The sequence below is a fragment of the Mobula hypostoma genome, chromosome 3 (genome assembly GCF_963921235.1).
Source record: "Mobula hypostoma chromosome 3, sMobHyp1.1, whole genome shotgun sequence".
In the NCBI taxonomy this organism is placed as follows: domain Eukaryota; kingdom Metazoa; phylum Chordata; class Chondrichthyes; order Myliobatiformes; family Myliobatidae; genus Mobula; species Mobula hypostoma.
Window position 1 is genome coordinate 43,291,958 of NC_086099.1, and position 144,179 is coordinate 43,436,136.

Below are 144,179 nucleotides of genomic sequence, written 5' to 3' on the forward strand. Positions count from 1 at the left end.
CAACCACCTCAGGAGATGGCTGGGGCTGCCAAAGAGCCTGAGCAGCATCGCACTCGATGGACACCATGACAAACTGCAACTGCCATTCAAATCCTTGGAGGAAGAATTCAAGGTAACAAGAGCCAGAGAAGTGCTACAGTATAGGGACTCAAGTGACCCGAAGGTGGCTAGAGCAGGGATCCAAGTAAGTACTGGCAGGAAGTGGAGGGCAGAGGAAGCTGTTCAGGAGGCAGAGGTGAGGCTGCGTCACAGGAGGCTGGTGGGAGTGGTCACACAAGGCCGAGCTGGGCTAGGATCCTTTCCAACTCCCCAAATGGACACCAGAGGGAAGGAAAGGCATCGTCTAGTTCAGGAGGAGGTGAGAGCAGTAGTGGAGGAGATGAGAGCCTGCAAGGCAGTGGGAATGAAGCAACAGGAAGCTTGGACAAGATGGGAGAATGCGGTTGAGAGGAAAGTGACCTGGGCTGATCTTTAGAAAGCCGAACCACACCGCATCCAATTTCTCATCCAGGCAGTGTACTATGTGCTTCCAAGCCCATCAAACCTGCACACATGGGGCAAGGCAGAGTCATCTGCGTGCCCACTGTGCTCCAAGTGAGGAACCCTGGAGCACATCCTCAGCGGCTGTGCAAGGGCACTTGGTGAGGGACGGTACAGATGGAGGCATGATCAGGTCCTGAAGACCATCGCTGAAGCCGTCAGCGCAGGAGTTGAGTGGGCGAAGCGGTCCCGACCCTCCAAGCAGACCATTGCCTTTGTCAGAGCTGGGGAGCAGCCAATACCTGCCAAAAGAACATCTGCAGGCATTCTGACCTCTGCAAGGGACTGGCAGCTGTTGGTGGACCTCGAAGGGCAGCTGAAGTTCCCCAACCATATCGCAGCCACCATCCTGCGACCAGACATTGTCCTAGTGTCTGAGTCAACTAAGCAAGTGGTGCTGCTGGAGCTGACAGTCCCATGGGAAGATTGCTTGGAAGAGGCCTTTGAAAGGAAGTTCTCCAAGTACGCAGGACTGGTCAGCAATTGTCAGCAGGCTGGATGGAGAGCGAGGTGTCTCCCAGTGGAGGTTGGGTGTAGGGGATTCATAGCCCGTTCTTTCGTTAGAGCCTTCAGCATTTTGGGCATTGAGGCAGAGAGGAAGAGGAGAGCCATCTGCAGTACCACCGATGTGGCAGAGAGGGCCTCAAGATGGCTGTGGCTCAAAAGAGGAGAGCCATGGAGTCATGAGTAGCTAGCCATCTGGACATAAGCTGGGGTCTGATCAGCCCCGGCTGGGTCACCTGGAGGAGGTTGTATGATGTTGAAAGACCCGAAACACCCGATGATTCCAGGAACATCACTGAAGATGTGTCCAGAAGCATCAATAGATGTATGTACACAGTGATGCACCCTAGAAGAATGCTTTCTACGGTGCATCTATAAAAATTAGTGAGGGTTTTAGGGGACCCGCCAAATTTCTTTAGTTTTTTCAGGAAGTAAAGGTGCTGGTGGGTCTTCTTGGCAGTGGACTCTGCTTGGTTGGACCAAGTCAGGTCATTTGTGATATTGACCCCGAGGAACTTAAAGCTTTTAACCTGTTCCACTTGCGCACCACCGATGTAAATTGGGTCAGGCGGTCCGCTACTCCTTCTGAAGTCAACAACCAATTCCTTCATCTTGCTGATGTTGAGGGATAGGTTATTGTCTTCGCACCATGCCACCAGGTTCTTAATTTCCTCTCTGTACTCAAACTCATCATTACCCAAGATACGGCCTACAATTGTTGTGTCATCAGCAAACTTATATACTGAGTTTGAGGGAAACTTGGCTACACAATCATGGGTGTACAGTGAGTATAGCAGGGAGCTGAGTACACAGCCTTGTGGGGTACCGGTGCTCAGAGTGATTGTAGAGGAGAGCTTGTCCCCTATTTTTACAGCCTGGTTCCTGTCTGTGAGGAAGTTGAAGATCTGTTTCCATCTCTTGAGTAAATACAGATGTAAAAAAATAATTCAAGATCTGCTCCATCTCTTTTGACTCTATGCATGCATTACCATTCTGATTTTCTAGAAGACTAATTTGGTCCCTTCCAATCCTTTTGCTCTTAACATATTTGAAGAATCTTTTAGGATTCTCCTTCACCTTGTCTGCTAGGGCAAACAAGCCTTCTTTTAGCCCTCCTGATTTCTTCCTTAAGTGTTATCTTGCATTCCTTATACTCCATAAGTATCTCATTTCTCCCTACCTGCCTGTACCTGCCATGCACTTCCTTTTATTTTTACTTAACCAGGGCCTCAATATCTCTTGTAAACTAACGTTCCCTAAACCTGTTGTATTTACCTTTTATGCTGACAGGCACATAGAAGCTTTGTACCTTAAAAATTTTGCTTTTGAAGGTCTCCCACTTACCAAGTACACCTTTGCTGGAAAACAGCCTGTCCCAATCCATATTGCCAGATCCTTTCTGATACCATCAAAATTTGCCTTGCTCCAATTTAGAATCTCAACCTGCAGACCAGACCAATCTTTTTCCATATTTACTTTGAATCTAATAGAATTATTATCACTAGATGCAAGGTGTTCCCCTACACAAACCTGTCCTGTCTTATTCCCTAATAGAACAGGAACAAGCTTTCACCTCACGTTTGTGCAGAACATTGACAAATTAAACTAAATCTCTCTTCTGCCCCAGATGATCTTTATCCTGCCATTCTCTGTACATTCATGTGCCTATCTAAAAGACTTTTAAACTCCACTATCATAACTGCTTGCATCACTACCTCTCACAGCCTGTTCCAGTCTCCTACCATTCTGTGTATATTCCCTTCTCAACTATCAGATCACAGATATTATCATCCAAGTCATATGCATACAATAGTAGGGAAACCAGGACATTTCCCTGCTGTGTACCACTGATTTCCAGCCAGAGAAACAACCATCTAGTGCTACCTGTTGCCTCCTATCACTGAGTCAGTTTTCAATCCAGTTTGCCAAAACACCTTTGTAACTATTCAGCTTATCATAAGGAAACTTGTCAAATGCCTTGCATATTTTCTCAGCTTTTCGCTTGGGAGTGAAGGAGGACGAGAGGTGACTTGAAAGATGTTGATAAGGGGAATAGATAGTTCAATCACAAAGTAAAGGAAATCTGCAGATGATGGAAATCCAAGCAACATGCGGAATGGTGAAGGAGAGGTGGGGAGGGGGCATTATCAGAGTTTGTAAAATCAATGTTCATACTATAACCTCCTCCTCCCTTTACCATTCTCCATTTGCTCTCTCACCTTATTACCATCATTTCCCTCTGGAGCTCCTCCCTCTTCCCTTTCTTCTATGGCCTTCTGTCCTCTCCTATCAGATTCCCCCTTCTCCAGCCCTTTATCTCTTTCACCAGTCGACGTCCCAGCTCCTTACTTCACCTCTGCACCCTCCTTTCCTGGTTTCACCCATTAATTACCACCTTGTATTTCTTCCTCTCATTCCCCCCCCCCCACCTTCTTACACTAACTTCTCAACTTTTTTCTCCAGTCCTGATGAAGGGCCTCGGCCTGAAACGTCGACTGTTCACTCTTTTCCACAGATGCTGCCTGGTCTACTAAGCTCGTCCAGTATTTTGTGTGGGAGGCATAGACAGCCAGAGACTTCCCCCCAGGGCAAAAATGGCTAATACAAGGAGGCATAATTTTAAAGTGATTGGAGAAAAGTATAGGGGAATGGTGGGTGTGTGAAACACCCTGTTAGGGTGGTGGTAGAGACAGATACATTAGGGGCATTTAAAAGACTCTTAGATAGATACATGGGTGATAGAAAAATGGAGGGCCATGTTGGAGGGAAGGGATAAAGAGTTCTTAGAATAAGTTGAAAGGCCAACACAACATCTGTTATTACAGCATGGCCTGTAATTTTCTGTATTCTGTATAAGACATCACCTGTCAATCTACAGCCACATTCTTTTCCTGGCTGAGCTGCTGAATGTGATTAGATTAGATTATGAGGGCACACAGTCCTCTTTTATTGTCATTTAGTAATGCATGCATTAAGAAATGATACAATTTGTTCCTCCAGAATGATATCACAGAAACACAAGACAAACCAAGACTAAAAAAACTGACAAAAACCACATAATTATAACATATAGTTACAACAATGCAAGCAATACCGTAATTTGATAGAAGAACAGACCATGGGCATGGTAAAAAGTCTCGAAGTCTCTCAAAAGTCCCATCATCTCACACAGACAGTTGAAGGAAGAAAACTCTTCCTGCCATGAGCTTCCAGCGCTGCAACTTGCCGATGCAACACCCTGAAAGCACCCGACCACAGTCCGACTCAGAGTCCGTCCAAAAACTCCGAGCCTCCGACCAGCTCTCCGACACCGAGCACCATCTCTGCCGAGCGCTTCGACCCCGGCCCCGGCAACAGGCAATAGGCAAAGCAGATTATTTGGGGCCTTCCCCTCTGGAAATTCTCAATTGCACAGTAGCAGCGGCAGCGAAGCAGGCATTTCAGAAGTTTCTCCAGATGTTCCTCCGTGCTTCTCACGACTGTCTCCATCAAATCAGGATTGTGCACGGCATCCTAGTTCACAAATACAATATCAATTCGGAGCGGCCATACGTGCTGCATCACGCCGCCATCTTCTCCTTCCCTCCAAGGCCCTGATAAGCATGTTACAATACATTCGGACAGGTACATGGATAGGAAAGGTTTGGAGGGATAAGGACCAATGATGAAGAGTCCCCATGAGGGGTCTCAACCCAAAATGTCAATCATTTACTTCCTTCCTTAGATGCTGCCTGACCTGCGGAGTTCCTCCAGGATTTTGTGTGTATTGATCAAGATTTCCAGCATCTGCAGAATCTCCTGTGCAGACAAATGAGACTAAATCTTAGTATGGATGACTTGGGCTGAAGGGCCTGCTTCTGGGCTCTACAACTCATCATTTCTATGAGAATGTGACCTCACCTTAATCTCAGGGTCTTCTCTAATGGTTGCTTAGAGGTTTTGCAGATTAAATTCTTTGCCATCTATAGATGTCATATTATAATATACTGTGTGGATACTCTCTTTGTAACCTCTTATGAGAAAATGACCTTTGTCTTGATACTATACAAGAAAGAATACGCTTACCTGTTGTCTCATGTTTCGTTGTTCAAAAAGTGTGTATAAAATTTAGATTTCTCAACCAGCACTTGGTTTGATTGGCTGTATACAGATTGGCCATTATCATGAAAATTATGAAAATGAACACAGAGGGAAAAAAAAATCAAGCACTGAAAAAGTTATTTTATACACCAAGATTTAGAGATTGTTGGTTTTATTTTATGGGACATTATGCTCATACTTAAGTATTTTTGAAACTAGCTGACCAGAAGCTAATTGAAACACGGAAGCAAATTATTTTACTCAACTATTATTTTCCTTGTTTAAGATGGTATTTGTTTAAACTGTGTCTGGCAGATGCTAGTGGAAATTGGCCTTAAACAATTTCTTCACCAATTTCCTTTTGAGTATTGCTGCAAAAACTATACGTGAGAGGTGTGATTCACACCACATTTAATGCTATGCTCTCAGGTTGTATAAAACATGCTAATCTCTGTAATGTCCCTGCGGGGGAACAAAACATGCCTCAACTAACCAATCATTATTTTTAAGTGTAAATACGCATTTATGAGCAAGAATACATTAAAAAGTGCTGTTTTTACTTGCAGTGCATTTCATGAGTAGGTTTAGCATTGTTGATTTTTATTTCAAGTTATTGCCACGAGCTGTCTTGAGATCAATGCTGATGATTTCAAATCGTTGACCTTAACAATGAGACCAAATACAAATACAAAGAGGAACTCACTGAATAGTAGTTTGTATTGAACATATCTGGAGTTGTTTAAGCAATCAAAGAGAGACTGGAGCTGGATAAACAATGTGATAAATATTCAAATTAACCTAATCACCACAATTACTAGAATGATAATTGGAAGTACACATTGGATTCTGTTCGGCAGTTTCAAGTTCCTGGGTGTCAAGATCTTTGAGGATCTAACATATCGATGTAGTTCTAAAGAAAGCAAGACAGTGGCTATACTTCATTAGGAGTTTTGAAGAGATTTGTCATGTCAACAAATACACTCGAAAACTTCTATAGTTGTACTGTGGAGAGCATTCTGACAGGCTGCATCACTGTCTGGTATGGAGGGGCTACTGCACAGGATCGAAAGAAGCTGCAGAAGGTTGTAAATCTAGTCAGCTCCATCTTGGGCACTAGCCTACAAAATATCCAGGACATCTTCAGGAAGCGGTGTCTCAGAAAGGCAGCATCTATTATTAAGGACGTCCAGCACCCACAGCGTGCCCTTTTCTCACTGTTACCATCAGGTAGGAGATACAGAAGCCTGAAGGCACACACTCAGCGATTCAGGAACAGCTTCTTCCCCTCTGTCATCTGATTCCTAAAGGACACTACCTCACTCTTTTTAAAAAAAATATACAGTATTTCTGATTTTTGCACTTTTAAAAATCTATTCAATATACATATACTGTAATTGACTAACTCACTTATTATTTTTTTCTTCTCTTCTATATTATGTATTGCATTGAACTGCTGCTGCTAAGTTAACAAATTTCACGTCACATGCCGGTGATAATAAACCTGATTCTGATTCGTTAAAGGGTTTTAAAATCTTTGTAATTATTGGTGACTTTAGCTGAGAGTACATAAACAAGGGTCCCTTTCACTGTATTCCCATTTAGCAATTTCACAGATGCTTTCCCGCTTCATTCATGGCAGCATACATGCATGTACCAACTTTTCCTTAATTTGTAGAAAAATTTTTTTAAATCTCACTTCCTCATTCTTGTTCTGGGGCTGGCACTTTGTGCTCACTTTGCCTATTTGGCCTTGCTCTTTTGACTTTCTCATTAAAAACAAAACAAGTTTGCTCAGATTCCCTTCCTATCTACAAAGTTGGCTGATAGTTTTGGAATATGCCGTTGAAAATTCTTGGCTGGTTGTATCTGCCTTATTTGAAGATAGTAACTAGAGAACTAACAAGAGCACACGCATCACAATATCTGCTAGAACTCTGGGGTGATATGTGAACATTGGACACGCAATTTAGATTCCACTTCCTTACTGGCTCCTTTGAAGGATTTAGCAGCCAGAAGCTTTTCATGCCCTTAACTGGACTAGAATTACACAAGGGCTCTGTTCCCCAGAACTATCTGTAAACTATATTTACATGTTGGAAACATCCACTTTCTATAGCAACCAATCATATTGCTCTCTACAGCTGCTATAGTTCATTCATTTCATTGAATATTCACTCTAATTCTACCCACAATCAAAACAAAACATAGACTGCATCCAGTCATTAACAATACCACAAAACGTCACCATCTTGAAAAATGCTATATTAACACAAAGGAGAATCTGTATTAATCAGATTTCTGTAAGTCATATCATCCATTACCTAGGGAGCCCTTTTATTTCAACATACACCTGGTAGATCTGCTTCTACTCAACCTGCACTGAAACTTCTGCTAAGTACCACATCCTATACATCCCTCACCCGAATGCTTGATGGTTAAATCCTTTAATGGCTTTAGCAGTTTAATCACCTTGACCTCCCATGACGCGCATACACCTCCAGTTCTGGCTTTTAATTTTAATTGCTCCATAGTTGATAGCTGTGCCTGCAGTTGTCAGGGTGCCAAGCTCTGAGATTCTCTCCCCAAATTTCTTACTTCCAGGTGCACTTTTCAACTTGACTCTGACAAGCTTTAGTCATTGTTCCATTTTCTAGTAAGCCATACTCAGCCATTAATTTATTTATTATGCATTTATAATTTATAAAAATTAAAAGGTTCTGTCAGTTTTCTTTACCCACTTTTAGCTTTCCAAATTTCCTGTTACTTCTTAAGTAATCAGGATTGAATAGGATGGTTCCATTCTAGCTTGCATACAACAGGGAGATCATTAATGGCTACCAAGATTAGATTTATCTCCTTTAAGGTGGTCATGTTATGAGATCTATTATGTTGTAATAAACTCAGTGCCTGATTTGTTTTGGACATTTCACCAACTATTAACTTAACCATCCAGGAACTTTACATATAGCAGTCCTACCTATTCTTTTTGTTTGGGATAATATGATGGTTGCCTCTCTGACTAGACGTCTGTGACTAGTGGAGTGCTGCAGGGATTGGTACTGGGTCTGTTGTTGTTTGTTATCTATATCGATGACCTGGATGATAATGTGGTTAACTGGATCAGCAAATTTGCAGGTGACCCCAACATTTTGTATTTTTGTACATAGTGGGCTTTTTTCCACTGAAGTTGGATGGGACTAAAACTAGAGGTCATAGGTTAAGAGTGAAAGGTGAAAAGTTTAGGGGAACATGAGGGGACACTTCTTCACTCAGAAGGCCATGAGTGTGGGGAATGAGCTGCCTGCACAAGTGGTGCACACAAACTCAATTTCACATTTAAGGCAAGTTTGTATAGGTACATGGATGGCAGGGGAATGGAAGGCTATGACCTGGGTGCAGGCCAATGGGACTAGGTAGTTTAAATGGTTTGACACCAACCAGATGGACTGAAGCGCCTGTTCTGTGCTGTACTTTTCTCTGACTCTGTATGCTTACCCTGAAATGCTTGGATGTCCTTATTAGTTGACTTCTATTGAAGAGAAATCAAATGATTGAAAGCTCAGGTCCATTATAAAGCTTTATTTTTTTAAAAGAATCAGTGGAGAGAATATGCGCATGCCCCAGAATGCTTCTCCACAGAACAAAGGAAAACTTCTATTATAATACCCTCTCCAACTCGTACCTAGTTACGAAAGACTAATTATAGAGTCACAGCGCATGGAAATTGCCCCTTTGGCCTATCTGGTCCATGGTGACCAAGATTTCCATCTAAGTTAGTCCCACTTTCCTGTGTTTGTCTCATATCCCTCTAAACCTTTCTTATTTATGTACCTAGTCACACACCTTTTGAATATCAATGTACATACCTCAATCACTTCCTTGGGTAGCTTATTCCAAATTATGACTACCGTCTGGGTGAAAAAGTTGCCTTAGGTTCCAATTAGATCTCTCCTCTCTCACCTTAAGTCTATGAACTCAGGTCCTTCATTAAGTACATTAACTGAATACCCAACCAGGTGTCTGATAAATATAAGACAATAGTCTCCCACTGATACTCCTTTGACCCAACCACTTTCATTCCCTAAACAAATTGGCCATCCTCTTGTTGAACTATGTAGCAACTAAAATAAAAATAGTAATGTTTTAGGAATTTGGCGTCTTCTCTATCTTCTGTATTAACTGAATCTGTTAATATTATGGTGAAAACAAATTCTTGCTATTATTGGTCAAATGTTTGAGGAAGTTATCCTAAGAAATTGTTCCAACTCCCATGCAATGTTTGCACAATGTTGTTAAGCTCTAATGGACCAATAATAAAATCACATTACCAAACACTAAAAATGTATGAACAGAAAGTTGATAATTGAGATGTTTTATTTTTGTTTTTAAATACAAAAAAGATTACGTACACACACACTATGGATATATAAAAGATAATGAAAAATATTTGTTTACCCAGTGCTCAGTAATGGGAATTTAAAATACTGCATTACATGAAATTTTGATATATCAAACATTAGTAAATGGGATGGAATCAGCAATATTAAATGTAGTACACAAATGAAAAGATGCATGCATTTAGTAGTCTTGCCTAGTTTTGCAAATACAACTGGAAATCAACTGAAAATTGCAATCTATTTCATCTTACATTACAATGCTTTTACTGCCATGTTCCTTTATTTTATATAAGCATTGTCAAATATTGGTATACAAGTTGAAAGAACCAGATGTTAAATTTAGGAAGCAGAATATATCTGCGATATGATTAATTGTCCAATTTTTAAGATTTAATGATCGTCATTTCTCTACTTAAGTTTACTAGTAATTTCAAAGTATTTTGTTGCCCAAGTTTGAACAGTTTAGAAGATTACCCTTTTAACCATATCCAAAAAGAAAAAATCATTGAATGTTAATTATGCTCAAAATGACTTTACATTTAAGAATGCAATAATACATAGCTATAAAGGTTTTCTTGAAATCAAGTATGAAAACACACTTTCAACAAGTAGCTAAATACATTATAAATACAAACCAAGCAAATCATATACAGAATTTTATTTGACCTGATCACTGACAAATAATACCTACAGTATAAATATATGGCAGCCACATCCATACCTTAAAGCCGATATAAAAATATTCAAAGCCAAAATTAACTAATCCATTTAATTTTCCTGTTTAATCTTGTTTTAAAAGAAAAAAAATCAAGATAATGACCATCTTGGCCTTGGCAGTATGACAGCTCCTCAAATACACATTTTCACCACTATTAACAATGAGTTTTCAAAACCCAAGCTCTTGCTCCTGCACTATATGGTTAGGCATTTACAAAAATAAACATTATAAAATAAGACTTGTGTTGAATACAAGCACATTGCCAGCAGGAAAAAAAAAGCACAAAATGCCTAGAATACTTACCAGATCAGGCAGCATCTGTGCAGGGAGAAACAAGGTTAATGTTTCATTCATATCCTTTCATTGATGCTTACTTGATGAAAGGTTTTTGACCATAAATGTTAACATATTTTTCTCTCTCCGTAGATGCTGCCCAACCTGAAAAATGCCTCCAGCATTTACCATTTCAGATTTCATGTATTATTTTTCCTTTTCACATTATAGGCAGATCTATTCAAAGCACACTACTACCTCCAAACTACTTATTTCCATCCTCAAGCTCCACTTGTGTTTGTGATACACTGTATATGAATATAAATAATTACTGGATGATTTAAAATAATTTATTCTTATACAAATTTTTTTTGCCTCTGGTTCTTTTTTATTTTGAGATACAGCATGGTAAGAGGCCCTTCTGACCCAATGAACCCGCACCACCCAATTACATCCATGTCACTAATTAACCTAACTGTTGGTCTTTGGACTGTGGGAGGAAACCAGATACCTGAAGGAAATCTTTGCAGTCATGGGGAAAACCTTCAAACAGTAGCAGAATTACTATGGACAGTAGCAGAATTGAACTGTAACTGAAGTGTTACACTAACCACCATGCTGCGGTGCCACCCACTATTTCTCACAATTATTGAAAAACAATAAGCAATACATTCTTTATACATTGTTCCCCTAACAGCCTATTATCACATTTATGCACATTTTTAGTTTGGAGTATAATCTTTTCAGGAAGTTATTCAATCCACTGGAAATAAAGCTTTGATTTAAAGATACAAGAATTGGGTCCAAAATGAAAGGAAAAGGTGAGCAGAGTCTACTTACATAATAATACAATATTCCAATATATCTTTAAATGCAATAAAGAATCTGATGAATGTTTACTTGTGGTAAAATGTCCTGTTTGGGCTATTTGTTACCATATAATCAGTGACACAAATATACTTAAAATCTCAATTATATTACATCTTCTCTTTTAATACAGAGAAACAAATTTACTAGCGATTTTGGATTAGCAGTTACTGCCAGAAAGAGTGATAGAAACAAATTTCAATTACTTTTAAAGTCTAATTGAGGGAGAATGTCTACCAGGTTGTGGGGAACTAACAGTAGGATTGACGAGATTGCTTTTCCAGAGAGATTGTATAGTGCAGCAGCAGGATTTCAGGCAGAGATTCTTTAATTTTTAAAATGTTTTGAAGGCAGGAAATATGGATAACAGAGTTTGCCCATGAAAAGGAAAGGCAACACCATGAAAACTTGAACAACTGTATTTTGACTCTGGCAAAATTAGTAAGGTTCAAATCCAACTGAAACTGAAGAGACAGAACTACTGGTTGTAAAACTGCATTTGCTGCTCAATAAACTTAAATTTCATAATTCCTCAATTTCATGAGTTTTCAAATTCTCACTAACCAACTATTTGCAGTGTTCATAATTGAAAAACTTTGGTTTATAGCACATGCTTAGAGCGAGTGGTTTACAGGTACCAGTGAATAGTATAATATGACAATTGATTAGGTTGTGATGTTCAGAACTTGATTAAAATATTGTAGAACTGATTATATTAAATGGCATGCATCCTTTAAGATCAGCTGAATCTACATTCAAACTTTTCTAAACTTACTCCATGCATACACAGTGACTTCACCATCACTGTTGGTTGGTTGGCGTCTCAAAATGTTGGCCTGTTTGGGAGAATTTGGACTACTGCACTTTACTTAACACAAAGCTTGTAACTCAAATTAGTCTTTACAATTTGCATTCTTGTATTTAAACTCAGCCCAAATAAAGCATGTATTATAAAATTGCATATTTATTTTTTTTTAAAAAGGCAAATAGCGGTACAAGTGCAAATATGGCTTCTTCTCTACTCTGAACCCAGTTTATAGAAATGTTTGTAGTGCTTTTGCCACCTTTACATTAAAAGGTGTTAAAATCTTTATTAATGCTTGCCACTTACACTCAATATCTTTTTGGAAAAGATTCCAATGTTCATAAAAGCATTACGTACAGCCAATAGATAATGTTGGTACATATTTACAATAGTTATTGACATCTTTAATTACTTGTGCCTTCCAGGTCAAATACATTTAGTACCTGTTTCAAAGAATTACAGTGTAGGAACCAAATATGGCAGTAGTTTAGTAAATAAAGCCTCTAAATATAGAATTTTAAACATTAATATTCAATAGGTAACATTTAAAATCTCATCCTAACAAAAGTTGATCACAACGTGATAATACAAGATTGTAATCTTTCTCGCTAAACAATTACAACACAACTAAACTGCCCTTTAGACTGGAAAATAATTGTGGCTACATTTTTGGTACTTACTGCTAATCAAGGTCTCAGAGGCATAAACAGGGGCAAGGGTCACTGTTGCCTCTATGTTTCCATTTTCAGGGAAGAAATATGCTTACACCCCAAGGTTTTTCCGTTCAATAATATTACCCAGAGCCCTGCCATTCACTTTTGATTCTCCCCTGGTTTAACTTCCCAAAATACATTAGCCTGCAATTGTTCACGTTGAATTCCATCTGCCATTCCCTTGCCCAGTTTCCAAGTTAATTTATATCCTGTTGAAAACTTAGCTAGCCTGTATTTTCCACTGTACCACCAATTTTGGTGTCATCAGCAAACTTACCAGTTACCCTTACTACATTCTCATCCAAATCACCATTATGAGAAGCAACAGATCCAGCACTGGTTCTTGCAGCATACTACTGGTCACAGGTCTCCAATCTGAAGGCTCTAATGCAATAAAAGCTTGTTGGAGGCAAGGTGCAATACCAATGTAACAGTATTGCTTAATACTGTCTCTCTCATATTTGTTGGATAGGATCAAGCTTGCATACCATAATGAAGCACATACACCATGGAGACAAAATGGCTGAACTGCCCCATGCATTACCACAAGTTCATGCAGTCCTTGAAACTTTCAAAAATTTTCCCCCCTGCTGTTGCAACATCTCTGTTGGCACTAGTGTTCTGGAACTAGGTTGCTATCAGTCTGGAAAACATTGGTTCTTTTCATTCTGTGGGTGATTTGGGTATCCAATGGTCTCTTACTCAGGAGATATATTCCAACAAGTGGCAGCACCCAGGATTGGATCACTGTCTTATCTTCTAGCACTCATCTCTGACAAAACAGCGCTGTTTATGTCATCCATGCTTCATTTCATCAGAAGGACACAAATGAAGTTGGCCTTTCCTACTCTTTACCGATTACATGTCACCAGAGGTGCCTTTTCTCTCTCTCCCTCCCAAGGGATGTCCCACCAGGTCAGAGTAGAAATGCTGCTTGGTCTCATTTGTAACAAGGCTGTACTCAGCTATTTCTGTCTTAACCAGCCATTCTTAGGAAATTACAAGGAGCAACATCACTACACATCCCTGACAGCAAGAAATAGCAGGAATATGACCGGAAGCAGAACCAAGTGTGTAGCTTGGTGCTGGACCTGTAACACAAGCATATGCATGGCTCAGAGAAGAGCTCAGTGTGTGCACAAACAGTGGCCAGGTCATTTCTGGAAACCAGAAAATAATTCAAGCTCAAAAACTGGTGTCCATGTTTTTACATACACTATTCAAAGACATAGATACAATTTTCTATCTATAGTTAATCAAATTACAAATGATTTAGGCTTACTCAGGATAAGTGTGGACGTTAAACAGAAGTTCACATTTTTGACACTTTACCTCCAAAATAAAAGTTTTTGCACCTCAAGCATAAAGTATAGACTTATTTAGACTGAGGCATATAACTGTTGTGTTTCACAGCCTGAGGCATATAACTTTGCTGATCAGTTTCTAAACATCCATCAAATCCCAACAAGTCCAATTTGACAACAGTTTGGTTGTCACAGCTTGAAAACTCCTCCACAACAGGACAGGATTCCTCAGAGTTCTGATCTGAAATTTCCATTCGACTTAGTCTGAGGGAGCTATCTTCATCCATATCACCCAGGATTTCACCTTCATTTGAAGGTACTTCTTTCAAAATGGGCTCCTCAACATGACAATTCTGCTTAAAATACTGTCTTTTTACTTCTGTACTGCGGCTTCCAAAATTGCCATATGAATGTTCGTCAGGCTTTTCTTCATTTTCTAGAAGAGGCTGGGTTGATTCAGACCTTGCAAAAACTTGTCCTGATGGTTGTTGGCACTTGTAACCAGTATCACTCACTAGTACAGTTGAATACTGAACTGTGCTGCTTGTTGTATTCTGTGCCAACTCACTATCACTATCAGAAACACTTTGTCGAGGGGATGACATGCATGAAGAACCTCCAATGCCACTGCTATGCTCTCCTGATGTACTCTTTTCCTTTTTCAGGGATGACAATTGCTTCATATCATCCTCATTAGATGAGTACTTATTATCTGCATCAGCTTCAATTATAGTGACATCAGAAATAAAGCCATCCAGATTCACAGGATCACTTGGGCCTAGGTTATTCTGTTAAAAAATAAGGTTAAAATACCATTTGTAATCTAAACATTTAAAAGAATTGCAGAAGGTAATCAACACACCACGCATTCCAGATCCTATATAAAGGACCTATTTGCATTTTTCACGCTCTGGATATTCCAAAGCACTTGAGAACCTTTTAAACACTTTTTATTTTTCCATAATAACAGTTAATTTGCATACACATCTAGTTAATCACTAGTTGAAAGAAGCCTTTCACACTAATCTTAATTTGCACAACGATTACATCATTTGAGATACTTGCTGACTTTGTATATCATAGTTGGTCTATGCCCTCTTATGACAATACTATGATAGCTATGACTACTGTAATGTGGTAACCAATTGTAATGTTCAAGTCTTCAATGGGCCAATAGAAATGTCTTCTGACAATTTTGAACAGGTACGAGGCTGGGCTCAGAAAAAGTGTACTTGGAAAAGACAGACTACAAACTTCATCTTACATAATAAAAGTACACCAAATATTGGATTCATACATAGGAAAGAGAGGCATGTGACAGCAGAGTGCTGTGATGTGATTGATAAGTGAAGCATCAGAATGTAATTGCAAATGGTTTTAGAACAGGGAAAATAGTAAAAAGTTTGCCATTCTGGTAAATAGCTGTCTATTACACCTTGCTTTCGCTACATGTACGTACTTCTGTGTTGTGGTTTCACAAGATTAACATACTGTATACTCATCATAGATGTTGCTCTTGGGCAGCACTCTTTGATTCATATCTTTGCAAAAGGAGACAATTACCAAACTTGTTTTTGAAATGAAATGTATTCAGCAGTGTGACTGCCGTAGGGATCATGACTTGATGCATTTTCTAGGTAGCATTTCTGAAAAAACTAGAGTCAAATTTAGAAAAAAAAATCATGGATTTAATTTTAATAAGCCACAGGTATAATAAACTGATGTATTTTCAGTAAATATGTACATGTCTACAAAGTTTGTTTCTTTACTCAAAAGTCCTCAGACATTTGTGCATTTGGTCTTTAGTTAAAATTATCATTTGTTATAGTCCAGCTACTTTTGTTATATTTGTCATCATTTTGCACAATACATCACACCTGGCCTTCTACAGACCTCCATCATGATGGTGACAAATCATAACCCGAGGCCTATACTTTGTTATTCTGCCCTGAAAGCAAAACTAATCATAATTTTAAGTTGTTATGTTGACTGTGAGATCTCCACCTAACAGATGTTTGAAATTTGAGAATACAACTATTGGCATTCCACTTACCAGCAACAATAGAGAAAAGTTATCAGATCAATGTAACCTCATTTCCTGGCATTAAAACTAAATCAAAGATAGTCCACTTCTATTCTAACTCCATTACAGTAAAGACAATAACCATGATCTACAAATGTTGACTTCATCTTATAAATATTACTAATGTTATTCCAGAAGAAAAAAAAGATAGTAAATAGTAATGTTTATTGCACAGTTTGCAATATTCATATTTGTTCATTTTAATGAACTTTTAAAAAAAATACGTTCATTTGCACTCACATTGCTTAAAGCTCAGTCAAAAGCATGCGCTGCAGTTGGTCAGATAATCTAGCTTTAAAATATGCCATCTCCACTGATCAGTTTTATATATGGCTCATTACAAATATAAGAACCAGTTGATTTAAAGCAGAAACTTTCAGATATTTGAAACATTAACTATTTTTCTTTGTATGATTGCTTCCTGACCTGCTAGGTGTTTTGAGCAATTTGTCTTGTTTTAGATTTTCAGTACTAGAGGTATTAAAAAAAATTATAATAGTTTGAGAAAGATATGTGACTTTAGACATATTAGCAGCAATAGCTAAGACAGAAATATGTCAATTGCATACAGGTACTCTTAGATAAGAAGACCATTATTCACTATAAGAAATCATTATAAATATGCTTATACAAAGAGGCTACCCAAAACAATTATTTGTATACCGAAGGTGATAAAGCAATACCTTGATATGATTTCCATTGCTAGATGACCAATCAACAATCCTGCTATTTGCAGCATCCGGAACATTCGGCCAAACGCAGGTTTTAATACTGTAAAGAATAGATTTGTGATATTAAACTGGTGGATCTCCAATGATATTTTTCAGAGAGCTGAAACATGGTTGGTTCCATATTGATAAAAGCACTTTGTGTCTGATCATATAAAAACACTAAGGTAATTGCTCCTCATGCCACTTGCCACAAATTCATTCTTTACGTCTCTTAAATTTTTCATATTTCCCATGTGAACCTCTAAGCTTAGGTAGCAATGTCTTTAATTCTTTTGCTCCAACCAATTAGTACTGTTATTCTTTTTGAAGGGTCCGTTACTTGTGTACTGAATTACTAGTTCTAAAGACCAAGCCAAAAGACATGAGGACAGCAATATCTCTGGGTCAAAAGTGAATATTAAAACTGGTAGAGGAGCCATGTTGGAGAAAGAAAATGAATTACAAGGTTGAAAAGAAAATCTGGATAAGTGTACTGAAACAGGTTAGGTCCGCACTTAAGACATTATTCCTTTCAGTTACCAAACAAATTGCATGAATTGTTGAACTAAAAGCTTTTACATTTCTTGTAGATTTAAAAGAATATTCAAGACATATGACTAATCTAAATTAAATAAATTACACTCACAGATGCCTGTTTTTGAAGCACAGTAGTGTCACTCCCATGGTGATCAAGAGAAAACAGAGACAGATTGGTACTACAATTGCCTCAATTTCACCTTTTGCTATAAAGAAACACAAAGGAATAACATTACTACTGATATATTTCTTGTAAAACAATTATAAAATTAATTTGCAGTAATAGCAGCACTCACAAGGCACCAGACCCCAACGGTGTACCTAGCAGGACATTGAAAACCTGTACCAACCAGTTTGCTGGAGTGTGCAAGGAAATGCACACCTTCCCACCTTCACTGACAACTGTTGTGGGCAGAATCTCTGATGGTGACAAGCAGGCGTACAGGAGTGAGCTCCTGGGCGTCTACGTCTCTGAAGGCCTATCCTGAGCTCAACATATTGATGCAATTACAAAGAATGAATGCCAGCGGCTACATTTCATTACGAGTTTGAGGAGATTTGCTGTGTCGCCAATGACTATAGTAAATTTCTGCAGATTGAGCACATTTTGACTGGATGCATCACTATCTAGTATGAAGGTGCTAATGTCAGAGGGTTGTAAACTAAGCCAACTCCATCATGTGTACTAGCCTCCCCATCCCATTGAGACATCTTCAGAAGGTGGCATCCATTATGAAGAACTCTCACCATCTAGAACATGCCCTAATCTCGTTGCTACTGACAGGGAATAGGTAGAGGAGCCTGAAGACACACTCAACATTTTAGGAACATTTCTTGCTCTTTATAGTCATTTTTATATATGGTACAGAACTTTTGCCACAAAACAAAAACATTGTGACAAATGTCAGTGATAATAAACCAGACTCGGATATTGATGTTAAAATTATACTCAGCGCATTGTGAATATTAAGCAATAATAGCAAGTTTAGGTTGGACCATACATAAAGATCCTTTATTTGAACGAAGCAAAGAATACTACATGTAATCAGATATTGATATTTTGGCAGCATACAAAATAACTGCTGCTGATAAATGTTATAGTCAGAGCCAACCTACTTAATGAATGAAGCTCTTTTTATAATGTAGAGTTAAATATTCAGATGGTATAACACTGTAGGCATATAAAGAAATTTATACAATGATATTTGCTCTGCTAAAATTAATTCAATATTAATTAGAACATAAAACACTACAGCACAGTATAGGCTCTTCGGCCCACATAATTAGTTACCTCTTGAAAATTCCAATTAAACTAATCCCACAGCTAGGAAAAGCCAAATGGGAAAAAAAAAATCAAAAGAAACTTACAAATGTTGGAAATCCAAAGCAAACACAATAATTGCTAGAAATACCTCAGACTGATCTCCTAATAGTAGCAACTGTTACCTTGAAAGTCGTTAAGTTAATTAGTGTCTTATTTAACACTATTTTTAGAATGCACCTTGGCACTTATTATTCAGAAGTACATTTAAGTTGGAGTTAGAGAAATTTCATCCAGTTTAATATTTACCAAAATTTAAAGTAGTAAAATTGACTTCAGAGCTGTTTGTGCCTCCTTTGATTGTTGATGCCATAACACGAACCACATACAAAGTATTGCCCTTCAATGATTTCAGTACAAACTGCTGCTGCTTTGAATCAACAACAAAGCCTGGAAATTAAGTTGACAGAAATAGGAACAATTTGTAAAACTTATATCAAATCAAGATTACACCTAACGAAGTACATCAGGTGAAACTCAAACAAGTTAGGCAGAAGCAACTTACAAAAAACATTTAAAAGATTAAATGCAATAGTAGTAACAGTGAATCCACTTAGCATTGCAGAAATTTAGAACAAGCAAACAGTTCAAGCAATACCTGTACTCCTTAAATTCTAATGTGGTACAGTAAGGCATTTTATTTGTTGAGGGGACAAGCAAACTGATAGCTACTAGGATAAAGGGCGTGCGCAGCCACTTCAGTGGTGATGTCTGTTATTTGTCAAGTAGGGGACCGTGCACAATTCTGATTTGATGGAGACAGACGTGAGAGCACAGAGGAACATCTGGAGAAACTTCTGAAATGCCCGCTTCGCTGCTGCTGTTACTGTGTGGTCCAGAATCTCTGGGGGAGAAGGCCCCGAATCCTCAGGTTTGCTTGTTTCGGCAGCCGGACGAGGTCGAAGGCGCTCAGGAGGCTGTATCGGAGGGGCTGGTCAGAGGCTTGAAGTTTTCGGACGGACGGACTCAGTGTCGGCCGTGGTCGGCTGCTTCCAATGCATCGGCAGTTGTCGGTGCCTGGAGGTTTATGGCAGAGAGTTTCTCCCTTTACACCTGCTATCGGGGACTCGGGAGTCGATCGACTCAGGACTTTCAGACCTTTTTTTTTTACCGTGTCCATGGTCTGTTCTTTATAAAATTATGGTATTGTTTTGCACTGCTGTAACTATATGTCATAATTATGTGGTTCTGTCAGTGTTAGTCTTTGGTTTGTCCTGTTTTTCTGTGATATCACTCTGGAGGAACACTGTATCATTTCTTAATGCATGCATTTCTAAATGACAATAAACAAGGACTGAGAGTCCTCATAATCTAATCTAATTTACATCTGTACAAAGATGAAGGTAGAGCTGTGGATGTGGTGTATATGGATTTTAGAAAGCATTTAATAAGGACCTCCATGGTAGGCTCATTCAGAAAGTCAGGAAGCATGGGATCCACCAAAACATGGCTGTATGGATATAGAACTGGCTTGTCTATAGAAGGCAGAGAGTGGTTGAAGATGGAGCGTATTCTGCTAGGAGGTCAGTAACCAGTGGTGTTCTGTAGGCATCTGTTCTGGGACCCCTAATTCTTGTGGTGTTTATAAATGACTTGGATGAGGAAGTGGAAGGATGGGTTAGTCAATTTGCAGATGACATGAAGGTTGGTAGAATTGTGGATAGTGTGGAGGGTTGTCGTAGGTTGTAAAGGGCAATTTACAGGAAGCAGAACTGAGTTAAAAAGCAGCAGATGGGAATTCAACCCGCAAAGTGAAGCGATTCACTTAGGAGGTCAAACTTGACGAGAAAATACAATGTTAATGGCAGGAATATTAGCAGTGTGGAGGAACAAAGGGATCCTCCGGGCCACATCCACAGTCCATAGATGGGCAGCATGGTAATGTAGTGTGTAGCACAATAATTTACAGCACAGTCGGGTTCAATTCCCACTGCTGCCTGTAAGGAGTTTTGTACATTATCCCTATGACTGTGAGGGTTTCCTCCAGGTGCTCCGGTTTCCTCCCACAGTCCAAAGATGTACAGGTTGGTAGATTAATTGGTCATTGTATATTGTCCTGTGATTAGGCTAGGATTAAATCCAGGGATTGCTGGGCAGTGTGGCTTGAAGGGCCTTTTTCACGATTAATGTCAATAAATCTCTTGAAGTTTTCACGCAAGTTGATAGGATAGTTAAGAAAGCGTACAGCGTGTTGGCCTTCATCGGTCAGGGGATTGAGTTCAAGAGCTAAGAGGTAATGTTGCAGCTCTATAAATTCCTGGTAAGACCATACTTGGAATATTGTGCTCAGTTCTGGTCACTTCTTTATAGGAAGGATGTAGACACTTTACAGGGTGCAGAGATTATTTATCAGGATGCTGCCTGAACTGGAGAGCATGTCTGTTGACGACAAGTTGAGTGAACTAGGGGTTTTCCCTTGGAGCGAAAGGGGATGAGAGGTGATTTGATAAGAGGTGTACAAGATGAGAGGCATAGATTGAGTAGATAGATTTTTTCCCCCCACAGGGTGGAAATTATTAATGAGGGGGGCATTATTTTAGAGGAAAGTGTAGGGGAATGTCAGAGCTGGGTGGGTGTGTGGAACTCATTGCCAGGAATAGTGGCAGAGGCAGATACACAAGGAACATTAAAAAAAAACTTAAGATAGGTACAGAGATGATAGAGAAAGGAGAGTTATGTAGGAGGGAAGGGTTATATTGATCTGAGTGTAGGTTAAAAGGCTAGCACAACATTGTGGGCAACATACCATTGCCCTCCTTTCTAATCTTACTAAAAAAAAACATCTTATTTTCAAAATTTGTTGCCTTTTTTAAAATGGATTTCAGCACTTTCCTTTTGATATCATGTTAAATGGTCTCTAGCCCTTTCTCTCCCTCTGGTCTTGAACAGAGGAGCTGCATTTGCCACCTTTCAATCTGTGGGAACCACTGGAGAATCTAAGTTGCTTAGTTGTAATGTACTTGTTGTCATTTCCTACCTCTACAGTCAGCTTGTTCACGTCCTTGATATGAAAGTCATCAAGTTCTAGAGATCATTAACTTTCAGTTCTAAGGCTACTTTTTTTTAAAAAGCTAATTTCTTTCAGTTCCTCAATTTTTTTTCTGGATCTTTTGCTATCCATTACTTCCTAAAGCTTCATTTTTGTCATAACGATCCACATTAGATTTGTTTAATTTCTCATTTCTCTACCCATTATAGTCTGAGATAGGTGAAATTTATGTAACAAAATTTCGCTCGCCTGTTTCTTACAATAACACTGCAATTTCAATATTTCTGAAACAAATCCACTCTTTTGAAGAATTATGTAAAAGAATTAGGAGGGAGGAGAAGATGGCGGCGCGACGCAGCGCGCGCAGCCTCTCTGGTGAATGTTATCGTATTTGTAAGTAGGATGCCGTGCACAATTCTGATTTGATGGATACAGACGTGAGAAGCATGGAGGAACATCTGGAGAAACTTCTGAAACGCCCGGTTTGTTGCCGCTGCTACAGTGCGATCCAGAATCTCCCGAGGGGAAGGCGCCAAATCTTCGGCTTTGCCTGTTGCTGGCGGCCGGGGATGGGGTTGAAGCGCTCGGCAGAGATGGTGCTCGGTGTCGGAGGCTCCAAGTTTTTGGACGGACTCAGAGTCGGACTGTGGTCGGGTGCTTCCAGGATGCTGCATCGGCAAGCTTGCGGCGCTGGAAGCTCATGGCAGGAAGAGTTTTCTTCTTTCTACTGTCTGCGTGAGATGATGGGACTTTCGAGAGACTTTGAGACACTTTTTTTTTTACTGTGCCCATGGTCTGTTCTTCATCAAATTAGGGTATTGCTTGCACTGTTATAACTATATGTTATAATTATGTGGGTTTTGTCAGTTTTTCAGTCTTGGTCTGTCTTGTGTTTCTGTGATATCACACTGGAGGAACATTGTATCATTTCTTAATGCATGCATTACTAAATGACAATAAAAGAGGACTGCGTATCCTCATAATCTAATCTAATCTAATCTAATCATGCCATTGTGGTAATTTTATTTAAAGCAACAAAAATTTAAAGGAATAAGAACAGTATAAATTAGAAACACTCAGCAGGTCAGCCAGCATTGGTATGCAGCAAAACAGTCATTTTTCAGATTGAAGACCTTGCATCAGAATAAATAGAAAGTTAAGAAGTTTTTTGTTGCAGGAAAGGGCAAGGTGTGGAGAAAATACAGCACAGTCTGAAATAAATTTATTAAGGATTCTTTTTGCTTACTTGATTCATTTGAATTTACACTCCTGTAAAATATGGTGTAATTTGTGATGAAGCCACGCCGTTCATTAACAGGTACTTCACTCCACACTATTTCAACTTCATTTTTTCCCACATGTTTCAGATGAACAGAAGGACCATTTATTGGACCTACAAACCAGAACCATTGCTCTTTCATTACAGCTTGCTCATTGCAAAACATTTTGGCATAAAAGTAATTACATTTCCAGATTCTTCAATTTAACTTTCACTGCTCATAACTAACTTTTTTCCAAAAGATGTATTTCAGCTAATATTGTACTTATCATCAGAACACCAGTTTCAACGATTAGCATATTTTTGACATTAGGCTTCCGAGACACACAAAGCATAAAAAAAAAGTCAACGTTTAAAAACTATACCAGCACATTCCCAATCTTAGAAAAACAGTACATTTCATTTCATTTTTATAGAAATTTAATGCGATTGAAAATTCTGAGCTTTATGCCAACCTGCACTAGAAATACACAAACTCAATGCAAACAGTATTCATTAAAAAAATAAACCTGTCAGTTTAACAGATTTTTTTTTGAAGCATACCAACATATTATTAAGACAAATTATTACCACAAGACCATAAGACATAGGAGCAGAATTGGGCCATTCAGCCCATTGAGCCCTGCTCTGTCATTCCACAGAAACATAGAAAATAGATGCAGGAGTAGGCTACTCGGCCCTTCGAGCCTGCACCGCCATTCAGTATGATCATGGCTGATCATCCAACTCAGAACCCTGTACCAGCCTTCCCTCCATACCCCCTCATCCCTTTAGCCATAAGGGCCATATCTAACTCCCTCTTAAATATAGCCAATGAACTGGCCTCAACTGTTTCCTGTGGCAGAGAATTCCACAGATCCACCACTCTCTGTGGAGAGAAGTTTTTCCTCATCTCGGTCCTAAAAGGCTTCCCCTTTATCCTTAAACTGTGACCCCTCGTTCTGGACTTCTCCAACATCGGGAACAATCTTCCTCAATCTAGCCTGCCAATCCCTTTAGAATTTTATACGTTTCAAATAAGATCCCCCCCTCAATCTTCTAAATTCCAGCGAGTACAAGCCTAGTCGATCCAGTCTTCCTTCATATGAAAGTCCTGCCATCCCAGGAATCAATCTGGTGAACCTTCTTTGTACTCCCTCTATGGCAAGAATGTCTTTCCTCAGATTAGGGGACCAAAACTGCACACAATACTCCAGGTGTGGTCTCCCCAAGGCCTTGTACAACTGCAGTAGAACCTCCCTGCTCCTGTACTCGAATCCTCTCGCTATAAATGCCAGCATACCATTCGCCTTTTTCACCACCTGCTGTACCTGCATGCCCACTTTCAATGACTGGTGTATAATGACATCCAGGTCTCTTTGCACATCCCCTTTTCCTAATCAGCCACCATTCAGATAATAATCTGTTTTCCTGTTTTTGCCACCAAAGTGGATAACCTCACATTTATCCACATTAAATTGCATCTGCCATGAATTTGCCCACTCACCTATCCAAGTCACCCTGCATCCTCTTAGCATCCTCCTCACAGCTAACACTGCCACCCAGCTTCGTGTCATCTGCAAACTTGGAGATGCTGCATTTAATTCCTTCGTCTAAATCATTAATATATGTTGTAAACAACTGGGATCCCAGCACTGAGCCTTGCGGTACCCCACTAGTCACTGCCTACCATTCTGAAAAGGTCCCATTTACTCCCACTCTTTGCTTCCTGTCTGCCAACCAATTCACTATCCACATCAATACCATACCCCCAATACTGTGTGCTTTAAGTTTGCACACTAATCTCCTGTGTGGGACCTTGTTAAAAGCCTTTTGAAAATCCAAATATACCACATCCACTGGTTCTCCCCTATCCACTCTACTAGTTCCATCCTCAAAAAAATTCTATAAGATTTGTCAGACATGATTTTCCTTTCACAAATCCATGCTTTGTCCGATGATTTCACCGCTTTCCAAATGTGCTGTTATCACATCTTTGATAACTGACTCTAGTATTTTCCCTACCACCGATGTCAGGCTAACCGGTCTATAATTCCCCAGTTTCTCTCTCCGTCCATTAGCCACCCTCCAATCCTCAGGAACTAATCCAGAATCTAAAGAGTTTTGAAAAATTATCACTAATGCATCCACTATTTCTTGGGCTACTTCCTTAAGCACTCTGGGTTGCAGACCATCTGGCCCTGGGGATTTATCTGTCTTTAATCCCTTCAATTTACCTAATACCACTTCCCTACTAACATGTATTTCCCTCAGTTCCTCCATCTCACTAGATCCTCTGTCCCCTACTATTTCCGAAGATTATTTATGTCTTCCTTAGTGAAGACAGAACCAAAGTAGTTATTCAATTGGTCTGCCATGTCCTTGTTCCCTATGATCAATTCACCTGTTACTGACTGTAAGGGACCTACATTTGTCTTAACCAATCTTTTTCTTTTCATATATCTATAAAAGCTTTTACAATCAGTTTTTATGTTCTCTGTCAGCTTTCTTTCATAATCTTTTTTCCCTTTCCTAATTAAGCCCTTTGTCCTCCTCTGCTGGACTCTGAATTTCTCCCAGTCCTCTGGTGAGCCGCTTTTTCTGGCTAATTTGTATTTTTCTTCTGTGGAATTGATACTATCCCTAATTTCCCTTGTCAGCCACGGGCGCACAACCTTGCCTGGTTTATTCTTTTGCCAAACTGGGACGAACAACTGGTCATCCATGCGACCTTTAAATGCTTGCCATTGCATATCCACTGTCAACCCTTTAAGTATTATTTGCCAGTCTATCTTAGCTAATTCACGTCTCACACCTTCAACGTTACCCTTCTTTAAGTTCAGAACCTTTGTTTTTGAATTAACTATGTCACTCTTACCCAAGGGGCCTCGCACGACAAGATTGCTAACTAACCCTTCCTCATTGCTCAATACCCAGTCTAGATAGCCTGCTCTCTAGTTGGTTCCTCGACATGTTGGTTCAGAAAACCATCCCACATACATTCCAAGAAATCCTTCCTCAGCACCCTTACCAATTTTTGGTTCACCCAATCTATATGTAGATTGAAGTCACCCATTATAACTGCTGTTCCTTTATTGCACGCATTTCTAATTTCCTGTTTAATGCCATCCCCAACCTCACTACTACTGTTAGATGGCCTGTACACAACTCCCACCAGCATTTTCTGCCCCCTAGTGTTATGCAGCTCTACCCATATCGATTCCACATCCCCCAGGCTAATGTCTTTCCTTTCTATTGCGTTAATCTCCTCTCTAAACAGCAACGCTACCCCACCTCCTTTTCTTTCCTGTCTATCCTTCCTGAATATTGAATATCCCTGAATGTTGAGCTCCCATCCTTGGTCACCCTGGAGCCATGTCTCTGTGATCCCAACTATATCATATTCATTAATAACTATCTGTACATTCAATTCATCCACCTTGTTACGAATGCTCCTTGCATTGACACACAAAGCCTTCAGGTGCTCTTTTACAACACTCTTAGCCCTTATACAATTATGTTGAAATGTGGCCCTTTCTGATTTTTGCCCTGGATTTGCCTGCCTGCCACTTTTACTTTTCACCTTACTACTTTTTGCTTCTACCCTCATTTTACACCCCTCTGTCTCTCTGCACTTGTTCCCATCCCCTGCCACATTAGTTTAAATCTTCCTGAACAACAGTAGCAAACGCTCCCCCTAGGACATAGGTTCCAGTCCAGCCCAGGTGCAGACCGTCCTGTTTGTACCGGTCCCACCTCCCCCAGAACTGGTTCCAATGCCCCAGAAATTTGAATCCCGCCCCCTTGCACCATCTTTCAAGCCATGTATTCATCTGAAATATCCTCCTATTTCTACTCTGACTAGCACGTGGCACTGGTAGTAATCCAGATATTATTACCTTTGTGGTCCTACTTTTTAGTTTATCTCCTAACTCCCTAAATTCACCTTGTAGGACCTCATCCCGTTTTTTACCTATATCGTTAGTACCTATGTGCACCACGACCACTGGCGGTTCACCCTCCCACTCCAGAATGTCCTGCAGCCGCTCAGAGACATCCTTGACCCTTGCACCAGGGAGGCAACATACCGTCCTGGAGTCTCGTTTGCTATCTATTCTCCTTACAATCGAATCCCCTATCACTATAGCTCTCCCACTCCTTTTCCTTCCCTCCTGTGCCGCAGAGTCACCCATGGTGCCATGAACTCGGTTGCTGCTGGCTTCCCCTGATGAGACATCATGGCTGATCCCGGATCCCACTCAATCCCATACACTTCCTTTCTCAATAAGAACACAAGACGTAGGAGCAGAATTACCATGGACAGAACATAAAATAAAGGAATGATAGAAAATATTCAAAATGCTCTGTAATACTTCATCCTTGAAATTAAATAGCTTCTTAGTCTTTTGGTATTAATGTATACATACGATCCTGTTGCAAGTATGCCAATGTTGAAAGCGAAGCTCCAGGATGACCACTATACAGAGGGTAACTGGTTATTCGATAACGCTTGAGTGGCAAGACATGGTCTGCAAAAGAAAAAAGTAAAATTACAATGCATATTATTGATGAAGGGCCTTGGCCCGAAACGTCGACTGTACCTCTTCCTAGAGATGCTGCCTGGCCTGCTGCGTTCACCAGCAACTTTGATGTGTATTGCTTGAATTTCCAGCATCTGCAGAATTCCTCATGTTTACGCATATTATTTTAATTGCTGAACTATTATTTCGCTATATACCTATACCAAATTAGTCTCACTAATTTAATACTTTAATGCAGACTATATCATGTGTGAAATTGAGTTGATCAGAAAGGATAGAAGATCTAATCATGAATAAGGATCCTCTAACAGGGATCTTGTAATGTTACTTTTGTTGAGTAAGCTATGCAAAATAGACTAATTGGTTGAAAATACTGAGAACTAACCCAACACTTGTGATTAAATTTCCATAACACTCAACTGGCAAGTTCATGCAACAAGAGTACATGTATGCAAAAACCACTCCAATTCAAAATAAAAAACATAGAACTAAGTAACCACCATTTTTCACACATTCACTAAATTCTAATATAGTAAATGAAGAAAAGATTACAGGAAATGCACACCTTTTAAGAAAGTTTTGTTCACAGTTTTCTTCTCATGCTGCCAGTATGTGGGCTTATGACACAAATCTTTGCCAAAGTCTTCACACCATTCTATTATGTAACCACTAACTGAATATTTGGGTGCCTCCCATTCCACCATTAAACGGCCATCTTGACGATAAGCACTGAATTTACTTACAGGTGGGCGCACTGAAAGAGAATGAAATAATTTCTGATGAAAGCAAAGTTTATTTCTTTTAGTTGAAAGCTTCTTCTAAAATATTTTAATAATCCCTTTGCAACATCTGTTGATGCACCTCATATATTCTGTTATCCTTTGATTATCAGATGGGAACACAAGAGGTTATTTAGCCCCTTGAGACTATTTTGCATTCAGATATCAGAACATGATGACCTTCAACTTCATACATTTGTACCTTATGTCTAGGAGGGAAGTGCATTGGATTTGGACTATATGCCTGATCACTGCTGCCTGTTGTTCCCACTCTACTGTATTGCAGAAAGGTAGATGTTTCTGTACTTAGTCCTCTGCACTTGAAAGTCACGTGGGGACATCACAGCAGCAACTAGGCCTTAAGCAAACTGTTACAGGGAACGCCTTGACAGCCTTTGTCAAGGAGCCAAGCAGGGGTAAAACTTACCCTTTTGTCAAAATTTGAGAGTTTATTTTTATAGCATTTAAATCATCACTAATGATCACAGGCATTTAAAATTACTAAAATCAAAACAAAGTTAATTGAAAGCACAATGAAACATATACAAACTAGGTCTGACTGATACAGAATTAATGGTGGATTTACTCTGGGATCTGCCAAATTGACCTGCTCAGAGTCCAGTATCAAAGATCACAAGGCCAATTCTCATCAAGTCCACATAACTGGGTGTACTTCCTCTGGAACAACAGCCAGCAAATATTCTAGTCCGTGGATTTTAAACCTACGGCATAATACAGGCCCTTTGACCCACAAAGTTGTGCTGAACATGTCCCTACCTTAGAAATTACTAGACTTACCTATAGCCTATAGATCACACATGATTTTTAAAAAAACATTTATGGTGTACTTTGTTCAATCCTGCTCACTCAATATTTTCTTTACAGCATTGTATTGTTGCAATTTTTCTTCATTTCTGAATATACTTTTGTAACTTAATGCTTCTATCTATGCTTACAGTCAAGAGAGTCATTCAGCACAGAAACAGGACCTACAGCCCAAATGGTCCACGCTGAGTTAGCCTCATTCGTCCACATTTGACCCACATCCCTCCAAACGTTTTCTATCCATATACCTGTCAAAGCGTCTTTTAACTGTTGTTAGAAGTACCTGCCTCAACCAGCTACACTTTCAGCTCATTCCATATATGGACCATGCTCTGTGAAAAAGCTGCCCTTTAGGTTCTTCCTAAATTTATCCAATCACCCTAAACCCATGTCCTCATGATTCGTCAACCCCGGGAAAAAGACTGCACATTCACCTCATCTGTGCCCTTCATGATGTTATACACCTCAATATCACCCCTCATTTAAATATACACTATGCATAGAGTCTAAACCTGCACAACCACTCTTCATAACGCAGTCTCTTGAGTCCCAGTATCATTCTTGTATGAGTCCTGAAGAAGGGCTTTGGCCCGAAACATTGACTGTTTATTCTTTTCCATTGACGCTGCCTGGCCTGTTGATTCCTCCAGCATTTGGTGTTGCTTTGGATCTCCAGCATCTGTAGATTTTCTCATGTTCATCATTCTTGTAACTCTCCTCTGCACTATTTTTAGTTTAATGCCATCTTTCCTAGAGCAGGATGACCAAAACTAAACACAATATTCCAAATGCGGCCCATCATCTTGAACAATTGTAACATTTCTATACTCAATGCCTGGCACCAAACCCTGCGGAATACCACTAGTCATGGGATTCCTGCCTAAAAAATGACCTTCCACCATCACCCTTTGCTTCTTAACATCAAACCAACTGTGTATCCAATTAGCTAGCTTTCCCTGGATCCCAAACAATCCAACTTTTCATAGCAGCCTATGATGCCAGAAACTTAAAGGCCTTATTGAAGTCCATTTAAATTATGCCCACCACACTGCCCTCATCAGCTTTCTTGGTTACCTCTTCAAAATGCTCAATCAAATTCATGAGACATGATCTCCCACACAAAGCCATGCTGAATATCCCTAAATCAACCCCCATCTTTCAAACTACATATACATCTTATTCCTCAGGATCCCCTCTGGTACCTTACCTACCACAGATGTTAGGTTTACAACTCAAAAGTTCCCAAATTTGTCATAGTTACAATCCCATCATCTGTGCATCAATATCAAATATGGGAATGTGACTTCTTATTCCATTAATAAATATGGTGAATAGTTAAGGGTTCAGCACAATTCTTGGGAGATCCCAATCATATCCTGCAATTTTCAGAATCAGAATTATTATCATCGGCATGTAACGTGAAACTTATTAACTTAGCAGCAGCAGTTCAATGCAATACATAATCCAGCAGACAGAAAAAATAATAAATAAAATAAAACAATAAGTAAATCAATTATGTATATCGAATAGATTTAAAGAATGTGCAAAAATAGAAATACTGTATATTTTAAAAAAAAGTGAGATAGTGTCCAAAGCTTCAATATCTATTTAGGAATCGAATGGCAGAGGGGAAGAAGCTGTTCCTGAATTGCTGAGTGTGTGCCTTCAGGCTTCTGTACCTCCTACCTGACGGTAACAGTGAGAAAAGGGCATGCCCTGGGTGCTGGAGGTCCTTATTAATGGATGCTGCCTTTCTGAGACACTGCTCCCTGAAAATGTCCTGGGTACTTTGTAGGCTAGTACCCAAGCTGAAGCTGACTAGATTTACAACCTTCTGCAGCTTCTTTCAGTCCTGTGCAGTAGCCCCTCCATACCAGACAGTGACGCAGCCTGTCAGAATGCTCTCCACAGTACAACTATAGAAGCTCTTGAGTGTATTTGTTGACATGCTGAATCTCTTCAAACTCCTAATAAAGTATAGCCGCTGTCTTGCCTTCTTTATAACTACATTGATATGTTGGGACCAGGTTAGATCCTCAGAGATCCTGACACCCAGGAACTTAAAGCTGCTCACTCTCTCCACTTCTGATCCCTCTGTGAGGATTGGTACGTGTTCCTTCGTCTTAACCTTCCTGAAGTCCACAATCAGCTCTTTCGTCTTACTGACGTTGAGTGCCAGGTTGTTGCTGCGGCACCACTCCACTAGTTAGCATATCTCACTTCTGTACGCCCTCTCGTCACCACCCGAGGTTCTATCAACAATGGTTGTATCGTAAGCAAATTTATAGATGGTATTTGAGCTATGCCTAGCCACACAGTCATGTGTATACAGAGAGTAGAGCAGTGGGCTAAGCACACACTCCTGAGGTGCACCAGTGTTGATCGTCAGCGAGGAGGATATGTTATCACCAATCCACACAGACTGTGGTCTTCCAGTTAGGAAGTAGAGGATCCAAATGCAGAGGGAGGTACAGAGGCCCAGGTTCGGCAACTTCTCAATCAGGATTGTGGGAATGATGGTATTAAATGCTGAGCCATAATTGATAAACAGCATCCTGACATAGGTGTTTGTGTTGTCTAGGTGGTCTAAAGCCGTGTGGAGAGCCATGGAGATTGCATCTGCCATTGACCTATTGTGGCGATAGGCAAACTGCAATGGGTCCAGGATCTTGCTGAGGCAGGAGTTCAGTCTAGTCATAACCAACCTCTCAAAGCATTTCATCACTGTCGATGTGAGTGCTATTAGGCGATAGTCATTAAGGCAGCTGACATTATTCTTCTTTGGCACTGGTTTAAATTGTTGCCTTTTTGATGCAAGTGGGAACTTCTGCCTGTAGTAGTGAGAGGTTGAAAATGTCCTTGACTACTCCCGCTAGTTGGTTGGCACAGGTTTTCAGAGCCTTACCAGGTACTCCATCGGAACATTCTGCCTTGTGAGGGTTCACTCTCTTTAAAGACAGCCTAACATCGGCCTCTGAGATGGAGATCACAGGGTCATCAGGTGCAGCAGGGATCTTCACAGCTGTAGTTGTGTTCTCCCTTTCAATAAGTGCATAGAAGGCGTTGAATTCATCTGGTAGTGAAGCATCGCTACCGTTCATAATACTGGGCTTCACTTTGTACGAAGCAATCTTTTCGAGACCCTGCCAGAGTTGCAGTGCATCTGATATCACCTCCAACCTCGTTCGAAATTGTCTGTTCACCCTTGAAATAGTCCTCTGCAAATCATACCTGGTTTTCTGGTACAGGCCTGAGTTGCCAGACTTGAATACCACAGATCTAGCCTTCAGCAGACGACATACCTCCTGGTTCACCCACGGCTTTTGGTTTGAGAATGTACAGCAAGTCTTTGTAGACACACACTCATCCACAGAGGTTTTAATGAAGTCGGTAACAACTGCAGCATACTCATCCAGATTCAAAGATGAATCCCTGAATACAGTCCAGTCCACTGATTCAAAGCAGTCCTGTAGGTGCTCCTGTGCTTCCCTTGTCCATACCTTCTTGGTCCTCACTGCTGGTGCTGCAGTCTTCAGCCTCTGCCTATACTCAGGGAGTAGAAGTACAGCTAGGTGATCAGACTTCCCGAAGTGAGAGAGTGGAATAGAGTGGAATAGCATGGTAGGCATACTTGATGGTGGTGTAGCAATGGTCTAGAGTGTTGTTTCCTCTGGTATTGCAAGTGACCTGTTGATGGTAGTTGCTTAGTGATTTTTTTCCAGACTGGCCTTGTTAAAATCTCCCAAAACGATGGTGAAGGTGTTAGATTGCGCTGTTTCGTGTATGGTGATTCCATTCCACAGATCATCTAAAGCCAGCTTGACGTTGGTCTGAGGTGGAATGTAAACTGCTACCAGAATGACCCCAGAGAACTCCCGTGGTAGGAAAAAAGGACGGCACTTTACTGCTAGATATTCCAGGCCTGGTGAGCAGAATTGGGACAGCACTGATACATTTATGCACCAAGAAGAGCTGATCATGAGGCATACTCCTCCACCTCTGCTTTTGAGAGACTCTATAGATCTATTCTGATGGTATATAGTAAACCCGTCGATCTGGATCACTGCATCCGGTATGTAAGGGGTTAACCAGGATTCCATAAAACAAAGGACACACGCTGTCCTAATGTCCCTCTGATTCAGCACCCTGACTCTGAGATCATAGATTTTATTCACCAGAGACTGCATGTTCACAAGATAGTCGGTATTGGGCGTTTAAAACCCCATTTTCTTAAACACACTTGTAATCCTGATCTACGCCTGCACTCCCTCCAAGGTGTCCTCCGTGGGCACTTCTGACCATAATCAGTGTTGTTTCTGTTGGTCTAAAGCAGTAATAGTTGATTTAAACACATTAAGACATCTTTGTTGACTGTACTGACCTTGGAAGCAGTTATGCTTTTTAGCTGTAACAGGCTGAAATGGGAGTATTTAATCGTATCCATTGAAACTACTGCTACTCCAGTTGCGCCTAGGCGCCCTGGAAGTATCCCACATTGTACTTGATTCCTTTCTTTCATAAGATATATTAGAAAAAAATGTCGATCACTGTAGGAGAAACAGGTCCTACCTAATAAATGAACCTTGTTCTCATAACAGCATCGTCACAAAACATCTTACCTGGCTCCCGTGTGTCTGGCACTATTAAAATTGACATTGGAGAGGCACCAGCTGAATTGTTTGCAATTAATGAAATTTCATATCCACTTTGTGAAAGGGTAGTACTGTACTCAAGATCCTTAGTGTTAACAATTTGGACTTTCAAAGAATCCTTTTGCATAATTTTCAATTGGTATCCCAAAATAATTCCATTAGCATCCGACTTATCAAGTTCCTATAAAGTTGAAAAATGAATGAAATAGATTTAAAAATGATGCAGAAATAGTGTCAGCAGATTTGCACAAAGGGTAGATGAAAATATAAATAGTATCCTTAGCAATATTTGGCTGTGATAGCCAATAGCAAATCATGCAGTTATTCTTTGCGTTTTCTTCCATAGGTATTTTAATCCATGGCCTTTTCTGAAGATAAAAGGCAATTTCTTTAAAGATACGATAAAATTTTGTTGATTGCAGTTATACTAGGCTCATGTTAAAGTCTAATTATAAAACTAGCTTACAAGGAAGGATACCTTTGAACCCCTGTCCCCCACCCCGAACATTACTGCAAAATAATATTTTAAGATCATATCCAAGAGATGTTCAATTATAAAGGTCAAATATTTACTGCTATCTATTCATATGTTTCAAGCAGTCCTCCAGTCCACTTAACTTGAAAAGAATCCTTCCCAATACTGGACACTGGTTTTGGCACAACATTACTTATGTTCATATCTATGCTATACTTCTATTATTTGTGTGAACATTCTCAAAACAAAAAAAATGATGTGTTATTATGAAGGGGTGGTTTACATTATTTGATACTTTGGAATAAATTATGGAACACTAGCATCAAAAAGCTGAACCCCAAGACAATGAATTGAAATACAAAACAGTTGTGACTTTCGCAGCTCTAAGATTATACACATGCTTAACTTCATGTACCTCAACAGCATGGAAAATTAGATTTATTAAACTACAGCTACAGGTCTTTTTCCAAAACTCCAACAGGAATATAATGGTATCACTATGATACATTAAAACAGTGGTTTCTAATCTAGCACATCTAGAACAGTTTGTTTTGTTAATCTTAGACCCATTTTGCAATTTATTCAATTGTTCCCTTTTTAAATCAAATCAGTAATATTGTAATTAGCACCCAAATACATGCTCTACTAAGCTTGAATTCCATTTCAGATCCTTCGCACGTTATGAACATCTCACTAATGGACACCCCATACAAACAAGCACTTGGGAGATTAGCAGAATGCATTCGCCGCCAGTTGCAGGGTTGCTGCTGGATGGGAAAGGAATGAAGGTCTGTCCTCTGCAATTGAGCTACAGCAATTGGGGACTGAATCCTCACTGAGTTGAGCCCAGCAGAGTTGGGGGGTATTAAGCAGTCTCAACTCACTGACACTGTTAGTAAGGCCCGTGAGAGTTCCTAATGCAGTCACTTCTGTGATCCAAATACCACTGTTGTTTATTTCTAATTCAAATTTTGATTATGAACAGTTCTCAGGAATGGAAATGTACTGTAACTTGGGCACTGCCAGTAACTAAATTTACATTTTTAGTTCAGAACAAAAATCGTTCTCGATTAAATATTATATTGCATTAGTGATCATGAAACCAGAGTGTTATAATATGCAGGTGGTTCAGTGACACCTTGCTGTGTAGGAAATTTGGGTTATTTACCAAGTTTGGCTTATTGCAATAAAAGACCCTCTGAAATGTCTTAAATAGCTACTTATTTCAAGGGGTAATTAATGACCAACAAACCAGCTGGTCACAACAGTAATCAACACATTATATACTTTGTGATAACTATTACCATAAAATGCAGTGTACAACTATTTTTGAACAATCTTATGAGATTCTAAACTGAAAGTGAGAGAGACAACCAGGAGTGTAATTTACACTCTGATCTGCCATTTTGGTAACCTTCTCAAATTATGGTTGACAATGACATTTGGGGCTCCATTCATGTTGCTCATCCATTGTGGGACTGATCCCCTCCTTCTTTTACAGATTACAGTCTTGGCTCCACTCACCCCTCTAACTACACTAGAGTTTGCAAGTTTCCGAGATGTCTTTTTTTCTGAAATTAGAGGACCAAAAGGGGAGGTTCTGCACCAGATTTTACATTATGTTCTTGTCTTTCTTTAGATTGATAAAGGCAACAATTTGGAGATGATTATTTCCAACTTTGACAATTAGAAATAAGAGTACATGGCCCTTGTCATGTAGACTTTCGATTCTTACTTCTCAGTTGAATCACTAAATTACAGTACCAGTTACCTACTCTTCAAGAAGAAAGTAAGAGCCTAATTATGCAACACTATAAGACAATCAGTTATAATTATTATTTGCATCAACAATTAAATGTAGGTGTGAGGTGGCATAGGTGTAAAAATGTTACCTTCCAAATGATATCTATTCTTCGATTTGGAAATGTTAGGCTTTTAATTGTTCTCCAAATGGGTGGACCTCGTGATGGATCTAGTAACAAAATAGCAGAGGGAAAAGGTATTTATTTAAAAATTGCAATGGCATGAGCAAATACAGGTGTGCACCGCTTATCGTCCATTCGGACAACATCCGATCGCATATACGTCCGTAGTCCCGCTCGGAGAACGTGACGTAGCGGACATAATCAATCTCGTGTATCGCGTGCCTCTTGAGTGTAGTAGCGTTATCTCTCTGTTTAATTTTCTTTCAAAAATATTACTGTAGAGTGTAGCATGGCTTCCAAAAGCAGCAAAACCACTCCTAGTGATAGCAGCAGCAAGAGGCAAAGGAAAAGTATTGATTTGGAAGTGAAACAAAAGGTTATTAAACAATATGAAGGTGGAAAACCAGTGAATGCTATTGCTCAGGATTCAGGCATCTTGCACTCGACAGTCACGACGATCCTGAAAAACAAAGAAAAATTTCTCGAAGCTGTCAAAGGATCGGCTTCACTGAAAACTACAAGGCTCACGAAAATGTGAGAGACACCTATATTGGATATGGAGAAATTGCTAATGACATGGATTTAGTCAATACAGGTACACTACAGTACAGTCGGCCCTCCTTATCCGCGAGTTCCACATGCACGAATTCAACCAATTGCGAATCGAGGAAACCCTGAAGTGCTCTTCCAGCACCTGTTGTTCGAACATGTACAGACTTTTTTTTCTTGTCATTATTCCCTAAACTATGCAGTATAACAACTATTTTACATAGCATTTACATTGTATTAGGTATTATAAGTAATCTAGAGATGATTTAAAGTATACGGGAGGATGTGTGTAGGTAAACCTGGATCAGGATCGGAAAAAAAGCCAGAAGTTCTCTTACTAAGTCGGAACAGGTACATCAGACATTATTTAGCATCAGTCAAACGTTTGTCTTAGTATATACTATATATTTTACCTTTCTATGCATATAAAACACTTAAGAAACGTATGTTTCAGCGCCGGACTCGGGATCGGAAATTCCTGAGTTCGATCCAGTGACAGACCGCTCCTGAGCGCACTCTCCATCCCTACCGGGTTGATGTGAAAGATCAAAAACCCAAAACCCCAAAAGCCAATAATTAAACCACTGCGTTGCTTAGTAATAATTGTAGCTTTCATCGGGGCAGGGCCTTTCTCACTTTATCCTTTAAAATTGTTCCGATCGTTGACCAGCTGTAGCCTAATGCTTTTCCAATGACCGATGGCGTTTCATCTCTTTCAGATTGCTTTATTCTTTCCACTTTATTTTAAATCATGATCGTGATTATTTTCATGAACAGAAACACTGCGGATTCAGAGCTCCACTGCTGGGTCCTAATGTCCACCGCAATGAGACAGGTTAAATAAGGTCTGGGGTTCTGCTGGGTCCTAAGGTTCACCGCATTTAGACAGTTTGAATAAGGGACTTGAGCATCCGTGGTTTTTTGGTATCCGCGAGGGGTCCCGGAACCAATCCTTCACGGATAAGGAGGGACAACTGTACTCCATATAGGTTTCCTAAGTATATAATATGGTGTTCGCAGAACGTCCAAATCACATAATGTCCAATTTCACAGAATGTATCATGGACGTTAAGCGACGAATACCTGTAATTGCATTACTGTTACATGAAAGTCAAAGCATCAGTGTTTCAGAAAAATTATTAATTTGGTGGCTAGTCCATACACTTTAACAAGTCCTTAACAATCCAGTACTATGCCTCATCTTGTAAGCACTACTCCTTTCCAAGGAGAAAAACCTCTGACATTCAAGAGTTGAGAGGACAAAAAACAAAGCACAGGGCTATTGAGTAGAACGTTATGATGGGAAGAGGGAATCGGCATTTCTCCCTCAGTATCACTCATAATAGACCACGTTTTCAGCTATACCTGCTGTCTGTAAAAGAATATCAAAAATAGATGCAAGGAATGCGCCCCCCCCACCCCCCCGCCGTCATTTAACAGGATCATGGCTAATCTGCTCCACCCTATCTGATCTCCTGTGCCAGCGTCCTTTAATACCCTAATCTTACAAAAATGTATAACTTCCTCTTTAAATACCTCTAAAGATTTTACCTCCACAACCCTTTGGGATAGAAAATTCCAGAAATTCTCTGGAATTCTGGGTAATGTTGTCTCTACCCAGTCATGTTATCTAAGAAAGTCATGTTTCAATGACGTCAACATCATTCTTCTAAACTTCAAAGAATATAAAATTGTACACTATGAAATCACATCTATTTTTAAATTAAGTGCAATCGTGAACAATAGTGAGATCAGAAATGCTGATTAAGTCCACTAGTTCTCAAAGAGAACTCTGAAAGGCCAATCAGACGGTTCATTGCTGCTCAGCGATAGAACATAAAAAAAATGTGTACAATTAAGAAATATTAAAGAATAGTAGAAATACTGGAGTCATGATAATCATGATGAGGTCTGCTGGACATTTATACACATGCTGTCCTCCATAATTCAAAGAGATTGAAGGATAAAGTTGCAGGGTGACAAAATGTGGCAGGAGCACTTGGAACTAAAAAAGAATCCCTACCGGGAGAAAACAGCACCCGTTCTTTCCGCACTGTTCTCCAGCAGTTTAAGGTCTAAGTCCAGCCGGAACATAGCAAGTGCTGTTGAAAGTCAGGTATTAACCCTACCTACCAACAACCAAGCACTGCCATCCTGGTCCCTTTCATGATAGCTTATGAAGAAGCATGTGACTTTTCTCCCAGAGACGATAGGTGTTTGTGCACTTCACTCTTGAAGGCTTGGACCTCATCGTCGCAGATGTTTCCAACCATAATATCTGGAAGGCTGTTCCAAATTCAGATTCTCATAGGCTCAGAAACTCCATACAGAGAGCATTAAAGATTTGGTATGAACGTGGATCATTGGAGCTGTGAGATAGCAGTTGTATTTAGTTGCACTACTGAACCCTCACCCCTTCCTCTACCACCGAAACCAGCCTCCCCTCCATGGGCTGTCTATTCTACTTGCTGCTTCGGTAAAGCAGCCAGCAAAATCAAAGACCCTACAATACATTCTCTCTTCTTCCCCCTCCCCCTCCTGTCGGGCAAAAGCCTGAAAGCATGTACCATCAGACACCCTGACAGCTTCTACCCTGCTATTATAAGACTATTGAATACAGTAGGATAAGGTGGACTCAATTTACTTTGTTGTGACCTTGCACTTGTTTACCTGCACTTTCTCTTTAACTGTTACACCTTATTCTGCATTATTTTACATTGTACTACCTCAATGCATTGATGTAATGAATTGATCTGTATAAACTGTGGCAATAATAAACCAATTTAGTGATTATTTACCCCAACCCCAAAAGGAAATACAATTTCTTTAGCCACTGGTGACAGATACCCTCTTATTTCAAGACAGTCTAGTGCATCTCTTCTGGACAGTCCCCATTAGCAAAACATTACAGCACAGTATGCTAGGTGCTCTCAGCAGTACTTCATAAAATTATAATATTTTCCAACCTCTAAACTAATACTCTTACAATTAAACCGATGAAACGTTTACCTTTCTAACTTCTTGTTGCACCTGCCAACTTTTTACAACTTGTGCACAAGAACATCCAAACCCTTTCATATTTTGTTCCATCTGCAATCTTTCTCCATTTAGTTAAGTCTATCTTTAGATTCCCTTTATTGATGTACACTGTTACGTACCCCGTAACTGGGTTGCCAAACCAGCAGACTCAGTTGGAGTCTGGATTACTAGAACTAAGAAAGTTTTATTAAAGAAACAAGCAACACAGTACTCTAATCAAAAGGATAATAAATGCAACAGTTCAGCAATGATAAACATACATGTACACAGAATTCAGATAACAGGATCAATCAAGCTCTATCGTTGTCTAGGGGCAAATAACCAGTTTCAAAGTGACGCAAAGTTCAGTTCAGTTCGCAGTAATCGCTGCCGTGGGAGATGGACAGTGGGGGGAAGGAGAGAGAGAGCAAAACGAATGAATATTCAAGATGGCTTCCACACACAGACCTTCGCAGTCAGCTCTCGGGCGAGCCCTTTGTGATGTCATCTGAGGTCACCGACCATGACCCCTCCGTTTCCAGATACGATCGTTTCTCTGCGGTGAACCCGGCACCCAGGCAAGGGTGGACACACACCAGGTTCCTGCCGATCGTGCCTTTCCACCCTGTGCGTCTATGGCCTGGTCCCGCAACCGGCCTTCCAAAACTTCCCACCGACTTGTGAGAGACGCACCGCTTCCAGGGTCTCGTTACCTCGGGTGTCGTGTGTGTCCTGCCTTAGCGAACCTGTCCCTTTTTATCCCCCTGCTAGGGTATCGCCTGTCCATCACTTCAAACAGTTCAGGGTTCAAAGGGGGAGCCGATCTTGACAGCTCTCTCCTTCTGTTACTCTCTCTCCCGTCCCTTCATTACACATCTCCAAATGCTGCTCCATTGTTTTCCTTATCTCTCTCTCTCCTGAAGACAGGTGGCAGACCAACTGCTGATCCCACTGGTGCCAGCACAGGACAGCTAACATCTTAATCTATGTGTATTCTTGTCACAACACAAACTCATTTTTCCACATTAACTGCACTATGCACATTTTCACCCACATGGAAAAAACACTGTCTAAATGCAAATACACACATTTCTTTTAGGCTTGAAGAATGGAATTGTACAGAAGGAAGAGCACTAGTGGTCTGGCTGACAAATGCTACTGTAATCCATTTGAAGAGGGGAAGAAAGTACAGGCACTGGGAGAAAGAAAAGATTTACTTTGATTTCAGCATTGCTAAATGCAACAAAACTAAATATTTTTTCTATTCACTTACTGGTTTCAGGTGTTTTCTTAATTTTTTCTGAACTCCAGTTGCTCCAGTAGCCAGAATTACCAAAATTCTTGCAGCGAATTGAGAAGCTGTAAGCAGTAAAAGGTATCAAACCTTGAACTAAGAAAGAATTTCGTTTAAGGTTGGTATCCTCTGATGGAACCTATCAAGAAGTGAAAACATTTGTTAATAAACTGCAATACAGACCCTAAGCTAATATCACATCAAAGAATCAGAATCACCAGCATGTTAACTTAGTAGCAGCAGTACAATGCAATACATGATATTACAGAAAGTGTATATACATACACACACACACACACTTTAAATAGATTAAAATCTGGATGGATACTATGGAGGCTAGCATCCAAGATGAAGCTAATTTTACAACTTTCTAGCTTCTTATGGTCCAGTGCAGTAGCCTCCCCAGTGATGCAGCCTGTCAGAGTGTTCTCCACAGTACATCTTTAGAAGATTGAGTGTTTTAGGTGACAAACCAAATCTCTCCCAACTCCTAATGAAATACAGCTGCTGTCTTGCCTTCTTTATAGCTGCATCAATGTATTGGGACCAGGTTAGATACTTGGAGATCTTGACACACAGGAACTTGAAGTTGCTCATCTCTCTCCACTTCTGATCCCTCTGAGGATTGGTTCGTGTTCCCTTATCAGTGTTCAACTATTTGGTACATCTCACCCTTGTATACCCCCTCATCTCCATCTGAGATTTTACCAATAGCTGTATCATCAGCAAACTTATAGATGGCATTTGAGCTATACCTAACCACACACCATCACAAGTATAAAGGGAGCAGAGCAGTGGGCTAAGCACAGATCCCTGATATGCACCAGTGTTGATCATCAGCGAGCAGGAGATATTATTACCAGTCCTCACAGATTGTGGTCTTCTGGTTAGGGGGTTGAGGATCCAATTGCAGAGACAGGTACTGTGGGAATGATGTTAAACGCTGAGCTATAGTCAATAAACAGCATCCTTACATTGGCGTATTGTCCAGGTGATCTAAGGTTGTGTGAAGACCATTGAGATGGGTTAGACTCTAAAGAAATGAGTGATTTCTTTCTCTCAAAAGTTAGATTTTAAAGAAAAAGAACCTTCCTCTGTACTTCACAGTGCCAATGAGTTGGATTGCACTGACAGCCAGCTTGTGGTTCAGTAAGCTGATCTGCATTTCTGACCTCTTGTTCTTGCCCTAGGCTTAACATGAAGCCTAGTGGTGTTCAGCCTTTGATTGAGTTGAAGTGCTGAATACACTTCATACCTAGCCACTCAGCTTAATGCCAGCTGATGATAGATCTAACCTGCTCCAAGTTCAGTCGCTTGGGACTTAAAAAAAAGTGTTTTATTTTTATTTATTTAGATGAGTGAGAAACGGAGGCAGAGACACACACAGAGACAGAGAATCACAGGACAACAATGATCCCAGTAATGCACTATGAACCAGGGTGGAAAAGGCAAATCCAACTGTAGTACTAGATTGGGGAAGGACTACACAACCCACTTCAATGAAATATCAGTGTCATATACATGATTGAACAAATTTAGCAGAAAACAGTTGAGACTATTTCACTCGGCTTGCTTTGCCATTTAGGAATAAGTGGTTTTGCTAGAATTAAGTGGTGTCTGTTCTAATTGTTTGATGATTTAATTAAAAATGCTACTGAACTACATGGAGAAGTGATGTAGTACCTGGATTTATTTCATTGTACATTAGGGGTGACTCCTACTTGCATTTTCGAAGGCAAAACCCATAGAAAAGACCCAATACATTATGCCGAGTGAACCATAATTAAAATCCACATGATCTTAGAATCCTCTCATTTCTTAACATTGTTTGTGTGTTTAGCCATCAATCAATAAAGTTCAAACATTTCTACCAGGTTATCTACCTGTATCCACTCATGCGTATACATAATTCTGTATCTGAGATTGTATTTCAGTCCATAGGTAACTGGCAAAATTGGATTTTCCCAATGAACAGTCAAAACTCTGCTCATTCCTGGTACTTGTTTTATCAACTTTATCTTTGGAGGATCCGGTTTTACTGAAACACAAACAGTAACAAATTATATATGCATAGATCCCCATAAAACTAGGTTTTATGTCAAAAGAAAAATCCAAAACAGGAGTGAAAGGCAGGTAAATAATATCATGACAACACATTTTGATTCAATGCAATTATGAGCTTTTTTTTAATATATAATTTTTATTAAATTTTCAAAAAGAATACATGAAAAGATAAAATCTACCCACCCCCCCTCCCCTTAACCCTCCCCCCCCATATATAGTCCTACCTAAAAGAAAGAAAGAAAAAAAAAAGAGCCGCCTGGGTATTGGAAGGTTTCCCCATGCTCCATGGGATTCAAAATAAATTTGGTATAATTATTCGTTACTTTCCCCAAGTAACCAAATTCTTTGTCGGAGCACTTAAATATGACATCCTATCTTTTGTAAATAAGGGCGCCAAATATTCAAGAATGTTACATAATTATCTCTTAAATTATAAGTAATTTTTTCAAGTGGAATAGAACTAGCCATTTCATTATTCCAACGATCCATACTTAAATACGAATCAGATTTCCAAGTAACTGCTATAGTCTTCTTAGCTACTGCCAATGCAATTTTTATAAATTCTTTCTGATATTTATTCAATTTAAGTTTCGGTTTTATCCCTTCAATATCACCTAATAGAAATAATACAGGGTTATGTGGAAGTTGAATTCCAGTAATTTGTTCCAATAAGATTCTTAAATTTATCCAAAAGGGTTGAATTTTAAAACAAGACCAAGTAGAATGTAAAAAAGTACCAATTTCTTAATTACACAGAAAACATTTATCAGATAGATTTGAATTTAATCTATTTATTTTTTGTGGTGTAATATATAATTGGTGTAAAAAATTATATTGTACTAATCTAAGTCGAACATTTATTGTATTTGTCATACTGTCCAGACAAAGTCTTGACCAATTTATTTCATCAATATTAATATTCAGATCTGTTTCCCATTTTTGCTTTGACTTATGGGTTCCTTGTTTAATTGTCTGTTCTTGAATCAAATTATACATACAAGAAACAAATTTTTTAATTTTTCCTTTTTGAATTAAAATTTCAATTTCATTAGCTTTTGGCAAAAACATTGTTTGACCCAGCTTACCTATTAAGTAAGCCCTTAACTGAAAGTAACAAAAGAAAGTATTATTAGATATTTTATATTTATCCTTTAATTGTTCAAATGACATCAATATACCTCGCTCAAAACAATCTCCTATAAATTTAATCCCTTTTTGGTACCAATTATATAAAAGTTGATTGTCCATTGTAAAAGGAATAAGTCTGTTTTGAAACAAAGGTCTCCTTGCTAATAGAGATTTCTGTATTTCCTTATCAACATTTATCTTATTCCATAGATCAATCAAGTGTGTTAATATAGGAGATTCTTTCTTTTCCCGTATCCATTTAGATTCCCATTTATATATAAAATCTTCAGGTTTATTTTCTCCTATCTTGTCTAGTTCTATTTTAATCCATGCTGGTTTTTGATCATCGAAAAAAGATGCAATAAATCTAAGTTGATTTGCTTTATAGTAATTTTTAAAGTTTGGAAGTTGTAACCCTCCTAACCTAAATTTACATGTCAGTTTTTCCAATGATATTCTTGACATTTTACCTTTCCAAAGAAATTTTCTCACAAATTTATTTAACTCTTGAAAAAATTTCTGTGGCAATTGTACTGGTAATGTTTGAAACAAATACTGTAATCTCGGAAATATATTCATTTTTACAACATTGACTCTACCTACTAATGTTATTGGTAGTATCATCCATTTGTCAAGATTTTCTTGAATTTTTTTCAATAGTGGTAAATAATTAAATTTATATAAATTCTTTACATCACTATCAAGTCTTATACCTAAATACTTTATACCATTTACTGGCCATCTAAATTGGGTTGCTAACCGACATTGACTATAGTCTCCTTTAGTAAGAGGTAAAATTTCACTTTTATCCCAGTTTATTTTGTAACCTGATACCTTCCCATATTCATCCAATCTAGAAGATAATTTATGTAACGAATGTTGTGGGTTTGTTAAATAGATCAAAACATCATCGGCAAAAAGATTAATTTTATATTCCTCTTGGTTAACTCTAAAACCCATAATATCTGGATCCAATCTAATTAGTTCTGCTAATGGCTCTATCGCCAATACAAATAGAGCAGGTGATAATGGACAAGCTTGTCTAGTTGACCTTTTTAGCTGGAATGGTGTTGAAATTTGAGAGTTTGTCACTACTTTAGCTTTAGGGTTAGAATTTAAAGTTTTAATCCAATTTATAAAGGATGTTCCTAACCCATATTTTTCTAATACTTTAAATAAAAAAATCCCATTCTAATCTATCAAATGCTTTTTCTGCATCCAAAGCTACTACTATACTCTTCTCATCCCTTTTTTGTGCCAAATGAATTATACTGAGTAGCCGAGTTACATTATCTGCCAGTTGTCTATTTTTAATAAATCCTGTTTGAGCCATATGTATTAATTTTGGTAAATATTTAGATAATCTATTCGATAAAATTTTTGCTATTATTTTATAATCCGTATTCAATAAAGAAATAGGCCTGTATGATGTTGGTTTCATAGGATCTCTGTCCTTTTTTGGTAATACTATTACAATCGCTGTTGAAAAAGATTCTGGAAGCTTATGTATTTTTTCTGCTTGACGTATTAGTTCCATAAAAAGAGGAAATAATAAATCTTTAAATTTTTTATAAAATTCAGGTGGAAAACCATCTTCTCCTGGAGATTTATTACTTTGAAGTGATTCTAAAGCTTCTTCAACTTCTTTTAATGTAAAAGGCATATCTAATCCCCTCTGTTCTTCCAAATTCAATTTTGGAAGAGAAACTTGTGATAAAAACCTTTCTATCTCATTAACATCGTTTTGGGATTCTGATTGATATAATTCAGAATAAAAATTTTTTAAAGGTTTCATTTATTTCAAGAGGTTTATAAGATATTTTATTTGCCCTTGTTCTAATTGCATTTATTGTTTTGGAAGCTTGTTCTGTTTTCAACTGCCAGGCAAGAATTTTATGTGCTCTCTAACCTAACTCATAATACCTTTGTTTAGATCTTATAATTGCTTTTTCCGTTCTATATGTCTGAAGCGTATTATATTGTAACTTCTTATTGACAAGTTGTCTTCATTTTTCTTCTGACATATATCTTTGTGATTCTTTTTCTATTCTTGTAATCTCTTTTTCCAATTGATCTAGTTCTGCCATATATTCCTTAATTTTAGATGTATAACTTATTATCTGTCCCCTAAGATATGCTTTCATCGCATCCCATAATATAAATTTATCCTCCACTGAATGAAAATTTGTATCCAAAAAGAATTGAATCTGCTTTTTCATAAAATCACAAAAATCTTGGCGTTTTAATAATGTTGAATTAAATCTCCATCTATAAGCCACTTCTTCCTTATCAGCCATTATTATTGTCATTAATAAAGGAGAATGATCTGATAATATTCTTGCTTTATATTCCATATTTTTCACTCTGTGTTGAATATGCATTGATAATAGAAAAAAATCTATCCTTGAATAAGCTTTACGTCTATGGGAATAGAACGAATAGTCTCTTTCTTTAGAATTGATTCTTCTCCATATATCAATCAAATTTAAATCTTCCATCAATGATAAAGTTAGATTTACTACCTTCAATTTTATAACAGCCTTGGTTGATCTATCGAAGACTGGGTCTAAGCAAAAATTAAAGTCTCCTCCAATTAATATTTTTTCATGTGCATCCGCCAAATTCAAAAAAGTTTCTTGTATGAATTTTGCATCATTTTCATTTGGTGCATAAATATTCATAAAAGTCCATAGTTCAGAAAAAAGTTGACAATGTATAATCACATATCTCCCTGCAGAATCAGTTATTACATTTTGTATTCTAATTGGTAACGTTTTATTGATCAAAATTGCTACTCCCCTCGCTTTTGAATTAAATGAGGCCGCAACAACATTACCCACCCAATCTCTCTTTAGTTTCTGATGTTCTGTTTCTGTTAGGTGTTTCCTGTAAAAAAGCTAAATCTATCTTCATTTTTTTAATATATGTTAAGATTCTTTTTCTTTTCACTGGTCCATTAAGCCCATTAACATTAAAACTCAAAAAATTCAATAAATTAGTTATTATTCTTAACAAAGTTACTCCAATCTAAAACATTACTTATCTTCTCAACTCTCATAGTTCCTTGGGGAATCTCTTTAAACTTCACCATGATGCTATGTGTTACCCCCCCCCCCAACCTTCCAGGCAAAAAGAGAAAAAAAAGATAGAAAAAAAAAGAAAAAACAAAATACCCCCCCCACTAATGTTGCGAATGAAAAGATACACAACACTACCCCCCTCCATTTTACAGGTCGCGGCAAAAGCCACGCTTGCACACATGATTAACGTAGCAATCGATCAGTGCTTCTTCCAGCTCCCCCGCAACAAAAAAAAAGTTATATATATATAGACAAAATTAGTATTATTATTCCCAGCTAATTTCCTCCAGTATTAACCTTTCTTACGCCCCGTCATATAATTTATACTATATTTATACATTCATCCAGCTTCAAAAATCCAACAAATCCATTCTTAAGTCCAATCTTCATCTTCAATCTATCTCGCTCTCCTGAGTTTGTTCTTGTATCTGGTGAATATTCAGAGAATCTTGCACAAACTGCTCTGCTTTCTGGTAGTCATCAAAAAATCTTTTTTCTCCACCAGACAAAAAAATCTTCAAAGTTACAGGATAACGCAGTATAAATTGATAACCATGCTCCCATAGGGTTTTTTTCACTGGATTAAACTTCTTCCTTTTCTTCAAAAGTTCGTAACTTATATCAGGGTAGAAAAAAAACTCTTCGCTTTAATTATCAATGGCCCTTTTCTATCTTTGGCAGCTCGAACAGCTGCCTGTAGAATCCTTTCCTTGTCTTGAAATCTTAAGAATTTTATTAAAATCGATCGTGGATATTATGAGCTTTTCTGCGAACAGGTTGCTTGCGAACACTTCAGATCGAACAGAGTGAAAATAACATTTGCTGAAAAAGTACTCAATGTGCCTATGCATCCTATAGCATTTTGAAAGTGTATGTTAACCCACACTAGAGGTACATTTTAAAGAATTCCAACCAATGGGGAGGGATTAAGACTGAAGGCAAATTTTGAAATTGGAGATGAACCAGGGAAGAAAAGATTCAGTGCACAAGAGGAAGCTAAAATTACTGATGGAGTTCAATATTGAAATGTTTAAATATTGAATATTTCGAAAGCAATTCATTATGTAAAGATCAAAAGTCAGTGAAAGCTGATAAGGGTCATGCCAATCCCAAGAAAGATTTCATGCAAGATAGAACATGAAGGGTGGAGAATACTTACCAATATAATTTGTGGTACTTGAAAGAATACTGAATGGTTAGTGACTAGAGATGAAATAGGTATAGATAAAGGCTTCTGTGGAAATGCCAATGGTATTAGAATAAGAGGGAGAATGCTTTATACGTGAAATTACGAAATCATTGTAGTTAATTGGAAATGGAATTACAAATGCACCCAAAACAAAGGAGGAACAGTTATAGGGTACTGGAGGGAGATGGAATCAGCAGGGATGCACAGCTGCAGCCTAATCTCTTTCTATTTTCTTTCAAAGGTAACACAAAGTTCAAAGTAAACTTATCAAAATATGTATGCACTCAGTAGCAACTTATTAGATACAGGAGTAGAAGCCGGTGGGGCTGCTGTAGTCCACCTACTTCAAGGTTCGGCGTATTGTGTGTTCAGAGATGTTCTTCTACTCACCACTGTTTTAACGTATGGTTATTTAAGTTACTGTTGCCTTCTTGTCAGCTGAACTAGTCTGGCCATTCTGACCTTCATTAACAAAGTGTTTTCACCCACAGAACCGCAACTCACTGGATTATTTTGTTTTGTTTTTTTCAAAGCACCATACTCTGTAAACTCTTAAAGACTGTTGTGTGTGAAAATCCTCAGAAATCAATAGCATTTTGGATCCAGACTGGCTTGCCCACAGAAGGCAATGAGCGGTTGTAAAAGGGTCATATTCTGCATGGAGGTCGGTGACCAGTGGTGTGCCTCAGGGATCTGTTCTGGGACCCTTACTCTTTGTGATTTTTATAAATGACCTGGATGAGGAAGTGGAGGGATGGGTTAGTAAGTTTGGTGATGACACAAAGGTTGGGGGTGTTGTGGATAGTGTTGAGGGCTATCTGAGGTTACAGCGGGACATTGATAGGATGCAAAACTGGGCTAAGAAGTGGCAGATGGAGTTCAATCCAGATAAGTGTGAAGTGGTTCGTTTTGGTAGGTCAAATATGATGGCAGAATATAGTATTAATGGCAAGACTCTTGGCAGTGTGGAGGACCAGAGAGATCTTGGGGTCTGAGTCCATAGGACACTCAAAGCAGCTGCGCAGGTTGACTCCATGGTTAAGAAGGCGTATGGTGTATTGGCCTTCATCAATTGTGGAATTGAATTTAGGAGCCGAGAGGTAATATTACATCTATATAGGACCCTGGTCAGACTCCACTTGGAGTACTGTGCTCAGTTCTGGTCGCCTCACTACAGGAAGGATGTGGAAACCATAGAAAGGGTGCAGAGGAGATTTACAAGGGTGTTGCCTGGATTGAGGAGCATGCCTTGTGAAAACAGGTTGAGTGAACTCGGCCTTTTCTCCTTGGAGCGACAGAGGATGAGCGGTGACTTGATAGAGGTGTATAAGATGATGAGAGGCATTGATCGCGTGTATAGTCAGAGGCTTTTTCCCGGTGCTGAAATGGCTGCCACAAGAGGGCACAGGTTTAAGGTGCTTGGGAGTAGGTACAGAGGAGGCGTCAGGAGTAAGTGTTTCTTTTATATAAACGCAGACAGTGGTGAGTGCATGGAATGGGATGCCGGCAACGGTGGTGGAGGCCGATACAATGGCGTCTTTTAAGAGACTTTTGGATAGGTATATGGAGCTTAGAAAAATAGAGGGCTATGGGTAAGCCTAGTAATTTCTAAGGTAGGGACATGTTTGGCACAACTTTGTGGGCCGAAGGGCCTGTATTGTGCTGTAAGTTTTCTATGTTTCTATACTCTGAACACAGAATGATTGTTAGTGCCAGACAGTGTGGTTTAAGTCACTTAGAGATCAACAATTGAACTTGACTATGTCTGCATGCTTTTATGCATTGAGTTGCTGCCACATGACTGGCTGATTATTTTTTGCATTGTGTACAGGTATGCTAATAAAGTGGCCACAATATATGTCACCACACTCAATAAATCCACAATAGAAGAACAACTACAACAGAATCAATGAAAGACTGCAACCAACTTGGGCATTCAACCAGCATGCAAAAGACAACAAAGTGCAGAAATACAAAAAGAAATACGTGGGATATAATGCTTCTGTAACTCCTGCCTTATGGTAGTAGCAAGAACACAAGGCCTGGATGGTGAAGGTGTATAATGATGGATGCTGCTTTCATGTGGCAGTGCTCCATGTAAATGCACTGGTCTGCATCCACCACTTTCTGTAGCCTTCTCTATTCTTGGGCATTGGTGTTTACATAGGATAGCCACTCCGCTCTGGAATCCAGGATGCTTTTCATTGACTGCAGCTTAGCATTCAACACTACCATCCCCTCAAAACTCATCACTAAGCTCCAAGACCTGGATTCAATAACTCTCTGTAACTGGATCCTCAATTTCCTCACTTGCAGACTCCAGTCAGTATGGATTGGCAATACCTCCTCTACAATCACCATCAGCACAGGTGCACCACAAGGTGGTATGCTTAGATCCCCACTCAACTTGCTTTATACTTATGACGGAGGACAAGTACAGCTCCAATGTTGCATTTAAGTTTGTGATGAAGCACTTATTGGCCAAGTCAAAGGTGGTGATGAATTGGCATACAAGACTGAAAACCTGATTGAATAATACCACAAAAACTTCTCACTCAACATCAGCAAAATCAAAGAGCTGATTATCAACTAAAGCAGGAAGAGGCCAAAGGTCCATGAACCAGTCTTAAGAGGATTGGAGGTGAAGAGGGTCAGTAAATTTAAATTTCTTGATATTATCAGAGAATCTGTCCTGGGACCAGTATATGTGCCATCACAAATAAGGCACAACAGTATCTTTACTTTCTTTGAAGTTTGTCTTCATTTGGCATGACAGAAAAACTTCGACAAATGTTTATAGATGCACAGCTGAGAGTATCCCAACACTTTGCATCACGGCCTATTATGGAGATACCAATTTCCAGGAATGGAGATGGCTATAGAAAGTTGTGGATACAGTCTAGTTCGTCACAGGCAAAGCTTTCCTCACCACTGAGCATGTTTACATGGAACGCTGCCACTAGAAAGCAGCATCAAGGACCCCCACCATCTAGGCCACACTGTCTTCTTGCTAGTTCCTCGGGCAGGATGTACAGGAGCTTAGGTCCTACACCACCAGGTTCAGGAATAGTTATTACCCTACAACAATTAAGCTCTTGAACCAGCATAGATAACTTTACTAACTACAATTCTGAACGGATTCCAAAACTTAGACTCACTTTCAAGGACTCCATAACTTATGTTAATTTTTTTGCACAATTCTTCTTTTGCACACTGGTTATTTATCAGTCTTTCTAGCTTTTTGTCCACAAATTCTATTGTATTTATTTTCCTGTAAATGTCCATAAAAAAGATTCTCAAGGTAACATACAAGTACTTCAATAATAAATTCACTTTGATTTGTAGTGTGAAACATATAGTGTTCCCTAATTGGTGAGAATAATGTGACTGGAGAAAGATAGATGCCCCTTTTTAAAAAAGGCAAACTAGCTTTATCTGAAAGCTGACCACCAGGATGAGTCATCATTAAAAAAAAAATTAAAAATCGACTTCAATCAGACAAATAACATCTGTGGAGGTACAATATAACTTGGAAATGTATAGTTGTCCAACCCTGTTTGTATTCTGCACCTTATGAATAATAATGAAGGCCAAAAATACATCTTCTATGTTGTAAATACTATGCACCAACTGGCCACTAAAACTAATAGTTTTCTCCAGAATATATGGATGCATACTTACTAACATCAACTGGATCCAGATATATTGGATCGGATATTACAGTGCCCAAGGAATTTTTTGCCTCAACTGATATATTATTTAAAACAAAATAATAAATGTATGGGTATTCAATTGCATAGGAGTTGTTCACACCATCTTTCAACACATAATGCTTTGGAGGTCCAGGTTTAATTCTGCAAAACAAAAGAGAAGTATTTCAACACTGCTTTCCAAAATTTATTAGAACAGGACACACTATGCAACATTTCCATAATATATTAATAAGTTACTTGCAGACATTCTACCAACAGCATAGCTATGCAAGGTTAGAGGCAGTACCAGGACTGGGACTGCTGGTTGAATGAGAAGCAAATGCGTGTAGTTGTAGTGGCCATTTCGTGAGGGTCTGTTAGGTGGAACTACTCTTATTGGAGGACAAACATGGACTATGGTGAACATTAAACTGAATAATAATTGTAACCTTTTCCCCTTGTTCTTAAGAGAACGGACTGGGGATAAAGGATATGGAAGCTCCCTGTGCTATGTGCTAATAAAAGTAGAAACAGTAGGCCAGGACAGAATATGTGGCAACAGTGCTTGTGCAAGAAGAAAGGCTTTTGATACTTGGTCCCACCTGGCCCAGAGCAATCCTAGTGGTCTCATCATAAAGAGGTCGGGTTGCACCTAAACAGGAAGAGGACCACCATTCTTACAAGGAGATTTGCACACACTACAAAGGAAGTTTAAACTAATCTGATGGGTGGTTAGAAGGCATAGCTGAAGGACAACAAGTATGGAGATTGACTCAAGTGCACAGGATAAATCAAACATGTTCAGTGAGCAAAAAGGGAGAGGCTAGGGATCAGGGGAATGCTGGCTTATTCAGCTGCATTTGCTTTAAATACAGGGAGCTTCAAAAAATAGGACAGAAGAGCTTAGAGAATGTATCACCACTTGGAATTACTGCCATCACAAAAACATGGTTGAGATAAGGCCAGGACTGACAACAATGTTCTGGAGTATAGAAATTTGACTTGAAGGGTGGGGGGGGGGGGCAGTACCAAAAAAAATAGGTAGAATAGCATTGCAGTACTTATATCCTACGTATATCCTGGAGGGAATGTCTAATATGATCACATGGATTGAACAAGATATGAAAGGAACAATCATTTTGCCAGGGTTATTCAACAATTAGAGGAACAAATGTAAGCAAATTGTAGAAGGTGCAAACAATAGGGTTACGATAATAGGGTCGGAGGAGAAGGGTCAACTTTCCCAATATTAATAGGGGATTACTTAACGTAAGTTGATTTCATGTTAAGTGTGTCCAATAAGTTATTTTGAGAGAATATGTACAGCTCAGGAGTAAACTAGATAACTAAAGACCTGTAAGCCTAATGCAAGTGGTAAGGAAATCATTGGAAGACTTTCAAGGGAAAAGGGTTAATGAACTTTTGGAGAGGCAGGAAATAAACAAGGATAGTGAGCAAGGCTTGTGTGATCGAGGTCACTTCACTAATTTGGTTGGAGTTTATTTTGAGGTGTTAATCCATTAAATTGATAAAGGCAGGGTGGCAAACATTGTTTATATGGACTTTACAGCAAGGCATTTGAGAAGATACCACTTGGTAGACTGATCCAGGTTAAGCAACACTGGATCAAAGGTGATTGTGATAGTAGGTTACTTTCCTGATGAAAGGTCTATGACCAGTTTTGCATTGATGAATCAGTGCTGGCCTCTTCTTTGTTGAATATCATATTAATAATTTGTATGTGAATTTGTAGATACAGTAATACAAAAATTATTGTGGATTGCAAGGAAATTCAACTAAAGTTACAAGCAAGATATACGTTTGTAGATCAGATGAGAAGTTGGACATTGCACTGGCAGATAAAGTTTATACCATCTTCGAAAGTCAAGTAGGGGTAGGCCATCTATAGGAAATGGTAGGGTGCTATGCATGTTGATTAAGAGGGACACTGAGGTTCAAGTCCATAGTTCCCTTAAAGTGGCTATACCTGTAGGGTGATGGAGGTCGCTTATGGCATGTTTGCATTCATAGGTTGGGGCACTAATCTAACAATTTTAAATACTTAAGACCTCACTTGTAATATTATGTGTAGTTCTGATTGCCACGTGATAAGAACAACGTGACTGTAATGGAAATAATGCTGAGCAGATTCATCTAGAGTCCTGACAAAGGGTCTCGGCCTGAAACGTCGACTGCGCCTCTTCCTAGAGATGCTGCCTGGCCTGCTGCGTTCACCAGCAACTTTGATGTGTGTTGCTTGAATTTCCAGCATCTGCAGAATTCCTGTTGTTTGCATCATCTAGATGTTCCCTGGATTGGAGTTTAGTTATGGGGAGAGATTTGATAGGGTGGGCTTGTATTCCCTAAGCAAAGGAGACCGGGGGAGGGGGGGGGACCTGATAGGGGAGCTTAAAATTATAAAGGGGTATAGATAGAGTAACTGTTCACAATCTTCTCTCTCCCCCCACCCCCGCCAATATAATCGCGTCAAAACAAGAGGACATAGATACAAGGTGATAAGATCTTATGGGGGGATTTGAGGTGAAAGTTGTTTTTGTTCATTGATATATGGACCTCAGTCCTAGAGAAGGTAGTGGAATCAGATAAAATCGCTTAGACAGACACTTGAATAAGAAAGGCATAGAAGAAGACAGACTTAATGTGGGCAAATGGGATTAGTATGTGGGCAAAAAGACAGTGGGTCAAAAGGGTCACTTTTGTACTGTACAACTCTACCTTTGAGAGGTCATACAATTTCATTAAGATTAAATTCTCTTTTAAATGCTTTCTGTAAGGACAAGAGTGTGTGGCTTGTGGCCAAGTGGTTAAGGCATTGATCTAGTGAACTGAAGGTCGCTAGTTCAAACCTCAGCTGAGGCAGCATGTTGTGTCCTTGAGCAAGGTACTTAACCACACATTGCTCTGCGACGACACTGTGCCGAGCTGTATGGGTCCTAGTGCCCTTCCCTTGGACAACATCGGCAGCCTGGAGAGGGGAGACTTGCAGCATGGGCAACTGCCGGTCTTCCATACAACCTTGCCCAGGCCTCAGTCATCGTCGAAAATCGATGGACCACTGAAGATGATTTAAGAACAAGAACTCACGATAGCCTATATCTGTATAACGCTTAATAAAAAAAAAACATGTTTCATGGAAGCTTTCCCCAAGAGATCAGCACATGCCTAAACTCTTGGTCAAAAGAGATAGATGCTAAAGTATCTTAAAGGACCCAAGGGATAAAGAAACATCTTGAGGAACACCAGTTATAATTAAAATATATAAATAGCAAGATTCCAGGAATTAAGGCCTGGCAAATTCTTAGAGGACTCGAGGACTGGAGGTGGTTAGAAAAAGGGGGTGAATATTAAAGGATTTTAAAACAAAAGGTATCAATTTTAAAACTGAATTGTAATCAGAGTAGTTATGGAGATGGAACTCATCATACACAATGATAATCAGCAGAAGGCAGAAAGCCAGCGAGGAGAAAAGAGATAATCAAATCTGTTGTTAATAAAGCTACAAAATAACAAGACAAGATGTTATGGAGGTTTCAAACAATCTCAGTGATAGAAGAAAATGTATCCCAAAGTTTATCTTGGAACTAACTACGATTTCAAGGTTGCAATCTGTTTCAGAAAGTTGATAGAGAGGGAACATGTTTCTTTCATTGCTTAATCTGTTAACTTTTTTTAAAAAAAGGAGGGACTGCAAAGAATGACATCATCCATCCACATTCCTGAAGCCAAAAGAAACTTCCAAAACCACTTCATACTCACGACAATTTTAAATAGTAGCTGGTTTGCAGGTACGTCTCTTTTCCTGGATCCCAGGAGCAGGTCATATTGCGGTCATAATATGTTATGCATGTCAAGTTTTTTGGCTTTTCTGGAAGCACTAAAAAAAAACACAAATGATTTGCAATGCAAACCATCAACAGAAAATCATAAGTTTAACATTTTTCATGCTATTTAACTAAGTAGTTCGGAATCTGGTGGACCAAAATAATCAAAGAACTATGCCTCAAATTTTAATGAGAAGAATTTGGGGTGTTCTTAATTATACAAAGCAATATAAAGCACAAATAAAAATAGAAGGTGCTGGAAATACTCAGGTTAGCAAGCTTCCACAGATGCTGCCTAATTTATTGAGTATTTCCTGCATCTAGAACAGTGGTCCCCAACCTCCGGGCCGCGGACTGATACATTGCTGCGAAGAATGCAGCGGTGCAGTGGTAGTCCGAACGCACTCAGCGCATCTTTAAGAAAAAAGCCGAAATAAACAAGCTAATTAATTAGGTGCTGCCCAGCACGTAAATGTTGGCCCAGATCAGAGGCGATTGCCGATTGTCAATTGTCAAGAATACAAAATAAAACAAAATAAAAAATAAAACAAATAAAAATAAAACAAAACAAGTCAAGAACACAAAATAAAATCTCCAATACAAATTGGGTGGGCTGAACTGCCACACCTCAAAGAGCCTGAATATTACTCATTGGCTACTCTTCGGGGAATTTCAATTGTATTTAATCAAAATGTACTATATCAATCCCCTTCGGAATCTTATTTCAATATGTTCCTCTCATTCTCTCAAACTCTTGAGGGTTTAAAAGAGCCTACAGTATGTGATCTCTTCATAACTCTATCCTTGAAATTGAACACAATCATTTTCTATATAGCAATCAAAAATGTAATATCTATTTAAAAAGAAACAAAAACAATATAGTATATAATACTACAGCTCTAGTTTCACCAAATTCTAAATATCTACTACAAGATGTCCCTACTTTGGACCACCATCCTTGCAATACAGACTAATACCTCACTTGTCTTCCTAATTATTATTCTTGTATGCTATCCAGGTCTCTCACCAGCATTTATTAGTCTCACACAATTGAGGCTTTTCTATTCTTCTCACCAAAGTGGATCCCAATCAACCAACTTTTTGCCCATTCACTTGTCTAGTGTCATTACCAATGTCTGCATCCTGTTACTTTCTTATCTATATTTTAAAACTTATTTGGCAGGGGGATGAGAACCGCAGTGAGAAGATTGATGATGAAGCAGTTGGTTTACAAGTCAAAACATTACGTAGTGAGGTTTGAGGAAGGAAAGGCAGATGGTAGAGCAAACGCAGTGAGATTACGTGAAGTGTAACATGGGGGCAAAATCGAAAAGGGTGATGAATATAGGACTGAAGGTGTTATATCTGAATGCACACAGTACATGGAATAAGGTAGATGATCTTATTGCACAGTTAGAGACTGGCAGTATGACATTGTGGGCATTACTGAATTGTGGCAGAAAGAAGATCATAGTTTGGAGCTTAACATCCAAGGATACACATTGTATCGAATGGAATAACAGGTAGGCAGAGGGGGTGGGTGGCTCTATTGGCAAAATGTGAAATCAAATCCTTAGAAAGAGGTGACATAGGATCAGAAGGTGTAGAATCCTTGGGGGTACAGTTAAGAAACAAGGGTGAAAAGATCCCAATGGGAGTTGTATACAGGTCTCCGAACAACAGCCACTATGTAGGATATAAATTACAAAGGGAGATAGAAAAGGCATGTAATAAGGACAATATTATGATAGTCATGGAGATTTCAATATGCAAGTAGATTGGAAAAATTGGGTTGGTGCTGGATCCCAAGAGGAAAACTGTAGAATGCCTACGAGATGGCTTTTTAGAGCAGTTTGAGGTTGAACTCACTACGGGAAAGGCAATCATGGATTGGGTGGTGTGTAGTAAACCAGATTTGATTAAGGAACTTAAGATACAGAAACCCTTAAGAGGCAGTGATCACAATATGATCAAATCCACCCTACAGTTTGAGAGGGAGAAGATTAAGTTAGATTATATCAGTATTTGAGTGGAGTAAAGGGAATTAAAGGCATGAGAGAAGAGCTAGCCAAAGCTGATTTGAAAGGGACACTAGCAGGAATGATGGCAGAACAGCAATGGCTGGAGTTTCTGGGAGCAATTCAGAAGTTGCTGGATCGGTACATCCCAAAGAAGAGCAAGTATTCTAAAGGCAGGATGATGAAACCGTGGCTGACAAGGGAAATCAAAGCCAACATGAAAGCAAAATAGGAGGCATATAACATAGCAAAAATTATCGAGAAGTTAAAGGATTGGGAGGCTTTTAAAAACCAGAGGGCAACTAAAAAAGCCATAAAGAAAGAAAAGATGCAAACTATCCAATAATATAAATATGAAGGCATTGGCCTTCACTGTGGAAGACACTAGCAGTACACCAGGAATTTGAGTGTGTCATGGGGCAGAACTGAGTGCTGTTGCTATTACTGAGGAAGTGGTTGGGAAAGATCTGAAGGTAGGCAAGTCACGTGGACCAGATGAACTATATCCCAGGGTTCTAAAGAAGTTGAAGTTGTGGAGACATTAGTAATGACCTTTGAAGAATCTGGAATGGTTCTGAAGAATTGGAAAATTGCAAATGTCACACCACTTGTTAAGAAAGGAGGGAGGCAGAAGAAAGGAAATTATAGCACAGTTATCCTGAATTCAGTGGTTAGAAAGATGTTGGAATTCATTATAAAGGATGAGATTTCAGAGTACTTGGAGGCACATGATAGAATAGGCCAAGGTCAGCATGGTCTCCTGAGGGGAAATCTTGCCTGACAAATCTGTTAGAATTCTTTGAGGAAATAACAGGCAGGATAGAAAAAGGAGAATCAGTGGATGTTACTCATTTGAATTTTCAGAAGTCCTTTGACAAGGTGCCACTTAACCCGAGGCTGCTTAGCAAGATAAGAGCTCATGGTCTTACAGGAAAGATATTAGCATGGATAGAAGATTGGCAGACTGGCAAGAATACCTGCGGAATATTCTACCACAGACTGCAGTGGAGGCCAAGTCAGTGCATATACTTAAAGCAGAAGTTGATTGTTTCCTGATCGGTCAGGGCATCAAAAGATATGGCAAGAAGGCGTGTGTATGGGGTTGAGTGGGATCCAGGATCAGCTATAACAGAATGGTGGAGCAGACTTGATGGCCTGAATGGTCTAATTCTGCTCCTATGTCTTACGGAGGCAAAGAGTGGGAATAAAGTGGACCTATTCTGATTGGTTGACGGTGACTAGTGGCATTCTGCAGGGGTCGGTATTGGGACTGCTTCTTTTCATGTTTATATGTCAAGCATTTGGATGACAGAATTGATGGCTTTGTGGCCAAGTTTGCACAGAATACAAAGACAGATGGAAGGACAGAGAGTGTTTATGAAGCTGATAGTGTTTTCTCTCCATGATAGCTGCCTTCAACCCCGTGGCAACTCTTCATGGAAACTTTTGCTAGAAATGCAGCTGTTGGCAATCTTATTGATCTCCATCAATACATTGCCTTCCCTGTTACTCCATTAAATCCTTCTTTAGGTTTTATTTATCACATATATTAAGTTCAATTTATTAGAAGTTTACTGTATATTACTTCGAGGCGAGAAGACTGAAACTAGCAGGGCACTGTCTACGCCACCCTGAGCTACCTGCCAGCCTAGTCATCATATGGGAGCCCAAGCACGGGAGGATGAGCCCTGGGCGCCCTCCCAAGACTATGGTCAACATGCTCCTAGAAGACAGCAGCGCGGGTAATGTAGATGAACTGAACACACTGATGAGGGAGAGGGAGAAGTGGAGAGTCCGTCATCCAGCCCAATGCCAGCCCCCTAGGCCTGAGTCGACGTAATAGTAGTAGTACTAGTTTATGCTGCTTTTATCCACCTTTTAGCTTGTTGTAAACTTCAAATGATATCCCATTTTATCATGATCCCTATAAAAAAGTTTAAATATTTCTCCTTTGAAATTAGCACAAATCAATAGGTTTAGAACAAAATATTGTTAACCTCACTCTTGACACCAGATTTATGTGCTCAGATTACCAAGTGCATTGTGTACATCAATAAATTTATTCCTTTAAAAAAGCCAATTGCAAGCCCACCACAATTCCAGGTGCTGTCCAAAATAATATTTACCATCTTGTTAGGTAGCCAGCTACCACCCAATTAAATGTTAACTGGTAGGCAGCTTATAAATTATTTTAGTCCATAGTAACCAGATATCTGAAAGTTAAATTCCAAATGTAAAAGTAGTCTAATATTATCTTCAACCAATTCCCACATTCAGAAAATTCTCAACTACTGCATTCTGTTAAAGCTGTTCTTTAAAAAATTACTCTGGGCATCAGCAAGATGGATCATTACTTACAGCACTTAGATAATTCTGAAGCTCAGTAACAAGTTTGCTTATTTATGAAACTGGTCAATTACTTGTAAAGTAAGAATATTGCTGAAATACATGTGTATTTTAGAATAGGGGAGAAGAAGGGTATCATAATAATGGGATAGAGCAAGCTCTTCAATCCCTTGAAAGGTATCCAGATGCATGGGATCTTGATAACTGAAGCTGAGAGTTCCAAGTATTTTAAACTCAAGCTGCTAGTGCCCAAATGCATTACTTTACTTAAAGTGAAGCCAACTGACAAACTGGCAAAATAGCAGATTCGCTATGGTACAGCAGAAAAGATCATTCTAAATGTACCATAATTCTGCATGTGATTGGAACTCCAAATATTCAAACCGTGAAAGCAAACTGGTAGTAAAGTGCCATATTTTATTTTTCCCCATATCACTCAGCCCCAGAAAACACTTACATCCTGTCGTAACTTGTATTCCAAAGACAGTTCCCACATGATCCTCATTGTACTGTACATTGCAGGTCAGAAGTGCAACTCCAACAGTAGAAATAGTCAGTGTTACATTGGATACCGTGTTATTGACTATGGTGTAGTGGTCACTTGGTATTCTATTTTCCTTTAATTTCCAGAATACTTGATTGGCATCCACTCTATGTTCTTTCACAAAACTTTTACTAAGAATGCAGGATGCCTGTATTTGGGATCCATTTTCTATTACTGGTGACTCAGGAACAATGTAGGCAGATCCTTCCAAGGGATTATCTACTAATGGAAATAAATAAAATCATGTCAGTAAATCTAGTTTCTACAAAATTACACCGTTAAAGTAATTACATTTTTGCATCAGATTTAATGTAACACATTGATTCTTAAAAGTTGCATATGAAAAGTGAAGAAATACCTGTAAAGGTATAGTACAGTAAGCGATTTTCAAATCAATTAAATATTCTTTTTATTACTTATGAATTACATATATAACAAATCAAATCACCTGTATAGGTATGACCACATAAATGGGGCTATATTACAGACTACCTAACAGTCCCAGGGATTTAGAGGAACAAATTTATAAAAAGTTCGCACACTGTTGCAAGAAACACAAGGTGGTTATAGTAGGTGATTTTAACTTTCCACATATTAACTGGAAACCCCATACTGTGAAAAGACTAGATGGGATAGGGTTTGTCAAATGTGTTCAGGGAAGTTTCCTTCATCAGTACGTAGAAGTCCCAGTGAGAGAGCGTGAGATACTGGATCTGCTATTAGTGAATGAGACAGGGCAGGTGGCAGAAGTTTCTGTAGAGTAACACTTTGCATCCAGTGACCACAATGTCATTAGTTTCAAAGTAAATACAGGCTTCCCCCGCCATCTGAAGGTAGAGCGTTCCTATGAAACGGTTTGTAAGCCGGAATGTCGTAAAGTGAAGAAGCAATTACCATTTATTTATATGGGAAAATTTTGAGAGCGTTCGCAGACCCAAAAATAACCTACCAAATCATGCCAAATAACACATAAGACCTAAAATAACAGTAACATATAGTAAGAGCAGGAATGATATGATGAATACAGAGCCTATATAAAGTAGAAATACTTTTCCACAATCATTGCTGCACTGGTCTCCATAGCGAAAATCACACGCAAGCGCTCTCGGCAGAAACACGGCACAAGCACTCTCCAGTAACTTTTAAGCTATGAAGCTGCCAAATCATACCAAATGACACATAAAAACACACAGCCTATATAAGGTAGAAATAATATGTACAGTGTAGTATCACTTACGGAATTGGGAAGACAGCGCAGAGCACACTGATCATGGTGTGTTAGGCTGAGTCGTTGGAGGTTGGGGTGGTGCAGTGGTCCCCACCCTCCGGGCAGCCAACCAATACCGATCCACGAAGAATGCAGGGGTACAGCGGTAGCCGGGAGGCACACAGCACCTCTAAGAAAAAAGCCAATATAAACATGCTAGTTAATTAGGTGCCGCTCGGCACATAATTAATTAGCATGTTTATTTCAGCTTTTTTCTTAGAGGTGCTGTGTTCCTCCCAGCTACCGCTGCATTCTCCGCGAATCGCTATCTGTCCGTGGCCTGGGGGGTTGGGGTGGTGGGACACTGGGGTGTCATCTCATCGTCATCTGTTTCCATTAGGGCAGGCAGGTCATCTTCTTCTATCTCTGCCTGCCTCGATGTCGAAGTCCAAGGTTCGTCGTCTGCTGTGGAAGGCTTGCTTGACTGCTGAGACTCGCGCATTTTTCTATCATACAGTTCTTTGTAAGGACTCAAACCATCTTGCAAATATGCCATAAACCGACGTACCCTTTCAAAATTAAAGTCGTACTTTATCATTACTCATTGGGTTTCGATTGATATCCTTTCCTCTTCCAATTGCATTAGCTCTTCATCTACTAGTTCTTGGTCATGGGATGCCAAAACCTCTTCAACATCATCTTCATCAACTTCCACAAGCCAAACTCACTTTGTCCTTACTTCATTCACCACGATCAAAAAGCTTAATTATGTCTAGTTTTACGCTAAGTGTAACACCCTTACGAGCTCTTTTAGGCTTTTCCGATACCTTAGAACTTATCTTGCTAATGGCTGCTCACAGGCACGTGTTTAAGCAATGCCGGCGTAAATGCTGTTCCGAATCCGGGGGAAGAGCGGCTGCTCAGGGCGTGCACTGCTTTTTTTTCCGCATGCTGCCTTTTTTCGTAACAGTGAAAACACCTTCTGTTAGCGAAAACAGGAAACTAATGTAGGTCTTTCGTAACAGTGAAGTTTCATAAAGCAAACGTTCGAAAAGCAGGGGATACCTGTATGCTAAAAGATAGGTCTAATCCATGGGTTGAGATTCAAAATTTGCCTTTCTCCAATTTAGGTGGTATCAGAAATGATCAGGCAAGTGTGGATCAGGACCAACTGTTTTCTGGCAAACAACAGGAATTCTGCAGATGCTGGAAATTCAAGCAACACACATCAAAGTTGCTGGTGAACGCAGCAGGCCAGGCAGCATCTGTAGGAAGAGGTGCAGTCGACGTTTCAGGCCGAGACCCTTCGTCAGGACTAACTGAAGGAAGAGTGAGTAAGGGATTTGAAAGTAGGAGGGGGAGGGGGAGATCCAAAATGATAGGAGAAGACAGGAGGAGGAGGGATGGAGCCAAGAGCTGGACAGGTGATTGGCAAAAGGGGATACGAGAGGATCATGGGACAAGAGGTCCGGGAAGAAAGACAAGGGTGGGGGGGGGACCCAGAGGATGGGCAAGAGGTATATTCAGAGGGACAGAGGGAGAAAAAGGAGAGTGAGAGAAAGAATGTGTGCATAAAAATAAGTAACAGATGGGGTACGAGGGGGATGTGGGGCCTTAGCGGAAGTTAGAGAAGTCGATGTTCATGCCATCAGGTTGGAGGCTACCCAGACGGAATATAAGGTGTTGTTCCTCCAACCTGAGTGTGGCTTCATCTTTACAGTAGAGGAGGCCGTGGATAGACATGTCAGAATGGGAATGGGATGTGGAATTAAAATGTGTGGCCACTGGGAGATCCTGCTTTCTCTGGCGGACAGAGTGTAGATGTTCAGCAAAGCGGTCTCCCAGTCTGCGTCGGGTCTCGCCAATATATAAAAGGCCACATCGGGAGCACTGGACGCAGTATATCACCCCAGTCGACTCACAGGTGAAGTGTTGCCTCACCTGGAAGGACTGTTTGGGGCACTGAATGGTGGTAAGGGAGGAAGTGTAAGGGCATGTGTAGCACTTGTTCCGCTTACACGGATAAATGCCGGGAGGGAGATCAGTGGGGAGGGATGGGGGGGACGAATGGACAAGGGAGTTGTGTAGGGAGCGATTCCTGCGGAATGCAGGGGGGGGGGAGGGAAAGATGTGTTTAGTGATGGGATCCCGTTGGAGGTGGCGGAAGTTACGGAGAATAATATGTTGGACTCGGAGGCTGGTGGGGTGGTAGGTGAGGACCAGGGGAACCCTATTCCTAATGGGGTGGCGGGAGGATGGAGTGAGAGCAGATGTACGTGAAATGGGGGAGATGCGTTTAAGAGCAGAGTTGATAGTGGAGGAAGGGAAGCCCCTTTCTTTAAAAAATGAAGACATCTCCCTCGTCCTAGAATGAAAAGCCTCATCCTGAGAGCAGATGCGGCGGAGACGGAGGAATTGCGAGAAGGGGATGGCGTTTTTGCAAGAGACAGGGTGAGAAGAGGAATAGTCCAGATAGCTGTGACAGTCAGTAGGCTTATAGTAGACATCAGTGGATAAGCTGTCTCCAGAGACAGAGACAGAAAGATCTCGAAAGGGGAGGGAGCTGTCGGAAATGGACCAGGTAAACTTGAGGGCAGGGTGAAAGTTGGAGGCAAAGTTAATAAAGTCAACGAGTTCTGCATGCGTGCAGGAAGCAGCGCCAATGCAGTCGTCGATGTAGTGAAGGAAAAGTGGGGGACAGATACCAGAATAGGCACGGAACATAGATTGTTCCACAAAGCCAACAAAAAGGCAGGCATAGCTGGGACCCATACGGGTGCCCATAGCTACACCTTTAGTCTGGAGGAAGTGGGAGGAGCCAAAGGAGAAATTATTAAGAGTAAGGACTAATTCCGCTAGACGGAGCAGAGTGGTGGTAGAGGGGAACTGATTAGGTCTGGAATCCAAAAAGAAGCGTAGAGCTTGATGTATTTGTAAAGTGGGAAGCCTTCAAAAATGAAATTTTGAGAGTACAAAGCTTGTATGTATCTGCCAGAATAAAATGAAAAGATAACAATTGCAGGGAACCTTTGTTCAACAGATATTGAGGCCCTGATTAAGAGAGGGGAAAAAAAGGATTTGCATAGCAGGTATAGGCAAGTAGGAACAAATTAGGTGCTTATGAAGTACAAGAAATGTAGGAGATCATTTAAGAAACCAGGAAGACTAAAAAAAGGCATGAAGTTGCTCCAGCAGACAAGGTGAAGGAGAATCTAAAGGGATTCTACAGATATGTTAAGAACAAAAGGATTGCAAGGGTCAAAATTGGTCCTCAGCAGACCAGAATGGCAATCCATGTGTGGAGCCAAAACAGATGGGGGAAGATCTTAAATGCATCCTTTGCATTTGTATTAGCTCGGGAGAAGTATACAGAGTCTATAGAAGTGAGGCAAAGTGGCATCAACTTAATGGACCCTGTGCAGATTACAGAGGAGGTGTTTGCTACCCTGAGCCAAATCAGGGTGGATAAATCCCCAGGGCCTGACGAGATGTTCCCTCAGACCCTACGTGAGATAAGTGCAGAAATTTTTGGGCCTCTAGCAGAGATAAAATATCCTTAGCGACAGAAGTACCAGAGGATTTGAGGATAGCCAACATGGCTCTGCTGTTTAAAAAAAAGCTCTGAACAGAAATCAAGTAGTCTGATATCAGTTGTGGAAAAGTTATTGGAAGGTATTCTAAGGCAGCAGTCCCCAACCACTGGGCCGCAAGGAAACAATATGAGTCAGCTGCACCTTTCCACACTCCCTGTCACGCACTGTTGAACTTGAACATAGGGTTGCCAACTATCCCGTATTGCTGAGACATCCGATATATTGGGCTAAATTGGTTTGTCCCATATGGGAGCACCCTTGTCCCGTATTTCCCCCGCTAAGGTACAGCATTCCTATGGAACCTTTCGAGCCAAAATGGCATAAAGCAAAGAAGCAATTACCATTAATTTATATGGGAAAAATTTTTGAGCGTTCCCAGACCCAAAAAAATAACCTAACAAATCATACCAAATAACACATAAAACCTAAAATAACACTAACATATAGTAAAAGCAGGAATGATATGATAAATACATAGCCTATATAAAGTAGAAATAACGGATGTACAGTGTAGTCGGGAAGATCAAGGCAAAACCGATTTGTGGGAAAAGAAATCAGCACGTCACGCATGCGCACATAGGTGCCTGCGCAAGGCTTCGTGCTCATGGTAGTCTTTCCAGGGGTAAACACAAGTGTCCCGGGATTTGACTGCTACTTTTGTCCCTTATTTGGGAGTGAAAAAGTTGGCAACCCTAACTGTAGAAGACATGTTGAGGTGAGTTTAACCCTACTTGAACACCTTTCCCCCCCCCCCCACACCCCGGTGGCCAGTCCACAAGAATATTGCCAATATTAAACTGGTCCGCTGTGCAAAAATGGTTGGGGACCCCTGTTCTAAGGGACTGGATACATAAGTATTTGGAGAGACAGGACTAATTAAGGATAGTCAGCATGGCTTTATATGTGGTAGGCAGTGTCTAACCAATGATAGTTTTTCGAAGAAGTTGCCAGGGAAGTAGATAAAGGTAGGGCAGTGGATGTTGTCTACATGGACTTTAGCAAGGCATTTAACAAGGTCACACATGGGAGGCTGCTCAAGAAGGTTCAGTTGCTTAGCATCAGGACGAGATAGTAAATTGGATTAGACATCGTCTTTGTGTGAGAAGCCAGAGTGGTAGTAGAGGGTTGCCTCTCTGACTGGAGGCCTGTGACTAGTGGTGTGCTGGAGGGATCAGTGTCGAGTCCTTTATGTTTATCATCTATATTAATGATCTGGATAATAATGTGCTCAACTGGATCAGTAAATTTGCAGATGACACCAAGGTTGGGAATGTAGTGAACAGTGAGGGGGTATCGTGGCTTGCAGAGGGATTTGCATCAGCTGGAAAAACAGCAGATAGAAATTAATGCAGGCAACTGCAAGGTTTTGCACTTCGGTAGGACCAACCAGGGTAGGTCTTAAACAGGGAACGGTAGGGCACTGAGGGGTATGGTAGAACAAAGGGATCCGGGAAGACAGGTACATAATTCAGTGAAAGTGGTGTCATAGGTAGATAGGGTCGTAAAGGAAGCTTTTGGCACATTGGCCTTCATACATCAATGTACTGAGTACAGAAGATAGGATGTTAGGTTGAAGTCATACATGATGTTGGTGAGGCCTAATTTGTTGTATTGTATGTCACTTTGGTCACTTACCTACAGGAAAGATGTAAACAAGGTTGATTTGATAGAGGTATGTAAAATTATGAGGGGTATAGATGGGGTAAATGCAAGCAGGCTTTTTCTACTGAGGTTGGCTGGGACTACAACCAGAGGTAATAGCTTAAGGGTGAAAGGAGAGATGTTTAAGAGCAATGCGAGGGAAAGCTCTTCAATCAGAGGGTCATGAGTGTGTCAAATGTGCTACCAGCACAAGTGGTGCATGTGAGCTTGATTTCAACATTTAAGAGAAGTTTGGATAGGTACATGGATGGTAGAGATATGGAGGGCTCTGGTCCCGATGCAGGACGATGGCAGTAGACAGTTTAAATGGTTTCAGCATGGACTAGATGGGTCGAAAGGCCTGTTTCTTTGCTGTACTTCTCTACGACTATGCATAGAGAACTCAAGTCTCCTGAATAAAGCGAATCATCTGAATGAAACATTTCCAATTTGGTTTCAGTTCACTATCTTCCTTGACAACTTTATTCATTATGACTCATCAGTCACCACTGGAGTTTGTTGCATTCAGAAATTTTGGTTTTTACTTAGTTACTGGACAATTGCCTTGGTGGTAATTTTGGAAAAGTTGAATTTAAGAAAAGCAATATATCATGACAAAAGTTAATGGGACTTGCTGAGATTTTGAAGGACAAGATCCTTACTTCAAAAGGAATATGAAAATATAAAATGCTGGAAATATTCAGCAATTTAGTACAAAGTGAATTTACAGAAACAGTGCAAGTGTTGAGATTAAACTGTCAATGCCATATACCAGTTTACCCACTCAAAACATCAGTGGGGAAAATAAAAGTTAATCTTTCAGATCTTTAATTTTTCATTGGGCATTTCTCCTCAACATTTCTCTTCACACAAAGTACTTCTAGCAACCAACTGGACTGTGCAAGATCTATAGTACACTCAGACACAGGTTGAAAAATGGCAAGTAATACTTACACGGCAGAAGAGGCAGGTAATCACAAGCTCTAACAAAAGAATTTCATCATCACTGTGTGTACAGCAGAAGTTTCATCATCACATTTTCTGGCACAATAGGGGTGGACAAATACTGGTCTTACCAGCAATGTCTGGATCCCAGAGAGGAATAAAACATTTTACATCAATCCTCAATGTCAAATGGCACCAACAAACTATAGTGCTCTCATGTCAGTTTGTTAGCAATTTTCCACTCAGCAAAAATCTAATTTTAATTATTCTTCATAAGCTGTTGCTAAGTGAAGGCCAAATAGTGTTAAGAGCTAGATGATAGCAGTGGTAATTCTGTATCTGCTTCCATGAAAATAGAAGCTCTGTATTTAATGAACACCAGATTCCTTTATGAGAGCAAGGAGAAAATGCAGAAAAGATATGAATGAAGTATGTTAAGCATATCCCAGATACCTCATGAAATCTTATATCCCAAATAAGCTACAGAAAAATTAATGGGGCGGTTGCAGATTACTAGTCACTGGCAGCCAACCAAAGGCCCCCTTTATTCCCATTCTTCGCCTCTTGCCAGTTGGCTAATCTTCTATCCATACTACTTGTTAAGTGCCATTGAGTTGTTACTGACTCATGGTGACCCTACGGATCGGTGCACTAAGTGAGTATTCATCCTCGCAAAGGCGGCTCATTGTTGATAACATGGTGTTCAAAGCTGTCCTTATTGTGTCCATCCATTTGATTGGCAGCGATGCTAGTACCTTTCCTGAAATACCGTGGGCTCATACGTTGTTAGCAGCCTCACGTGTGGCACCTTGTCAAGTTCCAAATTAACATCCACTGACTCTCCTTTGTCTATCCTGCCTGTTATTTCCTCAAAGAATTTTAACATATTTATTAGGCAAGATTTCTCCTTTAGAGAAATCTTCGAGCAATGTCCATGCTTACATTGGCCTACTTTATGAAGTGCTTCCAGGTACCCCAAAAGTCTATCCTTAAATCAGACTCCAACATTTTCCAACTACTGAAGTAAGTATAACTGGCCTATAATTTTCTTTCTTCTGCCTCTCTCTCTTCTTACGAGTGCGGAGTAACATTCGCAATTTTCCAGTCCTTCAGAAGACTGGAAGATCATAATTAATGCTCCACAATCTCTTCAGCTACCTCATTCAGAACCCTAGCATGCAGTCCATCTGGTCCATGTGACTTATCTACCTTCATGCTTTTCAGCTTCCCAACCACTTTTGCACCCTGACACTCAAATTTCTGGCATTCTGCTAGCATCTTCCACAGTGGAGACTCATGCAAAAACACTGAAGTTCCTCCACTGTTTCTTTGTACCTTATTACAACCTCTTCAGTTTAATTTTCCAGTGGTCATCTCTCTTTTACTCTTTATATACCTGAAAACTTTTTGTATCCTCTTACATTATTGGCTAGCCTACCTTCGTATTTAATCTTTACTTCTTTTATGGCTTTTTAAGTTGCTTCTGCCGGTGTTAGTGTCATGGAAAAGTACAGCACAAACAGTCCAACTAGCCCTTTAAGCTGCCTACTTCCATTGACCAATACTGGAACTACTGCCCTCCATACCCCTACCTTCAATGTACCTATCCAAACTTCTCTTAAATGTTGAACTAGAGCTTGTATGCAACACTTGCGCAGGCAGCTCATTCCACACTCTCATGACCCTCTGAATGAAGTTTCCCTTAAACTTTACCTTAACCCATGACTTCCAGTTGTAGTCCCACCCGATCTCAGTGGAAAAAAACCTGCTTGCATTTACTCTATCTATGCCCCTTATAATTTTCTACACCTTTATCAAATCTCCTCTCAATCTTCTACGTTCCAAGGAATAAACTTCTAATCTATTTAACCTTTCCATATAACTCAGGTCCTCCAGACTCGGCAACATCCTTGCAAATTTTCTCTGTACTCTTCCAAACTTGTTTACATTGTTCCTGTAGGTAGGTAACCAAAACTGCACACAATACTCCAAATTGGGCCTCATCAACATATTATACAACTTCAACATTACATTACATCTCCTGTACTCAATACATTGATTTATGAAGGCCAATATGTCAGAAGCTTACTTTAAGACCCTATCAACCTGTGATGCTACTTCCAATGAATTATGGACCTCTATTCCTAGATCCCTTCGTTCTACTGGTACTTAATGAATACTTTGCTTCATATTTGCTATGGAAAAGAATCTTGGCGATTGTAGGGATGACTTACAGTGGACTGAAAAGCTTGAGCATGTAGATATTAAGGAAGAGGATGTGCTGGAGCCTATGGAAAGCATTAAGTTGGATAAGTCACCGGGACCAAACAGGATGTACCCCAGGCTACTGTGGGAAGCGAGGGAGGAAATTGCTGAGACTCTGGCAATGATCTTTGCATCATCAATGAGGACAGGAGAGGTTCCGGAGGATTGGAGGGTTGCGGATGTTGTCCCCTTATTCAAGAAGGGGAGTAGGAATAGCCCAGGAAATTATAGGCCAATGAATCTTACTTCAGTGGTTGGTAAGTTGATGGAGAAGATCTTGAGAGGTAGGATTTATCAGCACTTGGAGAAGCACAATAAGATTAGGAATAATCAGCATGACTTTGTCAAAGGCAGGTTATACCTTACGAGCCTGACTGAATATTTTGAGGGTGTGACTAAACACATTGATGAAGGTAGAGCTGTAGATGCAGTGTATATGGATTTTAGCAAGGTATTTGATAAGGTACCCCATGCAAGGCTTATTGAGAGAGTAAAGAGACATGGGATCCAAGGGGACATTGCTTTGTGGATCCAGAACTGGCTTGCCCACAGAAGGCAGAGAGTGGTTGTAGACGGGTCATATTCTGCTTGGAGGCCGGTGACCAGTGGTGTGCCTTAGGGATCTGTTCTGGGACCCCTACTCTGTGATTTTTATAAATGACCTGGATGAGGAAGTAGAGGGATGGGTTAGTAAATTTGCTGATGACAAAGGTTGCGGATGTTGTGGATAGTGTGGAGGGCTGTCAGAGGTTACAACTGGGCTGAGAAGTAGCAGATGGAGTTCAACCCAGATAAGTGTGAAGGTGGTTCATTTTGGTAGGTCAAAAATATGATGGCAAAATATTGCATTAATGCTAAGACTCTTGGCAGTGTGGAGGATCAGAGGAATCTTGGGGTCCGAGTCCAAAGAACACTCAAAGCTGCTACGGAGGTTGACTCTGTGGTTAAGAAGGCATACGGTGCATTGGCTTTCATCAATCGTGGGATTGAGTTTAAGAGCTGAGATGTAATTTTGCAGCTATATAGGACCCTAGTCAGACACCACTTGGAGTACTGTGCTCAATTCTGGTCGCCTCACTACAGGGAGGACGTGAAAACCATAGAAAGGGTGCAGAGAAGATTTACAAGAATGTTGACTAGATTGAGGAGCATGCCTTATGAGAATAGGTTGAGTGAACTCGGCTTTTCTCCTTGAAGTGATGGAGGATGAGATGTGACCTGATACAGGTGTACAAGATAATGAGAGGCATTGATCGTGTAGATAGTCAGAGGCTTTTCCCCCAGGGCTGAAATGGCTAGCACGAGAGGGCATATTTTTAAGGTGCTTGGAAATAGGTACAGAGGAGATGTCATGGGTAAGTTTGTGTTTTTTTTTTGAAAAACGCAGAGAGTGGTGAGTGCGTGGAATGGGCTGCCGGTGGCGGTGGTGGAGGTGGAAACGGTAGGGTCTTTTAACAGACTCCTGGATGGCTACATGGCACTTAGAAAAATAGAGGGCTATGGGTAAAGCCTAGGTGGTTCTAAGCTAGGGACATGTTTGGCACAGCTTTGTGGGCCGAAGGGCCTGCACTCTGCTGTAGGTTATCTATGTTTCTACTGCACTTCCCAGCGCAAGACCTATCCTGGTTGGTCCTGCATTAAATTCCATCTACCATCTTTCAGTCCATTTTCACAGCTGTTGGTTGTATTTTAAAATCTTCCCTGTCCTCTACCTTCCCACAATTTCTTTGCTACATTATAAGCCAACTTTCCTTTGCTTTTATGCTGTCTTTGACTTTTCTTATCAACCACAGTTGCTTCATCATCTCTTTAGAATACTATTTCAACTTTGGGAATAGTTGCAGATCCTGGGACTCTGTACCTCCCTCTGTAATTGGATCCTCGTCTTCCTAACGGAAGACCACAGTCTGTGAGGACTGGTGATAACATATTCTCCTCGCTGACGATCAACACTGGCGAACCTCAGGGGTGTGTGCTTAGCCCACTACTCTACTCTCTACATACACATGACTGTGTGGCTAGGCATAGCTCAAATACCATCTACAAATTTGCTGACAATACAACCATTGTTGGTAGAATCTCAGGTGGTGACGAGAGGGCGTACAGGAGTGAGATATGCCAACTAGTGGAGTGGTGCCGCAGCAACAACCCGGCACTCAATGTCGGTAAGACGAAACAGCTGATTGTGGACTTCAGGAAAGGTAAGACGAAGGAACACATACCAATCCTCAGAGGGATAAAAAGTGAAGAGAATGATCAGCTTCAAGTTCCTGGGTGTCAAGATCTCTGAGGATCTAACCTGGTCCTAACATACTGATGTAGTCATGAAAAAGGTAAGACAGCAGCTATACTTTATCAGGAGTTTGAAGCGATTTGGCATGTCAACAAATACACTCAAAACCCTCTATAGTTGTACCGTGGAGAGCATTCTGACAGGCTGCATCACTGTCTGGAATGGAGGGGCTACTGCACAGGACCGAAAGAAGCTGCAGAAGGTTGTAAATCTAGTCAGCTCCATCTTGGGCACTAGCCTACAAAGTACCCAGGACATCTTTAGAGAGCAGTGTCTCAGAAAGGCAGCGTCCATTATTAAGGACCTCCAGTACCCAGGGCATGCCCTTTTCTCACTGTTACCATCAGGTAGGAGATACAGAAGCCTGAAGGCGCGCACACAGCGATTTGGGAACAGCTTCTTCCCCTCTGCCATCCGATTCCTAAATGGACTTTGAAGCTTCGGACACTACCTCACTTTTTTTTAATATACAGTATTTCTGTTTTTATACATTTTTTAATAACACTGGACAACAAAGATTTTGCTTCCTGAATACCTTTAGGTGTACCTTATGAATTTTGGGCTACTGCTCATGAAAATCACCATGAAATTTCCCTATCACGCACCATTTTAAAAAAAATAAACCTATGTTTATTATTTTAATTCATAATTCAAGTCAATTAAAATGTTGCCTACAATGCAAGCTGGAAAGTTTCCCATCTTGTCAGGCATGCTTGGGCACGCTTAGGCGGCTCGGCTGCTGCATGGCAGGACAGGTTTTAGTAATAATTACTGGGTTCAGGACTGTAAGGATGGAATTTGCTATCACCAGGCACAAAAATTTCTATGAAGGATTTTGATACTTGAAACAGATGCTTCCCAGAATAACTGATGCCAAGATTAAGGAATGCATTTTTGTTGGTCCACAAATCAAACAGGTCATCAATGACATGCAATTTGAAGAATTTCTAGTGGGACTGGAGAAAACCACATGGAAGGCATTCAAGGAAGTTGTTGAAATTTTTCCTCAGCATCTACAGAGCACCAAACTACATGCAATGGTTGAAAGCATGCTTCAAGCATATAAAACAATGAAATGCAACATGTCACTAAAGATTTATTTTCTGCATTCCCATTTAGACTTCTTCCCTGCAAATCTTGGTGCTGTTAGTGACCAGCACGGTGAAAGGTTTCACCAGGACATTGCAGTCATGGAGAAAACATACCAGGGCAACTGGTATCCATCAATGCTGGTGAATTATTGTTGGACACTCAAGCGAAAAGCCTCAGACACGGAGTACAAATGAAAATCATTAACAAACTATTTTTAACTTAGTTGAACTATTGTAAAGCATCAGCACCATTATGCAATTAAGCACATTATATTCAATAAAAGTTAAGTTGTTGTTTCTCCAAATTCCTATGTGATTGATACAAGTGGTCTGAAATTATATTTGTGTTCATCTTCAAGCAGTCTATCATAAACAAAAATAAATTCTGAGGAAGCAACACCTTTGAAAAAAAATCTGTTGTCCAGTGTAATCTATTCAATATACATACTTGATTTACTTTATTTATTATTACGATTTATTATTTTTTTCCTTTCTGTTAGATTATGTATTGCACTGAACTGCTACTGCCAAGTTAACAAATTTCACGTCACATGCCAGTGATAATAAACCTGATTCTGATCTTTCCTGCACCTTCCAAATTTGCCCCAGAAATACCAACCACTGTTGTTCTGCCGTCATCATTGCTGGTGTACCCTTTCAATCAACCTTGGCCAGCTCCACTCTTGTACCTCTGTAGTTTCCTTTACTCCACCAGTGTAATACTGATTTATTTGATGCTTAGCTTCTCCTTCTCAAACTGCAGGGTGAATTCTATCATATTATGCTCACTGTTTCCTAATGTTTCCTTTACCTTGAGCTTCCTAATCAAATCTGGGTCATTACATAACACACAATCCTGAACTGCCGATCCCCCAGGGGCTCAACCACAAGCTGCTATAAAAATCCATCCCGTAGGCACTCTACAAATTCCCTCTTGGTATCCAGTACCAACCAGATTTTCCCTAATCTACCTGCATACTGAAATCCCCCATGATTATTGTAGCATTGTCCCTTTCACATGCCTATTCTACTTCCCACTGTAATTTGTAGCCCACATCCTGGCTACAGTTTGGAGGCATGTATGTAACTCGCGTCAGGGTCTTTTTACCCTTGCAATTTCTTAACTCTACAGACAAGGAGTTTACATCCTCAGATCTGATGTCACCTCATTCCAAGGATTTGCTTTCATATTTATTTTTAATACAAATAGAACCACCCCACCCCCTCTGCCTACCTGCCTGTCCTTTCAATACAAAATGTGCATCCTTGGATGAAAAGCTCTCAACTATGATATTCTTTCAGCCATGTCTTGGAGATGCCAATAACATCATACCTGCAAATCTCTACCTGCATCACAAGATCATCTACCTTATTCTGTATACTGTCTGAATTTAAATACAACACTTTCAGTGCTTTATTCATCACCCTTTTTGATGTTGCCCCCATGTTACACTTTAACTCATCCCACTGACTGCAATTTTACCCTATCATCTGCTTGTTCTTCCTCACAGCTTCATTACACACAGCCTCTGCTTTATACTACCTGCCCGATTCTCATCCCCATCACCCCAGTTCCCCTCTCCCTGCAAAATTAGTCCAAACCCTCCCTGACAGCTCTAGCAAATCTGGTCTCAAGGATATTGGACCCCTCAGGTTCAGGTATAACCTAAACTTTTTGTACAGGTCACATCTTCCCAAGAGACCCCAATGATACAGAAATACAATATCCTTTCACCTGCACCAGTTCCTCAGCCGCACATTCATCTGCCAAATCATTACCCTCACTGGCAGAGAACACAGGCAGAAATATAAAGATTACTACCATGGAAGTCCTGCCTTTCAGTCTACTGCCTTATTCCCTATATTTCCCTCTTCAGGGCCTCCTCGTTTTCCTACCCATGTTGATGGTACCAAAATGTACCATGATGTAGCTGTTCCCTCTCCCCCTTTAGAATGCCGCGGACCCCATCTGAGACATTCCTGAGCTTGGCACCTGGGAGGCAACATACCATCTGGGTGTCTCATGTCCACAGAATCTGCTTTATATTACTCTAATTATGGAATACCCTATCACTACTGCACTTCCTCTCCCCTTTCCTTTCTGAGCCACACAGCCAGACTCAGTGTCAGAGACCTGGTCACCATGGTTTCTCCGATAGGTTGTTCCCACCCCATCCCCAACAGTATCCAAAGTGGTATATTTATCATTGAGGGGAACTGCCACAGGGGTATTCTGTGCTAGCTACCCATTCCCTTTTCCAGCTCCAGCTCCTTAACAGCCTCTAAGTAGGTACACCTTGATGCACTTTGTATAGAAATATTTACTGGGGATACTGGAGGTCTCCCAAATTTCTCACATCTCACACAAGGAACATACCATTAACTCTAAATCCATTCTCAGTGTACTAGCTATGAACCTCAAGAAAAAAAATACTAGAAACTTTTTCTTACTTAGAAACAACACCTATAGTTGCCCACGCCTGTCCTCATGCTAGTCTGTTAAGCCAAAGCAGGACCACTAACACTGGTCCACTCCAATAATAGCCGTTCCGCTTAAGTCTCCATTCTTTTTATTGGCCTTGCACTGATTTCAGCCCAAAAGAAAGCTGAGAGCTCAAGCCCTTTTTAATCTTCACGCTGCATTGCCAATGAATGATCTATCGTGCTGAATTCAGCCTGCCAAAATTAGTCATTCAGCAATCACAGTAAAATAGTCATTGGTCCGAACGCACTGGCACAGCATAATATGAGCAAAATATGGGCAAAGAACATTTGGTCGACTGGCTCGAAGCTTTAACAATTACTCATATCTTCCAACTATAGTTGACTATATGGTGATGATAATAAATTAACAACAGAAATGGACAGATTAGCTGTAGCAGTGTTTTTCTAAAGAGTGCTCCAATGGATTTGCATTTTATATAGACATTACCATGGCCAACCAACATTGTTGAAACCTATTGAATTGGTGTTAGTCAAAGATCCTACATGAGACTAAAATTCATGGTTACTCAAGCAAGTTTATAATAACAACACTGATCATAGCACAACTGGCTTACTTCTGACATATGTGGATGCACTTTACCTTGCTTAAGTATGCTTCTAATGAGAGGGAAAACTTTAGTTATTAATTAAGATTTGCCAATACACATCACCCATTACTTCAATGTTAAAAACAAAAAGCAATGGGATCCAGATTTCCAACACAATTCAATATCAGAACTTCTGCAATTCACTATTTTTAAACTGCCCACATTTTCATGCTTGATAGTCATTAAAGATAAGACAATTATTTACATGACAATAATAGATATTTCTTTTACACTTACCAATTTTTAAACATTCACCGATTTGTATGGAGAGAGATGTTACCACAAGCCACCAAATTCTCTGGAGAAACATGATTCAGGTAGTCACTAAAAAATTAAAAAAAAATTAAAGCATTAGCAAAGATTTAGAACTTGTCCTCTTAGTCACTTCTGAATCTACTCAGTACTGCTGAAGACAATGCCTTCAGCTTCCAAAGCCGTTTACTACTCAATTCTTTCCGATTTTTCTTCCTGCCTCTGTATCACTCCACAACATTTATTTTTATAGAAAACAGAATACTGAATAGCATGGGAACAGATCCTTCAACCAACATCTGTGCCAACTATAATGCCATCTGCTAACTCTAATGCCATTCGAAACTAACCCAATCTGCCTGCATATGGTCTATATTTTCACCCCACATTCTATGCCAGTTCACCAGTTCACGTGCTTATCTAAATGCCTCTTAAATGTTGCTATATTTGCTTACATAATTTTCCCAGCTGCACATCCAGATTTATTCATCACAAGAACATTGAAACATATATTAGTATAGATGAATTTGGCCACAGGTCCCTTCGGGTGCTATATGACTGTGGTTCTAGTCTTCTTAAAAGGCACCTCTTTAACCAATGCCCTTGACCATTAAATCCAAGAGTTCCTTAAACTGATGTACAGGGAGATCTGCTGGCCCAAGTCCATAGCTTCCTGAATGTAGTTGCATAGGTTGGATAGGATGGTAAACATACCAAATGGCTGGTTTGCCTTTATTAAATGAGGCACTGAATTCACAGGTTGTGAAGCTATGTTAAACTTGGTTACGCTGCATATGGAGTATTGCATTCAATTCTTGTCGCTTTATTACAGGAAGGATGTGAGGGCTTTGGCAAGTGTGCAGAAAAGAGTTAGTTACCAGTATGTAAACAGCAGATAAACAGCCAGCATCTTTTCCCTTAGGGTCAAAATGTCTAATACAGTCATTCCTTGGTATCCACGGGGGATTGGTTCCAGGAACACCCACGGATACCAAAATCCGCGGGTGCTCAAGTCCCTTATATAAAATGGCGTAGTATTTGCATATAACCTACGCACATCCTCCTATATACTTTAAATCATCTCTAGATTACTTATAATACCTAATACAATGTAAATGCTATGTACATAGTTGTTATACTGTATTGCTTAGGGAATAATGACAAAAGAAGTCTGTACATGTTCAGTACAGACACAACCATCGTAGCTCTTCTGGGAACGCTGATGCCGATTCTCCCGTGATCTTTAAGTTCTTAAGGCTGTAGCGCTTTACATAGCTAGTCAGCCATCCCTTACTAGCCTTAAATTCCTTCCTCTCGCTCACAACACAAGTAGCGAATGCACAAGACGCGAGGTGAACAATGCTCAAACAACGAGTGCTGGAGAGGGACTGAGGATCTGTGAAATGGCGGGAGGCTACAGCAGGGTATGCCTACACATCACTTCATTCGCGTGAATTCAGCGTAGTGTTTGGCGCGGCAAATTCAAGTTTTGCTTTTTGGAACTTTCTGGAATCTTTTTTCGAAGATATTCTATCCACGGTTGGTTGAATCCGCAGATGCAGAACCCGCGGATATGGAGGGCCGACTGTACTAGGACATTAAAGGTGAGGGGGGAAAAGTTCAAAGGAGATGCTGAGGATTAATTTGTTTTAAAGAGCAGTAGGTGCACTGCCAGGGGCTAGCAAAGCTCTTAAGATATTTCTCTTCCAGTGTGCCTGAAGAGAAGCACATTCAAGCACGTTTTAGGAGAATGCAGAGTGAAATCTAGGTGGCATATTCAAATGTCCTGTAATATATAAATTATCTAGGATTATATATGGGGTTACTTCTATCAATAATACAAATTTAGAGATGACAGCAAAGCATAATGGGAATTACATGTGCAAGCACTACTAGGCCTTAGGTGACAGATCACAAGAGTCCACTTCTAAACTGTCGAGGCCTTTGGTTAAATGGCACTATCAAAAGACCCTTTAATAATCAGACACTTTGAAACAGTTGAAAAATAAATAATTAGCAAGTTTAAATACATTAAAAATACGAAACAAATCTCAATAGAGGAACAGAAATAAAGTGGCTGGACTTTCATATGATAAAAGACTGGATCGACTAGGCTTACACTCGCTGGAATTTAGAAGATTGAGGGGGGAATCTTATTGAAATCATATAAAATCCTAAAAGGATTGGACAGGCTAGATGCAGGAAGATTGTTCCCGATGTTGGGGAAGTCCAGAATGAGGGATCACAGTTTAAGGATAAAGGGGAAGCCTTTTAGGACCGAGAAGAGGAAAAACTTCTTCACACAGAGAGTGGTGAATCTGTGGAATTCTCTGCCACAGGCAACAGTTGAGGCCAGTTCATAGGCTATATTTAAGAGGAAGTTAGATATGGCCCTTGTGGCTAAAGGGATGAGGGGGTATGGAGAGAAGGCAGGTACAGGGTTCTGAGTTGGATGATCAGCCATGATCATACTGAATGGTGGTGCAGGCTTGAAGGGCCGAATGGCCTACTCCTGCACCTATTTTCTATGTTTCCTCGAAGGTCAGCAATCCTGTTCAAACCAACACCAGCCATGGGTGATACAAAATGGAAGGGCCAGGTATAAAATGCATCACACTTCTCAGATTAGGAAAATTCAGAACTATCAGTGGACTTGATTGCATTTTCAGGATTGACCTCAGTGTCCAATAATTCAGACCTACAATGTGCAAGCATGGAAGCTGCAGGAAAAATATACCTGTTGATTCTTTTATAATCTATTGGTAGCAATCTACTATTATTTCTTTCTCCGCATCTGCTTAACCCTGATTAACTTTTATTTATATTATAGATATCAAGAGCACATTGCTTTCAGTTCCCTAAACTGAAGAGATTTTGCAGATGCTGGAAATCTTAAGCAACACACAAAGTAGTGGAGGAATTCAACACATCAGGTAGGACCTATGGAGACAACTAAACAGTCAATGTTTCAGGCAGAGACCCATCATCAGAACTGGAAAGGAAAGTGGGAAGAAGCGAGAATAAGGTGGGAAGTGGTTGACAGTTGAGGGGGAAGGTAGAGGGTGCGGGGGGGGGGCGGTGAAATCACTTTCCTAAATTGCCTGTAATATTTCAGAGGCTTTGCATGCAACATTTTACAACTAAACAGCTTGTTTAAAAAACATTCATTGCTTTTGTACTTGTGCACTAGCTTTTAATGAGTCAATTGTGTAAATACACACTTAGTGCCTAGAGTTCACCCATTAAATATTCTGCTTCAACTTTTGCCAATACCAAAGGCACAGATCCTACAAGAAAGAACTAATCTTATTCAAACTTTACCTGATAGTACCATGCTGCAGCACATTACATGGAGCCCAACAACTGAATAGATTTGGAACACAAGGATAGAGTCCCACAAAGGGAAAACCTCAACTGATGATGACCATTCATTTTCTAGATTAAACACTATGTCACAATTTTGCTGATCCAATCTATATGTTTGTGATTTCCCTTCCCATCCAAAAAATTAGACAACTTGTAAATTTTGAGGTGCCATGGCAGAGTAGTAATTAGTGTGATGTCATTACAGATTGGGACATTCTGGAGTTTGGAGTTCAATTTCTATACTATTCTGGAAGGAATCTGTATGCCCTCCCTGTGGAATGCATGGGTTCTCTTTGACTACTCTAGTTTCCTCCCATAGTCCAAAGACACACCAGGTGGGTTCATTGTAAATTGTCCTGTGATCAGATTAGAGTTCAATTGGAGTTTGGCGGGGATCGCTGGGATGCATGCTTCAAAGGCCTGGGAGGGACTACTCTGTGCTACCGCTAAATAAATAAAACAAATTTTAATTCAATACAAACTTGGATATAAAACTCCCTACTCTGGTCTTTAATGTACGTTATAAAGGTTGAATTCTGATTCATGAGGAAAACATCTCACTTGTGGATAACTTCTGCAACCTACTCATTAATCTCCTTATTAAAAACCAACAAGTTTATATCAACCACACACTGTCATAATAGAAACCCTCTCAAAAAGTAACTTCAGAAAAGCTTGCTGATACTCAGTTGTCAGTTAATACTTACTCAAGTTCCTCGTTCAGTTTTATCTGACACATAGCACAGAAAAGTACAGCAGAGGAGCAGGTCAGACAATGGCAGTGCTGATATAATGCCAACCTTGAAGACCTGCTGCTCAATTTAAGCTAATTATCGGCCTATATTATCCCTTCTGATCTTTTAAAATTGTGGATTTATATGTACAGTACAGTTTTCACAAATTATACTACTAAATTTAGGCAAAAACTGACCAAGTACTCTCTCAAAAATGGAATCAGTACAGACTGTTAAGAATGGCACCTGAATCATGTGGTATATATAGCTTTTGGATAATTAAATTCAGAATAAAAATAGATTAAACAATTGTAATTTACTTAGTCTATTGATCATTGTGCCAAATAAGAAGTTTTGACTGACTAAATCAGAAGGTTGAAACTTAATATTACTGAATTTAAGCACTAAAAAAAAATCCACAGCATAATTGGTATGTTTCAGCTAACCTTTATCTGTATTGCAGCCAACATCTTCCTTCAACTACACAACAACCACTTAGTCATTCACTTGCATTTGTTACTGAGCATTAACCAAAATGTCCAGATACATACAACAGCCAGCGTACTTTCTGTTACAGGTTTCCCCCGCCATCTGAAGGTAGAGTGTTCCTATGAAACGGTTCGTAAGCCGGAATGTCGTAACGCGAAGAAGCAATTACCATTTATTTATATGGGAAAAATTTGTGAGCGTTCGCAGACCCAAAAATAACCTACCAAATCATGCCAAATAACACGTAAAGCCTAAAATAACAGTAACATATAGTAAGAGCAGGAATGATATGATAAATAGACAGCCTATATAAAGTAGAAATACTTTTTCACAATCATTGCCTACACTGTTCTCCGTAGCGAAAATCTCACGTAAGCGCTATTGGCAAAAACAGTCTCTCCAGTAACCTTTAAACTATGAAGCTGCCGAATCATACCAAATAACACCTAAAAATACACAGCCGATATAAAGTAGAAATAATGTACGTACAGTATAGTATCACTTACGGGAATCGGGAAGACAGCACAGAGCACACTGATGATGGTGTGTTAGGCTGAGTCGTCGGAGGTTGGGGTGGTAGAGTGGCCCCCACTCTCCGGGCTGCCAACCGATACCAGGCCACGAAGCATGCAGGGGTACAGCGGTAGTCGGGACGCACACAGCCCATCTTTAAGAAAAAAGCCGAAATAAACAAGCTAATTAATTAGGTGCCGCCTGGCACGTAATTAATTAGCATGCTTATTTCGGCTTTTTTCTTAAAGATGTGCTGTGTGCCTCCCGACTACCACTGCATTCTCCACAAATCGATATCTGTCCGGGGGTTGGGGTGGTGAGACACTGGGGTGTCATCTCATCGTTATCTGTTTCCATTAGGGCAGGCAGCTCATCTTCTCCTATGACTGCCCATCTCGATGTCGAAGGTTGAGGTTCATCGTCTGCTGTGGAAGGCTTGAAAAACGACAGTATGCTTGACTGCTTACCCTCGCGCATTTTTCTATCATACAGTTCTTTGCAAGCACTCAAACCATCCTGCAAATATCCCCTAAACCCACGTACCCTTTCAAAATTAAAGTCATACTTTATCATTGCAGCGAAAATCTCACGCAGTTGCTTCACATTCAGTTCCTGGACGACTTCACTTTCGGTCCGTTCGCTACTGCATTCCGTTTTGATTGTTATCCGTTCCTCTTCCAATTGCATCAGCTCTTTATCTATCAGTTCTGGGTCATGGAATGCCAAAACCTCTTCAACGTCATCTTCGTCAGCTTCCACAAGCCAAACTCACTTTGTCCTTACTTCGTTCACCACGATCGAAACACTTAATTATGTCTAGTTTTATGCATACGACCTCTTTTAGGCTTTTCCGATACCTTAGAACTCATCTTGCAAACGGCTGCTCACAGGCACGTGTTTAAGCAATGCCGGCGAGAATGCCGTTCCGAATCCGGAGGAGCTTGGCTGCTTGGGGCGCGCGCTGCCCTTTTTCGTAACAGTGAAAACACCTTCTGTTAGCGAAAACAGGTAACTAATGTAGATCTTTTGTAACAGTGAGGTTTCGTAAAGCGAACTTTCGAAAACCGGGGGACACCTGTACTATCGAGAGAGGGAACGTTGACTCAGACCATGAGAGGCCTGCGTCGGGCACTTTACTATAGAGATTATGCAAAACCTTAAGTATAAGGTCCTGAATGTAACAAGTGCTTCAAGATAATCAATCCCTAAGTACACATTGAATGGTTACTTATTTGAATTCATATTTCACAGGAGTTGATCTGGTGCAACTAATCTTAATTGAACGTTTCTGTTGTCTGGTTGGTAGATTTTAGTCTGGAGCGTTTTTGAAAATAATTATTTAACTTGCATAACTTAGTTTAATTTCATGTTATCTTCATATTATACTAGATGACTGGGTATGGCCTACGCAGGGATTCCAATTGAGATTAGAGGTGGAATCAGACACACATCAGCTCTGGCAGGGTTTGCAGGCTACAAAGCAGAAGGCGACATTGTGAATGGCTATGATATTTCACTCCCAGATCAGCTCAATGACTTTAATGCATGCTTTTAAAGGGAGAATAAAACTACAAATGTGAGGATCCCTGCAGCACCCAGTGATCGCTGCCTTGAAGGCCGACATCAGAGCATCTTTTAAGAGGGTGAACCCTCACAAGACAGCAGGCCCTGATGTTGTATCTGGAAAGCTGCTGAAAACCTGTGCCAACTAACTGGCTGGTGTGTTCAAATACATTTTCAATCTCTCATTGCTACAGAAGTTCCCACTTGCTATAAAGAGCAACAATCATACCAGTGCCCAAAAAGAGTAGGGTGAGCTGCCTTAATGACTATCATCCAGTAGCACTCACATCCACACTTAGAAAATGCTTTGAGGGTGGTTATGGCTAGAATCAACTCTTGCCTCAGCAAGGACCTGGACCCAATGCAATTTGCTTATTCCCATAATAGGTCTACAATAGATGCAATCTCATTGGCTCTTCACGAGGCCTTCATTCACCTGGACGATACTAATTCCTCTACTTCCTGAGGTCCTTTTGAGTTTGCAGGCCTCTCCTTCACGCGTTCTACCAGTCCGTTGTCGACAGCACAATCTTCCAAGTAGTGCTGTGCTGGGACAATGGCATCAACACGGTGATGCCAACAGGCTCAATAAACTGATTAGAAAGGCTAGCTCTTTTATAGGAGTCAAACTGGACACGCTGGAGGCTGTGGTAGAACAAAGGACCCTACGGAAAATCCTAGTAATTCAGGACAAGGTCTTTCATCCTCTGCATGCCACTTTGGCTGAACAGAGGAGCATTTATATTTTATATATTAAGACAACTATGCTGCTCGAAAGAGCTCTATACGACGTCATTCTTACCCTCGGCCATTAGAAGAAGAAGAAGAATATCTTTATTGTCATGGTTATGGAGCAATGAAACACAGTTTAGCAGCTCAACTTTTGCAGCATGACAAAGAATATATACATAAAATAAACTCTAAAACCTCAGGATTGCAGTCCAAAATTAATAATATATGGATGGGGGGGGTGGTAGGACTATTGCACACCTGCCATTCCTGGAAGTGTGATGCATTTAGCTGCCGCCGTCTTAGGAGGGGGGCAGGAGAAGGGGAAGGGGTGTTATACATTTCACTGCTTGTGGGTAGGAGCTGTTAAGGAGTCTCTTTGTTTTCGTCCTTAATGCTCTGTATCTCTTCCCAGAGGGTAGAAGGGTAAACAGGTGATGTCCAGGATGAGTGGGATCCTTTAAAATAGCCTTCTTTTGAAATCTGCCAGTATAAATGTCTCTGAGGGAGGGTAATGTTGTGCCAATAACCCGCTCTGCTACCCTCACCACCCGCTGCAAGTCCTTCCTGTTCAGTTCTCTAGAATGAGTCAACCTATAGCCAAGGAAGTGATGACCCCATTCTGTTAGACTGAGATAACTTTTTTTTAAATGTTCTTTCTTATATTACTTTTCTAAAGTAAGTACATGTCCGGCACAGCATTGTGGGCCAAAGGGCCTGTATTGTGCTGTAGGTTTTCTATGTTTCTCTAATATTTGTATATCTGTACATCTGTAATGTTACTGTGACACTGTAATTTCCTCTGAAATCAATAAAGAATCTATCACTTATGTCAGGCTGCTGTTTATTGACTACAGCTCAGCATTTAACACCATCATTCCCATAGGTCTGAATCAAAAAGCTCCAAAACCTGGCCTCTGTACCTCCGTCTGCAACTGATTCTGTACATAGTCTGTACGGATCGGAAATAACATCTCCACCTCGCTGATAATTAACACTGGCAAACCTCAAGGACGTGTGCTTATTCCACTGCTCTACTCTCTCTACACCCATTACTGTGTGCCTAGGCACAGCTAAAATGCCATCTATAAATCTGCTGATGACACAACTATTGTTGGCAGAATTTCAGATGGTTACAAGACGGCGCACAGGAACAAGATATATCAGCTAGTTGAGTGGTATCACAGCAACAACCTTACACTCAACATCAGTACAACCAAAGAATTGATTGTGGACTTCAGAAAGGGCAAAATGAGGAAACACACCAGTCCTGATTGAGGGATTAGAAGTGGAAAAAGTGAGCAATTTCAAGTTCCTGGAGTTTGATGAGATTTGGTATGTCAGCAAAGGCACTTGTAAATTTCTACATATGTATCGTGGAGAACATTCTAACATCACCGTCTGGCTTGCAGCTTCCTGAAACTATAATATCCTGAAGAAGGGTCTCATCCTGAAATGTCACCTGTTTATTCATTACCACAGATGCTGCCTAACTGCTGAGTTCATCCAGCATTTTATGTTTGACTCTTTGAGTCACTTGTGTAAATGCACAACATCTTAGTGCCTAGTGCTCAGCCATTAAATATTCAGCTTTGTTTTTTTCAGTCCCAAAAGGTCCAGATTTTCACTAATAAATGTTGACAAGTTTGGCAATCCTACAAGAAAGTCCCAGTCTTACTGAAAGTTTGCCTAATTTTACTTTGCTGCTGTTCTTTCTGTGGAGTCCAACAACTAAGCAGGATATTGCAGAGATTTCATAACATACAATTTGGGAAATCTACTCGCAGATCTTGAAGGAATGACCATGTTGTTTGCCAATGGTTTCCAGAGTATTCTAGGCAACACTAAATCTGGATTGTTACTACTCATCTTTAATGCTTGGCTCCATGATCATCTCAGCATTTTGTGTGTTGTTCAGAAAATTAAAAACTTGTTTTGAAGACCTAGAGTAGGTTAGGTTTGGAACAAAAGGGTAAACAAGAGTCCCACAGGAACAGAGCTAAAGATGACCATAAGTCTTTATACAAGATTGTAGGAATTGAACCAAATGGTAACACATTTATCATAGAGGGATATGCTGATATGACAAAACTAACAAATGCTAGACAAAAAAAAACCCATTTAACTGGTCAGAGTATTCATAACGACAAAAACAGAGCCAACGCAGTCAATCTAACAAAACCAAGCCTGCACAGCTCTACAGAAGCCATCCTCTTCACTGAGCATCCTACTCATTTTATTTTTCTAACCACAACTGGAAAGGTCTAAAATAAGATAAGACTGGTTATCTGAAATTGTCAAACACAACATTTAATTCAAATTTCAGATAACTATATTTTGAATACCCCTTTTGTTGCCTTAAATCAGAGGTCATCACTGCTAATTACTTAATAAAGCTCTTACAAACAATGTTTCTATTTAACACAGATTCTATTTCTTTTAATCATTATTAATTTCTTGGTCATTTATTGCAAAATTTTAAATATTTCCTGCTCGTTTTAGCAACATTCTAATCCTTTTAACAAAATCCTCAACTTCTCCAGTTAGGCATTTCTATATCATCTTTAGAATGGTTAATTTAATTATTCAATTTTCATACTTATTAAAATTCTTTGTTTGCTGTTGTTTGTTTGTAGATATTGTTTTAATTTTCTAACTACTTGGCCAACTTGCTTCCCCGTAACTCTAACTGCTCCACTTATCTCCAGACTTGGATCAAAGAACTAAATTCCAGGTAAAGTGACAGTGACATCAACTGATGTTGTGGTATCAGAGATCACTGGTAAAATGAGGAAAATACTTCAATGGCCTGAGTCAAACCATGTGCCAACAAATGTTGTAGTTCTTTAAGAGATCAATCATCCCACTCCCAAACTTTATTGGAGTTCCACAGTGCAGGGTCTTCAACAGTAACCAAGTTCTGTCCTCTGATCCTGCATCCTCCCCTAACCCTGCTCTCCCCGAGCATCCCAACCCTCCTCTCTCTCCTGAGACCTCCCACTCTTTACACTCCTCTGACCCCAGCCCCAACCCTTGCCATGTCTTCACCATCCCGTCTGACCTTCCCCTCTGAGGCAGAAAGTTCTGTCCTTCGCAAGGGCCTCACTTTTGTCCCCCTCTGTCCACACTTCAGTGAGTTCAGTGCCCACCATGGCACTGAACTCTTCTTCCATCGCCTACATCTCCGAACATACTTCTTTGGCAAGGATTCCTCTCCCCCTACTGATGACCCCTTCTCCCGTCTCCAACCTTCCTCCTCCTCCTGTTCACCCTACCCGGGCCTTCTACCTGCACTCGATCTTTTCATCTCCAACTGTCGCCAAGACATCAACCGTCTCAACTTCACCACTCCTCTCTCCTGTTCTAACCTCACTCCCTCTGAACGCACTGCCCTCCACTCTCTCCGCACTAATCCCAACCTCACCATCAAACCCGCAGACAAAGGAGGCGCTGTAGTATTCTGGTGGACGGACCTCTACCTCACTGAGGCCAAACGGCAGCTCTGACACTTCCTCTTACTTACCCCTGGAACAGGACCCCACCAAAAAAACATCAAACCATTGTCTCCCGTACCATCACTGCCCTTATCAACTCTGGAGACCTTCCATCCTCAGCCACAAAACTCATAATTCCCACACCCTGCACTGCTTGGCTTTACCTCCTCCCCAAGATCCACAAGCCTGACTGTCCCAGTAGACCTATAGTTTCTGCCTTCTCCTGCCCCACCGAACTTGTATCTGCCTACCTGGACTCCATTTTGTCACCCATACTTCAGTCCCTCCCCACCTACATCCAGGATATATCCCATGCCCTCCACCTCTTCAATAACTTCCAGTTCCCTGGTTCCGACCGCTTCATTTTCACTATGGATGGCCAATCCTTATACACCTCCATTCCCCATCAAGAAGGCCTCCAAGCCTTCCACTACTTTCTGGACAATAGACCTCACCAGTTCCCCACCACCACCACCCTCCTCCGGTTGGCGGAACTGGTACTCATACTTAATAAGTTCTCTTTTGGCTCTTCCCACTTTCTTCAGACCAAGGGTGTAGCTATGGGCACTCGCATGGGCCCCAGCTATGCCTGCCTCTTCGTTGGTTATGTGGAACAGTCTATGCTCCAAACCTAAACTGGTACTGCTGCACAACTTTTCCTTCACTACATTGACGACTACATTGATGCTGCTTCCTGCACCCATGCTGAGCTCATGAATTCCATCGACTTTACTTCAAACTTCCACGGTCATCGTCGTCCTCCTCCTCCTCCTCCTCTCCAGGCCCTGAAGGCTCGCCCACATGTGGGACACAAGTGGGTGGGTGCTGTCGTGGCAGTGGATGCTGCTCGGGCCTTGCGCACAGCACGCTTTCGTTGCGCCTCGATGATGCGCCTGACTTCATCTGCACGGGCTCCTGTGGTGATCTTGCTGCGCCAAGCTGGACGGTCAAGGGCAAGCATCTCCCACGTGTTGATGTCGACACCCAGGCCTTTGAAGGACGCTTTGAGGAAGCCTTTGTAATGTTTCTTCTGCCCCCCGACTGAGCGCTTGCCCTGACACAGTTCTCCGTATAGCAGCTACTTAGGCAAGCGGCTGTCTGGCATTCTGACCACGTCCAGCCCACCTGGCTTGGGCTTTCAGCAGGAGGGTGTAGACGCTGCGGAGCCCAGCTCGTTCCAGGATTTCCGTGTCGGGGACTTTGTCCTGCCACCTGATGTGGAGGAGTCTGCAGAGACAGCTCAGGTGAAAGTGGTTGAGCTGTTTGGCGTGTCTGCTGTAGACAGTCCAGGTCTCGCTGGCGTAAAGGAGGGTGGTAAGGACCACTGCACAGTAGACCTTCAGCTTGGTGGTAAGGCTGAGTCCTCTCCGCTTCCAGACGTTCTCCGGAGTCTCCCAAAGGCCGCGCTGGCTTTGGCAATCCTGTTGTTGACCTCAGTGTCTATGTTCACTGCGCGAGAGAGTATGCTGCCCAGGTAGGTGAAGTTGTCGACTGCCTGGAGGTTCTGGCCCTTCACCATGATGCGCGGCTCCTGGTATGGCTTTCCTGGGGCAGGTTGGTACATAACTTCGGTCTTTTTGGTGCTGATAGTGAGACCGAAGTTGTCACAGGCTTGTGAGAAGCAGTCCATTTCACGCTGCATCTCCTGCTCTGTGCTGGCGTTGAGTGCGCAGTCATCAGCAAACAAGAAGTCTCTGATGACAGTCTCTCGCACCTTTGTAACTGCCTGCAGGCGCCTAAGGTTGAACAACCTGCCGTCAGTCCTGTACCTGACGTGGATTCCTCCTTCGTAGTTACGGAAGGCATCTGTCAGCATGGCAGAGAATACCATACTGAACAGAGTCGGGGCAAGAACACAGCCTTGTTTGACGCCATTTGTCACTGGGAAAGCCTCCGACTCGTTGCCGTCATCCAGAACTTTCACCATCGTACCGTCGTGGAACTGCCGGACGATTGTGATGAACTTGCTGGGGCAGCCAAACTTCTTCCAAAAGCCTTCTCTGCTGACCGTATCGAAAGCCTTGGTTAGATCGACAAAGGTCACGAAGTGGTCGCTGTGTTGCTCCTGGCATTTTTCCTGGAGTTGGCGCGCAGCAAAAATCATGTCCGCGGTCCCACGTTCAGCACGGAAGCCGCACTAGCTTTCTGGGAGCAGACCTTGCTCAAGATGTTGGAGAAGGCGGTTGAGCAGGACATGGGCCAGAATCTTCCCCGCAATGGACAAGAGGGAGATGCCTCGATGGTTGTCGCAAGACTGGCGGTTGCCTTTCCTCTTGTAGATGTGGACTATGCTGGCATCTTTCAGCTGTTGCGGGACCTGTCCCTTTTTCCACATGGACTGGAAGAGTACAGTCAGCTTCTGCATCATGACAGGGCCTCCTGCTTTGTATACTTCAGCAGGGATTGCATCGGGTCCATAAGACCATAAGACAAAGGAGCAGAAGTAGGCCATTCGGCCCATCGAGTCTGCTCCGCCATTTTATCATGAGCTCATCCATTTTATCCTATTTAGTCCCACTGCCCTGCCTTCTCACCATAACCTTTGATGCCCTGGCTACTCAGGTACCTATCAATCTCTGCCTTAAATACACCCAATGACTTGGCCTCCACTGCTGCCCGTGGCAACAAATTCCATAGATTCACCACCCTCTGACTAAAAAAATTTCTTCGCATTTCTGTTCTGAAAGGGCGCCCTTCAATCCTGAAGTCATGCCCTCTCGTACTAGACTCCCCCATCATGGGGGACAACTTTGCCACATCCACTCTGTCCATGCCTTTTAACATTCGAAATGTTTCTATGAGGTCTCCCCTCATTCTTCTAAACTCTAAGGAATACAGTCCAAGAGCGGACAAACGTTCCTCATATGTTAACGCTCTCATTTCCAGAATCATTCTAGTGAATCTTCTCTGTACCCTCTCCAACGTCAGCACATCCTTTCTTAAATAAGGAGACCAAAACTGCCCACAGTACTCCAAGTGAGGTCTCACCAGCACCTTATAGAGCTTCAACATCACATCCCTGCTCCTATACTCTATTCCTCTAGAAATGAATGCCAACATTGCAATTGCCTTCTTCACTACTGACTCAACCTGGAGGTTAACTTTAAGGGAATCCTGTACGAGGACTCCCAAGTCCCATTACATCTCAGAACTTTGAATTCTTTCCCTATTTAAATAATAGTCTGCCCGTTTATTTTTTCTGCCAAAGTGCATAACCATACACTTTCCAACATTGTACTTCATTTGCCACTTCTCTGCCCATTCTTCCAATCTATCCAAGTCTCTCTGCAGACTCTCCGTTTCCTCAGCACTACCGGCCCCTCCACCTATCTTCGTATCGTCAGCAAACTTAGCCACAAAGCCATCTACTCCATAATCCAAATCGTGGATGTACAATGTAAAAAGAAGCGGCCCCAACACTGATCCCTGTGGAAAACCACTGGTAACCGGCAGCCAACCAGAATAGGATCCCTTTATTCCCACTCTCTGTTTCCTGCCAATCAGCCAACGCTCTATCCACGTATGTAACTTTCCTGTAATTCCATGGGCTCTTATCTTGTTAAGTAGCCTCATGTGTGGCACCTTGTCAAAGGCCTTCTGAAAATCCAAATATACAACATCCACTACATCTTCCTTGTCTAGCCGACTGGTAATTTCCTCAAAAAATTGTAATAGGTTTGTCAGGCAGGATTTTCCTTTAAGGAATCCATGCTGAGTTCTGCCTATCTTGTCATATGCCTCCAGGTACTCTGTAACCTCATCCTTGACAATCGACTCCAACAACTTCCCAACCACCGACGTCAAGCTAACAGGTCTATAATTTCCTTTTTGCTTCCTTGCCCCCTTCTTAAATAGCGGAGTGACATTTGCAATCTTCCAGTCTTCCGGAACCATGCCAGAATCTATCGACTGTTGAAAGATCATCGCTAATGCCTCCGCAATCTCCACAGCTACTTCCTTCAGAACACGAGGGTGCATTCCATCTGGTCCAGGAGATTTATCGACCTTTAGCCTATTCAGCTTCCTGAGTACTTTCTCTGTCGTAATTGTGACCGCGCACACTTCTCTTCCCTGCCACCCTTGAGTGTCCGGTATCCTGCTGTCTTCCTCAGTGAAGACTGATACAAAATACTTGTTCAGTTCCTCTGCCATCTCCTCATCTCCCATTACAATTTCTCCAGTATCATTTTCTATTGGTCCTATATCTACTCTCACCTGTCTTTTACTCTTTATATACTTGAAAAAGCTTTTAGCATCCTCTTTGATATTATTTGCTAGTTTCCTTTCATAGTTAATCTTTTCTCTCTTAATGACCTTCTTGGTTTCCTTTTGTAAGGTTTTAAAAACTTCCCAATCCTCTGTCTTCCCACTAACTTTTGCTTCCTTGTATGCCCTCTCCTTTGCTTTAACTTCTCTTGTCAACCACGGTTGCATCCTTTTGCCACTCGAAAATTTCTTCTTTTTTGGAATATACCTGTCTTGCTTATTCCTCATTTCTCGCATAAACTCCAGCCACTGCTGCTCTGCCGTCTTTCCCGCCAGTGTCTCTTTCCAGTCAACTTTGGCCAGTTCCCCTCTCATGCCACTGTAATTTCCTTTACTCCACTGAAACACCAACACATCAGATTTTGGCTTCTCTTTTTCTAATTTCACAGTGAACTCAATCATGTTATGATCACTGCCTCCTAAGGGTTCCTTCACCTCAATCTCTCCAATCACCTCCGGTTCATTACACAATACCCAATCCAGTATAGCCGATCCCCTAGTGGGCTCAACAACAAGCTGTTCTAAAAAGCCATCTCGCAGACATTCTACAAATTCTCTCTCTTGAGATCCAGTGCCGACCTGATTTTTCCAATCTACTCGCATGTTGAAATCCCCCACAATTATCATAACACTGCCCTTCTGACAAGCCTTTTCTATTTCTAGTTGTAATTTGTAATCCACATTTCTGCAGCTGTTTGGAGGCCTATAAATAACTGCCATCAGGGTCCTTTTACCCCTGCTATTTCTTAGCTCAACCCATAAAGATTCTGCACCTTCCGATCCTATATCACCTCTTTCTAATGATTTAATATCATTTCTTACCAATAAAGCCACGCCTCCCCCTCTGCCTACCTTCCTATCCTTCCGATACAACGTGTATCCTTGGACGTTCAGCTCCCAGAGACATGCATCCTTTAGCCAGGTCTCAGTGATGGCCACAATATCATACCTGCCAATCTGTAGCTGTAGCTGTACAACAAGATCATCCACCTTATTCCTTATGCTGCGTGCATTTAAGTACAACACCTTAAGACCAGTATTTGATACTTTTTGCTTTGATTTCACTGCAACTTTATTGCACTGCAACTCATCCCAATGGCTACACATTTGCCCCATCACCTCCCTGTCTTTTCTGACATCTTTACTGCTCACTATCTTAGAGCGGAGGAAGGGGAAAACAGAAATAAATCTATCATTCCGGTTCCCATCCCCCTGCCAAATTAGTTTAAACCCTCCCTAACAGCTCTATTAAACTTTCCCGCCAGGATATTGGTCCCCTTCGGGTTCAGGTGTAACCTGTCCTTTTTGAACAGATCATATTTTCCCCAGAAGAGATCCCAATTATCCAAGAATCTGAAGCCCTGCCCCCTACACCAGTCTCTCAGCCAGGCATTCATCTGCCTGATCCGACTACTCTTGCCCTCACTAGCACGTGGCACAGGTAGCAATCCCGAGGTTACTACCCTGGAGGTCCTGCTTCTCAGCTTCCTTCCTAACTCCTGGAAATCTCTCTTCAGGACCTCCTCCTTTGTCCTACCTATGTCATTGGTACTAACATGTACCAAGACAACTGGCTACTCACCCTCCCCCTTTAGAATATTCAGGACCCAATCCGAGACATCCCGTACCCTGGCACCTGGGAGGCAACACACCATGCGGGTATCTCTGTCAGGCTCACAGAATCTCCTGTCTGTTCCCCTGACTATGGAATCCCCCACGACTACTGCATTTCTCTTCTCCCTCCTTCTCTCCTGCATAACAGCGCCAGGCTCAGTGCCAGAGACCCGGTCACCGTGGGCATCCCCTGTCAGGTCATCCCCCTCAACAGCATCCAGAACAAGATATTTGTTGCTGAGGGGGACAGCCACAGGGGTGCTTTCCACTATCCGGGCATTTCCCTTCCCTCTCTTGACAGTGACCCAGTGTTCTGACCCCTGTAGCCTAGGGATGACTACCTCCCTGTAGCTCCTGTCTATCACCTCTTCACTTTCCCTGATAAGCAGTAGGTCATCAAGCTGCAGCTCCGGATCCCTAACACGGTCTCTGAGGAGCTGCAACTCGGTGCACCTGGCGCAGATGTGGCCATCAGGGAGGCTGGAAGTCTCCCAATATTCCCACATTTGACACCCTGAACAAAGTACTAACCCTGCAGGCATGCTATCTAATTCTACACGAATGAAACAGGAAAAATAAGTCTACTCACCCACTTATCTCGCCAAACAGACAAACTTTTTAAACCGTTAGCTGTGAGAGCCCTGCTGTTCCTATCTGTCCGGGCCGATTCGCGAAAGGGGTGGGGGGGGGAGGCAGAGAAAAAAAAGAGTTGGCGCTTCGCTCTCGCCTCTTCCCGTTTATCGCCGAAGCCTGTTGAAGCCAAAGCCCAACACTCTGCTACTGCTCACTCCGGCTGCCCGCTCCGACAGCTGCCCGCTGTATAGGGTGGTCGCCTTTTTAAACTCTCCACGCGGTCCTGCTGATGTCACGCGCCTGCGCAGTCTCGCCCTTCTCGCACTCGAAGAAGTTTTAAAAAAAAACCTGCCTTCCTTCAGAATTCAGCTCCCACGACGCTCTGTAGTCCCGATCCTGGCGCTTTGCCACAGGAGAGTTGCTTCACTGCCTTCCTGACTTCATCTACTGTGGGGAGGGTGTCGAGGTTCTTGTTGATCTCTACCTGGGGCAGGCGGGCAAAGGCCTCGTCGTTGATGTCAGCAGGGCGGTTAAGGACGTTGTTAAAGTGCTCAACCCACCGATCCAGAATCTGCTTCTTCTCTGTCAGCAGCTGTGTCTCATCTGTGTTGAGGAGGGGTGAGGAGCCAGAGGACTGGAGTCCGTATACAGCCTTAAGCGCATCGTAGAAGCGCTTTATGTCGTGGCTGTCTGCATAGCCCTGGATTTCATCGGCCTTCTTGCTGAACCAGCTGTCCTGCATCTCGCGAAGTTTTTTCTGCTCCTTTCTTCTTGCGTTGGTAAAGGCATCTTTCTTGGCTAGCGACGTGGGGTCGTTCTGACGTGCTCTGTAATGTTGATGTTTCTCCGTTAGTAGTGCCTGTATTTCTTCATCATTCTCATCGAACCAGTCTTGATTTCTTCGGGTTGCTGGTCCGAGATGTTCGAGGGTGGTAGTGTAGACAGCGTCTCTGAAGGCCGTCCACTGTTCCTCAACGCTGGTCCCGTCTTCCTGTGGTGTGTCTGGCAGTCTGCCTTCAAGGTCATCGACAAATTCTTCTGCAACCCTGCTGCTTTTCAGCTTGGAGACATTCAGCCTCTTTGCAGTCTTCCGCCCTTGGGGTCTTCTCATGGGCAGAGTGCGAAGCCTGAACTTGGACACAATGAGGCGGTGGTCGGTCCAGCAGTCTGCACCACACATGGCTCTGGTCACTCTAACATCCATCCTGTCCCTCTTCCTGGTGATGATGTAGTCAATCAGATGCCAGTGCTTCGAGCGTGGGTGCATCCATGACGTCTTCTTACGGGTGGGTAAGCGGAACAGGGTGTTGGTGATGACAAGGTCGTGTGTGGCACATGTCTTGAGGAGCAGAAGGCTGTTGCTGTTACACTTGCCAGTGCCGTGTCTACCAATGATCCCTTCCCAGGTTTGGTAGTCTATCCCTACTCTGGCATTGAAGCCCCCGAGAACGATGAGCTTCTCTGACTGTGGGATTGCTGAGATGAGGGCGTCGAGTTCTTCATAGAACTTGTCTTTAATGTCATCTGGGTTGGTCATGGTGGGAGCGTAGGCACTAATCAGCGTAGCACTCTTCTTGTTTGCAAAGGGAGCTGAAGTGTCATCAGGCGGTCATTGATGCTCTCTGGGTGCTTGGTGAGTTTACGGGCGAGGTTAGAATTGATGGCAAATCCCACACCTGCTTCTCGTCGTTCAGCGCTGCTGCGACCGCTCCAGAAGAACGTGTATCTACCACTACGTTCTGTCAGCTGGCCCTTGTCCGCTAGGCACGTTTCGCTGAGAGCTGCTATGTCCACGTTGTAGCGAGCTAGCTCTTTTGCAACCAGTGCAGTTCTTCTCTCTGGTCTGTCTGCCTTGATGTTATCTCGCAGAGTTCTCAGGTTCCATGTGCCAAGGTTGAGCACCATCACTTTCTTCCGCGTTGGGTTTGAAGTCATGACTTGCGCTTGACTTGGATTAAAGTGAGGGAGAGTTGCGCAGGTCGTCAGCCTCACTCTCTCGTCCCGGCCTATCTGGACCCAGTGGCAAGACATAGTCGAGACGGCTGGAGATAGGTCAGGATGCAGTGGATGGCCAGCAGTGTTTTGTGTGTCTCACGGTGCCTTCTTAGCGCTCCACAACGCATTGCTGAGAATCGCCTTTCTGCCTGTTGAACCAGTGGTGGTTTCTTCCGCATAGCCCGCCAAATCCAGGCTTCACACGCTAGGCAGACAAGCCCTGAGTGTTGTGGGTCTACTGCGGTTCTTGCGGCGTGCTCGCAAGCCTCCCTACCCATTGTTGGGCATCCTCATCCGTCTTTGCAGCCGTTGGGAGATGTCTCCTCTTCCACCTGCTCTGCCGTTGGGATGATCACCTAGTGGTATAGTAATGACACCACCCCCTCACTTGTTTTCGCCCACTAGCTGCTCCACCTTGGCCGGGTCCTGCAGCTGCTCCCGACTGTACCAGGCGGCGGCGGTCGCGATGAGCGGCAGGCCAGCTCCAGGCCTCGGGCCTCGCACCCTCCGCCGCCTCGCCTTATACCTGTATAATAGGTCCAGTGTCAGTTCGGCGGCCTCGGACGGGAGTTTCAGCACTCACGACCCGGTGTCGGCTCGACCTCGGCCGGGCGTCTCAGCGCTCACGGCCCGGTGTCGACTCGACCTCGGCCGGGCGTCTCAGCGCTCACGGCCTGGTGTCGACTCGACAGCTTCTATAAGCCCACTGACTCTCATAACTACCTCAACTATACCTCTTCCCACCTTGCCACATGCAAAAATGCCAATCCCTATTCCCAGTTCCTCTGTCTCCGCTGCATCTGCTGCCAGGATAAGACCTTCCATTCCAGGACATCTCAAATGCCCTCTTTCTTTAAGGATCATAGTTTCCCTTCTGCCATCAATGATGCCCTCACCCACATCTCCTCCATTTCCGATACTTCAGCCCTCACCCCGTCCTCCTGCCACCACAACAGGGACAGAGTTCCCCTTGTCGTCACCTACCACCCCACCAGCCTCCAGATCCAGCACATTATCCTCCGCAACTTCCACCACCTTCAACAGGACCCCACCACTAAGCACATCTTTCCCTCTCCACCCCCTCCACTTTCTGCAGGGATCGTTCCCTCTGCGACTCCCTTATCCACACATCCCTCCCCACGGATCTCCCACCCGGCACTTACCCCTGTAAGCGCAAGTGCTACACCTGTCCCTACACCTCCTCTCTAGCCACCATTCAGGGCCCCAAACAGTCCTTCCAGGTGAGGCAACATTTCACTTGTGAGTCTGTTGGGGTCATTATTGCATCCAGTGCTCCCGGTGCGGCAGCCTCTACATCGGTGAAACCCGACGCAGATTGGGAGACTGCTTTGTCCAGCACCTCCGCTCCATCTGCCAGAACAAATAGGATCTCCTGGTTGGCACCCACTTCAACTCTGCTTCCCATTCGGATATGTCCATACATGGCCTCCTCTACTGCCATGATGAGGCTAAACTCAGGTTGGAGGAGCAACACCTCATATACCGTCTGGGTAGTCTCCAGCCCCTTGGCATGAACACAGAATTCTCCAACTTCCAGTTAATCCCCCCCTCCCCCATCCCAGTTTCACTCTGCCCCCTCCCCCAGCTGTCTATCACCTCTATCATGGTTCCGCCTCCGACTACTACCCTTTGTGCTTTCCCCTATTCCTTCTTCACCTTTCCTGCCTATCCCCTCCCTGCTTCCCTTCCTCTCCCCTTTATCTTTCCCCTTACTGGTTTTTCACCTGGAACCTACCAGCCTTCTCCTTCCCACCCTCCCCTCACCTTCTTTATAGGGCCCCTGCCCCTTCCCTCTTCAGTCCTGACGAAGGGTTCTGGCCCGAAACGTTGACTGATCGTTTCTACGGATGCTGCCCGACCTGCTGAGTTCCTCCAGGCGTACTGTGAGTGTTGCTTTGACCCCAGCATCTGCAGAGTATTTTGTGTTCTGTTGCTTCAGCAATATCCTTCCCTGCATCACAAGGTTAGAAGTGATGCTTTTGCTGAAGACTGCACACATGCTGAAATCCATGAATAAATGAAGCACCTTCACTCAACAAGCCTGAACAACAATCATGCATTGACTGAGAAGTGTGGAAGATAACATGCATGCAAGAAAGGTACCAAACAATGATGATCTCTAACAAGACAGATCTACCACCTACAAATAGTATCATCAACATCTGGCAAGTTTAGCAGCTCAACTGGATCAGCACCCGATTCTGTAGTTACAAGATGCAGGATAGACACTGTGGTAAGCCAAGTCACCTACAAGGGACAAGTCAGGACTGTGGTGGAATACTTACTAATTACCTGATATATACAGCTCCTGTTCAAGCTCGCACTCTCCAGTGCAAACGCAAGACAATGATTGCAAATTCTACAAAATACTTTGCAGTTATTAGCCTTGGCAATTCCAATAGCATAGAATGCTGTTCCTTTATTATTGCTGAAACCAAATCCTGATTCACCCAACAGTGTGAGGAGGATAGACACCAAAAGTGATTCAGGTGGCAGCTCAGTTCTACTTTCTCCAGACCAATTATAGATGTTAACCTCAGTGCATTCAGATCCCAAAAGCGAATAAATAAATATTTCCAAGACAAAACTATCACCTTCAATTTTGAATTTGCAATAAATAATGGGATTTCCACATTACTTTTCAAAAAAAATGTCACACCATTTTGCACCATGGTGCTGATGTACAGGAGAATATGCCCCCTGCTGTAAATCTTAATTAGTTGCCTTTTAGCACACTGTCACTTCCTTATAAGAAACACAAAATGCTCCAGAGATTAAAAATGAAAGCAACAAAAAAAAATTAGTAACTAGTCTCTTTTATATACAGACCAATCACAACTATTTCAAACAAAATCTGTGAGACACCTACACTTACCAGTAGTTTACTTTTCTTCACTCAGCCTACAAAGCACAGAATAAACTCAATGGCTCAGAGTGCAGTTGGGAGTTCGACTTGAGCAAAAATGACCAAAACCACACAACTTTGCAACCGGAACTGCTATGCTAAGACCGCCCTCTCATTTGAGCACTGCTTTACATGTTTATCCAGGGATATGCAGAAAAAATGAGTTCCTTCTAGATATTTTTTAAATCGTATCAGTAGATAAATTAAATCCAAGGTTCAAATTAAATTTGATAACAAAATACATATGTCATATACAACACTGAGATTAATTTTTTTGGGGGCATATTCAATAAATCCATAATAGAATGCTATGCATACCATATACGGACAGGATAACCAACGAAGAAGTTCTACAGAGAACGAAAATAAAACGTACATTACTTTTAAAAAAAGATCAGAAAACAGCAATCAAAATTTTTTGGACACATCATGCGAAGAGAGACATTAGATCATTTAGATACAACTGGAAAGCTGGAAGGAAAAAGAAGCAGACAGAGAATGAAAATGACAGATGGAATAACATCATGGTTAGAAACAGGGGAGGCAACAACAACAATTGGGAGGATCAGAGACCGTGACGGATGGAAAGACATGATTGCCCACGTTTAATGGCAAGGCACCTGATGAATGAATGAATAATAGAATCAATGAAAGACTGCACCAACTTGGGCATTCAACCAGTGTGGACAAGATAACAAACTGTGCAAATGCAAAAAGAAAGAAATAATAATAAATAAGTAATAAGTGTCAAGAACATGATGAAGGGTCCTTGAAAGTGAGACCATAGGTTGTAGGAAGATTTCAATAATAGGGCAAGTAAAGCAGATCCCCTTTTTATCTCCTTTGGTTCAAGAGCTTGATGATTGATGGGTAGTAACTGTACCTGAACCTTGTGGTAAGAGTCCTGAGACTCCTGTGCCTTCTTCCTGAAGTAGCAAGAAGAGAGGATGGCAGGGTGGTGGGAGTCCTTGATGATGAATGCTACTTTCCTGCAACAATGTTTCATGTAGATGTGCTCAATGGTGAGCAGGGCTTTACCCATGATGGATTAGGCCATATCCACTATTATGATAGGTTTTTCCATTCAGGGGCATCGGTATTTCCATGCCAGGCTGTGATTCAGCTAGTCACTATACTCTTCACCCCAAATCCATCAGACAAGGTCCAATTCACTTAATGTGAAAACTTGTCTTCAAACGTTCATACTTTCCTTGCTCACAAAAAAAATTGCTAACTTGGGCAAAAGTCTGGGAAGAGCTAGAATTAAATACCAAGCAAAAAAAAAAAGCAAGCTTATAACCAAGGACAAGTTATTTACAATATTCAAGAAATCCATGTTGTTGGGGAGCCATGGAATTAAAGTCCCCTAAGCAATAAGCAGTAACATTCCATAGGCTTATACCAATTACTTGCCATACCTGCATACTAAAGTTAAGAACGAAGCACTAAGACACCAGGATGTCTTCACATCTCAGTGCTCAGCAATCTCCCACTATTTAGACATCTTGTCACCTCCTTTTCCCCCCTCCCCCCACCATTATTAATTAACCAAACACACTACCTATTAGGACAAAGGTTCGCTTTTTTTAAAGCTGGGAATAAATATACAGCAAAGAAACAACAGCACTGTCGTAAGATGAATGGCTGCCGATCCATTAATGATCTGATCAGAGGGTCGGCACAACATTGTGGGCTGAAGGGCCTGTAATGTGCTGTATATGGGGTATATGGGGTGTCAGGGAGGGGTAGCACCTCTGGTGGGGGAACATGTCGTGTCCTTTTCAGGGCGGTTAGTCCACCTTTGGTCCCCTCCTGGCACTCAGCTCTCACCTGTGGCTCCCCGTAGCTGTTTGCATGCGACAGCGGCCACACCCCGGGCAACAGCTTCAACAAGCCGGCTAAACCAGGTGAGGGTAGCCGACAGGTCTCAAACCCTCGGTGAGATAGGGAGTTGTCTATCCCTGCATGTGAAGACAGACTCCGGCGGATTGAGCGGACGAGACCAACGGAAGGTCCAACGGTCAAGAAGGCGGTCTCTGCAAGTGTAGTGGAACGTGTAGAGCAGGACAAGACACAGAAGATGTCCTGGTCATCCACTGCGCCTAGTCCCATCTCCAGGCGTCTAGACTCTGTCTTGCCACTGGACCCAGATGGGAATTGGGAAGAGAGAGTGAGGCTGACTCTGCGCAACTCTCCCTCACTTAAATCCAAATCACGTGCTAGTTTCGACACCATCATAATGGTGTTGAGGTCCTCATCAACGTCAACAATGGACGAACAACAACAATGTGCTGTACTAGTCTATGTTATGTTACCATATTCTTACACAGTAATGAAATCCACTCCAAATCAAGACAACAAAAAAAACACTAAAGGTTATTTGCTCTCTTGCTAGTGTAACAGATTTCATTCAGATACCACAAATGCTTAATGATCTCTTAAATAAATTTTACTAGCAATAAAGTGAAAAAAATCTACATATCAGGAAAAATAGAGGGATAGTATAAATAAATGGCAAAAATTTTAGAAAGTGCCTCCACAAGTAGACTGTCCTGGCTGCACACGCACAAATCCATTCCAGTAGAAAAGCATGTTGAGAGAATGGTTAGTACAACATATGTGAACCTATGAATCATATAAGAGGCAGAGCATAAAAACGACATGAGTATAAAAACAGATTTATGTGGAACAGTGCAGAATGTTGGTTAGGACAATATACAAAATGCTGGAGAAACAGGTCAGGCAGCATCTATGGAGGAAAACAAATTTCAAAATAAATTATCAAAGTTTGTGACAGAACAGGTTGCCAATAATAATTCTCCTGCTAACCTTGCCCCTTTGCCTGGTTAGTCACTCCTTGTTCTGTCCCTGGTCTAGTTTCCCCTAGTAGTTCACACACTTTGCCCTCCCGTTCTGCAGTTCTTGGGAGTTCACCATTTACACACCCCAACAGTAAAGCAATCGCTAGCTTGGCTAATCAAAACAATCCCTTCAGTTAACATGCTTTACTGGTCTATAACTCAAAAATAAGGATTCTAGACTCAGGCATTTCAAACAATTTCATTTATTTTCACTCACACTGTTACATCGGTTTGTAGAGAGCAGAACAGCACATTACTTGTCTAAACACAGCACATTTCCTGGTTGATGTCATGGACTCAAAAGACCCGAGGGAGAGTCTGGAGCATCCTAAAATAATGCCTGGGTTAGTGGAAGCAAGCGCACTACACCCCACGCAGGCAAAACCCCTGGTGGGGAGGTATTATTCTTTTCTATTTATTTGAGCATGTGGATACTGATCTGTAGGTTCAACTAATGCACTTGTTGTGGAATAAGACTGTAGGGTGTTAGAATCCCTGTTTAAAATGTTCTAATTCGGCATATGAAATAATTGAAATAATTATTATGGTGTGGTCACATGATTATTCCCCCCCCCCCCACCCAACCAACAGTAGAATTTTCTGGTCCTTCTAGGCCAGGCTTAAGCAAATCTTAAACCCTCAGTTTGGCTTTGCTAGCAAGGTGTGGAGTTTGGAATTGATGGCTGGTGAATAGTGATTTATTTACGTTGAAAAGTTCAAGACAAAGTGTGGCGTAGAGGAGGTCTCTGTATATTTGTAAATTTTTGTACATACTTTTTTCCCCCCATTTGTCTAACTGTAAATATTTTTCTTCACAACTTTTGGGCAGCTTTTGCATTTTTTTCCAGCTAGCACTAAATAAAACTCCTTGCACTAACGTATTGGAGTGACTTGCCATCTGTTCCCCCCCCCCCCCAACTGTTTGCTGATCCTCGTTGGGCACATTTACCCACACCTGATAGCAAGGTGTGACAAACTATATACAGTATATGTAACTACATTGAGATTTACTTTCTTGTGGGCCTTCACCGTAAGTACAAAGGAACACAAAAGAATGAAAAACCGCGTGCAAGACAGACAAACAACCAATGTGCAAAAGACAACAAACTGTGCATGTACAAAAAGAAAAAAAGCAACAACAATAACAATAAATAAATAAGCAACAGATAGAGAACATGAGGTGAAAAGTGCTTGAAGGTGAGTTCATAGGTGTGGTAACAGTCTAGTGATGGGGTAGGTGCAGTTGAATGAAGTTATCCTCTCTGGTTCAAGATCCTGATGGTTGAGGAGTAATAACTGTTCCTAAACCTGGTGGTGAAGGTCTAGAGGCTCCTGTGTGGCTGTCGAATCCGGAAAGTCACTCAGAGACTGTATAAGTACAAACTCTTTATTCAAAGCACCCGGGGCTTACTCAGTTAGTCGCTCAAACAGGAACAGTCTGTCTGTGACTGTTCCTATCCAATCCACCAACTAACAATTCCCCTTACAACACAGATATATTTCTTCAGATACTCCCCACACAAGACAGGCTGGAGCCAAAGTTATCCATTACCTGACAGCCCCGAAAGACAAATTACAAAATAGGCATAATGCACAGAACATACACACAGGCTGGAGTGGTCCCATCTCTATGCATGAGTGCACAAGGAGATAAGCATCCTGAAACCCTAGCTAGCTACCTTCAAGAAGAAATATGACTCAGCATGACTTAGCACATCTGTTGATCATCAGCAGTTTCTTTCAGAAAAAACATGCTGCTATTGTTTAATGAAGTGTTAATTCTTTTAAATACTTTATCACTTGTACCTTCTGACAACTTCCCAATTAAAATGTCAAACATTTATTTCTGTCAAAGATGTTGCGTGATCTGCTGAGTTCCTCCAGCATGTGTGCATTGATCAAGATTTCCAGCATCCGCAAAATTGTGTGTCATTTTTTAGGACATAGCTGAGACACTGCATCCAATTCAGGTTGTGCCATACTTCAGCAATAAAGATTCTGAAGGGAGCCAAAAGATTTCTAGAATTGCTCTATGAATGAATGAGTGATTTCACCTCTGATTAGTAAGATGGATTGTCCCTGAAGCACAAAAAGACTGATGGCATTGAATATGGTGAATAATTGTTTTCACAACATATTTACACTGAAGTACAAGCTACTCCCAGCAACAGATGGTCCAAAGATTAGAGCACAGACCAGAATTCTGAGTAAAAAAAGTACAGCATTTGGAAGGGAGGACATTTTTTTTTAAACTTAATGTTTGGAATTTACAGTCTACAAAGTTATGAATATGGATGGTGCCAGCAAAAGGTGAATTGAATAGGCAGTGAGGAACAATTGGCAAGACTCAGGAAAAGGAATTGAAGAGTACTTGTCTATTTGGAGCCAGCTAAACCTGTCTATAATTTAATATTCTGAATACACAGGATCATACGGACTTTGATCCTGTTCTCAGCAAGTCAATAATTTTTGGTTTGCTTATATTCTGCTGCCATCTTATAATTTGAGAATTTTACAGGATAACTAGAGATTTGCAATTTTTTGCAGGCACTAATGATCGAGATGATGGTGGCAAAAGATATGAGATTTAAAAACAAGGATGCAAAATGTTTAATTGAATTTCAATCAGGAAGCATTGTGCAAGCCATGAAGAATTTGATGAATGAATTGGTGAAACTTCATACAAAATAGCATATGGTCATTTATAACAGCACAGAAGATGAGAATGGAATTACCAAGACGAGAGGTAATAAGTATATTAGTCCAGGATTGGCTGACCTATACCATGTTACAGAGATAGAAAGCCAGTTAGATTGAATTACACTTAGAAAACAAGACAATAGATTGTCATTTTTTCCTTCTTCCTAGCTGGACAGTCTGGCTCGCTTGCTCATTGTTAGAATTGAACCAACAGGCATCAGGGTCTAGTGGTGAAAAATAGTTCTTTAGGCAGTCATATGTACACATTCCAGACTTCAGCACAGTCAAACTGCCCAAGGCTGCTGTCAAGATAACACTATTAGCCATTTCAATGTGTTTCAGAGATTGTGCAAGGAAATTCAATCACATCTTTTCCTATTTATTCCCAGCAGTATAACATGAGAACCCACAGAGCTGTCATCAATTCGGTCAGAGGTCCTGTGCTTTGTCTAATATCTGATCTTTCAGCTGAAGGAACTAGCACACTTCAGGTCCATGAATGAATACACATATGCTTTCTGTCGAGGACCTATGGAATTGGGCCTATCACAGTCCAGATTCTTTGTAATCAAAGTATATTGCCTGCATTAAGGTTTGTACTGTTTACAGCCAGAAATGCATTTATAGGAGTGACTGTCTTATTTCTGACATTTCTGTACACAGTGTACACTCAACTTCAACATCTGGCAACACTTTGTATGTAAGTAGCACATGGGAAGAAAAAGAAAATCTGAAAGTCATCTTGGTATTTTTCAAGAATAAATGCATATAAAATCTCCAATGTTTTCAAATCAACTCAACTCCATAGCTTGTTTATATTACTATTAATGATTAATGGCTGGTTGAAAAATAAGTTTACTGAACCTTACTTCAAAATGTTCCCCACCCCCAATGAACCAGCTGAAAATTTTCAAGAAAATTATGGTCTATATTTGATTAAATACTGCAATAAAAACAAATTTAATTCTTCTTGGTCTGAGTATATACTCTATTCCTCATTCCAAATTCCATCTTTAATCTACAGTATTTTCTCCCTCCATTTCTGATTAACATACTTGTCTGCTCATGACAAAAACCTCTCTATACTGATTAACTTTGAAAATAGAAAAATTGCATCAACTTTATTAAAAAGGCAAAAATTAAACATTTCAGACTTCAAAATAATTTCAGTTTGCTTGGAGACATTTAACCCAAAATATACTTTTAAATAAAAAACACCGTGTCCAGAAAAAAAATCTTGCACATATTTTCAGAACTTCATTTGTTTTTGAATTTAGCTTTCTGAAACTGCTAGATGTTCTTGCACATATTTTGTCAGGCTGACATAACAGCTTCATTCACAGATCGGAGAACATGCAATTTCCAGATTCAATATATTACCATAGTTATTATAAACCTATTACCTCATAATTATGCTCATATTTTTTAGATTAAATGCTTTCATCAAATATGAACAATGACTACAATTAGTGCACTCTGTTTAAATGCACAGCAATGTTGTCTCTGAATGGATCCAGAAACAAAAAATATTAATTGAAACTTTTACCCTCCCCAAATCAATTTCATATCTTAATTCTGGCTAGCAACCTGTGAATTCTGTAAGGGTGTATTCTGTTACTCAATTGGTCATTCTGAGTTATAACAAATCTGCTGTGCCCTGCCATCCCCACAGTCACACATTACTGTGCTGGGAACCTGATGGAAATCCCTGCGCACCAGTACTCCTCCAGTGATGGAGGAACAGTAGCTCATGCCTTAGCGCATGGAAACTGCCTGCTGAAACGTGAGGTTTGCGGGCTGTTTTATGCATGGCATGGTGAGTATGGGCCATTGCTGGGGACTATTGAATACATCGATCGACTGTTGGATTTCAAAGTCTTTCTCATCATGCTGTTGGATTGGCTGAATGGCAGGAGGCAAAGTGTGAATAAAGATGCGTTTTCTGTTGGGAAATATATGGTTATGTACTTCGGTAGAAGGAATAAATGTGTAGACTATTTTCTAAATGGGGGAAAATTCAGAAATCAGAAGTACAAAGGGGTTTGTGAGTCCTCATGCAGAATTCCCTTAAAGTTAACTTGCAGGTTGAGTCAGTGGTAAGGAAGGCGAATGCAATGTTAGCAGTTATTTCAAAAGGACTAGAATATGAAAGGATGTAATGCTGAGGCTTTATAAGGCATGATCTGACCGTAATTGGAGCATTGCGAACAGTCTGGGGTCCCTTATCCAAGAAAGGATGTGCTGGTGTTAGAGCAGGTTCATGAGAATGATTCCAGAAATGAAAGGATTAACATATGAGGAGTGTGATGACTCTGGGCCTGCATTCACTGGAATTAAGAATGAGTGGGGTATCTCACTGAAACCTATTAAATATTGAAATGCCTAGATAAAGTAGATATGGAGAGGATGTTTCCTATGGGGGGGGTGGGGGAAGGAAGGAGGAGAAGGGTGGGAGTCTAGGACCAGAGGGCACAGCCTCTGAATAGAAGTCCCTTTAGAACAGATATGAGGGTGAACTTTTTTAGCCAGAGGGTGCTAAGTCTGTGGAACTCATTGCCACAGAAGGCTGTGGAGGCAAAGTCACTGGGTATAGTTAAAGTGAACATTGATAGGTTCTCAATTAGTGAAGGCAAAGGTTATGGGAAGAAGGCAGGAGAATGGGATTGAAAGGGATAATGTATCAGCTATGATTGGATGGCAGAGCAGACTGAGCCAAATGGGCCTAATTCTGCTCCTATGCCTATGGTCTGATGGTACCAGTGTGGTTAGGGGCTCATGCCAGGTTCCTGGTATAGTAGCAAACAGTAGCGGGAATGTAAGGGATTTGCTGTGTTCCCAAAGATCTACTGGATATCTTTTTTGAAGTTTGGCCATTCAGTGTTTGGAAAGAACAGCACGAGTAATCTAAAAATCAATGCTATGTGGGGTACTTCCAAGGATTTTTCTAGAGTTATTGGATCCACCTTACTGATAACAACCATCATTGTCTTGTTCACTTTGCTTTTCTGTCAAATGATGTGTAATAATGCAAACTTGGCTATGTTCTTGTTATAGTGCTACAAGGCAATGCCACATAAGCCCTGAGAACCATCCACACTTCACTGCCCAATTTGAGGAAAAGAAGGATCATTAAGATCAGCCCCAGTAAAGTGATGCCTGTGAGAAGTCTGGACTATAATTTCAGGCCCCAGCCGAGATCCAGCCTACTAATTCATTAAAATAACTGTTCTCATATTAAGCCTAGAGTTCTACATATTATGAACATATGAGTTTGGTGTTTAGCTCTGTGGTAAACCATATTTATATGTTGTAACTGGGTTACCTGTCTGGACACGCCCCTCTTCTGACTGCCCCTGAGGCTCCTCCCACAGACCCCTGAATAAAGGTGATTGGGCTATGGCTCCTCCTCTCAGTCCAGGGGCAGATACTCAGCATGCTGGAGGTCACATTTTACTGCTAATAAAAGCCTTTCAGTATTTACTCTACTTCCAGTCTTTTGCAGTTATTGATGGTGCATCAATTTTATTAGCAGTATATGCAGGTTTTTCCCTTTCGGGAATTACTTTCCCTCAAACTTCAATGTTGACATTCTTAAAGTAGAAAATAAACAAGAAGTTTTGCTTTTGTTTAAGTATTAATAGAAAGAAAGATTTATGGAAATAGCATGCTCTACATCCAAAGGAACAGGTTTTTAATACCGGAATAATTCTTAAACAAAATTGCCAATAAAAATACAGTACATAATAATTCAAGGTGTTTCAACAGTTCTGTTCATTTATCACCATTAAAAGTTTTGTCCATCTTATTCTCTAGGTATAATTACAATAATACTATTAAAAGCCATGCTCATCTTTTCATCTAAATGTAATATAACTGGATACACTTAAAAACACTGATACTTCTTTGTTATCTTTCAGAGAGAGATTAGCTCCATTTGTCATACGTACATCAAAAACAGTGAAATGTCTCATTTGGAACAAATCAAATCAGCAAGGATATGCTGGGGAGCAGCCCACAAGTGTCAACACATTTTCAGTGTCAAGATGGCATGCTGACTACTACTAACTCTAACCCATGTTTTTGGAATGTGGGAGGAAACCCATGCGTCCATAGGGAGAACGTACAAACTCCTTACAGACAGTGGCGGGAACTGAACCCTGATCAGTGACTGCTGCTACTGTAAACTAATTTTGCTCACTGCTATGCTACTATGCCACCACAGATGAAGAGGTACACTGTAATGTATGCAACACCTTTAAACCAGTCTGGTGGATGAACTGGAAGTATCTGCCTCTAGAGAACTCCACACCTGTTAATGCCATATTCATTGGGATATATAATTTATTCTGTCTTTGTCCAACTGTAACAAAATAAACGTGTTCCAAAATACATCAGGCTTCTTAATACCACCGCAACCATCTCGAGTTAAGCAAGAAAGTTGATATTTGTATCTGCCATTTAAAGAGCATGCACAAAATAAAAGAGAATATAAATAAATTTAGTGGTATTGGAGAAGGTATTAAAATGGGGCAAAGAAGGGACCCAAGGATGGAAGTTCTGTCCTTAATGATGCAGAACCAGTGAAGGTTGGTGTGTAGGCAAGAACACTATGACCATAGAAGTGCCTATAGGAAGAACAATTTTCTTTGTCAAGTGGGCCACAACAGTAAGCCTGAAATCCACCAATTCTGACAAAGGGTCCTAGACTGAAATGTTGGCTGTTTATTTCCACATAGTTTCTTCTGCGTTTTGTGTGTTATTTTCACAGATGCTTCCTGAACTGAATGTTTTCAGCATTTTTATTTCAGATTGCTAGCATTGTCAGATTTTTTTACTGATTTTAATAGCAAAGCTGACATTTGTTAATAATCTTTAATATGCTCTGCAAATATATTACTGTGCCTTCCTCACTGTGATGCAAATGTGTGGTTTGCATTTTAGTTTACAGTAAGCTGTCTGCTACATTCTTATGCAAGCTATCTACACATTCACTCATGGTTGTGAACTGAAACAAAAAACTGACACAAAGATCCTGACTCATTATCAATTCTTAAACTGAAAACTTTGCAAAAAATATATACATCATCTGTAATGAATGGACTTCTAAAAGGACTCCAGCAACTTATTTCTGCAATGGTGGAACTGCTGAGCCAACTGGACTTCCTGCTGTGATGCACCCACCCCCTCCCCTCACTGCAAAATGGAGGTCTCATTAACACAACTGACATGTTGAATGCATTCAGTATAGTGAAACCAGGGAATTTTACACTTCAAAAAGATTTATTGGGGTGGTGGGGCAAGTACTGAACATATTTCAGAAGGAGATAGATTTCTAGGCATTAAAGGCTTCAAGAAGTACAAGGAGAAAGTGGGAACATAATATTGAGATGGAGAATCAGTCCATGATTATACTGAATGGGGTAACAGGTTGCAAGGGCCAAATGCCATACCATTCTATTCTTGTTTCAAGATTTCTAGGACAATTTTTAATATTGTAAATTTTAAATAAAAAAGGATTGTTTAAGTGATGTCACAGGAATTTTTTTGCATGGACCCTTTGACATGCAATAATAGTACTCAATGGATGGTTCAATTGTCCATTATCAATCATCTTTCTGGAAAAATACTCAGTGAACTTTAACAATAGGTGAATATCCCATGCTTATTTGCACCAACAAATACAAAGTTTCAAACTGTTATGGAAGAATATGAACTCAAATTCATTTAACATCTCATTTCTCTGAAATACAGCGCTTCACACATCAATTAAAGTTTATATCGTCTAAAACTCTGGACACTAAAAGAACATCTCTTAACCTACTGGAGCTGCCTGTGCCCTACCATGCAGAAAGGTATTACTGGCCACATATCAAAATCCCAGACTTAACAATAAACAGGAGATTCTGCAGATGCTGGAAATCCAGAGTAACACACATAAAATACTGGAGGAACTCAGCAGGTCAGGCTGGATCTATTCAGAGGAAAGTAAGTTGACGTTTCAGGCCAAGATCATTCATCAGGACTTAAAGAGTCTTGGCCTGAAATATCAACTCTTTAATCCTCTAGCATTTTGTGTGTTATCCCAGACGTAATGCTCTGTTTATCATAGTTTAGCACAGTGAAGAATACAGTCCCATCACGTGACTGGATACACCATTCATTTCACCAGGTTATTGTGGTGAAAGGCCATGTACTTTTCCTTTTTACAATTTTTATGCCTGTAATTATTTTAGTGTACAAAAGCTTAAATTTTAATATTTTTAATAATTTTGCATAGAATGAAGATCAACATTCCAGATATTAGAACATTAAAAAACTAAATTTGTTTAAAAAGTTTTGCTTTATCAGAAGGTTAAGATCTATCCCCGGCTTTGGCTTCTGCTCATAACTTCTTTTGCATTCTGGGAACACCGCTTCAGCAGTACGGTACCCAAAGCCTATTCATTGCACCTCAACTGATTTCTCCTACGTGTGGAGTTAGCTGGAACAGCATACCCTACTTCTCCTAGTCAAGTATGGATGGTATGGACTGAATTCAGAGTTTAGTAGGGGAGAATCTAGCCCAACTGATCCCATTCAACAAGGTAAATAAAGAATTAGAAATGATGCATGGCAATTCTGACAATAAATATGATTATTTCAGTTACTTCCAATGTTGTACTTTTTAAACAAAATTGCAGCTTATCCAATGACCAAATTAGACAATGAGTCAGCATAGACTGGATATGGAATCAAACAACCTGAAAAAGATAACTCATTGACTTTTTTTTAAAACCATACTCAAGATGATAAAACTAAATATTCTGAATAAGGGTATTATTTCTCCAATTTGTTTCCCCTCCAAAAGGTAAAATTGAATGTAAAAGAAAACAGAACATTCTTGAAAAGTTAGAAGAATATTGAGAAATTACTAATTGTATTGCTCGTTCAGAGCTGATGCCAGAACAATACACTGGTTAATCTTCTGTTGTGGTACAAGATTCTATCAAAGAATGGTTTAGTATGGGAGGAGATCATTCAAACCTGTGTCTGTGGGACTATTCAAGATCAATACAGCTACACCTACCATCTTATCCTCTCTGCATCGCTCTACAAATTCTTGTTATATACTTATCAAGCTCCCTTTCTAATACTATAGTAGAATCCATCTTCATTACTAACCCTGGTAACCAGACCCAAACTTTTTACTATGTAAAAGGAATGGTTCCTCTTAACGGTTTTGATTCTTTTACGAATCATCTTTATTCTTCATTCCCCAAGTTCTTGACCCACCCATTCTTACCATCAAATGTAAATTTTATTTACCCCTGTCTATGTCCTTCATGATTTTACCTCTACATTATCAAATTGTTATCGAGGATAAGAGTACCAGCTTCTCCTGTCTCTCCCCACATACTCAAAGCCCCTCATCCTCAATCATTTCAGTATATATCTTCTTTACCCTCTCCAAAGAACAAGCTTGGCAGCACACTTGAAATTTCAATCTTATGCTTGCTGCACAGGTGTATTTCACTTCCAAAGTTACCACAGCAGTGATCTTCATGACTAATGAGAAAATGTTCAAAATACAGCAACTACACTCCAGAATTAAGGGCACTCAAAACTCAGAAAGTTCATCTGCAGTGTACAAATACAAGTAAAACCTGCATGTGTTCAGGGATCAACACTCCAAGCCAAAATCGTAATTTCTGAACTGAGAGGGTGAGCTTAACACTTAACATGTACAGGTCAAAGATTCTCCATTCGTCTACCTGTACTGCACGTCGCTCTCTGGCTACAAACGTTCATGGTAAAACTCTGGAAGATATGGACATCTCTTGGCAAAGGCAAACAACGATGATGGAATTTACCAAAAGCAAGCACAGCCTTGGTTAATTGTGGAAAAGAACATCTGCGGTTCAAGCCTTTACACATGGCACTAAACTCTTAGCTTAGTAGGTAACAATGAGGCCTATGTTCTTTTATACTTCTGAGATTGGTGATCTGTACAGATGGTTACTGGAGAAGCATAACCAGCAAATTGTAGTATCAGCCAAATGCACTTCAAGATCAAATGAACTAATGTCAAAGTCCTCTTGTAAGAGAACAGCCCCACCTCCCCCTCGAACCCCATCCGTTATTTATTTATATACTGTGGCGACCCACTTTCTGGCACACACGAACCGGCTCACAACAGCGCGCGCAGGCAGAGGGCCGGCCCCAAGAAGGGCGCCAGGCCATCTTCACCAGCAGGGGGAATATCCCGCGCGCAGAAAGGGTCTGGGAATATGCATTCCCCACAGCAGTCCCGCCCCAGGGAGGGTGGGAACGGGAAGGCTTTAAAGCAGGCCGCGAAGTTTGAATAAATCTTTTTCATCGCAACTCTAACTCACCGACTCCATGTGGTTATTCTAGCGGTGTGTAGCACACCGCTACAATTGGTGACCCCGACGGCCCAAACGATATTTGGACCAGAGATGACCAATGCCGCATCTGTTCACGCAATTTTGTTAAAACTGCCAAGCTTCTGGACACTGCGACCCCATTTATGGTTCGAACAAGCAGAAGCACAATTCCACATTCGGCAGATAACCTCGGAGTCCACTCGCTACTACTACGTGCTGAGCTCCCTCGACCAGGAGACAGCTGCACAAGTCGAGGAGTTTATACAGTCGCCCCCGGAGGACGGCAAATACACAGCATTCAAAGCCCTGCTCATAAGGACTTTCGGACTCTCACGGCGCGAACGAGCACGCTGCTTAATGCACCTGGATGGTTTGGGAGACAGGCCGCTGTCAGCATTAATGAACGAGATGCTGGCCCTGGCTGAAGGACACAAACCCTGCCTCATGTTTGAACAGGCGTTCCTAGAGCAACTGCCCGAGGACATATGCCTGCTGCTGTCCGACACAGATTTCATTAACCCCCGGGAGGTGGCGGCCCGAGCAGATGTGCTGTGGAATGCCAGGAAAGAGAGAGGGGCATCCGTCGCACAGATCATCAAGCCGCGTGCCCAACGACAGACCAGACCAGGCCCGGCAGCAGAGCCTACAAAACCCGGCGACGGGAGTGAGGAGCCCAACGAACAATGGTGTTTCTACCACCAGCGGTGGGGCACAGAGGCCCGCCACTGCAGACCACCCTGCAAATTCCCGGGAAATGCCAGGGCCAGCCGCCGCTGATGGCTACGGTGGCTGGCCATCAGGACAGCCTCCTGTACGTCTGGGACAAGCAGTCGGGACGCCGCTTTTTGGTCGACACCGGAGCGGAGATCAGCGTCTTACCTCCAACGAGTTATGATACCCGCAACAGAGAACCAGAACCCACCCTGAGGGCTGCAAATGGCAGCACAATATGAACCTACAGCACCCGCACGGTGCGGCTACAGTTCAGCTCCAGCCGGTTCACGTGGGACTTCACACTGGCCGCCGTGGCCCAACCACTCCTGGGGGCGGATTTTCTATGAGCCCACAGCCTGCTGGTCGACCTGCAAGGGAAGCGATTAGTCCATGCCAAGACTTTTCAAACGTTCTCCCTGGGTGAAGCACAGTTGCCAGCCTCACACCTGGACTCCATCACACTGTCCGATGATGAATTCACCAGGGTCCTGGCGGATTTCCCATCAGTACTGACACCGCAGTTCACGGCAGCCATGCCCAGACACGGAGTACAGCACCACATCCCGACCCAGGGACCACCCCTCCACGCCTGTGCTCGAAGGCTTCCCCCGGACAAGCTCCGATTGGCAAAGGAGGAGTTCAAGAAGATGGAAGAATTCAGGATCGTACGACGGTCCGACAGCCCATGGGCCTCCCCCTTTCACATGGTGCCCAAAGCAACGGGGGGCTGGAGACCATGCGGTGACTACCTCAGACTGAACGAGGCTACAACGCCAGACCGCTACCCTGTGCCGCACATTCAAGACTTCGCAGCAAACCTACACGGCGCAAGGATCTTTTCCAAGGTAGACCTCGTCCGGGGATACCATCAAATCCCTGTACATCCGGACGACATCCCCAAAACAGCACTTATCACCCTGTTCGGACTTTTCGAATTCCTCCGAATGCCATTTGGTCTAAAGAATGCCGCACAGACTTTCCAGCGGCTAATGGACGCAGTGGGACGCGACCTGGACTTTGCATTCATCTATTTGGACAACATCCTCATAGCAAGCAGTAGTCGGCAGGAGCATCTGTCCCACCTCCGCCAGCTCTCCTCCCGCCTGAGCGAATTCGGCCTTACAATCAACCCGGCCAAATGCCAGTTCGGACTCGACACCATCGACTTCCTGGGCCACAGGATTACTAAAGACGGGGCAACCCCGCTGCCCGGCAAGGTAGACGCGGTCCGCAACTTCCCCTGACCCAACACAATCAAAGGCCTGCAGGAATTTGTGGGTATGGTGAATTTCTACCACCGTTTCCTCCCCTCAGCAGCCTGAACCATGCGCCCCCTGTTCACTCTAATGTCGGGTAAGGGCAAGGACAGTACCTGGGACGAAGAGGCCGCAACCGCTTTCGTTAAAACCAAAGAAGCCTTGGCAAACGCCGTGATGCTAGTGCACCCCAGAACGGACGTTCCTACTGCCCTCACGGTGGACACATCCAACACAGCGGTCGGTGGAGTGCTGGAACAACTCATTGAGGGTCGCTGGCAACCCCTGGCGTTCTTCAGCAAACACCTACGACCACCTGAACTCAAATACAGTGCTTTCGACATGGGAGCTATTGGCACTATACCTGGCAATCCGGCATTTCAGGTACTTCTTAGAAGGTAGGCCCTTCACCGCGTTCACTGACCACAAACCGCTTACCTTTGCGTTCATGAAGGTGTCTGACCCCTGGTCGTTCCGCCAGCAGCGACATCTGTCCTACATCTCCGAGTACACGACGACATCCGGCATGTCTCTGGAAAGAACAATGTCGTGGCAGACGCACTTTCCAGACCTACCATACAGGCCCTGTCCCAGGGGGTGGACTATGCAGCACTGGCAGAGGCACAGCAGGCAGACGCTGAGATCCCCAGTTACAGGACTGCAGCTTCCGGTTTGCAGCTCCAAGACCTCCCCGTAGGCCCAGGTGAGAGGACCCTACTATGTGACATAGCTACCGGCCAACCCCGCCCCGTCATCCCAGCAGCCTGGGGGCGGCGAGTTTTTGATTCCATTCACAACTTAGCGCACCCCTCCATCAGGACAACTGTCTGGCTGGTCGCCAACAGGTTCGTGTGGCATGGACTGCGTAAACGGGTCAGTGAATGGGCCAAAACGTGCATGCAGTGCCAAACAGCCAAGGTGCAGCGGCATACCAAGGCTCCGCCACAGCCGTTCGAACCCACCCGCCGGAGGTTCGACCACATCCATGTGGATATCGTGCGGCCCCTGCCAGTGTCACGAGGAGCGCGGTACCTCCTAACTATGATAGACCGGTTCACCAGATGGCCAGAGGCAGTCCCGCTCACCGACACCACCTCCGAATCCTGCGCCCGAGCACTGATCGCACCTGGGTAGCCCGCTTCGGAGTATCGGCCCACATTACCTCCAACAGGGGCGCCCAGTTCACCTTCAGCCTGTGGACAGCTATGGCCAACCTTTTAGGATTGCAGCTACACCACACAACTGCCTACCACCCACAGTCCAACGGACTAGTGGAGCGCTTCCACCGTCACCTGAAATCGGCTCTCATGGCCCGCCAAGAGGGGCCTAACCGGGTGGACAAGCTTCCCTGGGTCCTGCTCGGAATCCGCATGGCGCCCAAAGAGGATCTGCACACCTCGTCGGCCAAGTTGGTGTACGGCGCACCCCTGGTCGTCCCAGGAGAGTTCATACCAGCCCCAAGGGGGCAAGAGGAAGAACCCACAGCAGTCCTGGACAGACTACGGGAGAGGCTCGGTAACCTGGTCCCCATCCCCACTTCACAGCACGGACAGAGCCTGACCTGCGTACCCAAAGACCTGCAGAACCACAAGTTTCTTTTTGTACGACAGAGCGGACACCGGGCACCGCTACAGCGGCCCTACGAGGGGTCGTTTAAGGTGATCAGGGACAATGGGTCCACGTTCGTGCTGGACATTGTGGGGAGGGAGGAGGTTTTCACAGTGGACCGACTCAAAAAGGCCCATGTGGACTTGGTGCAGCCGGTCCAGGCTCAGGCACCGCAGCGCAGGAGCAGACCTCCCAAACAGAGGCCGATCCAGACTATGGACATTGGGGGAGGTATCGCCGGTTCTGGGGGCAGGGGGGTATGTGGCGACCCACTTTCTGGCACACACGAACCGGCTCACAACAGCACGCGCAGGCAGAGGGCCGGCCCCAAAAAGGGCGCCAGGCCATCTTCACCAGCAGGGGGAAAATCCTGCGCGCAGAAAGGGTCTGGGAATATGCATTCCCCACAGCAATCCCGCGCTTTAAAGCAGGCCGCGAAGTTTGAATAAATCTTTTTCATCGCAACTCTAACTCACCGACTCCGTGTGGTTATTCTAGCGCTGTGTGTAGCACACCGCTACAATACACACATTCTTTTTCTCTCTCTTTTTCTCCCTCTGTCCCTCTGACTATACCCCTTGCCCATCCTCTGGGTTTCCCCCCCCCCACACTTTTCTTTCTCCCTGGGCCTCCTGTCCCATGATCCTCTCATATCCCTTTTGCCAATCACCTGTCCAGCTCTTGGCTCCATCCCTCCCCCTCCTGTCTTCTCCTACCATTTTGGATCTCCTCCTCCCCCTCCCACTTTCAAATCTCTTTCTAGCTCTTATTTCAGTTAGTCCTGACGAAGGGTCTCTGCCCGAGACGTCGACTGTACCTCTTCCTAGAGATGTTGCCTGGCCTGCTGCGTTCACCAGCAACTTTGATGTGCGTAGCCCCAGTATTGAATCTTTAGGCACCGAGCTACATTGAGCAGATGACAATCCTTGCATGCAAGACAGCAGATTCCCAAAACGTACACAATATTCCATGCTTTGCATGGAATAAATTTTTTTTAAAAATCAAGGATAAGTTTAGTCTCCTTGAATAAAAGCAGTAAAGTCTCTCACTCTTGGGAACCTACAGGCTGTAAATGCTCCAAATAGAGAAGGAGCATGCAAAAAGGTTTTGAAAATACATAGACCCTGGGTAATCAGAGGAAGAAAGCCAAACATTTTACAAACTATCCCCTTAATCACTTGCCCCGTTGTAGCAAAATAGAAGTGCTTACACCTGAGAGCCACAAGTTCTCATAAGTTAATCACAAGGAAGTAAGACACTGTGTTCATGACATCGTAGGTTTCCTCCGGGCGCTCCGGTTTCTTCCCACAGTCCAGAGATGTACTGGTTGGTAGGTTAACTGGTCATTGTAAATTTTCCCGTGATTACGCTAGGACTGGACTGGGGGATCGCTAGGCCGCGTGGTTTGAGGGGCCGGAAGGGCCTTTTCCACGCTGTATTTCAATAAGTAAGTAAGTAAATAAATAAATAAAGAAAGCAAACGATTTGTCACAGAGGGAGCAACAGGAATGGACGTCACAGGTAGTCAGCAACCCCAACTATCATCTTGGGGTATATTTAAACAATTAATTCTGCTCAAAATTAATAATTAGTTTAATATTAATAGGAATACCGATAATCTGATAGGCATCGGGTAAACACAAGGTTATTTTTAACTTCATTATTGGTACTGACGTCCTTTGAGAATGATGACACTTGTCGTTCCAATTTGGCTTTGGAAACTAAAACATAATCCAACAGTCTCAGCAAACCAATGGTAATTCTGATTTCCACTCCTTGCTTCAGAATGCAAATAGTTTAACACACCAGATTGGCACCGAGTGTCAAACCATATTGCGAAAACGCCAGGGCTAACACTGAACCAAGAGCGCAGAGGGAGAAAATAGTTACCTGAACATAACGTTCAATCCTGCTAATGCGCTCACCTGATTGAAGCAGATTTAAAAACAACATAACTCACTCTGCTAAACGATTTCCACAGAAATAACACGTACCCGTCCCACCGCCCTCTTCATCCGCATAACTAATCGCGCACCACGGGCTGCGGAGACCTCGAAAACCTCCAGTTTACTGGAAACGGCAGACGTAACGTCACTGAACCAACTGCGCAGGCGTCCACCGCGCGGCCCAGTCTCCACGCGGGATCCGTTGCGTCATTACGAAACTGCCGTTGGAAGCAACGCCCAAGGCGGATGCCGTATGTGAAATCAGTTGATGTGCAATTGATGTGATGCGGAAACATGCAAACTGAATTTTACTTATTGTGTTACTTTTTCCCAACGATAATCACCGCGAAGTTCAGCCTATGGAGACATTAATTAAAAGTTCACAGAAAAGCAATATAGGCCGCTTGGCCTTCGTCGGTCGCCCAGCACCCAGCTGATTGACCCCGCTTACCGCAATGACGCTTTACTTTGTCCACGCTGTTGAAGCCTTTTCTAATTGCCTTGCCCTTTACTGAGAATGGATCTTCGTCCAAATGTCGCCTGTTTCTCCTTCAGCTGGTACAGCACAACAAAGTACATTCAACACTTACTGCTTTTGTTTCAAATTTCTTATCAGTTGCAGATTTTCTTGTGCCCCAGTAAAGAAGTTTAAAATGCCAACAGCTCCTTTGTGTTGTGTAGCCATGGGTCAGAGATTCCCTGTTCTGAGGAAAGGTCACTGATGCAAGACATTTAACTCTTTTTCAGCCTTCACTGAGTTGCCTGATTGCTAATTACTTATTTAATAAAATCTCGAAAAATTGTATCTTAAATGACTTTTAAGATTCAGGATGACTTTTCCAGTTTGAAATAATAAAGTGCTGGAAACACCAGCAAGTCAGGTGGAGTTAAATAGATAAACAACGTTAACCTTTCAGGTAAAACATTCATCAGCCCAATGTGTTGAACATTTTCAACATGTTTTGGTGTAATTTCAGATTTACAGCAACTGCAGTTCTTTTAATTTGCATGTGTTGTTTTCACAGTGGTTCTATGGATTACGAAAAGGCTGAACAGCCAAAATGAGACATGCATACTCAACCACAGGTGCGGCAAGGGCAAAGTTGTTTGTGATTGTGTAGTTTGAGATGGATCACTTTTAGTTTCTGCTAGGTTACCACTTTTGCTGAATGGACTTGAGGTTTTAATTTTTATCTCCAAGTGCTGAGAGATAATCCATGACTGGGAAGGGATAAAAGTTTGGGGGAAATCAGCATGTCGGGCAGCATCTATGGAAGAAACGTTTTGAGCCAAGACCCTTCATCAGGACCGTAAAGGAAGGGGGCAGACGGCAAAATACGAAAGTGAAGTGAAGGGGTGTTGTAGAAGCTGGCAGGTGATAGGTGGAAGAGGCAAAGGATGAAAGACAGAATCTGATGATGGAGTAAAGGGAAGGAGGTGGGAAACCAGATGGAGGTGATAGGTCACGAGTGTGGGAGGAGAAGAGGGGTAAGAGGGTTATAAGAATGGGGGAAAAATAAAGGGTAGGGTGTTGCTCCTTCAACCTGTATTAGGGTCTTGGATGGTTTATTTGTTTCAATAGATGCTGTATGACTTGCTGAGCTGCTCAAGATACCAGCATATGCAGATCCTGTTGTGTCACTGACTGGGCAGTATGCCACATGTTTTGTGCTAGTTTAAACGCCTTATGTTTGCTGCTGCCTCAAATGAACACATTATACATCGTATAAAACAGTAAATATAATCCTGATTCTGATTCTTCATTTTGGCATCCAAGCCACCAGTCTAACCAAATGATCAACAAGAGAGCCCATCTCAGTGCAAACCAAAGTGAGACAAGGCTTTATCATTGCCCATCACTTAATTTGATTTTTCACACCACAATGCTGCATGTAATCTCTAGTGCTTTCTGTTGTTGTAGAACTAGGCCATAGGCTAGGAAACCATTCAAACTGTACCACTTTAACTCCAATTTCATTCACTCTTTGTGATCAATCTGTGCTAGTCAGTTGATTTTTGTCTCTGTTTACATTCAGAGATGCAGAGTCATTAACACCTTATTCTGCAATGCACCCAAGACAATAGGCCTTCCTTGGAACATCCATGAATCAAAGCTGTTCGATTAACATATCCCCTGCTGTATTATTGTGCATTACTTCACATATGTCAAGTCAAATCAAAGTGGCGTTTATTGTTAATGCACAAGCGTGCACAGATGCAATGAAAAACTTACTTGCAGCAGCAATGCAGGCACAGTGCACCGATGAGCAGCATTCACAAGGAAAACATCAATTCAGCAGAAAGAACACAAATAGAACAAAAAAAAGGTCAATTTTATTGCAAAGCAGTCAAAATATTATTATGTTATAGTGATAAAGGTTTTGTCACTCAGTTCAGGAATGGAATGGTTGAAGGTAAGTTACTGTTTTTGAACCCGGTGGAGTAGGACTTCTGGCTTTTGTAGCTCCTGCCTGATGGTTTCTGCAAGATGATAACGTAGCCCAGGATGTTGGAGATCTTTGATGAGAAATTTTGCCTTCTTGATGCAGCACCTCATGTAGATACGACTGACCATGGAAAGGGATGTGCCAATGATGTACTGGGCTGAGTCCATTACTCTCTGCAGCTTCTTAGGTTCCTGTACATTCAAATTGCCATACCAGACCATGGTGCAACCAGTCAGGAAGCTTGCAATAGTACATTTGTGGAAGTTTGTTGGAGTCTTCAGTGACATGTCATAGAGACCTACAGTACCGAAACAGGTCCTTTGGGCCATCTAGTCCATGCCAAAGCTATTTAACCTGTCTGCTCCCATCGACCTGCATCGGAACCATAGCCTTCCATTTCATAGTCATAGTCATAGTCATACTTTATTGATCCCGGGGGAAATTGGTTTTCGTTACAGTTGCACCATAAATAATAAATAGTAATAAAACCATAAATAATTAAATAGTAATATGTAAGTTATGCCAGTAATATGTAAAATAAGTCCAGGACCAGCCTATTGGCTCAGTGTCTGACCCTCCAAGGGAGGAGTTGTAAAGTTTGATGGCCACAGGCAGGAATGACCTCTTATGACACTGTGTTGCATCTCGGTGGCATGAGTCTCTGAATGTACTCCTGTGCCCAACCAGTACCTTATGTAGTGGATGGGAGATATTGTCCAAGATGGCTTGCAACTTGGACAGCATCCAGTATTCAGACACCACCGTCAGAGAGTCCAGTTCCATCCCCACCCCCACAACATCACTGGCCTTACGAATGAGTTTGTTGTTTCTGTTGGTGTCTGCTACCCTCAGCCTGCTGCCCCAGCACACAACAGCAAACATGATAGCACTGGCCACCACAGACTCGTACAATATCCTCAGCATCGTCCAACAGATGTTAAAGGACCTCAATCTCCTCAGGAAATAGAGACTGCTCTGACCCTTCTTGTAGACAGCCTCAGTGTTCTTTGACCAGTCCAGTTTATTGTCAATTCATATCCCCAGGTATTTGTAATCCTCCACCATGTCCACTCTGACCCCCTAACATGTATATAACTTTCCAAACTTCTCTTAAACGTTAAAATCGAGCTCGCATGCATAACTTGTGCTGGCAGCTCATTCCACCCTCTCACAACCCTGAGTGAAGTTTCCCCTCATGTTCCCCTTAAACTTCTCTCCTTTCACCCTTAACCTGTGACCTTTGGTTGTAGTCTCATGCAACCTCAGTGGAAAAAACCTGCTTGCATTTACCCTATCTATGCCCCTCAATTTTGTATACCTCTATCAAATCTCCCCTCAGTTGTCTACATCCTAAAGAATACAGTCCCATCCTATTCAGTTTTCCTTTGTAACTGGGGTCCTCCAGGCGCAGCAACATCATTGTAAATTTTCTCTGCACTCTTTCACCATTGTTTACATCTTACCTGTAGGTAGATGACCAAAACTGCACACAATACTCCAAATTAGAGCTCACCAACATCTTATACAACTTCAACATAACATCTCTTTTGTACTCAGTATATTGATTTATGAAGGCCAATGTGCCAGAATCTTTCTTTATGGCCCTATCTACCTGTGATGCCACTTTCAACGAATTATGTAGTCCCAGATCCTTTTGTTCTACCACACTCCTCAGTGCCCTACCGTTCACTGGGTAAGACCTCCCCTGGGTGGTCCTACTGCAGAGCAATGCATCGTGCTTGTCTGCATTAAATTCCAAATATCAAACCTCATTATCCTCCTAAGAAAGTAAAGACACTGGCCTGCCTTTCCTTGTGATTGCATCTCATGTGCAGGGCCCATGACAGGCCATCCAATATATAAACTCCCAGGAATTTAAAGCTGCTGACTTTATCCAGTGCTGATCCCCTAATGCAGAATGGTGCATGTCTGTTCCCTCTTCTTCTTGAAGTTAACAATCTGTGCTTTAGTTTCACTGATGTCGAATGAGAGATTGTTGTTGCAGCACCACTTAACTAAGTGTACTTATCTCGCTCCTTTACATTGACTCATCACCACCTATGGTTTGCCTAACAAGGAAGTTCAAAATTCAAAATATGTGTGCTACATACAACCTTGAGACTTGTCTCCTTATGGGCATCCACAGAACAAAGAAACTCAAACCCCAAAGACCGTTAAGCACCCAATGTGCAGAGAAAAACAAACAAATTATGCAAACAATAAAAGTAAACAAATATCATTCAGAATTGAAGTTCATGAAAGTGAGTCTATAGCCATGAAGCCTGCCACAGCCAATTCAAGAGTCCATTAGTTACTGGCCACAGCCTCAGTTCAGCGCAGATATGAGTAAACTTCACTGTAGGAGCCATGCATCTGTTTTCTATCTGCATTGTATTCTGTGTTGCATGTTTATTATGGTAGCTAGTCACATGGGTGGGGCATGGTGATTAGTTTGGTTTTCATGACTGTTGCATGTCATATGTTTTGTTGACAGCTTAATTATGCTTAATTGTATCACTTCAAGACTGTTTTGCTAGTTGCTAATAAAGGATTAAATACATTTCTTTGACTTCATGGAACATCATCTTTGGATTGATCAGAGGGCATGCCATACAAGAATAACAAACCATGCTAGGTTGCTAGCAGTGACAACTGATTTGTTAGAATTGGCCACTGCACTTGTGGAGCAGTGAGCTGAACCAGTCTATCCCTCACCTCCAGCCCTGACACCTGAGCTTTTCAATCTGGCCTGGCACTTAATTCGTCCAAACCTTGGGTTATTCCTTGCTCTTCGACCTGGGCCCTGCTACTTCGATATGCCCTCAGGCCCAGGCCCCACTGCCTCAATTCGGCCCAGCGTTCAAATTAATCAAACCTTGGGTATTTTTTCCATTCTCAGGCCCAGGCTCCAACTGGGCTCTGCTGCATTGAATCGTCTCCAAGTCAGCTCCAACAATGGCCAAACATTGGCTCATTCCTCACTCTCGTGCCTGGGTCAAGCTGTCTCGGTTCAGCCCATACATGCCAAGCCACAATCGTCTTGCACCTACGAGACTCCAGCTCACACCACAGGTCAGGGGCACCCGTGTGGTTAGTCAATGAGGAGATGTTGTTCCCAATTCTCACTGAGGTCTGCTGAAAAGTATGAAAATCCGATTACAGAGGAGATACAGAGGCCCAGATCTTAAAGATTGACTTACCAATTTCCACTACAATCTTGATTTTACATCTTCCCACCTTGCTTCCAATAAAAAATGCCAAACCCTTTTCTCAGTTCCTTCATCTCCACCACATCTGTTCCCAGGATGAGGCTTTCCTTTCAAGGACATCAGAGATGTCATACTTCTTCAAAGAATGGGGTTTCCCTTCCTCCCCAATTGATGCTGCCCTCACCAGCATCTCCTCTATTTCCCAGACATCTGTACTCACCCCATCATCCCACCACCTTAACAAGGATAGAATACCTCTTGTCCTCACCTACTACCTCTAGCCCTCTGTATCTAATACATTATTCTCTGCAACCTCCACCATCTTCAACAGGACACTAATAACAAACACTCTCCGCCCTCCACCATACTCTCCGCTTTCCACAGAGATTGTCTTATTCTAGGGAATCTTCTTATTCTGTGATTTCCTAGTTCATTCATCCCTCCCCACTAATATTCCTCTTGATACTCATCCCCATCCTCTTGATACTCATCCCCACAAGCAGCAGAAGACTACATCTCCTCCCTAACCTCCATTCAGGGCCCTAAATAGTTCAAGGTGAGGCAACATTTCACCTGCAAACCTGTTGGAGTCACTTACTGAGTCTGGTGCTCTTGATGCAGCCTCCTCCATTGATGAGACCTGATGTACATTGGGAGACTGCATTGTTGAGCACCTCAGCTCCATCCGCAACAAGTGGAACTTCCTGGTGGCCAACCATTTTAATTCCCATCCCCATTCTGATATGTTGGTCCACGGCCTCCTCTACTGCCACCATGAGGCCACTCTCAGGTTGGGGGAGCAACGCCTGATATTCTGTCTAGGTTGCTTCTAACCTGATGGCATGAACATCAATTTCTCCAACTTAAGGTAATTTTGTCCCGTCTGCTTCCTTCCTTTTCAATTCCCCACTCTAACCTCTTGCCACTTCCTCACCTGCTGGTGCCCCTCCTCCTCTTTCTCCCATGGTCCACCCACCTCTCCTATCAGATTCCTGCTTCTCTAGCCTTTTCTACCCATCACCTCCTAGGTTCTTACTTCGTCCCCTCCTCCACCCAACTGGCATCACCTGTCACCTTCTAGCTTGTCCTCCTTCCCCTCTCCCCTATCTTCTTATTCTGGCATCTTCCCCCTTTCTTTCCAGTCCTGATTAAGTGTCTTAGCCCAAAATGCCTACTGTTTATTCACTTCCATAGATGTTGCCTGACTTGGTGAATTCCTCCAGCAATTTGTGTGTGTTGCTCTGGATTTTCAGCATTACAGAATCTCTTGTGCTTAAAGGAAGATGATTAGTTTGGATGGAATGATTGTGTTGAACTCATCTGCCTCCCCTGAGCCCCTTGACACTCATAGGAAGACCAGAAGGTGGACAGGAGTTTGTGGAAATAGAATGTTAAGCTACTGACCCCAGATGACATTGAGAAACTGAAGAGCGAGTTCATAGTTTGGAGAATCATGAAACCTCTGATGTCACTGTTCACTGGTGGAAAGTGACCAATAAGAACATCAAGAGGTTCTTCATCCACAATGTGTTCGGAAAGCAAGGCAGGGTCAGAGAGAACTGCACAAATTCTAGACAGAGTTGCAGCACCTTCTTCTGCAGTTCAGAGGGTAGCGGTGAGAGAGGAGTTGCGAGGTGAAAAGCCAGCAGGCTCAGCTCTTCATCTCTGAATCCTCCACGAGCATCTTCTGACCCGAGGTTCAGACTGTGGAGCAAGATGAGACGTGACCATGCTTCTTCTGACTGAAGGTCCACAGAGGGAGCCTGAAGGAAGAGGATGGCTCAGTAGCATTTTCACAGCTGGACATATTGAGGATGTGCAGATCCTTCTCTGCTGGTCTGTATGACAGAAGGTCTAGAGATAGCACAACTCCCAGAATATCATATCCCCTATGATGGAGGTGTTAGATGACAGCAATTAGAAAAGTTTGGATCAGCAACTGACCCTGGAGGAACAGAGTGGCTCCTTCCATTCTTCAACTCAAGTAGAAGTCCTGGAAGTGACATCTTATTGTTTGAGTTGTACTTGGTTCTGTGGGACTGAATAGATGCTGCTGGAATAGCTGGCAGCATGTCAGACTATGAGGAATGAGATTATTACCCTGAACTGCAAGCAGTAGAGGGACAGAGATAATATCAGGAATTGGAAACCCATCCCATTGTGAACGTAGACTATTAGATCCTGTCCAGGGTCATCATTATCAGGGTGAAGTCTGCTCTGGGATGGGTGATCCACCTGGGCCAAACCTGTGGTGTACCTGGTAGGAAGATCTTGGACAACCTTGTCCTAAGAAGAATAATGTGCGCTGCCTTAATGACTATCACCTGGTAGCACTCACATCGACAGTGATGAAATGCTTTGAGAGGTTAGTCATGAACTCTTGCCTCAGCGAGGATCAGGACCCATTGCAATTTGCCCATCGCCACAATAGGTCAATGGCAGACGCAATTTCAATTGCTCTCCACATGGCTTTAGACCACCTGGATAACACAAACACCTATGTTAGGAACCAGAATTAGGTTTATTATCACCAGTATGTAACGTGAAATTTGTTAACTTAGCAGCAGCAGTTCAATGCAATACATAATCTAGTAGAGAGGAAAAAGAAATAATAAATAAACAAGTAAATCAATTATGCATATTGAATAGATTTTAAAAATGTGCAAAAACAGAAATACTGTATATTTAAAAAAGTGAAGTAGTGTCCAAAGATTCAATGTCCATCTAGGTATCGGATGGCAGAGGCTGTTCCTGAATTGCTGAGTGTGCACTTCTGTACTTCCTACCTGATGGTAGCAGTGAGAAAAGGGTGCTGGAGGTCCTTTTTATTGGATGCTGCCTTTCTGAGACATCGCTCCCTGAAAATGTCCTGGGTAGTTTGTAGGCTAGTACCCAAGATGGAGCTGACTAGATTTACAATCTTCTGCAGCTCCTTTCTGTCCTGTGCAATAGCCCCTCCATACCAGACAGTAATGCAGCCTGTCAGAATGCTCTCCACAGTATATCTATAGAAGTTTGAGTATTTGTTGACATGCCAAATCTCTTCAAATTCCTAATAAAGTACAGCCACTGTCTTGCCTTCTTTACAGCTACATCGATATGTTGGGACCATGTTAGATCCTCAGAGATCTTGACACCTAGGAATTTGAAGCTGCTCACTCTTTCCACTTCCGATCCCTCTATGAGGATTGGTATGTGTTCCTTCATCTTACCCTTCCTGAAATCTACAATCAGCTCTTTTGTCTTACTGACATTGGATGCCAGGTTGTTGCTGTGGCACCACTCCACTAGTTGGCATAGTTAAAAAAACTTGCGAAAGCCAGAAATACTGAATATTTTTTAAAAAGTGAGGTAGTGTCACAGTTCATCCAGAGCACCTATATGACAGAGGATTCTCTGATCTATGGGCTGTTCCCAGAGACACACAGAAACAGACATCAAGTGCTGATGGAAGATGTCCTTTTGTCTGCCCAAAGCTTGTTGGTCTGGCAGCACACAGAGATATCTGTAGAGGAATGGTGCCGACTGTGCTAGTCAGGGCAGGAATAGGCTGATAGTACAGATGGATAAGTGGTTAAGGAATGGTGCAGGGGACAGGGCTTCAGATTTCTGAATCATTAGAATCTCTTCTGGGGAAGGTATGAACTGTATGAAAAAAGATGGGTTACACCTGAACCCAAGGGGGACACATCTTTATGGGCAGGTTAGGTAGAGCTGTTGGGCAGGGTTTAAACTAATTTGGCAGCAGGATGAGAACTGGAGTGAGAGAGTTGAGGATGGGGCAATTGATATACAAGTCAATGCATTGTGTAATGTGACTGAGGAGAACCAATATCATACAATGTGTCCACAGCATCATATCTGTCAATCTCTAACTGCATTACAAGATAAACTACCTTATTCCAATTTCAATTAGGTCACTCATTCTTCTGAATTCTAGTGAACGCAAGCCCAGAGCCATCAAACGCACTTCATATGACAAACCACTCGATCCCGGAATCATTTTTGTGAACCTTCTTTGAACCCCCTCCAGTGTCAGCACATGCTTTGTAAGATATGTGGCCCCAAACTGCTGTCAGTACTAAAAGTGAGGCCTCACTGGTGCTTTATAAAGCCAAAAAATATTATACCCTTGCATTTCTATTCTAAACCTCTTGACATGAATGTTAACATTGCATTTGCCTTCTTCATCACTGACTCAACCTGCAAATTAACCTTTAGGGAATCCTACACAAGAATATTGGAATTTTCTCTCCATTTAGAAAACAGAATATCCTTTTATTTCTTCAACCAAAGTGCATGACCATACACTTCCCGACACTGTTTTCCATCTGCCACTTTGCATACTTTAGTAGCCTCTCTGCTTCCTCAAAAACTACCTGCCCCTCCACATATCTTTGCATCGTCTGCATACTTTGCAACAAAGCCATTAATTCAGTCATCCAAATCATTGACATATAACGTAAGAATAAGCGGCTCAAACACTGACCCCTGTGGAACACCACGAGTCACCGGCAGACAACCAGAAAAGGCTCCCATTATTCCCACTCTCTGCCTCCTGCCAATCAGCCATTGCTTTATCCTAGAATCTTTCCTGTCATACTATGGGTTCTTTGCTGCTCTACTGTTCTCCCCAACAGTGTTCTTTTCCAATCAACTTTGGCCAGCTCCTCTCTTGTACCTCTGTAATTCCCTTTACTCTACTATAATGCTGATACATCTAAATTTAGCTTCTCCTTCTCAAATTTCAGGGTGAATTTGATCATATTATGGTTCCTTTATCTTAAGCTCTCTAATCAATTCCAGTTTATTGCACGACACCCAATCCAGAATAGCTGATCCCCTCGTGGGCTCAAACACAAGTTGCTCTGAAAAGCCATATTGTAGGCATTCTAGAAGTTCCCCCTCTTGGTGTCCAGCACCAACATGATTTTCCCAATCTACCTGCATATTGAAATCCCCCATGACCATTGTTACATTGCCCTTTTGGCATGCATTTTCTATCTCCCGTAATTTGTAGACCATATCCTTACTACATTTTGGGGTCTGTTTACAACTCGGATCAAGGTCATTTTACCCTTGCAGTTCCTTAACTTTACCCACAACAATTCAACATCTTCTGACCCTATGTCAGCTCTTTCTAATGATTTGATTTCATATTTTAACAACAGAGCCACACCACTTCCTACCTGTTCTTTCGATACAATGTGTGTCCTTATGATGTTAAGCTCTCAGCTATATCCTTCTTTCAGTCATGATTCAGTGATGCCTGTGTCATACCTGCCAATCTGTAAGTGTGCTACAAGTTTATCTACCTTATTCGGCATACTGTGCGCATTCAGATACAACACCTTCAGCCCTGTACTCACCCTTTTCTATTTTGTCCGCTTTTACTTTGCAACTCATCCTGTTGACTGCAATTTTGATCTACCGTCAGCCTCTCCCTGTTGGGAGTCTCACTGCACGTTGCCTTTGTTTGTAAATCAACTGACTCATCCTCATCACTGTCACGCCAGTTCCCATCCCCCTGCCAAATTCGTTTAAACCTTCCCAAACAACTCTAGCCAAACTCTGCAAGGGTATTGGACTCCCTTGAGTTCAGGTGTAACCTGGCCCTTTTGTACAGGTTGTAACTTCCCCAGAAGAGATCCCAATGATTCATAAATCTGAACCCCTATCCCCTGCGCCAGTTCCTCAGCCACGCATTCACCTGCCAAATTATCTTACCCTCACTGGCGTGTGGCACAGGCTGCGATCACTACCCTGGAGGTCCTGTTTCTCAACTTTCTTCCTAGCTCCCGATTAACTCTCTTCAGGGCCTCCTCACCTTGTCTGCCTGTCATGGGTGCTAATATGCACCAGGACTTCTTGTTACTCACCCTCAATTTTGAGAGTGCTATGGCCACAATCCAAGACATCCCTGATCTTGGCACTAGGAAGGCAACATACTACCTGGATGTCTCTATCACACCCACAAAACCTCATCTCTGTTCCTTGGACTGTGGAATCTCCCATCGAAACTGCAGTCTTCTTCACTCAGTTACCTATCTCCTGCAATCTAGGCATGACTACCTCTCTGTAGTCCCTATCTATCACCTCCTCATTCTTCCACATTCATTGATGGTCATCAAGCTCCAGTTCCTTAAAACATTTTCTCAGGAGCTGCTCAGTGCACCTGGTGCAGATGTGTTAATCCTGGGGAATAGAGGTCTCTGGCCCTGGAGCCATTCCCTGCCCTAACAGACAAAGAATGAACAAATAAGAACAGAAAGAAGAAATACCTACCACATACTTTACCTTGTCCAACCCCGATCTCACCTAAGCTTGTTGAACCAAAGCTACTCTAAACACTGGCACACTCAAGAGAATAGCCACTCCACTTCCACTTGAGTTATTTTTATTGGCCCATTCTAATGAATCCCTCTTGCTGATTGGTTGCTGCCCAACTCAGAGAAAGTGCCATGAAGCTATGCCTTTTTCACTCTTGCTTGTGGTCCTGATTGAAAGATAGCACTTCTTATGCACTCCCTCTTGTGATTGCCCAAATCAGTGAACCTGCTGTGAAGCTCTGCTTTTTAAATCTTGATCGTAATCCTGATTGAATGGTAACTCTTTTTATGCAGTGCCTCACATTGATTGCTCAATTCAAGAGAAAATAAGAAGAAGTCCAGTCAATATTAGCATAAACAAAGAGTGAAGAGTCACACTTGTTGGTGGAAAATATTTAAATTAGGGATAGGGTTGCTAAGAAAAAGAGAACACTGATATGCTACTCATTTACATTTACTTGCAGGCTTCAGTGCACAATCACATTATTTTTCCTCATATTCTGCTTTCATCGAACTGTAAGATTGCTCATATTTTCCCCTCTTAACATATGCAACAATAGGGTCTCTTCCCATCTCAACATCTGTAGACAAGACCATAAGAGCATAAGATATAGGAGCAGAAGTAGGCTATTCGGCCCATCGAGTCTGCTTCGCCATTCAATCATGGGCTAATTCATTTATTCCAGTCATTCCCCACTCCCCTGCCTTCTCCCCATACTTTTTTGATGCCCTGGCTAATCAAGAACCTGTCTATCTCTGCCTTAAATGCACCCAGTGACTTGGCCTCCACAGCTGCTTGAGGCAACAAATTCCACAGATTTAGCACCTTCTGACTAAAGTAATTTCTCTGCATCTTTGTTTTAAATGGGCATCCTTCAATCCTGAAGTTGTGCCCTCTTGTCCTAGACTCCCCTAACATGGGAAATAACTTTGCCATTTCTAATTTGTTCAGGCCTTTTAACATTCGGAATATTTCTATGAGGTCCCCCCTCATTCTCCTGAACTCCAGGGAATACAGCCCAAGAGCTGCCAGCTATTCCTCATATGGTAACCGTTTCATTCCTGGCATCATTCTTGTGAATCTTCTCTGAACCCTCTCCAATGTCAGTATATCCTTTCTAAAATAAGGAGCCCAAAACTGCACACAATACCCCACGTGTGGTCTCATGAGTGTCTTATAGAGCCTCAACATCACATCCCTGCTCTTATCTTCTATACCTCTAGAAATGAATGCCAACATTGCATTCGCCTTCTTCACCACCGACTCAACCTGGAGGTTAATCTTTAGGGTATCCTGCACAAGGACTCCCAAGTCCCTTTGCATCTCTGCATTTTGAATTCTCTCCCCATCTAAGTAATAGTCTGCCCGTTTATTTCTTCCATCAAAGTGTATGACCGCACACTTTCGCACATTGTATTTCATTTGTCACTCCTTTGTCCATTCCCCTAAACTATCTAATTCTCTCTGCAGGCTCGCTGTTTCCTCAACACTACCCGCTCCATCTTTGTATCATCAGCAAATTTAGCCACAAATCCATTAATCCCATAGTCCAAATCATTGACATACATTGTCAAAAGCAGCGGTCCCAACACCGACCCCTGTGGAACTCCACTGGTAACCAGCAGCCAGCCCGAACGGGATGCCTTTATTCCCACTCTCTGTTTTCTGCCGATCAGCCAATGCTCCACCCATGCTAGTAACTTCCCTGTAATTCCATGGGCTCTTATGATGCTAAGCAGCCTCATGTGCAGCATCTTGTCAAAGGCCTTCTGAAAATCCAAGTACACCAGATCTACTGCATCTACTTTGTCTACCCTGTTTGTAATTACCTCAATAAATTACAGTTGGTTAGTCAGGCAGGATTTTCCTTTCAGGAAACCATGCTGGTTTTGGCCTATCTTGTCATGTACCTCCAGGTATTCCGTAATCTCATCCCTAACAATCGATTCCAACAACTTCCCAACCACTAACAAGTCTGTAGTTTCCTTTCTGCTGCCTTCCACCCTTCTTAGATAGTGGAGTAACATTTGCAATTTTCCAGTCATCCGGTACAATGTCAAAATCTTTTGATTCTTGAAAGATCAGTTTTAATCCCTCCACAATCTCTCCAGTTACTTCCTTCAGAACCCGAGGGAGCATTCCACCAGGTCCAGGAGATTTATCCATCCTCAGACCACTAAGCTTCCTGAACACCTTCTCAGATGTAATTTTTACTGCACATACTTCACTTCCCTGACACTCTTGAATGTCCAGTATATTGCAGATGTCTTCCACTGTGAAGACCGATGCAAAACATGCATTCAGTTCCTCTGCCATCTCTACGTCTCTCATTACAATAAATCCAGCGTCATTTTCTATTGGTTCTATATCTACCCTCGTCTCTCTTTTACCCTTTATATACTTAAAAAAGCTTTCAGTATCTTCTTTGATATTAGTCGCCAGCTTCCTTTCATAATTCATAATTCATCAAGGAGGAGTGGGGAATTGGATACTAGATGGATTAACTTTCAAAGAACATTACAATGGTTCTTGGTGAAGGTATAGTTACTGAACATGATGAGTAAAGTGAGTATTACTATAATTGACCTAAATACAGTACGTAAAAACTAAAAAGGTGCGGCATGCCTTTTGCAGGCAGAAAAGATTAATGTGTTTTTGTTAGTGGAAAAGATTAACATGTTTTTACTAATCTTTGCTTTTGTGTGACTACGACTTGCTCTGTGTCTGTACTTTTACTCGATTGAGGGTTCTCGGACCAATTGCGATGTTTTCAGGTGGAAGGAACTTCCACTTCCTGGCAGAGTCCATTGAAATATGACCTTCCAGTAAACTGAACTGTTATCAAATGTTCGTGGGCGTATGAATTACAATAATATATTGAGACATGTTAAAATCTGCAATTGCTTGTGAACACTCTCAAACCAGAGAAACAGGACGGATCAATACTCACTTTGTTTTGCAGGCTCTTCCATACACTTCGATACCCCACAAATGGAGGCTATCATATCAAAACATGATGTGGAAGAACGGACATTACATAAAGTTAAATTGGATTTGATGTCGTCATGCAATAAATCTAATGTCCTCTCACCTGCCACACTTTACCAAGCCCTTCTTTAAAATGAATTTATACTCTATTTGCATGTTGAGGGAATTAATGGTTACAGGGAAAAGGCAGGTAGGTGGAGATCAGTCTATAGCCAGATCAGCAATGATCTTATTGAATGACGAAGCAGGCTTGACAGGCTAGATGGCCTACTCCTGCTTCTATATCTTATGTTCTTATTACAATTTCTTAAACCATTTCTAGGTGCAATCATATCGCTATCCCAAGTCTCTGACAATTATGGGAATATTTCTATATTATTTGCCTTATTTTTGCTTGTATTCTTTTTGTTCCAAATTTATCACTTTGCTTAAACAAAAAGCAGAAAATGCTGGAAGTTGTTAACAGGTCAGGCCACATCATTGAAAGGATAAAAAAAAATCATGTTTCTTGTCAAAGACCCTTCATGGAACTAGGAAGGAGACAAAAAGAAACTTGTTAAGGTGAGGGAGGATGTGGAAGGGGAAAGCTGGGGTGACCGTTAATATTCAACCAACCTACACAGAACTCAGCATCAATAGTTTCTTGTGTCTCCTATAAAACAGGGTTATCTGGTCAATAAGTGAATGACAGCAGTTAGAAAGTGAGAACATAGTTATCGTAGGATTTGCAAAATGAGAGCAGGAAGACATGTTCACAGATGAGACCTAAGGGGGAAAACACAAACAATCACGGCCAATATCACAGATGGATGATGGATATATAAAGTTATATATAGATAGAAATAAAGTCAACTGGATTTGTAGAATTCAGAAGGCTGCAATATTTCTATACAGAAGATGAGATGCTGTTCCATAAGCTTGCTCTGAACCTCTATGTAACAGTACAGGAGGCCACAGACTGAAGGTCCAGAGTCGACTGGGATGGAGGCAAGGGAAGTTCCTGTTCAATGCAATTGCTCTGTAAGTGATCACCAGGGTAACCTTGTTCAGAACCTGTCCTCATGGTCACCCTGTTGTGTCATATCGGGGTCACCCTCCTTTGCTCGTCCTCCCTAGGTGCAACAAGCTTCTTTCATTTCCTTCCCAGTTCAGGCAAAGAGTTGCTCACTACTGAGGCCATCTTCAAAAGGTGATACCTGAAAAAGGCAGCATCTATCATAAAGGACCCCCACCACCCAGGACATGCTCTCTTCTCATTACTACCACCAGAGAGGAGGTACAGGAGCCTGCAGACACATACACAACATTTTAACATTTTAGGAATAGCTTCTTCCCCTCTGCCATCAGATTTCTGAATGGACAATGAACTGATGAACACTACCTCACTATTTTTGCTCTCTTTTTGCTCCTTCTTAAGCCTATTGCATCTAATGGGACATAGGCCATTGAAAGCAGCTTACCAGAGTACTCTGCCTTCAGGCAGTCTTTCAGGTTGCCCCTAGCTGTAGCCCATCTTTGAAGATCCTTCCTCTGCCAGGGTTGAGATCTTTGGAGCTTCTGTGGCATCTTTGTAGCACTGGATTTTGACAGGGTTGATTGCCTCTTTTCGCAGCTGCACTTGGGACTTTCCATGGTGCAGTTTCTCTTTTTGCACTACTTATTTCACTTTTTAATGTATATTTATAGGATATTTTATATGTTGCATTGTACTACTGCTGCAAAGCAACAAATTTCATGACATATGTCAGCAATATTAAACATAATTCTGATTTTCAACCGGAACACTTCTCAAAGAAGTGTCCTGGTTTGCTGAGTATTTCTAGCATTTTCTGTTTTCATTTTTGAATTACAGCATCTACGGTTTATTTTTATTTTCACTTTTATTGACAATTTTACTGATATCTGTTTAGACCTCCTGACTTCTGTGAGAATTTATGTGATTAGTTCCAACACTGAATGATGAGTAAAGTAAATGTTACTGCAGAATTAGAATAATGGACATCATATTTTTGCAGGATCATAAGAAAAAATCTCTCTTTAAGGTATTCTTTTCCTTTGTAATGTTTTCGTTGCTTAGAATATGACATTATTGCATCGATGCTTTTATTGGTACAGCACACATTTTTTGTCCATATTTCAGGGTCCGGGTATTGCTGGGACTTCCTGCATTTATTCCCAAGCCCAAGTGCCCTTGAACTGAGCAGCATGCTAGTTCATTTCAGAGGGCATTTGAGAGTTTGGCCTCACTGAGTTTTTACAACAGTCTAGTTATTTACGGTTTATGAAAAACATAACAAGTCGTTTCCAGAGATGAATCTGAACTAAGGTTGCTGGATTATTAGTCCGGCCTCCAAAGCCTTCCCTTCCACTGAGTACATTTACATGGAGGGCTGCCAGAAGAAAGAAGCATTCATCATCAAAGACCCTCACCTTCCAGGTTATGCTTCCTTTTCACTACTACCAACAAGTAGGAGGTACACAAACCTTAAGTCCTGCACCACCAGGTTTAGGAACAGTTATTACCCTACAACAATAAGGTTTTTGAACTGGCATAGATAATTTTACTCACCTCAACTTTGAACTGATTCTACGACCTATATTCACTTTCAAGAACGCTTTGCAACTTATGTTCTCAGTATTTTTTCTTTGCATTTTGTCTTCTTTTGCTTATTGGTTGTTTGTCAGTATTTGTTTACGTACAGTTTTTCATATATTCTATGGTGTGCCTTTTTTTGTAAGTGCCCGCAAGAAATGAACCTCAAGATAGCTGATAACATATATGTATTTTGTTAATAAATTTAATTTGAACTTTGAACTTACCCCTCAGTAAGTGGCTGCTAAGACACCACTTTGACCTGCTATTATCCTTCTGATATTGGTACTGCCACACTGGTGTTATGTAGATTTGGACCAAGTGGCATCATGAATCATATGACTTGGAGAAGAACTAGCACTTAACTGTGTTCCCAAACATGCACTGCTGTTGTCTTGGGTGATAGAAGTCATGGATTTCATTATAGATGAATCTGGTAGATGGTTCACATTCAGGAGTCGTGGTGCACTGGTGATATAGAGAATGAATATAGAAGTGGTGGTGGCGGGTGTTGATTGGTATCAATCATAAAGCAACAAGAGTTCTACAGCACAGAAATAGGCCTTTTGGCTGAACTTGTCCATGCCCACCTACACTAATCACATTTGCCCAAGTGGCTTCTTATGGCTTATGTTGAGCTTCTTCGTTGGTATTGCACTTATCAAAGCAAGTTGAAATTTACTGACATAGCTGTTAACAGAACATTTGCTACTAACAGTAAAATTTTACACCTTATGATTTATTAGATAGATTTTACAGCAAAAGTATGCTTTTTAGTTCAACTGATCTACGCAAGTGTTTATAAATCATTTTCTAAAATAACAGAATAGCCGTAGGTACAATGAGACTGTTTCGATTGCTATTCAATTCTTGCTGCTGCCTGTGAGGAGTTTATACTGTCCATTCTCTCCATGACTCTGTGGCTTTCCTCCGAGAGCTCTGCTTTTTCTCCCATGTTCCAAATACGTACAGTTCAGATTAGTGAGTTGTGGCACGCTCTGTTAGGACCAAAGAATGGCAATATTTTTGGGCTGCTTAGCACAATCCTTGTTGATTTGATTTAACACAAATGATGCTTTTGGTGCTTTTTAAAATGTATGTTTTGTTGCTTTGGTGTACATGTGACAAATAAAACTAATCTTTATCTAAGTTTGTACTGATTATATGTATGAGCAATCTAGCTAGTTCCATAAACCTGCAATTTCTCTCCTTCCAATATAAACATTCAAAGTTCAAAGTAAATTTATTATCGAAGTACATATATGTCACCAAATAGAACTGTGAGATTCATTTTCTTGGAGGCATTCACAGGAGAACAAAGAAAAACAATAGAATCAATCAAAGACTACACACAAAGACTGGCAAGCAACCAATGTGCAAAAGAAGACTAACTGTGCAAACACACTAAAAACAAACAAACAAACTAACTAAACAAATAAATAAATAAACTATACAGAGAACATCAAAATCAGAATCAGGTTTATTATCACCGGCATGTGTCGTGAAATTTGTTAACTTAGCAGCAGCAGTTCAATGCAATACAAAATATAGAACGAAAAAAAAAATGATAATAATAATAAATAAGCAAATCAGTTACAGTATATGTATATTGAATAGGTTAAAAATCATGCAAAAAACAGAAATAATATATATTAAAAAAGGGAGGTAGTGTTCACGGGTTCAATGTCCATTTAGGAATCGGATGGCAGAACATAGAACATAGAACATAGAATAGTACAGCACAGTACAGGCCCTTCGGCCCACAATGTTGTGCGGACCCTCAAACCCTGCCTCCCATATAACCCCCCGCCTTAAATCCCTCCTTATACCTGTCTAGTAGTCTCTTAAACTTCACGAGTGTATCTGCATCCACCACTGACTCAGGCAGTGCATTCCACGCACCAACCACTCTGAGTAAAAAACCTTCCTCTAATATCCCTCTTCAACTTCCCACCCCTTACCTTAAAGCCATGTCCTCTTGTATTGAGCAGTGGTGCCCTGGGGAAGAGGCGCTGGCTATCCACTCTATCTATTCCTCTTATTATCTAGTACACCTCTATCATGTCTCCTCTCATCCTCCTTCTCTCCAAAGAGTAAAGCCCTAGCTCCCTTAATCTCTGATCATAATGCATACTCTCTCAACCAGGCAGCATCCTGGTAAATCTCCTCTGTACCCTTTCCAATGCTTCCACATCCTTCCTATAGTGAGGTGACCAGAACTGGACACAGTACTCCAAGTGTGGCCTAACCAGCATTTTACAGAGCTGCATCATTACATCGCGACTCTTAAACTCTATCCCTCGACTTATGAAAGCTAACACCCCTTAAGCTTTCTTAACTACCCTATCTACCTGTGAGGCAACTTTCCGGGATCTGTGGACATGTACCCCTAGATCCCTCTGCTCCTCCACACTTCCAAGTATCCTGCCATTTACTTTGTACTCTGCCTTGGAGTTTGTCTTTCCAAAGTGTACCACCTCACACTTCTCCGGGTTGAACTCCATCTGCCACTTCTCAGCCCACTTCTGCATCCTATCAATGTCTCTCTGCAATCTTCGACAATCCTCTACATTATCTACAACACCACCAACCTCTGTGTCGTCTGCAAACTTGCCACCCTGCTACTCCTACATCTAGGTCGTTAATAAAAATCATGAAAAGTAGACGTCCCAGAACAGATCCTTGTGGGACACCACTAGTCACAATCCTCCAATCTGAATGTACTCCCTCCACCACCACCTGCAGGCAAGCCAATTCTGAATCCAGCTGGCCAAACTTCCCTGGATCCCGTGCCTTCTGACTTTCTGAATAAGCCTACCGTGTGGGACCTTGTCAAATGCCTTACTAAAATCCACGTAGATCACATCCACTGCAACTACCCTCATCTGTATGCCCGGTCACCTCCTCAAAGAACTCTATCAGGCTTGTTAGACATGATCTGCCCTTCACAAAACCATGCTGACTGTCCCTGATCAGACCATGATTCTCTAAATCCCCATAGATCCTATCTCTAAGAATCTTTTTCAACAGCTTTCCCATCACAGATGTAAGGCTCACTAGTCTATGATTACCTGGACTATCCCTACCACCTTTTTTGAACAAGGGGACATCATTTGCCTCCCTCCAATCCTCAGCTAACATTCCCATGGGAAACGAGGACATAAAGATCCTAGCCAGAGGCTCAGCAATCTCTTCTTTCGCCTCATGGAGCAGCCTGGGGAATATTCCGTCAGGCCCCCGGACTTATCCGTCCTAATGTATTTTAACAACTCTAACACCTCCTCTCCCTTAATATCAACGTGCTCCAGAACATCAACCTTACTCATATTGTCCTCACCATCATGAGGTTCCCCCTCATTGGTGAATACCGAAGAGAAGTATTCATTGAGGACCTCGCTCACTTCCACAGCCTCCAGGCACATCTTCCCAGCTTTATCTCTAATCGGTCCTACCTTCACTCCTGTCATCCTTTTGTTCTTCACATAATTGAAGAATGCCTTGGGGTTTTCCTTTACCCTACTCGCGAAGGCCTTCTCATGCCCCCTTCTTGCTCTTCTCAGCCCCTTCTTAAGCTCCTTTCTTGCTTCCCTATATTCCTCAATAGACCCATCTGATCCTTGCTTCCTAAACCTCATGTATGCTGCCTTCTTCCACCCGACTAGATTTTCCACCTCATTTGTCACTCATGGTTCCTTCACCCTACCATTCTTTATCTTCCTCACCGGGACAAATTTATCCCTAGCATCCTGCAAGAGATCTCTAAATATTGACCACATGTCCATAGTACATTTCCCTGCAAAAACATCATCCCAATTCACACCCGCAAGTACTAGCCTTATAGCCTCATAATTTGCCCTTCCCTAATTAAAAATTTTCCTGTCCTTTCTGATTCTATCCTTTTCCATAATAATGCTAAAGGCCAGGGAGCAGTGGTCACTGTCCCCCAGATGCTCACCCACTGAGAGATCTGTGACCTGACCCATTTCTTTACCTAGTACTAGATCTAGTATGGCATTCCCCCTAATCGGCCTGTCCACATACTGTGCAAGGAATCCGTTCTGGACACACTTAACAAACTCTGCCCCATCTAAACCCTTGGAACTAATCAGATGCCTATCAATATTAGGGAAGTTAAAGTCACCCATGATAACAACCCTGTTATTTTTGCACCATTCCAAAATCTGCCCCCAATCTGCTCCTCTGTATCTCTGCTGCTACCAGGGGGCCTATAGAATACCCCCAATAGAGTAACTGCTCCCTTCCTGTTCCTGACTTCCACCCATACTGACTCAAAAGAGGATCCTGCTACATTACCCACCCTTTCTGTAGCTGTAATAGTATCCCTGACCAGTAATGCCACCCCTCCTCTCCTTTTTCCGCCCTCTCTATCCCTTTTAAAGCACTGAAATCCTGGAATATTGAGAAACCATTCCTGCCCTGGTGCCAGCCAAGTCTCTGTAATGGCCACTACAGCATAATTCCATGTATGTATCCAAGCTCTCTGTTCATCACCTTTGCTCCTGATGCTTCTTGCATTGAGGTACACACACTTCACCCCTTCTGCCTTACTACCTTCACACCGTTTATTCTGCTTCTCTTTCCTCAAAGCCTCTCTATATGTTAGATCTGGCTTTATTCCATGCACTTCCTTCACTGCTCTATCACTCCAGGTCCCATTCCCTTTGCAAGTTAGTTTAAACCCTCCCGAACCATGTTAGCAAACCTACCTGCAAGGATATTGCTCCCCCTCGGGTTCAGGTGCAACCCATCCAATCTGTACAGGTCCCACCTTCCCCAGAAGAGATCCCAATGGTCCAAAAATCTAAAACCCTGCTCCCTGCACCAACTCCTCAGCCACGCATTCAACTGCCATCTCCTCCAATTCTTACCATCACTGTCATGTAGCACTGGCAGCAATCCTGAGAACGTCACCCTTGAGGTCCTGTTCTTCAGCCTTCTGCCTAGTTCCCGAAACTCACACTTCAGGACCTCATTCCTCTTCCTGCCTATGTTTATTGTACCAACATGTATCACGACTTCTGGTTGCTTTCCCTCTCGTACCAGGATGTCGTGCACCTGGTCAGAGACATCCTGGACCCTGGCACCCGGCAGGTAACAAACCATGCGGGTGTCCTTCTCACCTCCATAAAATCTCCTGTCTGCTCCCCTAACTATAGAGTCTCCAATGATGACAGCTCTCCTCTTCTCCGTCCCACCCTTCTGCACCACTGGGTTGGACTTTGTGCCGGAGGCCCTGCCACCATGGCTCACACCTGGTCGGTCGTCCCCACCAGCAGTATCTAGGATGGTAAACTTATTATTCAGGGGAATGGCTACAGGGGTGCTCTGTACTACCTGTCTGCTCACCTTCGTTTTCCCCCCTCTGTCACCCAACGACCTGCTTCTGACAGCCTACCTCCCTGTAGCTCTCATCTATGTCTGCCTCATTCTCCCTTAAGAGTCGAAGGTCATCCAGCTGCTACTCCAGATTCCTTACACGGTCTTCCAGATCGCCCAGCCGTATGCACTTCTGGCAGATGTGACTCTGCAGGAGAGGGGCGTTCCCCTAAGACTGCCACATCTCACATGAGAGGCACATCGCCATCTCAGGAGACATTGTAAAGACGAACTGCGAGCAAGCTTGTCCTCCGCCTCTTCTCGTCGAAGCCTCAAAGCTCCACTCCTTCACTGGCCCACTCATGCACTGACTGCTTTCCAGAGGGGAAGAAGCTGTTCCTGAATCGCTGAGAGTGTGTCTTCAGGCTTCTGTACCTCCTACCTGATGGTAATAGTGAGAAAAGGGCATGCCCTGGGTGCTGGAGGTCCTTAATAATGGACGCTGCCTTTCTGAGACACCGCTCCCCAAAGATGTTCTGCGTACTTTGTAGGGTAGTATCCAAGGTGGAGCTGACTAGATTTACACCCCTCTGCAGTTTCTTTCGGTCCTCTGCAGTAGACCCTCCATACCACACAACGATGCAGCTTGTCAGAATGCTGTCCACAGTACATCTATAGAAGTTTTAGAGTGTATTTGTTGACATACCAAACGTCTTCAAACTCCTAACGAAGTATAGTCATTGTCTTGTCTTTTTTATAACTGCATTGATAGGTTGGGACCATACCTCCTACTCGATAGAAGCAGCATGAAAAGAGCATGACCTGGATAGTGGAGGTCCTTGATCATGCCTGCTGCTTTCTTGTGGTTCTCATTGTAGATGTGCTGTATGGTGGGGAGGGTTTTGCCTATGATGGACTGGGCTGTATCGTCCTCTTTTTGTAGGCTTCTCCATTCTCTCCTTGGACATTCTCACTTCCTCTCAGATGGTCTCTAAGGGCTGAGGATATATTTTCCCTACCAGTTCAGTGAATGTGGCAAAGTGGGTCTGCAATCTCTGTCTTGAAGTGCTTGATGCAATGGTGTGAAGCTATTTTGCTAGATTGTGTGCTCTTTCTACTGTTTATAATGGATCACCGTGTGTTCCTGATGCGCAGAGTTACTAATGCTCTTCTTTCAGTTTGAATGGCCGTGGGCTAGAAGCCACCACAATTCAGTAGGAATGTGGAACACTTTAAAGGAGGTTTTAAGAATATCTTTCAACCATTTCCTCGATCCACCTTGATAATCTGATGCAGTCATAGAGCTCAGAATAAGCATATCTTTCTCGGAAGTCTGCTGTCAGGGACGTGAGTGATGTTGCCTGTCTATGGGTATCAAGTGTGATAAGGGCTTCAGTTCTGAGGATGTCGGTCTGGGGGAATTGGTTTACTTAGATTCCCAGTGAATTTGGAGCATTTTGAGGAGCAAATGTTAAGCAGAGCATTTCCAATGTTCTGAGGGGTCTCAGTGGGAAGTATACAGAAAGCAGTGCTGCCAGGGCGACTGAGTTTTGTGGTGGTTTTGAGTCTTGATGTTCTATAGAATAACCAGTCACCTTTTGATTCCTTGTCCTAGTGAAGCATAGTATCGGTTTTGTATGGTCAGCAAATTTAGTTATTTTACTCTCTCATTTTTCATTGTAACCCTTTGTTTAAGTTGAGAATAAATGGAATGGCTGAGGACCGACTGGAATGATTCACTTCCAAATTTGCCAAATTCTTGATCAATCCCAGTAAATTAGAAAGTGGGCAAACGCAGCACTACTTTTCAAGGGAAGGGGGAATGGTACAAAAATGGTCCAGAATTAGACTGAAGTTTGTTGTTAGCAAAATGCTAGAGTCCATCACTAAAGATGTAATAATGATTGGGCAGACTTAACATAGTTTTATAAAGGTGACATCGAGTTTAACAATCATTTTCGGTCAACAAATGTGCACTGATGGGGTTGGCATATAGTGTCTAGTTTCCTTTTGAATTTAGAACTAAAAGGCCATTTCATAGAGCAGTTAAGGGCATTAGTGGTCCTGGAGTCAAACCTGTGGGGGGGGGGGCAGTGGGGAGCAGA

The 144,179-nt window shown here is 41.8% G+C and overlaps 1 protein-coding gene across 6 annotated transcripts; it reads right to left on the reverse strand.

The window, feature by feature from the left end:
• Window positions 1–9,480: 9,480 nt before the first annotated feature.
• LOC134343964 (interleukin-6 receptor subunit beta-like) lies at window positions 9,481–119,367 on the reverse strand. Of its 6 annotated transcripts, none has more exons than XM_063042948.1 (16): window positions 119,219–119,367; window positions 77,425–77,511; window positions 60,974–61,279; window positions 56,088–56,205; window positions 52,300–52,472; window positions 43,041–43,195; window positions 41,137–41,296; window positions 36,264–36,343; window positions 33,864–34,077; window positions 28,206–28,394; window positions 27,527–27,628; window positions 23,088–23,234; window positions 19,102–19,242; window positions 17,641–17,737; window positions 16,968–17,055; window positions 9,481–14,989 (listed from the first exon to the last, which is right to left on the reverse strand). In XM_063042948.1, the coding sequence occupies exons 2-16, from the start codon at window positions 77,495–77,497 to the stop codon at window positions 14,273–14,275; spliced, it is 2,760 nt and encodes a 919-aa protein (XP_062899018.1). In that variant the 5' UTR covers window positions 77,498–77,511; window positions 119,219–119,367; the 3' UTR covers window positions 9,481–14,272. The 6 variants fall into 6 exon arrangements, with proteins under 6 accessions (XP_062899018.1, XP_062899014.1, XP_062899019.1 ...); XM_063042944.1 differs by having other exon boundaries at window positions 60,974–61,282; XM_063042949.1 differs by having other exon boundaries at window positions 119,185–119,323.
• Between the last annotated feature and the right edge of the window lie 24,812 nt (window positions 119,368–144,179).

Excerpts from the sequence above, each read along its gene's own strand:
- LOC134343964 (XM_063042944.1), bottom strand. The coding sequence starts at position 77,497 with ATGTTTCTCCAGAGAATTTGGTGGCTTGTGGTAACATCTCTCTCCATA. Across the intron at positions 52,473-56,087 it reads AGCTACTATTTAAAATTGTC|AATTAAACCTGGACCTCCAA; the intron begins GTGAGTATGAAG and ends TTTGTTTTGCAG. Across the intron at positions 17,056-17,640 it reads TGCTTCAAAAACAGGCATCT|TATTAAAACCTGCGTTTGGC; the intron begins GTGAGTGTAATT and ends TATTCTTTACAG.